This window comes from Pyrus communis, chromosome 9 (assembly GCF_963583255.1).
Source record: "Pyrus communis chromosome 9, drPyrComm1.1, whole genome shotgun sequence".
NCBI classification, from domain to species: Eukaryota; Viridiplantae; Streptophyta; class Magnoliopsida; order Rosales; family Rosaceae; genus Pyrus; species Pyrus communis.
The window spans coordinates 11,325,278-11,465,635 of NC_084811.1; the positions used below are offsets into that span (position 1 = coordinate 11,325,278).

At 37.2% G+C, this 140,358-nt stretch overlaps 8 protein-coding genes and 2 non-coding genes across 11 annotated transcripts; 7 read left to right on the forward strand and 3 right to left on the reverse strand.

The window, feature by feature from the left end:
- The first annotated feature begins 6,386 nt into the window (after positions 1-6,386).
- On the forward strand, positions 6,387-9,183 carry LOC137746198 (probable xyloglucan endotransglucosylase/hydrolase protein 32). The gene is made up of 4 exons (XM_068486273.1): positions 6,387-6,675; positions 6,783-6,883; positions 7,203-7,420; positions 8,423-9,183. The coding sequence occupies exons 1-4, from the start codon at positions 6,483-6,485 to the stop codon at positions 8,787-8,789; spliced, it is 879 nt and encodes a 292-aa protein (XP_068342374.1). The 5' UTR covers positions 6,387-6,482; the 3' UTR covers positions 8,790-9,183.
- A 24,141-nt stretch (positions 9,184-33,324) lies between these two features.
- TRNAY-GUA (transfer RNA tyrosine (anticodon GUA)) lies at positions 33,325-33,414 on the forward strand. The gene is given in 2 exon segments: positions 33,325-33,361; positions 33,379-33,414. It is a non-coding gene; the product is annotated as a tRNA-Tyr (tRNA).
- Positions 33,415-36,434: 3,020 nt separating this feature from the next.
- LOC137745105 (uncharacterized) lies at positions 36,435-42,087 on the reverse strand. 2 transcript variants are annotated; one of them, XM_068484984.1, is made up of 13 exons: positions 41,488-42,087; positions 41,238-41,313; positions 41,062-41,151; positions 40,927-40,971; positions 40,575-40,655; positions 40,363-40,459; positions 39,912-39,970; positions 39,206-39,316; positions 38,965-39,104; positions 38,837-38,876; positions 37,791-37,853; positions 37,485-37,678; positions 36,435-37,101 (listed from the first exon to the last, which is right to left on the reverse strand). In XM_068484984.1, exons 1-13 carry the CDS (start codon positions 41,877-41,879, stop codon positions 36,600-36,602), a joined length of 1,890 nt encoding a protein of 629 aa, XP_068341085.1. In that variant the 5' UTR covers positions 41,880-42,087; the 3' UTR covers positions 36,435-36,599. The 2 variants fall into 2 exon arrangements, with proteins under 2 accessions (XP_068341085.1, XP_068341086.1); XM_068484985.1 differs by having other exon boundaries at positions 36,923-37,101; positions 37,485-37,638.
- A 3,223-nt stretch (positions 42,088-45,310) lies between these two features.
- Positions 45,311-47,378, reverse strand: LOC137745106 (uncharacterized). Its single transcript, XM_068484986.1, has 6 exons — positions 46,776-47,378; positions 46,606-46,678; positions 46,405-46,509; positions 46,269-46,313; positions 45,939-45,998; positions 45,311-45,561 (listed from the first exon to the last, which is right to left on the reverse strand). The coding sequence occupies exons 1-6, from the start codon at positions 47,240-47,242 to the stop codon at positions 45,499-45,501; spliced, it is 813 nt and encodes a 270-aa protein (XP_068341087.1). The 5' UTR covers positions 47,243-47,378; the 3' UTR covers positions 45,311-45,498.
- Positions 47,379-51,683: 4,305 nt separating this feature from the next.
- On the forward strand, positions 51,684-53,566 carry LOC137745299 (dual specificity phosphatase Cdc25). The gene is made up of 3 exons (XM_068485232.1): positions 51,684-51,862; positions 51,934-52,072; positions 53,130-53,566. Exons 1-3 carry the CDS (start codon positions 51,780-51,782, stop codon positions 53,304-53,306), a joined length of 399 nt encoding a protein of 132 aa, XP_068341333.1. The 5' UTR covers positions 51,684-51,779; the 3' UTR covers positions 53,307-53,566.
- Positions 53,567-54,392: 826 nt separating this feature from the next.
- TRNAI-AAU (transfer RNA isoleucine (anticodon AAU)) lies at positions 54,393-54,466 on the forward strand. Its single transcript has one exon. It is a non-coding gene; the product is annotated as a tRNA-Ile (tRNA).
- Positions 54,467-54,511: 45 nt separating this feature from the next.
- LOC137744938 (uncharacterized) lies at positions 54,512-57,084 on the forward strand. Its single transcript, XM_068484759.1, has 4 exons — positions 54,512-54,614; positions 54,693-54,770; positions 54,907-55,002; positions 56,706-57,084. The coding sequence occupies exons 1-4, from the start codon at positions 54,612-54,614 to the stop codon at positions 56,781-56,783; spliced, it is 255 nt and encodes an 84-aa protein (XP_068340860.1). The 5' UTR covers positions 54,512-54,611; the 3' UTR covers positions 56,784-57,084.
- Positions 57,085-91,870: 34,786 nt separating this feature from the next.
- On the forward strand, positions 91,871-95,213 carry LOC137744913 (ACT domain-containing protein ACR10). Its single transcript, XM_068484728.1, has 6 exons — positions 91,871-92,243; positions 92,669-92,887; positions 93,277-93,382; positions 93,641-93,977; positions 94,065-94,349; positions 94,621-95,213. Exons 1-6 carry the CDS (start codon positions 92,090-92,092, stop codon positions 94,756-94,758), a joined length of 1,239 nt encoding a protein of 412 aa, XP_068340829.1. The 5' UTR covers positions 91,871-92,089; the 3' UTR covers positions 94,759-95,213.
- Positions 95,214-98,089: 2,876 nt separating this feature from the next.
- LOC137746281 (uncharacterized) lies at positions 98,090-101,664 on the reverse strand. The gene is made up of 13 exons (XM_068486357.1): positions 101,276-101,664; positions 100,926-101,063; positions 100,503-100,584; positions 100,309-100,385; positions 100,062-100,177; positions 99,869-99,977; positions 99,652-99,768; positions 99,347-99,438; positions 99,185-99,251; positions 99,010-99,091; positions 98,818-98,909; positions 98,566-98,709; positions 98,090-98,484 (listed from the first exon to the last, which is right to left on the reverse strand). Exons 1-13 carry the CDS (start codon positions 101,537-101,539, stop codon positions 98,338-98,340), a joined length of 1,527 nt encoding a protein of 508 aa, XP_068342458.1. The 5' UTR covers positions 101,540-101,664; the 3' UTR covers positions 98,090-98,337.
- Positions 101,665-107,106: 5,442 nt separating this feature from the next.
- LOC137744806 (protein NUCLEAR FUSION DEFECTIVE 4-like) lies at positions 107,107-109,146 on the forward strand. Its single transcript, XM_068484605.1, has one exon. The coding sequence runs from the start codon at positions 107,195-107,197 to the stop codon at positions 108,989-108,991; it is 1,797 nt and encodes a 598-aa protein (XP_068340706.1). The 5' UTR covers positions 107,107-107,194; the 3' UTR covers positions 108,992-109,146.
- Positions 109,147-140,358: the final 31,212 nt, after the last annotated feature.

Sequence of the window (140,358 nt, forward strand, 5' to 3'; positions counted from 1 at the left end):
AAAAAAAACTACTGAAATTTTGGCATCTTACCATTTCTATTTCCAATTCATTTAGACTTAATTACTAAATAACGAAAAATAATAATAGAAAAACTCTGAACCGGTGAGGTAAAGGCCAGGCATATATGCATGTTATTACTAATCACCCGTAACTTCGTAATTTGTTCGCTGTGTAGTTCTAAACCCTAGTAATAGTAATCAAACTGGTAAAAATTTCCGAAAAGGGTGAATTTTGGCATGAATAATTCTTGAATGAGGACAAAAAAATGGAACAATTCCAATCATATTTGTTCACATTATGAAGTTGGCCAAAATGAAATTTTAGCGCAGTTTCTAAAACTTGTTGGCGTGAGTCAATATACCATAGAGATTCAATGTATGTTGGCATGAGTCAATATACAATAGGAATTCAATGTATCAAATATCTTTGTATTTGTATATATATTTCCTCCTTGAGAGAAGAATACAACACAATAATTCAAACTGTGAAACTCTCATATAATTTTACACTTTTATCTTGGCATCAGAGCAGGTTTCAATTTGTCTCTTCCTCAAAAAGAAGTCTAAACCCGAAAAACCTATTCTTGCCGTGTAGCTTTCTTGGCCGCCAACCCACTAAACTTGTTGATTGTCTTGTGTTTTGGACAATCAATCCTACCCTAAACCGAAATTTACTCGGTGCCGCTTTGTGTTTTTAAGCAACATATAAATCATAACCTTTGTCGTGCAACTTGTTCTTGACAATCGGCATTGAGAATCTTAAACCTAAGCCTACCACATCAATATGCCGCAACCACGTGAGAGAAGATAATATTATCTCTTGTTGATCAGGTATCTATCTCTAATGATCAGGATGATTCGGAAAATTCGAGAAAAGTCTTAATTGCGTCTAAAGATCGTGACTCCAATTGGATTATTGATTTCGGGTCTACTGACCACATGTCCTAAGACAAATCTCTCTTTCAATTTATGATTCCTCATCCAAAAAAGAGTGGCATCATTGCCAATGGAGGTGTTATCTCAGTAACAGGGGTTGGTTCAAGTGCCTTACCCCCATCTTTATATCCTTACACAATACCTTGCTTATCCTGGCATTATCAAATCATCTTGTATCAAGCGGTCAAGCTACTGAACAACTGGATTGTATAGTACTAATGTTTTCATTTTTTTTTTTTTTTTGCTTACTTCAACATATCTAGACTCGGGCTATAATTAGGCATGATACTAAGAGAAGGCCATTGTATTATGTCGATGATGTGGCTCCTGGCAGAGTGAATCAAGTACGCAATGGGAATGGTACAAGATGAAGAAGATTTTGTTATGAATCGGCGACTTGGGCATGCCTCATTTAGCTATTTACAGAAGTTGGTGACGTCATTTTTTACTGGTATTTCAAACTCTGAACTAGGGTGTCATGTATGTACTTTAGCGAAGATCATCGAACCTTTTATCCATTGAGTTCCACTAAATGTACTATTATGTTCGAATTAGTGCATTCTAATATGTGGGGTCCCTCCCTAGTTTCAACTTTGTAATAAGGAATTCAATGGTTTGTGTTATTTGTGGAAGATTATGCTAGGATGACTTGTCTCTATACAATGAAACACAAAAGAAATGTTACTACAATTGTTAAGGATTCATCAGATGGTTTGGACTTAGTTTTCACTTCTTATTAAATTGTTTCACTCCGATAATGGGGTGAGTATGTTAATCTCGAATTGTCTAAATTTTTCCAAGAGCCAGGCATCCTGCATGAAACCACTTGTCCTTAAGCACCTCAACATAATGGGGTGGTTGAACGAAAAAATCAACATGTTCTTGAGACAGCTAGGGCACTTCTCATTGAAGTTACTAATCGAATACCCTCCAAAGTGCTAGCAGATCATGTGTCTTTTCCATCTTCTTTCGATCTTACCCCATGTATTATTTGTTGTGTGTCGTATGTTCACCTTCACAAGAATCAGTGTTCCAAGCTTGACCTTTGCAACAAAATGTGTTTTTTTTTTTTTTTTGGGGGCTTTGCTCCACCACAAAAAAAGGCTCCAGTACTATCATCCTTCACCCCGTATACTCTATGCCACTCTAGATGTCACATTCTCAAAATACGAGATTTTTTTTCTTCTTCTAATGAACTTAATCATGTCCTTTAGGGGAGACTGATTTGTATATGATGACGAGGTTCGAAGAAATAATTACCGAACAACAGCCGACTGTAGATCAGCAGGCAACCACTGAACAGCAGTTGTCTAATCAGTAGAAAGCCATCGAACAACAGTTGTCTAACCAACAAGCAACCACCGAACATAAGTTGTCTGATCAACAGGTAGCTATTGAACATCATTAAGCTACTTATCAACAATAACCTACTAATAAAAAATAGTCACAAGCTGTCGGGCAGCAAACCAGCTTGTGAGGCAACTTTTCCTACAAACTTGTACACACTAACGATTCCATGGATACCCTGACGTAAGTATTTCGAAACCTAGTACATGATCTAATACCGATGTTGTTGAGCATGCTTATTAGTTGCCTCCACAATAGAATCGTGGACAACCCTTTAACATGTACTCTTTAAAAGGATATGTACAATGTTCAATTGCAAAGTATGTATCTACTCTTTGATTGTTACCAGCATATTGTGCATTAGTGAAACAGATAGAGGAGATTAAAATACCAACAAGGATGGAAGAAGCTCTTAAGGATCCAAAGTGAACAAAGGAAATGCAAACTGGGATTGAGGCATTACAAAAGAATGTTACATTGAAGGTTGTTTCGTTTCCAAAATGAAAAAGACCAGTAGGATGTAAATAGATGTTTACAATTAAGCACAAGGTAGATGGGAGGATTAATCGATACAAGGGGAGATCAATGGCCAAGGGATATACACAAACCTTTGGTGTCGACTATCGAAAAACTTTTGCTATCATTCGAGTATTGTTATCTCTAGCTTTTACCTTGATTGGCCCTTGAGATAGTATGATGTAAAAAATGCTTCCTTAAATGGAGATTTGGAGAATGAGGCGTATATGGATCTCCCGTCTCGGTATAGCGTGCCAAATTCCAATGGAAATGTATGTAAACTTTAAAAAGCTTTATATGGCTAGCAGTCACCTAGAACATGGTTTGGGAGATTTATTCAAGCCATGAAGAGATATAGGTATCTACAGGGAAATTCGTACCATACTTTGTGCATCAAATGGAAGGATGGTAAAGTGACATTGCGTAGTATATAAGTAGATGGTATAATTGTTACAAGTAATGACATCAATGAGATTGAACAGCTACAGGGATACATGTCTTCCAAGTTTTAGATGAAGGATCTAGTGGGACTTAAATATTTCCTAGGAATTAAGGTTGCTCACTCTCAAGAAGGTATATACTTACCACAACGTACATATGTACTGAATCTTTTGTGTGAAATTGGTGTGTTGGTATGTAAACCGGCGTATACACCCATTATGCAAAATCATCACCTTTCAATTTACCAAGATCATGTCCCAACTAATAAGGATTGATATCAGAGGTTAGTGGGAACACTGATTTACTTATCACTTACAAGGCCTAATATTGCTTACTCTGTAAGTGTAGTGAGTGAATTTATGCATGCTTCAAGTGAAGACCACATGACAGTAGGCTCCTACGAAAGGTTTAATTTTCAAGTAATATGGACATATGGAGGTAAATGGATATATTAATGCAGGTTGGGTTAGAAATATTACTGATTGGCTATCTACATTAGGGTACTTCACATTTGTAGCCGAAATCTTATGACCTGGAGAAGTAAAAAGCAAAATGTTGTGGCTCGATCCTCTGCGGAAACCGAGTATAAAGAGATGGCACATAGTATCTATGAACTCTTGTGGCTTCGAATTTTACTCACGGAAATAGATTTCAAGCCCAATGAGCCTATGTTTTTATATTGTGATAATAAAGCAGCACAAGAGATAGCCAATAATCTGGTACAACATGATCAAACTAAACATGTTGTGGTGGATCGACATTTTATCAAGGAGAAGTGGGATATTGAGTTAGTAAACATTCCATTCGTGATGACAGAAAATAGCTAGCAAATGTTTTAACACATGCAGTGTCCACAAAAGTGTTTCATGACTCACTTGACAAGTTGGATTTAGGCGACATCTACGCACCAACTTGAGAGGGAGTGTTGGCGTCAGTCAATGTTGTAAGACTAAACTTATCAAAAACGTAAGTTAAAAGATTAAGATCATGAACCACAAATTTATAAAATCACAATTCAATAAACACAATAACAAACTAACCCGTAAAAATAGTAGAAGAAGAAGCCAAACCAAACTTCTAAACAATGCACATTCTCCTCTCTTGCAAAACCAAAAATACTCAAACTAACAGCAGGTCTTAATTCAATGTTGAGCGTGTATTTTGTGAGAGCAATAACCACTATTTATAATAGATCAATCCTAATCATTCTCCAATTAGAATCACAATAGGATACCAACTATGAATCCAAATCATATCGTAATTACAATCTTACAGGAATTACGATAGTTTTAAACTTTCTAGTAAGACTTTTCTATGTCAATTGAAACACTACAACTGACTACAATATTTAGTTTCATACTCATATTCTAACAAATGCACCATAGGGATTCAGTGTATGTTGGCGTGAGTCAATGTACCATAAGAGTTTAATGTATGTTGCCTTGAATCAATGTACCTAGAATAAGGATTCAATGTTCTTATCGTAGAAATTCAATGTACCAAACATCCTTGTACTTGCATATATATTTTCTCCTTGAGAGAAGAATACAACACAATAGTTCAAACCGTTAAAGTCTCACACAATTTCACTTAAAAAATTAAAAAATTAAAAAAAAAAAAAAAACTAGTTAATTAAGGGGTCATTTGATAACCATTTCATTTTCATTTTTTTATACTGAAAAATTGTTTGGTAACTACCTCATGTTTTTATTATTATTTTTAAATGAAAACTAAAAAACAAAAACTGAAAACTGAAAGCCAAATTTTAAAAACTCAGTATGGTAGTTTTCACTTTTTCATTTTCAATTTTCATTTTCTTGAAAAATTATAACTCAAAGTAGTTATCAAACGAGCTTTCATTTTTTTCAAAAAAGTGAAAACAAAAATTGAAAATTAAATTATCAGAGGACCCTAAGTATGTCAACATCACAATAGGTTGCCATTTTTCTCTCATAAAATAAAGGGGCATATTCAGATTATATGAAAGATTTTAAGTATTACTGCTGAACTATCAAACGTTACACATTTATATTCCACTGCATATGAAGCTGACACTCCTGGCAAGAGAAAACAGAAGAGAAGGTAAAAACACACACAATAAGGGGTAATCCAGCAGGGTTTGCTTTAATGGCAATGACATAAATGGGATGTAGCTTTCATATTTTTTGTGAGGATAAAGGAGTTTTACGCATAAGCCCCAAGTTCTTACGGAATCACAAAACAACAGATGCACCAACAGAGACAGAGGGAAAAAGGGCACATTTAAGAGACAACCATCTACCCATTCTGCATCACATCCTCATGTCCCAGCTTTCCAACCATGCAACCAAAGGCAAACATGTTTCCTCATTCATGGTGTGAAAGATAGTAGTTGTGATGTGGGGGAAGAAAATTATACCGAGTACTTTCTAATATTTCTCACTTCTTGTTCCTTCTATTTTTTTGTGATTAAGTATTTTCTCCATCACACTATTAATTAAATAAGTTTAAATCATTTTTCATTTAGATCCTCAAAACACTCCTCTAGCAGACGAGTTATCCAGGAGTCCAATTTGTTTTGTGAATAGTAGCTAGCCATGAGAGAGAAATCAACTTTGCTCAAATATGTGCCCTCTCTTTCTCTATTTCATAAATCATTTAATCTCATTAAAATTAATCAAATAGGCAATGTTAATTAAAACTAGCTAGAGATTGTTGGAGTAGCATTCTTAGAAATTCAAGATGTCTAACTATAATTAGTTTTGGATAATTTTCTAAAATGACCAATTCACAAATTCTAATTCTTCAAATGATGATTTTTTAGTATTTCATCGATTTGTTGTCAATATTTGACTCCTATGTCGTCAATATTTGAAGGTATGTCGTCAAATATTTAATCAATAAATAGTCTAATTTCCAATAATTTTGGTTTGTGTCATTTAGTGTCCAACTTAACCAAATTTTTAACAGCATGCCGCTGTTTAATATCAAACAAAGTTACATAACCTCTTTTGACCTTATTTTATTAACATACCAAAAATCTTACTATAGCCATCTAATGTGGACCACCATTCGCTTTATATGGATGGTTAATTCATGTAAAATAATCTTCCTATTTATATCAGGCTGTACTACCATGCTCTCTCATCATCTATCCACACCTGGTTTTCCTCAGCTCTCTCTCTCTCTCTCTCTCTACTGCATTTGTACAGAGGCCAATTATTCTATTTTCTGTATACATTTCTCCTCCTCACCCCCCATCCATGGCTATCTTCCTGTTCCTCCTGATTCTTTTAGTCCCTGCAACCAATGCTGACTGGCCACCATCACCTGGCTACTGGCCAAGCTCTAAGTTCAGGTCTATGAGCTTTTATAAAGGATTCAAAACTCTCTGGGGTCCTCAGCATCAAAGCTTAGACCAAAATGCATTAACAGTCTGGCTTGATAGCACCACAGGTCTCACACCGACTTTTACTTCATATTTTACTGCTTCCTGAATTAGCAGGGCACCTATTGAATTTGTTTAAAATTTTGTCTAAATTCTTGTCCATTTTACTGAACAGGAAGTGGGTTCAAATCAGTTCGTCCATTTAGATCCGGTTACTTTGGTGCCTCCATTAAGCTTCAAACTGGTTACACAGCAGGAGTCATAACAGCTTTCTATGTGAGAAAATTTAAAGAACTCAAACGTGCATGCAGATGGGCATATTTTATGCCATTTAAGGAATTGAAGCTTGGTTATGCTAGTTGACTAAGACAGTGTGTCCTACCCTTTGCATGCGTTTCGAATCCCCCTTTTATATATTAGAGTAGTTTAGAATATCATTTTGTCAAAAAGACCAATTGCACCCCATTTGAATCCTTCTCCTATTTATTAACGTAGTTTTGAATATCTGTTAGAATGGTTTTACAAGTTCTAAGCAAAATTGGGTGTTCTAGATTAAGTAAATGCCTGGTGAATTGATCAAATAGTATTATTGCAGCTTTCAAACAGTGAAGCTCATCCAGGATACCATGATGAAGTGGACATTGAGTTTCTTGGAACAACATTTGGGAAGCCTTATACTTTGCAGACCAATGTTTACATCAGAGGAAGTGGGGATGGAAGAATTATTGGCAGGGAGATGAAGTTTCACTTGTGGTTTGATCCCACTAAGAATTTCCATCACTATGCTATACTATGGAGTCCCAAGGACATAATGTAAGTTTTCTAACTTGAAATCAAAGAGTAAGAACTGTTAATCGGAATATACTTGAAATCAAAGAATGACTTAGAATTATTAATCTGAATAAACTTTTACCAGAAAATTCAGGAAAGAAGCCTTCTGTAATTAAGGGCAGGGTTCGTATTCATCATATTATATTGAAAAGCTTTAATGATAATTTTAAAGTTGAAACAATAATATGACTGCGCCAAATCATTTCTTACTTTATCTCTAAAATAAAGGAAAATCCAAGTGATTTGACAGGAGTAAACATAAATTATAAAAAGAGACCAATATGCATGTACAAACTTGTAAGCAACGTAAGAAGTCAGACCCGATCAGTTAACCTAGTTGATCAATTAGCGTGAACTTTCTCTTGTTTTCAAGTTCAAATTTTTATCATTGTTGGTATGTATACAATCTTAAGAGTAAAACTTTTATGTAACTGTTGTATATCATTTTTGTGTATGTTGCTCTCTTGTCATGTGATAAATAAGTTATTCGTTATCCTCAATTATGTTAGTTTGAGGGCCCCATATTCAAATATGTTAAGTACCGTAAGGGGATGTCATTTCCCAAAGAAAAAGTTTCCTCCATTATTTTAGTCTTTATAAAAAATTTGACAAAAAAAAGTGAAGGAAAAAAAAAAAAAAAAACTAATGAAAAGAACTTGAAAACTTTGAGTTTTAACAATAAGGACAACATAAAAGATAAAGTAAATAGTATCATGATTGACTTTTTAGTGTAAAAATGTGATTTTTTGTTAAAATAAACAGTACCGAAAGCATTTCGCTAAAGTTCCAAAAAAAAAAAAAAACTAAATATAATAGTCCAAAGCCATTGGTTCCTCTTGCTGGCCACTAATTAAGCTAATAATAAAATATATTCGGAATAGTAATTAACAGCCATATTTTTCCAAACGAGAACTGTGATGTTACCTTGTTGCTGGGTTTAATTATCTTATGTTTAAGTTAATACCAGATTAATTATTGGTACAGATTTTTGGTTGATGATGTGCCCATAAGGAGGTATGCTAGGAAAAGTGTTGCAACATTTCCCTTAAGGCCAATGTGGGTTTATGGTTCAATTTGGGATGCCTCATCTTGGGCAACTGAAGATGGAAAATACAAGGCAGATTACAGATATCAACCATTTGTTGCCAAGTATACCAATTTCAAAGCCAGCGGTTGCTCCGCCTATTCCCCGGCTTGGTGCCGCCCAGTGTCCGCCTCTCCCTTTCGGTCTGGCAGGCTGACCCGACAGCAGTACAGGACCATGAGATGGGTTCAAACCAACCATTTGGTATATGACTATTGCAGGGACCCCAAGAGGGACCATTCCAAAACACCTGAGTGTTGGGGCTAAAACTGATGATTGTCATATGCTTCACAGATGGAAGTTCCCTCATATTTTTCACTTCACTTAAGTGCATCCTCTTTTTTAATTTTATGGTTTTTTTATTTAAAAAGAAAGAAAATTGTGTGTGAAACTGCCTTGAGATGGGTCATTACTTGCCAAAAACATTTGGCAAGGAAATCTGATCATCCAAGGCTTTAAAAAGAAAGTTTGTGTGCCCCTTTTTATTATGGAACATTTGGTCTACGTTTTATGTTTTCCATTTTTTTTTTTTTCTAGCGGTGGCAATTTCAAAAAATAAAATAAAAATGAAAATGGAGGACATGGGTTCTGAGCAAGTGTGTGCAGTGTACTTGCTTTTTATTTAATTTTATTAAAATCTCATTGCTCAGAAGCACTTGTCATTTCCTAATAATGCAAAAGAGAGCAGATTTTTTTTTTTTTTTTTTTTTTTTTTTTTTGTATTTTTCTATGTGTCCTAATGACTGCCATAGAATTCGGGGCACTTTTATATATAGTAGGGTTGAAGGGCATCGCGTTGTTTCGGTCTAATATTGTATTGTTATTGATATAAGGTAGGGCTGAAGGGCATCGCGTCGCGTCGCGTCGTTTTGGTCTAATATTGTATTGTTATTGACATAAGGTAGGGTTGAAGGGCATTGCGTCATTTCGGTCTAACATAGCATTGTTATTGACACAACGGAAATTATAGATAAAAGCAATCATGAACTATCACTCTTGAATAGAATTTTGAAACACTAGAGAATTAAGAAAAGTCCTCGAATTTTTATTAATAATATGAAAGATTACAAACCTAAGGCCAACATAACCTATTTATAATGTTACGTAACCCTAGAAACCCTAGGAATCCAAATAGCAAAGGAATTAAACAAATAACAAAATATTTAAAATATCTAAAAATATTAAAACCCAAATTAAACGATATAATTCACCAAATTTCGACTGGTCTTATTTTTGAGCAACGAGTCTTGTAGATCTCGTTGTTTTCTTCGAATTCATACGTAACGGACCTAAAACTTACATGCCAAACAGAAAGCTACGTTAATTCAAACAACATGAAAAGTCCAAAGCATTCACTTCAGGGATATAGCTGTAGCAAATAATCAACTAACCCTTGAATTTCCATTTCTCCATTTTTTTTTTTTATTAAATGCCACCTCCTCCTTATAATTTTTCTACACCTAAAATAAATCCATTTTTGTCCTACAGTAGTTGCATGGAGAAAAATTTATACATAGTATTGTATTATTCGATCAAAACGTCATATGACCATGAATCTATTCCATGAAACTCCTATAAAAGAACGTCAAACAGGTACATTCAGTGTGAAAACAGTTCCCAAAACAACTTTTAAACTGTGTGGATCAAGTAAACTGAACTCATATGAAGGCCTCAGCAAAGAGTGAAGAGATAAGAAACCAAAAACATGGGAGTCACTCTGAGATGTGAAAAACTGAAAGATCATTACGGCAAGCACTACAGCTGGCTGCTGTGATATTTTCAGAGGGGCTCTATATTCATCCCCTTACCACTACCACCAAAACATTGGAACTGTCTTGCACTAGATGTGTGCCAGAGATAAGATATTTGTCTTATGGAGTAATAAACTAAAGAATATGATATTATGGGATAATAAAAAACAACCAAATAAGAATGGCCATCACAAAAATATATGAGAAATGCTATAAGCAATCGCCCTAGCTCACGCGATTCAAGTACAGCTCTAAATATTGAAGAATTTCTGTACAAGCGGAGATATAATCATTTTTATCTATAACGCTCATCAAGTAATTTATATGTTAATATTAAGAATTTCTCTACAAGCGAAGATATAATTGTTTATATCTATTGGCACAGAAGATTTTCTCAAAAATATATTGATTTCCATGAAATTGACATGATATGCTAACAAAAAATGACATGGCTTCTGCATCTTACTTCACATAAAATTAAGGGCTTAGAAATATTGATACATCCCTTCACATAAATTCTAGTTGGCATAGAAATAGTGATACATCTAGTTGCATATTATACTAGTGGATCATTTATCTTCACATATTGCCTCATAACCAGATCATGTTCACTCTTACATAGTTGTGACACCCACATGCCATAGGGTATATGAAGAAAAAAATGCAACGGCTATTGAGAAATACATGGTATCACGAAACTATGTACCACAAAACACAACTGATGTAGAACATAATCAAGGAGCAGTTTGACAATAATCTTAAAAACATCAAAACGTAACATTTACAGGTCACAAAATGATAGGTTGGTTTTCGTACCTATCTTTATTGCTTTTTTGTTTTTGAATAAACTATATTATTTATACTAAGGGATATGGGGTGATTTTAGCCTTACAATGAGCTAGCAATAGTGTTCAAATTCCCCCTGAGCGAGGTTCGAACCTAAAACCTCTCACTTAGAAGTGAAGAGCAATATCTTCATTGCTTTTTAGACAATTTTTGTGTCATATCCTATTTTTATCCTTTGCTTTTCATTAGGTTTTTTAAATTTGTGTTCTCAGGCAAGAAAATTGAAGTTAAAAGCTAAAAGAGCATTATAGAGATTGAAAGACATTTTCCACCCTGGAAGCAGAGGTTTGCTGTGCAGATCAATCAAGTTGGAAGATTAAACTATGCTTTCTCGGAGCGAACCAGATGTTAAGCCTTATATGTTTAAAAAGCTCTAGATGTCTAGTTTTTAGAGAAATTTTACTCTTCACGATTCCGATTTTTCTAGAAGACATTATTGCAATTATAGTGCAAACAGCGTAGAATGAAGATTTCCTACAGATTTGCGATTATTGTCGAGATTTTGAAGATTTAGTAGCATCCAAGGCACAAGGGGAGACACCACATTAAATGGAGGAGTATTTATGTCTTCTAATCGAATCATAAAAGTTGAAAGATGCACAAAATTAGATCAACGACTCAGATAAATGTTGATTAACCATTCCTAATTGGGGTCTAGCGAAACTAGAGTTGAGGTGTATAAAAACTTTTGGTTTGCTTTTAAGATTGTTGTTCATATTATTATCCAATAATACTTGAGGAGTCTCTCATATTTCTTGGTGGATTTCATATTCTTACCTTCTAAGTTATTACTTCATTTCCTTTGCATATCGCATTGTGCCAACAAATAAAATTGAGTTTAAATACAAGGGGTAGCTCACAATATGCTTGGGAGAACATGTTTTATTCTTTTTCTTTGGTGGACCCAGAAAACATGTTTCTCTCAAGCCATCAGTAAGACATTTGAAAAGGATTAAGATCATTGAGAAACAATAATTCACAAGGCATAGGCCTAAAAGATGCCTTAGTGAAGTAGATGGGGGGTTGTTGGTGGGCAGCTTTTCAAGTTTAAATGGTATGAAAAGGATGGAAAGTTTACAAACAAATAGATATGGTTTTAAACAAAGGTCTATATCTTCTTCCCCACAAACCCTTTTTTTCTTTTGGCATTTTATGAGAAGCTGAGAATGAAATGTTTGATTTGAGCAGTGGTGATGTCCACCCAACACACCATAATGCAATTGTGATGAGATTTTGATTAAACAAGTTATTGAAACCTAACTCAAAGAAATTATTTTTGATATATATATAGTGTTTGAAATTATTGTGAACTATATTGTTTGAATTATTAGAAGTTAAAATTTTCAATTCATTCTTTGATCAATTGTTAAGAGAAATAATGTACCCAATTAAACCAATTCCCACTAATAAAATTGTACCATTTGAAGTATGAAAAGAAAATGGTTTAAAGTTATATTCTTTAAAAAATCAAAGTATTAATTTAATTATTGTTCTAGTATGAATTTAGATAGGGAAATCGGCTAGAGAGAAGAGAAGGGAAAGAATGGCGTTGAGGAATTTTGTGTACATATTCCTCATGCCTTGTACCTTTATCTAATACTACATTAATGAAATCCTCTTTGTCAACCAAAAGAGAGTGAAAAGACATCTTTTTCTTCTATCACAACAAAAAAGTTAAAGATAGTAACGTAACTTCACAAAACAAAATTTTACTGTTTTTTTTTTAAACCTCACATACATGTAAGTTTATCATCCCTAATATATAAAAAAATTAAAATAAAAAATAAAAAGCAACCTCTCTCCCTCTCTCCTAACTCCCACGTTCTCTCTTACTTTCTTCCTCTCTCCTTCAATTTTAACAACCAAAGTAAAAAATTTCACACACTTGGTGTGTGGGCATATGCTAGTTTATACTAATAACAGAGAATTCTTGCTCTCCAAGTAATACAAGTGATACAAGGAAACTATCTAAAATATATTGTAAAATCCTACACATAATCTACTAGGATTTATACAATTACATTGCTAATGAAATTAGCAACACTCTCCTTTGAGTGTGTAAATACTCAAGTAAATAGTGCATCAAGTCTTCATGTGATGATGTAAAAATAGTTGTTGAAGTCATCACGTCTAATCGGCACAATGAGCGAATGCGAGTGTAAAAAATAAACTAAGTAATGCATAAGTAGTAAGACTCATAAAACCTCGCTATGGTAAAACCCAAGGAGGATAAAACTCATAGTCTAAGGAGAAAAGTGAGAAGTTGTATTAAGCCAAAACTAAACGCCTTCAGGACGCTAGTAGAACGCACACAAGGGTATGACCATCTCAAGATGGGTGCCTCGTTAAAACCTCCTCAGGTAGAAAAAACCCAATGGGAAAAATGCTCCTAATCGTAAGGAAGAAGAGTACATTACGGTCAAGTGAGTATATTTTTAGATACTCCCCTTAAGTTTGACAAAACATCCAAATGAGAACTACAAGCATTTCAAGTGAGATAGTTACGCATACCAATTCATCAGACAAGTTTCTGGAAGGTAGACTTCGATTTTGACTTTGTGAATAGGTCGCCAAGGTTGTCTCAAGATCAGTTTGCTTGACTTCAATATCTTTATGCTTTGCTGATATGATGAGGGCGCAATATGCTTGGTGTTGATTTTGTTTATGTATCATGTCTTGGTCTAGTCAATACATGTGGCATTGTCTTCATGATCGTCATGGGAACTCAATGACGGATGAAAAACAACATGTACTTCAAATATGCTCAACAAGAGCTCTCAACCCTATTTCTCACATGTGGCGTAATGAGGCATGGTAAGCTTTGGATCGATTCAAAAGATTTTGTAACTAAGATCTATATCGTGGACCTCCACAATATTGCAATATCCCTAATGGTAAAGACATGACCATTTGGGAACATGCCTCATACAGGTTTGATAAGTGACCAGCATCAACATAACAAGTAAGGTAAGCATCATTTCGAGGATCAGGGGTTTGGATATGCTCGAGATGCGTAAGGATAAGCCCAAATTCGAGTACCTTGAGGGTAGTAGAAAAACGTCTTTAGAGCCAATTCAATGACGGCATGTAAGCACATCTGTAGCGGATATATGTGAGCTCGTTATTTTGCTAGATTAGTGAGCGTTTGGCGTGCTTTGGACAATATTGTGAAGATCTAGAATTCTCTACACTTCAGTTTTAGACTAGATGATTCGGGGATCGAGATGAGACAAAATGGGTAACATCCACACTAGTTCATGTCGTTCATTAGTAATGTTGGTGTTCTTATCTCCCCTTAATGGCGAGAAGAACGTCTCATCGAAGTGACCATCCACAAATTAGCAGTAAAAAGATCGCCTATTAAGGGCTTTAAGTAGCAAATAATCGAAGGAGAATCATAATCGACATAGATTCACATTTTTGTTTGTGAGCCTATGTTGGTACATTGAGGCGGTGCAATTAGCACATAAACAACACACTCAAAGACACGTAAGTGCGAGACATTTGGCATGTAACCATCCGTAAACCAACTGTAACGTGAAATAAAGTTGGGTGGAAATAAGCCACATGTGGACTAACATAATTGCTTTTAAGATTGCATAGCCCCATGGAGAAATAGATAGCTTAGTGTGCACATCCAAGGACCTTGAGATATTTTAAGGTGCTTAACGGATGCTTCTGCTAGACCATTTTAGGTGTGAACATGGCGACATCAAAGAGAAACATAAGGGCTCAAGTGTATGAGTATTGCATGTTCACCTCTATGATCTTGTACCTTTATTTATACTAATCATGATGAGCTTTCTTGCCTTACAAGTAATACAAAGCACATGAGGATTTGATTTTCAATTTTTTTGGGATTCTATCTTAAGTTACATAATCATATTCCTAAATAAACACACTAGTTACAACAAAAATATACTAAATGTAACGTTTCTGTTGATGCACAAAATCGGCGAGGACTTTGGTACAACAGAAAGTGTCAAGTTTGCGACCTTCGCTAGATTGCGCTAGTCATTAGTGTGGATAAGTATGTAAATGAATAGAGACAGGGAAGCAAACAACACAAGATGTACGTGGTTCACCCAGATTGGCTACGTCCACGGAGTAGAGGATTTCTCATTAGTTGTGAAGGGTTTACACAAATACATAGGTTCAAGCTCTATTTTAGTGAGTTCTAGTGAATAGTTTAGTACAAATGACATTAGGGATTATTGTGGGAGAATGATCCCCTTTTATAGAAAAGAGTTTCTAGCTTTGTTCTGACATTGACATGTGCCGTGTTGTGATTGGCCTCTGATATCGACATGTGTTGCGCTGTGATTGGCCTCTGATACCGACACGTGTCACGTTGTGATTGGCCTCTGATACCGACACGTGTCGAGTTGTGATTGGCCTCTTGGTTGGAGGAAAAGTCTTATGGGTCCTTGACGGTATACTGTTGACTGGTGCTCAGTAGTTTCGGGATTGGTTAAGTATGGTACAAACAGTGCTCCCCTAAGTTCCCAAGTGAAGGAAGCTCCTCAGTTGAGGACTTGCAAAATCCAAGCCATTAAGTAATCACGAAACTTCTAAGTACCGAAGTGTGGTGTCGCCTTCACTTGCCTTCTCTGTCCTGTAAGTAGATGTGGCATATTCTCTTGGAAGTACTTTTCCTTCATCCAAGAGTGGTATCTTTAGTTGGCATTGACGCATAAGGTAATGTATCATTTTCATTTGAAGCTTACTTGTAGTTTCGGGTTTAGTCAAGTGCGATACAAACCATATAGTAGGAGTCTCTGAGCGAGGAGATCTGCCGAAGAAGGTGACAGACAAGGTAAGCAATCAAAGTTCCAAGCAATCAGTCTCAGATCGGTAGGTTGATCTTGGGTTCCGGCTGATTGCGTTCATTCTCCTTGTCTCTCATTCAGCAACAAGGATAAAAAGAAGAAACATGGAGAATAGATGATATGAGGTACTCTTGTTTTTTTGAGAAGATAGATGAATCAACACGTGCTCTGTTGTACTTGACTTTCCACAGGTGTATTCTTGAACTGGGCTGGAAGGTTTTCTGGTTTCCTCCAAATGAGCGAGCTGACTCCAGAATTTGAGGGTCAAAACAAGTCTGTCAAATCTGGAGTATGTTCGATCCTGATGATATGGGATATTTTTGTTGTTTGACAAAGTAGTGGATGTGGTATGGCGAGGCTTTGTTCTTCGATGACGGTGCTAGCAAAAGGCTGTTGAGGCTTCTCGATCTCTTCAATTAGAGCAGTGATGCCGAGCTTGGATTTGACTTAGACTCTTTCGTCTGGATTGTGCGGTTCCACAGGAAGGGTGTCATGCTGTAGTGATCTATTCTAGCTCGTCGTTGAACCTTCTGCTTCAATCTTTTGTATAGCAGAAATGGTGCACAACCTTTGCATTTAACTGGTCCTTCAGAGCACTAGTTCTCAGCGACTCATCCATGCTTGGCAGCTTCAATGTAAAGAGCCAATATCGTACCAACTGTTCTGAGGTATTTGCCGAATGAATTCGTGACCTTGACAACAGTTAAGGATGAGTACTCAAGAGCAATGCTAGGCAAGCAACCAGGCAAAGGTTCCGGGCAATCAATTCTAGATCGGAAGTTTGATTTCAGGTTCCGACTAATTGCATTCTTTCTCCTTATCCTGCAAGTAAGAGAAAAGGCAAGGGAAAAGACAGGGAAAAAGCATGATATGGGATACTCTTTCTTTCAACTCTAATGATATGAGATATTCTTGCTCTGATGTGGATGGTTGGTAGGGGTATTATCAAGGGAGAAGAAAACGGAGTATTTCGAGAGGCTAGATTGAGAGTGCCCTTTCAGACGTGAGGAAGGGTTGAGCAATTTTTATTTTTATTTTTTATTTTTTTTGGGCAGGTCTGCCTGGCTGTGGAGGATAGAGGTGAACATATATAGAAATTGTCCCAATAGCGAGTAATAATGTTGTTCCTTTACCCTTCTTGATCAAAGCAACGTAGTGGCCGCTGCAAGATTCACGTGTTTTAACTTTGTCAGAGCACTTTGAAAAAGTGGTCTGTGGTATCCAGAAAGCTGATGTTGCGTGTGAAGATTATGGACAAATTTTATCCAAGGAAATCTGGTTCTCGAAGTTCGGGGAGCGGTGCCTCTTCGATTTCTGCGTAGGCAATCTTGTTGGGGATCTGGTTCGTCGAGATTTAGAGAGCAATGTCTCTTTGATTTCTGAGCAAGCAATCTTGTTGGGAGTGCTTTCTCGGATGTGAAGAAAGGTTAGGCATTTTTGCAAGTCTGCTTTGCCACAGAGCACGAAGGTTGACACACATAAGGATTTTCCAATTATCAAGCAGTGGTGTTGTTCCTTTACCCTTGTGGGTAATAGTAGGGTAGCTGGACTTTCAAAAATTACGTGTCTTAACTTTATTGATGCGTGGTTTTTACGCACACAAATTAAACCCTCTTTTTGTCAATTGTAGTAGAATGGATAAGTGAGGGATCGTTCTGGACCGGGGATTAGGAGGGATTGCAAATCTCTTGGAAACTGACTCAAAAACGTAAAATAAAGTTTAAAACACTAAACTAGACTCAAAGAATGCAAAATTAAAGTTTAAAACACTAAGACAAACCAAAAACTCAAAATGCTTTAAAAACACAAACTAAATTGAATTCTAACTAAAATGAACATTAAAGCAAAAGGGGGATTGAGGTTTTTACGAAAATTGAAATAACGAAACAAGTTAATAAACTGGACAGAATGTAAATATGAAATTTATGGATGAATGCTAGCTAAGGGGTTCATCTCCATACATGTTACACTTGCATACAAGATTGATTCTCAGTTGGTCTTTCGATAAATTATGAAACTCAACGCCCCGGGTTAATTAGGTCCGCTTAAATTAACCGTCAAGTTCTCCTTAAGTTAATGAATTGGATGGGTTAGCGCAACGCAATTCACCACATTCTCCAAAAGTCCTTTACGTGAAAAGCACAATAAAGATACAATCAAAGATCATTAAGCATTATGAAAACTATAAGTGTTGACGAGGCATTCGTTACTATGGAATACGCATGAAACTTATGCCAAGAATTCGTTTAACGCGATTGTTTATAAGCAACCTCCACTACTTGTGAATATAAGTTCATAACGATTAGGTGAAATTCACTTATATTCTAGCGTCATATTTATGCATGAAAATTAAGCGCGCATTCTTAATAAACATTCATAAATAAGTTATCAATCAAACGGTTAAACAAATTGAATTCAAAACTTATGAAATTCCAACGAAAGGTAATCAAATCAAAATGCAAGTATAAACATTTATTTCGAATCACCCCCTAGCTAAAGGGGGGGTTTATTTCCTCATAACTTTGAAATTAAAGAAACACCTAAACATTCCAACAACTCAAACTTGAATTGTATGAACGTTTAGGCACTCTTCTCTTCCATTCCTCATACGTACAAAACAAAGAGAATTGAATTTAAACTTTGAAATCAAAGAAACACCTAAACATTCCAACAACTCAAACTTGAATTGTATGAACGTTTAGGCCCTCTTATCTTCCTCGTTGTTGTAGCACAAGGTCTAAGGTGAGGTTTGGGGAATTATGGAAATGGTAGAGGAGTGGTTTGGAGGGTTGGGAAGTGGTGGAAATGGAAAGATGGTTTTGGATTTTAAGGGGACTCACGGCAAAGAGAAGGAATGGAAGTGTTTGTGGTGTGTTGTGTTGTGAATGAGATGTTCTTGAATGAATGAATGCAAGGGTATTTATAGGAGTAGTGGAGGGAACATATGGTTGTTTGTTTAAGATGCAAGTGGCTAATTAATGATGGAAAAGTATGTGATTTAAAGGATGCAAAGTGAATGAATCATGAATCATTGTGGATGAAAGGTGGAAGTGCATGTGTTGATGACTAGGTTAGTGGGTGGAAATCTGAAAATGGCATATAGGAATGGGAGCTCACGGTTTGAATGTGTAAAGTGTGTGGAATGCATGTGAAGATGCAATAAATAATGCATGTAGGGTTAGGAAATAATGAAGAAATGCATGTGAGATGTTTGGAAAGGAATAAAGAATGAATGGTGGAAATGTGAGTGAATGATGTGCATGTGTGAGAATGCATGTGGAATTAAGAGGAGTATGGAAGTGAAATAAATGAATGATATGTTAAGTGATAAGTGAATGATATGTGGTGAGTGATAAGTGAATGGTTTGATAAGTGATAAATGAATTAGTTTAAAGGGCTAGGGTTTAAGTACATAGGATGGGCCTAAAATAGGTTGGTTTGTATGGCATAATGTGTTTGATTGGGCTAGAGCCATTGTTTTGTGTCTTCAAGTGCATACAAGGCCTTCAAATTCGTCCATCCTCTTGGCTCCATGGATAAGCTATCCAATCCATGCCCAAAAATGCTCCAAATGGCCTCAAAATGCACTTTCTTGCTCCCTAGGCCCTTAGAACCTGAAAACACACAAAAGAAGCATAAAGGACTAAAATAACGAGAGAAACATAACGTAAATGCACGGGAACAAGCCATTTAAGTCGCATGAATATGCTCCTATCATTTATCAAAGTTCTTTGGCAAAGTTATCCTTGGTATCCGAGGAACTGATGTCGCGTGTAAGGATTGCTAATAAATCTTACTCAGGGAAATCTACTTCTCGAAATTTGAAGAGTGGTGCCTCTTCGATTTTTGAACAAATGGCCTTGTTGCTCTTTCTTTTATAGGGGCACCAATTGCATTCAAGAAGTACGTTCAGAGAGTTACTGCTTGTAGGAATTTTTCTCTTATTTTCGTACTTCTAAGACTTATTGTACCTTATTTTTTCTTCATCTTTTTCTGAGAATGTCTGGCCCGTCCGACTATCGTTTGGACTTGAATGCTGTAGAAGAGGTAGCCATGTCTCCTCAGGATAACATATGGCGCTCATCCTTCTTATCTCTTACTGGTCCCCTTACTATTGGGGACTCTGTGATGAAGAATGATATGACCGCTGTGGTGGTGGCCAAGAATCTTCTCACTCCCAAAGACAACAGACTATTTTCCAAACAGTTTGATGAGTTGGCTGTTAAGAATTCTCTGGCTTTCAGTGTTCAGTGTGCAGGTTCTGTGTCTAATATGATCCAACGCCTATTTACTCGAACCCGCCAAGTTGAATCGTTGGCAACTGAAGTGATAAGTCTCAAACAGGAGATCAAAGGGCTTAAGCACGAGAATAAACAATTGCACATGCTCGCACATAGCTATGCTACAACCATGAAGAGAAAGCTTGACCAGTTACAGGAATCCGAGGGTCAGATTTTAAATGATCATCCGAGGTTTATGAGTTTGTTCGAAAGGCATTTACTGCCTTCGTCCTCTGGGGCTGTACCACATACTGAAGCTCCAAATGATCAACCTCTGTTGCCTCCTCTTTCTGGGGTTCTACCCAGTACTGAGGCTCCAAATAATCACCCTCCGGTGCCTCCTATTTCTGGGGCTTTGCCGAGTGTTGAGACTTCTCCTGAGCAACCGTTGTGAAAGCGCCCTCCTGTTTGTTTGTTTTGATTCATGTTGTATGCACGCATTTGTAATTTATCGAGGATATCAATAAATAAGTTTTACTTCATTCAACCTGTTGTGTTAAATACACTAAGGCATCCTTCATTGAGTTCTTTGAATTTTTTATTTTGTTGAAGTTTACATGTTGAAACTTCGTGGGTGGACCCTATAGGTTGAAGTAGTGCTCCCTTAATTTCCCAAGTGAGGAAAACTTCTCGGTTGGGGACTTGAAAAATCCAAGGCACTGAGTAGTCGCAAAACTTCCTAGTACCAAGGTGTAGTGGTATATGGTAAGAGTCCCCCAAGTCTCCGGTTGAGGGAGTTGATGAAGAAGGTGTCTTGCTAGTAACCAATTTTCCAAACAAAACTTCACCATTTTCCTTTCTAAGTAGTTGCCCAAAACTCTTCATTCATATATATTTGGTATGAAAGTTGTTAGGCCCAAAGAAGGGGAGGCCTAGGCCTTTTATTTATTTATTTATTTTTTTTTTTTAATTTTTTGAATTTTCAAAAAAAAAATAAATAAATAAATATATATATATATATATATATATATATTTAGGTGAAACTTTTGTGTTGAAGCTTTTGTAGGTGAAGCTTTGTAGGTGAAATTTTGGTATTGAAGCTTTTGTGTTGAAGCTTTGTAGGTGAAGCTTTTGTGTTGAAGCTTTTGTATTGAAGCATTGTAGGTGAAATTTTGGTATTGAAGTTTTTGTGTTGAAGCTTTGTAGGTGAAGCTTTTGTTTTGAAGTTTTTGTATTGAAGCTTTGTAGGTGAAGCATTTGTGTTGAAGCTTTGTTGGGCACCATAAATTGATTTTGCTTCACACTATCTTGATCAAGAATGTGTGAAGCTTTTGTGTTGAAGCTTTGTTGGGCACCATAAATTGATTTTGCTTCACACTATCTTGATCAAGAGTGAAAGTGTGTGAAGCTTTTGTGTTGAAGCTTTGTTGGGCACCATAAATTGATTTTTCTTCACACTATCTTGATCATGAGTGTGTGAAGCTTTTGTGTTGGTCACCATAAATTGGTTTTGCTTCACACTATCTTGATCAAGAGTGTGTGAGGCTTTTGACATTTTTTGTTGCCCTTCATTTGTTGAAGTTTTTGTTGGCACCATAAATTGGTTTTGCTTCACACTATCTTGATGAAGAGTGTGTGAGGCTTTTGACATTTGTTGTTGCCTTCACTTGTTGAAGCTTTTGTTGGCACCATAAATTGATTTTGCTTCACACTATCTTGATCAAGAATGTGCGAAGCTTTTGAGAATTGTTGTTGTCTTCCATTGATGAAGTTGTTGTGTTCCTCCTCCTTTTTTTTTTTGTTTTTTTTTTTTTTTTATATATATTTTTTGGAATGGGGGGAACAGAAAATTTGAAGTTTGAAACTCCCTAGCTTGTGTGGAAGTTTGAAAACTTTCCATGTGGCGCTTTTTCATGTTTTGAATTTGAATTTTGAATTTCTTTGGTCCTGTTGAACTTATATAAGAAGGATAAGTCTGCACTCTTTACCTTGCCTTCATTTGCTCATTTTGTAGTAATTTTGGAAGACAGAGTGTTCTCTAGTTGAGAGGGATTCCGGCATTGCTTTGCACCATCATCAGGTTGGTAGTCTTCTTCACTAAATCGCATGTTTTCATTCTTGTTGAATTGTTTAAGTGTTCATGTATTTGGTTAAGAACATGATGAACTGATTGAGCTTTTCTTCATGCCCTAGGAACTTCCTTATGTTTCGATCTTTCATGTAGTGATAGAGTTTGTTTCTGTTTGTTGTATATGTCAGAATCTGGAAGTCTAAGTGATGAGGGCTCCCCTAGCTCTAGCTCTAGGTTTGAGCTTGCAATGTTGGAGTCTTCATAGCCTTTGTTGGAGTCTTGTACCAAAGAAACGTTCTATGATTTTCGCAATTGTCAAACCTTAGCCAATATTGGTTCTTCCTCCTTCATGTCAGTGGGTGAGGGGGCTGTTTTTTACGCCATACCCATCTTTCGCTCTGAGTCCACAACGAACCTTTTAGAGAAAAACTTGTTAGATAGCGAAAGGCAACTTGAGGCCCTAAGGCAGTCATGTAGTATCCCCCGCAGTGTAGGAATGCGTTTGGTACGTCATGAAAAATTGCCCTCTGAACCACCCAAGGGTCATGTTATGTTCTATACCCAAATATTATTGACCTTAGGGGTGAAGTTGCCTTTGCACCCTTGGTTGCAACGGATGCTATCTTTCATTGGATATGCGTCTGGGCAACTCAATCCTGATTTTTGGGATACCTTGATCGGGTTTTATATTATTTGGATGGAATGTGGGTTAGGTGAGCCTTCATTCCATCAGTGGCGCTACTGTTATAAGACTCATCTAAAGGGGATAATCTATTCTAGAGGTGTTAAAAGAACTCTTTGGATACAACATTATTCTGCAGGGGGGCTAAAAGAACTCTTTGGATACAACATTATTCTGCATTTAAGTGGCTGGTTTAGGCCACACAATGGGTCAACCACTTACTAGATATTAAACTCAACACAAAAAATAATATATTCTCGCTATTAATGTGAATCAAATCCGGGACCTCAAACTTACAAATGAAAATCAATACTGCTTCATTGTATCACTAGTTAGACTGACTCGAACTTGATCTCAATCTGTTTCCCAGTCCTAGTCACTAAACTAGTCACTAGCGTGTGTGATGATGGGAGAAAATAATAAAGTGGGGTGCAGCTCCAAGCGATTGCTGATTGCAGTAAAGTTGAAGGGTAGGTGACAAAATTGCCTTGACTTTTAGTGATGAGAGAATTTGGCTGCCATGAGAAATGTTCAGCAAACAAGCTGTTGCGCTGCTTGAATTGAGAAAATTGGTTCATGACGTGTACCAATTGCTTCAAGTGATCATAAAGCTTTGCTCGTTTTTCTAGTATCATTCACAAGCTGGTTATTCTCTTTAAACTTTGCCTTGTACCGCTCGACCTCTCGTAACCTGTCGTCCTACTCAATCATGACCTACATGACAAGATGATCGTCACTACCAAGAAAAATAGGGAAGAAAATAAAGAAACGACAGAATAACACTTACATAAGAAGATAGCCTCATCATCCGGTCAAGATCTGATTCATTCTCATCGAGCGGCTCGCCAAGCTCGTCAACAGTGGATAGACGTCCTGCCAAGCAATTATTGACATACCTAAAACTACTTGGTTGTATGGCAACCTTCAAATCATTCCAATGGATGCTACAAACCTCTTCCTTATACTTCCTCTTACGGCTGGAGCTAGGGTCACCTTCTTGGTCAGTGGACTTTATGGTTGGAGGAAAGATGGGCTCGATGGTAGGAAGAGGAGGCAACAGTCGTATCTCCTCCCCTGCGACTATGGCAGCAGCACACCCGATAGCCTCAGCTTCAGCTCTTTTTGAGGCAGTGATCTTGAGGACCTCCTCTTGCGACTTAGGTCTAGGGGCTGGCCTCACCCGGTGTTTACGAGCTTCCTTGTGAAACAAAATGTCATCTACAGGAACTAACATGGGTGTTTTCCCTTTATTGGTGCTAGTCCCCCATTTCTCGCTCACTTTCTCCACTGAACAAGAAAAATCAAAGTAAAGAATGCAACTTTGTAAAAGAAAGAGGGGGTGAAATGAAGGATACAACTTACTTGCTCGTCTCTGGCACTCCGACACTAGGGGTTGGAAACCGTACTTTCGAAACAAAGGTCGTAGCTTGCCCAAATGTCTATCCTCCGTAGGCACCCTTAACACCTTCTCTACATTAGCCAATTCCCGTCCAGACAATTTGATGTTGCCTCGAGTTACTGCATGAAGAACAATGTTAGACGCAAGAAGAAACTATAACAAATAGCAAACAATGCGAACAATGGATACATTACAACCTACAGTCTGGAGGTGAGTAAGAACACGTCGCTCAGGCGTGACACCCCTAACATGCTCCCAATCATCATAAAGAAAGCACCAACGATTTTTCCAGGTGCAGTACGTCTTTTTCTTACCAAAGACAATATGCTCTCTCTCACTCCGACATGCACACTCGGCATATCCTGGGCATGCTTTCATTGGGCGCATCATATAGCAGTAGCGCCATTGATGGAAGGAAGACTCACCTAACCCACATTCCATCCAAATAATATAAAACCCGATCAAGGTATCCCAAAAACCAGGATTGAGTTGCCCAGGCGCATATCCAATAAAAGATAGCATTCGTAGCAACCAAGGGTGCAAAGGCAACTTCACCCCTAAGGTCAATAATATTTGAGTATAGAACATGACATAACCCTTGGGCGGTTCAGAGGGTAATTCTTCATAATGTACCAAACGCATTCCTACACTACAAGGGATACTACATGACTGCCTTAGAGCTTCAAGCTCCCTTTCGCTATCTAACAAGTTTTTCTCTAAAATGTCCGCTGTGAACTCAGAGCGAAATATGGGTATGGCGTCAAAAACAACCCCTCACCCATTGACATGAAGGAGGAAGAAGCATTTTTGGCTAAAGTTTGACAATTGCGAAAATCATCCAACATTTCTTTGGTACAAGACTCCAACAAATGCCCTGAAGACTCCAACATTGCAAGCTCAAACCTAGAGCTAGAGCTAGGGGAGCCCTCATCACTAGGACTTCTAGACTCTGACATCTACAACAAACAGAAACAAACTCTATCACTACATGAAAGATCGAAACATAAGGAAGTTCCTAGGGCATGAAGAAAAAGCTCAACCAGTTCACCATATTCTTAAACAACTACATGAACACTTAAACAATTCAACTAGAATGAAAGCATGCGATCGAGTGGAGAAGATTACCAACCTGAAGATGATGCAAAGCAATGCCGGAATCCTTCTCAACTAGAGAACACTCTATCTTCCAAAATTACTACAAAATAAGCAAATGAAGGCAAGTTCAAGAGTGAAGACTTATCCTTCTTATATAAGTTCAACAAAACCAAACAAATTCAAAATTCAAATTCAAACCATGAGAAAGTCCCACATGGAAAGTCTTCAAACTTCCACAAGCTAGGGAATTTCAAACTTCAAATTTCTGTTCCCCCCATTCTCTAAAAACAAAAAAACAAAAAACGAAAATTCAAAAAAAAAAAAAAAAAAAAAAAAAAAAAAAAAAAGGAACGCAACAACTTCATCAATGGAAGACAACAACAATTCTCAAAAGCTTCACACACTCTTGATCAAGATAGTGTGAAGCAAAACCAACTTATGGTGCCAACAAAAGCTTCAACAAGTGAAGGGCAACAACAAATGTCAAAAGCTTCACACACTCTTGATCAAGATAGTGTGAAACAAAATCAATTTATGGTGCCAACAAAAGCTTCAACAAGTGAAGGACAACTACAATCTCAAAAGCTTCACACACTCTTGATCAAGATTGTGTGAAGCAAAATCAATTTATGGTGCCAACAAAAGCTTCAACAAGTGAAGGGCAACTACAATCTCAAAAGCTTCACACACTCTTGATCAAGATAGTGTGGAGCAAAATCAATTTATGGTGCCCAACAAAGCTTTAACACAAAAGCTTCACCTACAAAGTTTCAACATCAAACAAAGCTTCACCAATGGAGAGCAACTACAATTCTCAAAAGCTTCACACACTCTTGATCAAGATAGTGTGAAGCAAAATCAATTTATGGTGCCCAACAAAGCTTTAACACAAAAGCTTCACCTACAAAGTTTAAACATCAAACAAAGCTTCATCAATGGAGAGCAACTACAATTCTCAAAAGCTTCACACAATCTTGATCAAGATAGTGTGAAGCAAAATCAATTTATGGTGCCCAACAAAGCTTCAACACAAAAGCTTCACCTACAAAGTTTCAACACAAGAGCTTCACCTACAAAGTTTCAACACAAAAGCTTCAACACCAAAGCTTCAACACAAAAACTTCAACACCAAAGCTTCAACACAAAAACTTCAACACCAAAGCTTCACCTACAAAACTTCAACGTCAAGACTTCACCCATTAAAAAAATAATATAAATAAATTTTCGAAAATTCAAAAAATAAGAAATAAAAAATAAAAATTTCGAAAATTCAAAAAAAAAAAAAAAAAAAAAAAAAAAAAAAAAAAAAAAGGGAACGCAACAACTTCATTAATGAAAGACAACAACAATTCTCAAAAGCTTCACACACTCTTGATCAAGATAGTGTGAAGCACAACCAACTTATGGTGTCAACAAAAGCTTCAACAAGTGAAGGGCAACAACAAATGTCAAAAGCCTCACACACTCTTGATCAAGATAGTGTGAAGCAAAATCAATTTATGGTGCCAACAAAAGCTTCAACAAGTGAAGGGCAACTACAATCTCAGAAGCTTCACACACTCTTGATCAAGATAGTGTGAAGCAAAATCAATTTATAGTGCCCAACAAAGCTTTAACACAAAAGCTTCACCTACAAAGTTTCAACATCAAACAAAGCTTCATCAATGGAGAGCAACTACAATTCTCAAAAGCTCCACACACTCTTGATCAAGATAGTGTGAAGCAAAATCAATTTATGGTGCCCAACAAAGTTTTAACACAAAAGCTTCACCTACAAAGTTTAAACATCAAACAAAGCTTCATCAATGGAGAGCAACTACAATTCTCAAAAGCTTCACACAATCTTGATCAAGATAGTGTGAAGCAAAATCAATTTATGGTGCCCAACAAAGCTTCAACACAAAAGCTTCACCTACAAAGTTTCAACACAATAGCTTCACCTACAAAGCTTCAACACAAAAGCTTCACCTACAAAACTTCAACACCAAAGCTTCAACACAAAAGCTTCAACAACAAAACTTCACCTACAAAACTTCAACATCAAAACTTCACCCATTAAAAAATAAAAATAATAATAAATAAATTTTCAAAAATTCAAAAAAAAAAAAAAAAAAAAAAAAAAAAGCATAGGCCTCCCCTTCTTTGGACCTAACAACTTTCATACCAAATATATATGAATGAGGAGTTCTAGGCAACCACCTAGAAAGGAAAATGGTGAAGTTTTGTTTGGAAAATTGCCTACTAGCAAGACACCTCCCTCGTCAACTCCCTCGACCGGAGACTTGGGGGACTCCTACCATATACCACTACACCTTGGTACTCAGAAATTTCACGACTACTCAGTACCTTGGATTTTTCAAGTCCCCAACCGAGAAGTTTTCCTCACTCAAGAAATTAAGGGAGCACTACTTCAACCTACAGGGTCCACCCACGAAGTTTCAACATGTAAACTTCAACAAAATAAAAAATTCAAAGAACTTAGTGAATGATACCTTAGTGTATTTAACACAACACGGCAAATGAAGTAAAACTTATTTATTGATATCTTCGATAAATTACAAATACGTGCATACACATGAATCAAAACAAACAAACAGGAGGGCGCCTTCACAAAGGCTGCTCAGGAGAAGTCTCAACACTCGGTAAAGTCCCAAGAATAGGAGGCACCGGAGGGTGATTATTTGGAGCCTTAGTACTGGGCAGAACCCCAGAAAGATGAGGCACCAGAGGTTGATCATTTGGAGCTTCAGCATGCGGTACAGCCCCAGAGGACGAAGGCAACAAACGTCTTTCGAACAAACTCACAAACCTCTGATTATCATTTAAAATTTGACCCTTGGATTCCTGTAACTAGTCAAGCTTTCTCTTCATGGTTGTAGCATAGCTATGTGCGAGCATGTGCAACTGTCTATTCTCGTGCTTAAGCCCCGTGATCTCCTGTTTGAGACTTATCACTTCAGCCGCCAACGATTTAACTTGGCGGGTTCGAGCAAATAGGCGTTGGACCATATTAGACACAAAACCTGCACATTGAACACTGAAAGCCAGAGAATCCTTAACAGCTAACTCATCGGATCGTTTGGAAAGTAGTCTGTTGTCTTTGGGAGTAAGAAGATTCTTGACCACCACCGCAGCGGTCATATCATTCTTCATCACAGAGTCCCCAATAGTAAGGGGACCAGTAGGAGATAAGAAGGATGGGCGCCATATGTTATCTTGAGGAGACATAGTTACCTCTTCTACAGCATTCAAGTCCAAACGACGGTCGGAGGGGCCAGACATTCTCAGAAAAGATGAAGAAAAAAATGAAGTACAGTAAGTCTTAGAAGTACGAAGACAAGGAAAAAATTCCTACAAGCAATAACTTTCAGAACGGACTCCTTGAACTTAATTGGTGCTCCTATAAAAGAAAGAGACAGATCTTCAAGAGGGCTGCTTGTTCGAAAATCGAAGAGGCACTACTCTCCAAATTTCGAGAAGCGGATTTCCTGGGTTAAAATTTATTAGCAATCTCCACACGCGACATCAGTTCCTCGGATACCAAGGACAACTTTGCCAAAGAACTCTGACAAAGTTAAGACAGGTAAATGTTGAAGGCCCAGTTACCCTACTATTACCCACAAGGATAAATGAATAGCACAACTGCTTGATTATTAGAAAATCCTTATGTGTGTCAACCTTTGTGCTCCGTGGCAAAGCAGACTTGCAAAAATGCCCAACCTTTCTACACATCTGAGAAAACACTCCCAACAGGATTGCTTGCCCAGAAATCGAAGAGGCACCGCTCTCCGAATCTCGAGAACCATATCCTCAACAAGATTACCTGCTCAGAAATTGAAGAGGCACTGCTCCCCGAACTTCGAGAAGTCGAATTTCATTGGATAAAATCAGTCCACATTTGCTACATACGTTGGATAATTGACTTCACGGATAAAGCCTATGCTTTTGAGTTTTTCAACTTCTGCCTTCATTGCCTCGTATCGTTCAGCATCATAAGATCTTTGCTTTTGTCTCACCGGCTTGGTCTTGGGATCAATACTCAAGCGATGACAGACGATATCGGGAGAGATGCTTGGCATGTCTTCGTATAACCAGGCGAAGACTTCAGTGTTCTCTTGCAAAAAAGAGATTAATGCCAACCGAATAGGTGGTAACAAAGTGGTTTCAATCTTCACTATGCGGTCCGGATAATCTTTTGAGATAGAGACCTTCTCCAACTCTTCCGCAGGTTGTGCTTGCTGGGTGAAAGAGTCATCTCGAGGATCGTCGGGTTAACTGTTACCACCTTGAAGATCCAAGTTCGCTTTGTCCAAGCTGGTCTTTATAACTTGGTCATGTATGGAAAGTGTTTCTTTGGGTATATGCAAGTGTTATTGCTTGACTGAAGTGTTGTAACATGATCGTGCACTAAGTTGATCTCCTCTGATGTAACAGTTGCCATGGGAGGTTGGAAATTTCATCAACAACATATGTGTAGATACTATGGCCTTAAGATCATTGATGAATGTGCGCCCGAAAATGACATTATATGTCGTTGGGCAGTCAACCACCAAGAAGTTAGTGGTGATGGTGGCTGTGTAAGGGCATGTACCAATGGTGAAGGGTAAGTGTATGCTCCCTAAAGGTTTCACGATGTCACCGGAGAAGCTTATCAGAAGAAAGACTGAGTGATCGAGCAAGTGTTCAGCTACATTAAGTGTTCTGAAAGCTTCTGCAAACATGATATTGACCGACGCTTCTATGTCTACCAAGATTCGTCGTACATCAAAGTTGGCTATGTGTGCCTCCACAATCAGTGGGTCGTTGTGAGGATAGATGATACCTCTTTCTTCCTCAAGGTAGAAACATATTGGATCCCAGTTAGGCATTTGATACTTGTGTCCCCTGATGTCTTCCATATGAAACACTTGGTGGCCAGGCCTCAAAGTTCGTTCATTGTTTTTCATGGCCCTGTTGGAAGATTCAGATATGGGTGTGCCACCGCTTATGGAATATATCATATTCACTTGGCGTTGGTTGCGGTTATCCTTTGGAGGGTGAAGAAGGAATTGATCAATTTTTCCTTCACGTGCCAAAGCTTCAATATGATCACAGAGGGTGATACATTTCTCGCCGTCATGGCCATTATACTCATGGTAACCACAAAACATGCCTGTGTTCTTCGTGGACTTGTAATCTGGCTCCCTCGGCCTCGGCTTTGGTATCAAGTGAGCTATACTGGGGTAAATGGTCGTGCATGTGGCATTAAAAGGTGTGTATGTCTCATACCTTGGGGTAAAACCTTTTTTGACATGTGTGTGGCCCACTGCATTGACTGCCTGGGGGCGGGCATTATCATGGTGATACCCTTGGTTATCGCAATAATGCCTCTTACTCTTTTTATTAAAATGAGACTAGTGAGGATGGAAGTCTTTCCTCTTGCCCTGAGAATGATACGCATGTTGACTTAATGAGGTATTAGGTAGGGCAGGGGGAAGCGTCACTGCCGTTTGGAAGGTTAAGGTCTTCTCTTTCAGTTGGATCTGGCTTCCACTCCCCATTTGCTGATAAGGGATGGTTGTAGGGAGTTTCCCTTGATATGTCTTTGCCTCGGCGGAGCCATGGTTGTAAGCATGTGCCATCACCTTAGAGTAAGTCTTCCAAGTGATAGCATTGATCATGTACTTGAAGAAACAGTCGCGTAGTCCTGCCGTGAAGGCTTTAAGGGTGGTCTTGTCATCTGCCTCAGCGCAGCGAGAATATTCATGGCTGAAGCGGCCGGCATACTTTTGTAGTGACTCGTCCGGCTTTTGGCAAATAGTGTACAAGTCATCTGCGGAATGCAAGCGATCTATCTGGAATATGTGTTGAAAGACAAACAGTTTCCTCAGTTCCTCAAATAAGTTTACCGTCTCAGGTGGAAGACGGCAATACCAATTCAAAGCTCCGCCAAAGAGGGTGGAGGGGAAGAGAAGACATCGCTCTTCGTCAGTGTGCATCCGGTATGCCATCGTGAACTCAAAGAGGTTAAGGTGTTCAATCGGGTCATCCCTCATAGTGTAGAGTTGTAAGCCAAGCTTCTACTTTGTCTTTGCTTGAAGGGGGTGTCGAGGATTCTCCTTGTAAGAGGGCCAGACCTAGGTTAGTTCCAGTCAGGTAATTCGACCTGACGTTCGGCCTTCAACTTGTTTACTTCCTCAAGGAGTTGTAGGACAAGGGGGTCCTGAGTGGAGTCAGGTACTGCTAGATCCTTCTTCCGTAAGTCTCCATCTCCTCTGGGAAGTAAGAAAGCTTGATCAAGAGCATAAGATTTTTCTTTGGACTCACCGTATTGACTTCCAGAACGAGCCTGTCGAAACGCCCCCGAGTCCCTAGGACATGTCGCTCATTCCCTAGATTAGCAGTTGGCTTGGGGCATAGGGGAGGACTGAATCTTTCAGAAACCCTTGGGTCATTAACCTTCAAGTTTATGTGGATAGAGTTCTCTCAACGTTGCCTCAAGAAGTCCCGACAGTCGTGATAAATGGCTTTTGATCCTTCTACTCCTTCTGCAAGAAGGTGTCTTCCTCCACTTCTCCTGCTTCGGGTCGAAGCAGTTGGGTCGAGAGAGGTCTCATGTTGATCAACACCTTGATGAGTAACTCGTTCCCCATTAGGGATATCCAAGTTGAAGGTAGGTGATCCCCCATGTTGGGGGGCACCCAGGTGGTGGTTGACTTCCCTGGGGGCGATGAGTTCGTGTGTTTGAGTATGCTTAGCTTCATGGAGCATCCCAAAGAGCTTCTCATACTACTCCTAGAGGATCTCATTCTTTATCGTTATCTTGTTGTTCTGAGCCTCTAGCTCATCGACTTTAGCCTGAAGAGCAAACTTCTTTCATTCTTTCTTTCATTACTTTGCACTAAGTGTGAGGAAGGTGTCGTTCGCGTGTTGTGGCTTCCTTCACTCCTCATGTTGGTAAGGGGTGCCTGGTCGAAAGAAAGTGTACGAATGGTGGAAACCAGCTTGACAAAGCTGGAGAGACTAGGAATAAGTGCGATTCCCACAGACGGCGCCAAATGTTGATGCACAAAATCGGCGAGGACTTTGGTACAACAGAAAATGTCAAGTTTGTGACCTTTGCTAGATTGCTCTGGTCATTAGTGTGGATAAGTATGTAAATGAATAGAGACAGGGAAGCAAACAACACAAGATGTACGTGGTTCACCCAGATTGGCTACGTCCACGAAGTAGAGGAGTTTTCATTAGTTATGAAGGGTTTACACAAATACATAGGTTCAAGCTCTCTTTTAATGAGTTCTAGTGAATAGTTTAGTACAAATGACATTAGGGATTATTGTGGGAGAATGATCCCCTTTTATAGAAGAGAGTTTCTAGTTTTGTTCTGACATTGACACATGTCGTGTTGTGATTGGTCTCTGATATCAACACGTGTTGTAATGTGATTGGCCTCTGATACCGACACATGTCGCGTTGTGATTGGCCTCCTGGTTGGAGGAAAAGTCTTGTGGGTCCTTGACGGTATACTGTTGACCGATGCTCAGTAGTTTCGGGATTAGTCAAGTATGGTACAAACAGTTTCTAAACTAAATATGTAATTAGAAATGGTTAAATATTTTTGTTAATTAAAAATTTTAAATTTTTTTTTTATTGAAATAATAACATATATAAAAATCAAAGGGCATTGATCAAAAGTTGAAAAAAAAAAAGTTACAATAAATGAAATATAGAAGAGAAATGAGAACCTAATTTCTTCTTTTAAAGTAACAATTATAATATTTGGAGTGATGGAATTAAAGTATGGTCATTGGTAGAATGTTTCTTTTTTTCTCCATGACTTCCTTCACTGCTGTCACTGAAATTAAAATACGCAATGCAATTTAAATATGTAGCATATTAAATAATTTTAAATATGCGGTGCTACCACAAACCGACCTTAGCTCAGTTGGTAGAGCGGAGGACTGTAGTTGGTAAACCATCAGATATCCTTAGGTCGCTGGTTCGAATCCGGCAGGTCGGATTGCCTTTTTGTTTCCCCTTTCTCCATATTTTATTTACCGAAAAAATAATTCCTCCACTTTTGGACTCGTATATTTAAAAACTTTTATTTTTAGCTTAAGGAATATCATATTTTATTATAGATGGTTTTGTATAAAATCAATTAAAAGTTATGATATTAACAATAGATCAATCAAATTTAAAATTACAAATGATGTCATTACCATTTAAAACAGCAAATATTTACATCTCCTTTATTGTAAATCGTGCCTCCCACCACCTTCAGGCTTCAACCTCCATTTTTTGAACACTGTAACGCATTGTCTGTTTCATGTTCCATGATTGTGCATTCAGATTCAGATAGGTTTTCAGATTCAGACACTGCATTTGCAGTGTCTATTTCCGATTTTGTGGATTCAGACACTTTGTTGTCATGTCTATTTCCTATTCTGTGATTGTGCATTCGGATTCAGACACTTATTTACAGTGTCTGTTCCATGTTGTGTGATTGTGCATGGAGATTCAAATACGTTTGTGGATTGCAGTGTCTGTTTCTTGTTCTGTGAATTCAGACACTTTGTTGCAATGTATATTTCATGTTCTGTGCTTTTACGTTAATGTGCTTTTACAGCGTCGGCGTCTCAATCTTCACCAACAAGCTGCAGTGTGTATTTCATGTTCAGGGGACATGGCACGCGAGGGTCTCCTTTGTCGACGGAGATCTCATCGGTGCCCTTTTGGATCCGCTTCAGAGAAATGTTGTGGAGGTGCTTGGAGGGGATGATGGTGACTTTCTCAAGGATCTTGTTGTTGGTGTGAAGTCAAGGGCCATGCGCCAGTAGCAGCGGTTGATCACCCAGCGGGAAAATTTCTTCACTGATTTTGTGCGGATGCAACCCATGGTGGTGGATCCCAAAGGAAACAAGAAATTGGAACAAATTTGGTGGTGGAAACAAGAACTGGGTTTTGATCCTAGAGGAAGATAGGCGGTGGAAATAGGAATTTGGGTGTTTGGTGGTGGATGGAGGATAGGAATTTGGTTTGGGTTTTTTATATTTTTATTAATTAAATAGTTAATTATGTGACATTCATCATTGACTTATGCTTAATTAATAAAAATATATTAAGTTTAAAATAAAAATATGTCATTGATATGTGGCTTAATAGTTAAGTTTTTATTGATCTTTGGTTAAATTACCTATTATTATAAATAGAATTAGGATTGACCATATTTTAATTTTTGAACAGTTTTTTCAAGTGAATTATTTACAAGGGATGGTATATGAATCTTTGAACCGGTGGATTCGAATCGTATTACTCGGCCGATGTAAAACCATATGATTTTTAATTTTAATTTTCAAAACGGTCCGAATTGGAACTGATTTGTGTGGAAACGAGTCTAAAATCGAGTTTATATTTCTTTTGTGTGGATAACCTAGCCAAGGCCGTTTACTAAGCACAAAGCATATACCATGCATGTTCTAAATCTTTTGTATTTTGCTAGCATAAAAGAAAATTGTTCAGATTAGCGAAGCCTAAAACTAAATTTTCATTTCCATAACAATGCTTTCACTGTGCCATGATCTGTTGCTTTCTAGTGCTAGCATCAAAATAAGTTTTCTTTTTTTCTTACAAAATATTAGTTGTGTAAGTATCACTATCAATAAATATTTAGATTCCTAATTTGCTATCAAATATTATATTCATTGATCCTTTTTTTTATTTATTTATTTTAAAAAAGAGGGACAATTGATGGCAAGCCATAATTATTCACCCTTTTCGAAGGCCGGGAAGACTCATAAAAGCATTTCAACCTTCCCCTAGCCACAAGTCTAGCATCCACACCATTAATGAGTTTCAAATCCAAGACTTCCAGTTTTTAATTTGAAAGAAACCTCACAATCCGTTCTTTACCACTGGACCACTAACTCGTGATATATGTTCATTGATACATTAGATTGCTAATTTTTGTTATCTTATTTATCTTTTTGGAGATGGGGTTATCAAGTATCACAGTTAATTTATGCATGGGATTCTTTGCCATCGCAAATAGATGACACATATATAGATGTCCGCGCGCGCATGTTTTTTATGCAAAGGGATGCTCATTTTTTTTCAAAAAATAGGAATTAAGTATGAGACCCACTCCACATTGAATTTTAATAATCTGAACCATCTATTTTGTAAGTCTTAACTCATAGATCATCCTTGCAAAAAATTCAATTCAATCCGAAACCATTTACCTATTTAATTATCAAGATAAAATTTCATTGTTTCTTATATAACAAAGTATTCGTCAATTTTTTTGAACCCAATTAAATATCTTAAATATTTCCAAGGCTAATATTTTGCAAAAATGATCTATAAGATACAGGTTGAAAAATAGACGGTTCGAATTGTTAAAGTTCGATATAATGTGAACCCCACAACAAATTCCCATTTTTATAAAAAATAAAAAAAATAATAATAAATGGGAATCCCTTCCCTTGAAGGCTTCCTATATGTATGATTGAAAATGAAAACGCATACAACACATGATTGAAAACGAATCAATTCGACCCGTAGGAACCGGACCATATTAATTGGATCCAAATAAACCGATTCCACTAAAAAAATATACACAAACTCGGACCGACTCAGACTCCTTTACAAAAAACAAGTCAAGTCCGAATCCATTAAACATGGACCCAGCTCTATTCACGCCCACCCCTAATTTACATGTAGGCGATTAAGTTTTAAGTCTTAAGGGATATGGGTCAAGTTATAAAATTGTGTATAGGAGAAATTAAAAACGCACCATATGAACGTTACAAAGGCAGGTGAAAACTCATATGGATTCATTTACAAATATCTCGTACAAGCATTTGTAATGCTCATATCATATAGCATTTCTAGTTCCTCCTATCTATTAGTTTTTTATCCATCTCTTACTAAGTTGGCATCTCTCTTGGGACTTGAAAAATCCCACACCCAACGCTAGCCTAAATTTTAAGTGTAATTTTGTAGAACACTAAAAGTGAAGGGCATTTTCCAAGGTTTTTTTTTTTTTTTTTTTTTTTTTTTTTTTTTTGGAACAAACAATCGGAAATTTTAATTTTCTTATTTATAGAACTGTTCCTAACCTACAAAACATAAAAAGTAACATTTACAAAACAGTTAAAAACCTTACCATTAGGCACAAATTGAGCAACTACACACCTGAAATGATCATCTCTTTCCTGAAAGCTTGGTACTGAAGAGTTGCAGTTTGCCACCACTTAAACAACTAAGTAGACCTTGTTTTATCGCCGGACTGTACTTCAGATCGCGAAGAGGATCTTTCTGTAATTTAAGGCGCTGTAAGGTCGTAAAAGACGGTAGCTCTTGTAAGACTAATTCAGAACTCAACTTATCCTGAGAGGCAAACAATGTGCTATGATTTCCAACGTCGATGATTGCAGATTTTGGAAGCCCGATATCACATACATTGGTGCATGCAGAACCCAACCTATCAACACAGTTGATGTCTGCTCTCTTCAAGAGAACATGGGAACCCACTGTTCCTTGTCCAAAGCCACCACGGGTAGGAGTAAGCTGCGGTTGAGACAAGAGCGTCTCATCAGGCATTTCAACTTTGGGACGATAGGAAGCAACAATGTCATCATTGCTAGGACAATACGCCAGTGATATGCAAACTCCTTGATTCTCGGTTTGAGGGACTAATGTCGGCCTTCATTGAGTTTGTTTTAGTCAGAACAGATTCATGCAGTAATTAATTCAACAAAATTAGTTTAATTATTAATCTATGACTTCACAGCCGCACCTACTTTTACGTTATAGAAAGAAAATTTCATGTTGCTTTGCAAAATATGACATGAACAAATTGAGAAGCATCATTTTTCGTCCTCGGCGAAGATGGACAACCAAGGAAAAACATTTATTCTTGCCTTTTCATTACAGACATGCAAATAGACTATACTAATGTTTGAAATGGCATCACTCAATTTCAGGGTGCAAATTTTTGTTTAAAAAAAATATATGAATGAAGTCAGACGGGCATTCATAAGATTTCATAGACAAACAGGAAAGATAAGGACACAGATATGAACTCACCCTTCTTCGGCACAACCAAAGTTCCACAGACATAAGCCAATCGAAGAAGCGGAGAGCACCGATCTAGCACCAGAAGGAAGAGCTGAATTATGTGAAAGGGAATGTACAGTATGAATTGGGTTGTTTGAAAGCCCTCTCCGAGATTCAACAGGCCCTGCAGTTTGGCGCATGTCAAACACCCAAAGAGAGCCATTCTGCAACAATACAAGTATAAAAAATTAAAGCAGAGGGCATACAAAATAACCCCTTCAAGATACTTAAACTTCAAATTACGGTTGTAACCAAAAACTCAAGGTACGGACAGACCTGTAAACCAGCATAAGCATAATATGGATTGTTGAGATCCCATGAACATGTCCAAGCAGCAGCCTGCAAGCACAAATGTTAACATGAAGATAAAACAATAGAAGAGTCAAACAGACTGTTTAGCATATTATGCCAAGCACTGAAAATAACAAATGAAACAATAGAATGAAGAATAATGACATCAAGATACAAACAAACACTTGCTATGCAGACGAAAGTTAATGTAGGGCATATCATAATGTGACATATTTACGAAGTAAGCAAAAGAGATTCTAAATAACACAGTAGTACCATCGCCACTGCTCTATATGGACTAGAGAGTAGAGACCATGAACCACTAGGCTGAAGATGCCCAATCTGTGCCAGCTTGGCCTGAAACAGGTCAACCACCAAGCGAATGTGTAGTTTGACCTTTAGCTCAAACAAACCATTTGAATCAGAATGGAGCAGTCATGTCTAGGGATTCTAATGATCAAGTAATAACTCTTATTATGTTACAACAGAATAGCATTCCATTACGAAGAAATTATAGGTGAAGTGGCATGCTTTCACATTCTCAACAAAAAGCCAATCCAAGAAACATGATTGGTTGCTAAAATGATAGAAGCTATACAAATAATATGCTGAAGTATATTAAGTGCTCATTTTCTGGAATCAGATCCAAATCAAAACTATAACTGGCTTTCCACTAAATCCAAAAGGTAAAAGCTCCACCTAACTAGACTGAATCAACCCACTTCTTTCACATTCAATGAAAGTTGTGTTACATCACATATTTTCCTAATTACCTTTTAACAAATATAGTTTCTGAATATCAATATTGTATCTCTTGGAACTTACTTTTATTTCCTTGAATATACACACTAAAGATTGCCTTGAATCAAAAGGCAAACAAGGGAATTCCATTTTATTTTAACAGATATAATCATGTAAAAATCCTTTAACGCTGTGTCATACAGGAACATAGAAATTTAAGTTGAAGCCAAAGTACTCAAACCCTTTACAAATAGTTAATACACAAGAAAAATGATGGTCAATAGTTTTACCGGTAGATCATAGGTAAGGATGACATTGTTGCTTTCCATACTGTAGCAAATAGAACAACTAAGTTAACCAGAAGAAATATATGAATAAAGTAAAAAATAACTGTGGGGTAAGTTGATCGCAATCCAACCTGAGAACTGACAATTTCTTCCCCAAGCAAGCAAAGAGTGCAAGATCACTGTTAGAAGAAGAAATGCGTAGATCCCTAATGGCTCTTGTATCTCTAGGAAGGAGAATATCATCTCTGTCATACGGAGGTATCAAACTCATCTACAGAGCCATATTTAAGAAAACTTTGTGAGAGCAGTTCCTATGTTGTATATAGACAATGCAGCAAAAGCACAAATTTTATTGAATCCTAGAAACTTTACCTTGGTAAGCACATGTCTTCCCCCTATCCCATCCAGCCTTCGTGAAATCAAAATAATTTGGTTAGATTCATCAACATCAAATAAACGAGCACCATCTACCTGCAACTCCTTCTGCAAAGTTCATTATTACAAGGTTAACTATTTTCTTCTGTCGAAATAGTGAATATTATGACCTGAAAGTGAAAGAAAAAAAAAAACTCCTGACATTGCAGAATAACAACTGCTTAAACTGTATCTTAAGAATATCATCTACTTTATCATTAGCCTTCCAAGCCAAGTTGCTTCATCTTATCCACTTCCAATTAATTTCTGTATCAGCATAACATTTCAAGGTAATTTATTTTGCCATCTAGCATAACACCTTTGCTCTGTATTTCCTCTACCTCAGCTATATAAAACTGAAATTGTTTCCCATACTCATTTGTTTTCACACTTTGACTAACGTTGCTATCTTTATTGGCAAGAATGATTATTTTACTGCTTCCTCTTCACCAAATCCACTGAACAGAGTGAGTCAATATCACAGAAAATCTGGGCAGAACTATGCATCCAGAAAACCATGTCTTTTTGCTGATACAGACAATATGTGCAGGTCTAGTTCACACAGAGAACAGTGTGTATATTTGTGTAGTATCTTCGTTTGGATGATGAAAAAACAGGAAGAGTATGAAAGAACATAGCATAAGAAGAAGGAAAACTGCCACACCTCTAATATGAAATTGCAAGAATATGCTTGTCCACAAAACTTTGATCCAAAGTTTCGCCCTACAACACGTAATGAAAGAAAATTAGACACAATCCAGGATGCAAAGAAAGTTTTTTGTGCCATGATTGTAATATTAACTACTATTGGAATCTATGGGTTCGTTTGGAAGTGCTTTCAAAATAACAGAAAGCATTTTTGGTGAAAATGTTTTTGGAACCAATCCTTAGTAAAAACGCAAGTCAATCCTGGAAAAGCCCTTACTGGAAGAAGCACATAACAAGAAGCACTTCAAGTGCTTTTGGGAACCCAAAAACATTTTCTCTTATGGCGCTTTCAGTCATTTTAAAAGCACTCCCAAACTAGCCCTATAATATCTTTCATCCAGAAAACCAAAATAATATATAAACATGAATAAATTGACCATAGGATCTTTCATCTAAGATTTTTTCACCAGCCACAAATCTTCCTTCACGGACCCCATTAGCATTGACTACTCCAGATGTTCCGTTCTGTGTGTCTCCTAATAGATGCTCCAAATAAGCTGCCCTCTAAAAAGTCAAAAGTTTAAAAACCAAAAGTAATAGAAAATGCACTCCAAACATAGAGCATATATATTTTCAATGGAAGTACTCCAATCATAAAGAATCAAGAGGTCAAATATACCTCTGTAAGATGTTGAACTTTATCTTGCAGTTCAAGCTCTCGCTTTCTCCATTGAACTTCTCTCTTACACCAAGCATATTCCTATTTATAAAAGGAAAAACTGTAGACTTTCTAAAGATGATAACAAATGAATAATGAAATGTTGCACATGTCACTTGGTTCACATATAGGGTAGATTCAGGTTGGACACAACTTTTTTCATTTCTTCCTTCAAAATATGTTGAATATTGTGAGTCATTGATTTCAATCCAATCCTAGAGACCATAAGGATATAAGACAACATGCATACCTCTGACTATATCCACACTTTAAACCACAAAAATGAAGAAGGATATATGTAAAATATCTTTACCTTCTTCTCAAGAGAATCACATTTAGCCTCAAGTGACCGAATTCTCTAGAAAATAAAAAAGAAGAGTCTGTCATTCACAATTAACCACATAAGTTTCTACTGAAAAGAGATCAGCGTGAAGAAATTTGATCTCACCTTTTGTGACTCTTCATCAACAGAAACAATTTGGGATACAAAAAGTTTCCTAACATCCTTCAACGCACATTTTTTGTTGCATTGAGGACACTGAAAAAAAAGAATGTACAAACATGAATATCAAAACAAAAAGAAAGAACTTTCAAATAACTTGAAAATTAGAGATTTGTAATTACCTTCCCCGAATTGCTACGCTGCTGTAGCCATCGTTTTATGCAAGACATGCCGAACAGGTGTCCACAAGGAAGACAACTGCAATCCTCAAACCAAAACACCAAAATTCAATAAAAAAAAATACTCTAAAATTTTAGACTGAAGATGTTTAACAAAGAAAAATAAGACCGAAGACAAACATTCGAATCCTCACCACATCAAACAAGCAACAAAAATTGACGAGATTGCAAATAACTGAGGTATGAATTCGACCTGATATGATGATCACCGTCATTGGTCCAAGGCTCCAAGCAGATAGAGCAAAATAGCCCGTCCATTTCGTTCCGATTCCATTGGCTGCTGCTGCCTTGGGAGCACTCTGCACTGCCAACTCCATCCACCGACACCGCTTCGCTTCCTCCTCTCCTTCTACGCTTATTTCCAACTTCCTCATCCCCATTCCTCGCCGCCGCGGTTTCAGGAGCACTTCCGGCTGCACCGGTTAGATCTGCATGGTACACAGCAGAATCAGCGTCCACTGTGCCTTCTTCTTCCTCGTCTTCTTCTTCGTATTCGTCTTCTTCTTCTTCAGATTCGTCTTCATCGGATTCCTCGCTGAGTCCTCCGTCAACAAGATCAATGAAGGATAGGATAGGGTTTGCCATGAGTGTGCAATTGCATATAGTGTGGTGTGCCCGTGAGAGTGATTGAGTGAGTGAGAATTGGGGGAAAATTGCCTGGCTAGGGTTTTGAGGTGAGAGAAGGAGAGAGAAAGGGAAAGGAGGGAATACAATATTTGTTTTGGTGGGAAATCAAAACGCTCACATTTCTTTCGTTCGTTTTCTTTCTTACAAATTTTTAAACGCCAGCATTTTCAGTGGAGATGCCAAAAACAGATGTCGACTATGAATTTGAAACCTTACGTGGTAATGTCGAATTTTCTTTTACTCTAACTCATAAGTTTTTTTTTTTTGTTCAATTAATATTTGTAGGGTTCACTATTCAACACAAATAAATACAATAGTAATGCTAGGAACACTCAATTTAAAGATTAAATTTTAAAAATTAAAGGATATGAAAGTTGATGATTGGTTTATTACTTGAACGTTGATAGACGTGTTCATTTCTATTTGTGACACATTATTTAGTTTGCAATTTTAGTCTCCCTAGCATTACTCTAAATACAAAGTAATTTTTACGATTTTATGATTGGTGCATTATTAGGACCCACACAACAAAACATTTAAAAAATAATTTGACATCAAATTTTTTCATATGTCAAAATTGGCATCACACAATCCATATATGATTGACATATTGGTTAGAACTAGGGATGGGCAACGGTTATGGCGCTGGTGGGTAGCTGTCGTTATTTATACATAATCGTTTATGTTTATAATCGCATAACCGTTTACCCATTTAACCATAATCATTTACCCGTTTACCAGTTTTTGAACCTATTTATCCTTTTTCTACCCATTTACCCATTTTTTCACCCGTCTACAAGTTTTTTTTAACAACTTGAAAATTACAAAAGAAAATTTTGCCATAATTTTCGTTTTCTGACAATTAAACATCGTTATATGTACATTTTAGCATGCATTTCCATATTTTAATCATTTAAGTCCTCATACAATTCTAATAATTGAAATAATAGTTTACGAATAACATTTTTCTGCTACACCCAAGCAAGTCTTTAAACTTTTTTTTTAATAGTTTACAAACAAGTTGTGGGTATGGAGCATGCCGATCCTCACTGCAAATACTGAGAGGAATCCGGGTCGAAAGTTTTACAATGCCCTCTGAAACAGGTTCAAAACCCCATATCCATTTGTTCTTTTATTTTTAAACCCATATCCAAATTTTCAATCTCTCCGCCAAGTAGACTCTGGTTGAGAGATTGAAAATTTGGGGTTTTTATCTTTTATTTTAAACTTTACATATATTAAATTAAATGGGTAAATGAATACCTATTATAACCGCGGGTAATACCCATAACCGATGGATACCTGTTATAACTGCGGGTAATACCCATAACCGCTCATTTAAATTTCATGGATAAACAGTTATACCCATAATAACCGTTTGTTCGTCTAAACGGTTACCCATAACCGTAACCATGAACTTTAAATGGACGAGTAACAAAGCTTACCCAAACCCATCCCTAGCTGGGGCTTCTATATACCTTCAAATTTTATTATGTAGCATTCCACTTAGAATTTGGAATCTTCTTTGGAGATGGTCTAACAGATTAAATGGTACTCGTGGTTGTGGAAAATTTAGATTTAAACACTTGTGGTGAAGTTTGTTAGGATTTGAGTCTAAAAACAAAACTTTCGTTACCTCTCTATTAACCCCCATAAACAAAATTTTCATTATCGCTCAGATGTAGAGTAAATGCATAAAACTTAAATGTAGAGACTCGGGATCCCTAATCCCATTAACGGATAAACTAACAGAAAATTTGATTTTGGACTTAATTCATAAAGAATTTCACCCTAACTCTAAAATTGTGCACTCTTAGGCTAACTCCAATAGTTGGGTTAAAACTAAAAATTTGAGTTTAAACCCCCAAAACTTCTCCAATCATTGGGTTAAAAAAAATAATTTTGGGTAAAATTTATTGTTTAGCCAAATTTAACCTAGAAGATGAGCCAAGAATAGTGGCTGGAATTTAATGCTGAGACCTAGCTATTGATGCTCTCGGCCATTTGCAGAAAGACACGGCTATTTTTTTATCGGAAGGTCCACGTTGTTGAGTTGTTTCCAAATTCAATTTAAAAAAATAAATAAATAAATTTACAAATACATTAAATACAACGGTTAAAATCGATTATGAACAAATCTAACAGTAAAAAAAAAATATTACAGCTAAATTAAATCAAACGGCTAAAACAATTAAAATAAAATATTTAAATCAAAATTTACCCAAAAACTCTGTAAATTTCTTTTATGTGTTTAAACATCTACACAATAATCACTTTTGTCATATAATTCTTTTTTTCTTTCTACCCACCTATGTATTTGTGTTCAAGAATGGGGTAGGTTGTGTGATTATCCATGTTCTTTCATGCGTTACATGTGTGTATGGATGAGGTAAGTTAAATGATTTTTCATTATTTATCGAAAGTTATTCGTATTTTTCCACATCACCTAAGTTTCACCATCTTCCAAGTGTTAGCCAACACGCCTTGATGCATGTACTGTAAACAGTCCCCTAATTTACGTTATGGATTGAAAGTTTTACTATGATTTAGAAGTGTTGCACTCTCGTGAGAAAATCTTTTTACTATTCCCGGAAAGATTTTGCATACGGTCTTATCGGTCTAGAAAATGATCAGATATTTATACCATGCTCATTTGGGTTGGAAGATGATTTTAATTTTTAATACATGGGATATTGGAAGATAGAAAATCGAACTGGGAATTTCAGGCGTAGGGATGAATGCTCTTAACACTTGATAGGAAGTTACGATAATCATTTTGCTTCAGTTTGTTTGCTTAATCTAATCTTTTCGCAATTGACAGAAGAAAAAGATCAATCCATTCGCAATTGTTTGCTTAATCTATCTTTTCGCAATTGACAAAAGAAAAAGATCAATCCATTCGCAAATGGCATGTAACTCAAGAAGTTGTCAAGAGCTTTAACTTTGCATATGAAATTTTGTATTCAGTCCCCCTCTCCCAGTATCGATTGTATAAAAAGTTGAAAGTAAACCTACTCGACCAACAAAAAGAGAACAAAAACTATAAACGACTCGATTATAAATAACCAAGGTCGTTGGGGATGGATACAAAAATGTGTTAAAATGGCAATGTATGTGCACATTGCAATGTCTTCCCTTCTTCCATAAGCTTCCCTTCGATATGCACACATAACCAGTGCGAGCTCCGTTGACACAGTCACACAGATAATATAATTACAACCCATACTTTATTGTTTGTTTATAAACAAACAATATTATCTACACTAAGGAGAGGGAAAGTGGGCTAATCCTCACAATGGGTCAGCCATAATAATGTAGTTCAAATTCGCCTTTAGGGAGAATCGAACCTAAGATCTCTCACTTACAATCCATACTAAGCATCCGAAGGATGAGGCTAAACAGAAATAGTATTGAAAACAGCTGTAAGGACAAGCCAACATAAGCATGAGCCTAGTTAACATGGCCAAGGAATAGCACATGATAAACATAGCATGCGATATCTATCAAGTTATATACCAGATCCAATCGTCACGTACAAAGACAAAGCCCTAGTTGAATATCCATGAACAAAGCCAAGTCAAGAATTTCTATCTGTATCCAAACTACGAGCAAGTTGATCAGCGAATTTTTCTTCCATACCCTTCAGTAGGTCACCAAGTTGAGCCCAAATAGCGGAATTAGAAGCAGAGTCCATCGGTGGATGAGAAGCACCAAAACCCGTTACTCATTAGTATCACTAATTAATTGGAAAGACTAACCTCAAAGCTAAATAACTGATATGATTTCCAAAAAGCCTCAAAGCTAAATAACTGATATGATTTCCAAAAAGGCAATAGATACTTCCCATGATAAAAATGGGAAAGGATGTCACCTAAAACTATGGAAGCATTGAAACGTGAATTCTGATATTTGTGGGATATATGAAAACTGACAAGAAACAGAAATAATAGAAAATCAAATACCTTTTAAACCAAAGATTTAAAAATGTAGTTATATACAATGAAGTTTTAAAAATACCTTCGTACGTTGTTCATCTTTAAGCTGTAGTTTAGCTTCGTTCTTGCGCAACGCAGCAAGCTGCACATACAATGAAATGCCTAAAATCATATATACTTACTAAACAAGCTAACTACTGAATAATGGAAGACAACGCCTTTCCATATACCATTGTCTGTGTATGTTCGTACACACATATGCTACACAACATACACATACACCTGCGTCTATATCTATGATTTACTAAACGAACAAGAAGAACCACTTAAGTAACCTCTACTGCACTAATTGTGACGGAAACAAAACAACCTACAAGACATACATTTCACTCAAGTCAGAGAATATCCTTACCTCGTTCTCAAGAGAAGCACATTTATCCTTGAGTTCCCGAATCGTCTACAAGCAAGAACAATCCATCATTCAAAATAAGTGAACTCCACATCAGTTCAAACCGAAAATAGATCATCCTCGTTATACCTAACAATACCTTTTGCTTTTCTAATTCATCATCATCAACAGAATCATCCCATGGATATGATACGAAAAGTTTCAAAACATCCTTCAACTCGCATTTTCGGTTGCATACAGGACACTGAAGGGAAAGGGAAATGCACATTCATCAATGTCAAACAGAAACATTTTCAAACAGCTCGAAAACTACCATGGAATCGTCAGATAAAATCGCTACCTTCCCGGTATCTTTATGCTGTAGCCATCTGTTTATGCAAGACATCCCGAATAGGTGCCCACAAGGAAGAGAACTGAAATCCTCAACCAAAATTTAGCAGATTAATTAATTTCAAAAATTCAGATTAAATGAACAAATGCAGATTAAGAAATTGAAGTTTGGGTTCCAACCAGATGCGGTGATCACCCTCAACGGTCCTAGAATCTAAGCAAATAGAGCAAATCAAGCCCTTTTTGCTGCCAATTCCACCCGCCGCCGCCGACGTTTCGGGCCCTCCTATTCTTCTCCGCTTCTCTCCGCCTTCCTCGGCCCCACCTGACTGTTCCGTTTCGCCGGCAATTGCGGCAACATTAAAAAAATCAGCTTCCACAGTCTCGTCGCCAAAATCTGTTTGGTCAGCAATTTCGGCAGCACTTGGAGGAACACCGAACCCATCCTCGTCGCCGGAATCAGTTCCGCCAGCATTTTGAGAGAAGCTAGAGGCTAGCAGTCTGGCAAGGTACTGTTCATAGTCTAAGTCGTCGTCTGCGTTTTCGTGTTCTGGATGATCGTTGATCGGCAGCTCTGGGTGTTGCTCCTGTTGGATTTGGTCGTCGTCGTCGCTAATTTCGATGTAGGAAGGGTTAATGTATGCCATGGGTGAGCTTAGAGTGAGAAATGGTTTCACCTAAGCCGTAGAGGGTTTCAGGCTGAAATTGAAGGGGCGAAAAGGGACATGACTAAGGTAAACCATGAAGATGGATGGATCAATGGATCATATCTTCCAACTTCCATTGTTATTCCAACTTAATCAGAAGAACACTTGAACCTTATATATGGAGCGAAGTCCTTAACTAAGTTCAAGCTCACCACTTCGACGACGGTGTTAATGCTCATCACCTTAATAAGTTAAATTTTAAGATTGGCTCAAATATCAATATGGTATTTTACGTGTTTGGTCAATTTGGTATCTATTATTTTAATTTGACTGATTTAGTCCTTGTGACACACCCCGATCGAGATCAGAGCGTGCTGGCCGTCACACGAAGGTGACGAAGCCATGTGCACGTGCGGAAGCCAATAAAGTAATAATATAAAAGTATGAATAAATTAAAAACTAGCATACAAAGTACTAAACAAGTGCTAGCGTAAGTGAAAGACAAATTCAGAGCAGGTCTACAGCAGTCCAAAAGAAAGTTGCGACATAAGTACACCCAAAGGTGACCCTACGCTGGTGAGTATCTGTCAGAAAAGCCGGGAGAATCCTCTGGGAAAACCACCAAAACTGCTAATCACCTAGAACCTGGAGGGGCGCAAAACAAAAGCGTGAGTGGGCAAAAACAAAGCTCTTTGAAAACCATTTAGCAAAATACATTCTAACCCCTCGCCGTAAAACCTGTATACTTCCCAGAAAATAGTCATATATATTTATGCATAGATATGCTCAACATGCTCAAGGGTATGCCAATCATGCTCAAACTATGCCATGTCAAAGCCTCATAATGAAATGTATGTGCTCAGGTATGAATCATATCGATAATATAACATCTGGCAGCCGGAGTCACCTAACGTGACCTGTACGGCTGCATATAGAGCTCAAATCTCAAACTCAATAACTGAACCTGCCCACGAGTCGGAACCACCTAAAGTGGTCTGTACGACAGGCCTGGGTGTAATACATATATACGCTCTAGTGCTACGATCACGTGAAGGCTGTGCGAATAATCGCGGGTCACCTACGAGTCGGAACCACCTAATGTGGTCTGTACGACAAGACTGTGCACCTAACTTGGATCCAAGCTGAGCGTGTGGTGCGGGAGGTGAACATCACGTGAAGGACTGTGCCCTACTCTGGACGGGAGCACTAACACCGGGGGTGCAGGTTATGAGCTCTCTAATCATCTCAAACCACTACTGAAATGTAGACATGCAAACCTCTTACCTGGCACTTACCTGTGCGTCCACGGCACTCAATACGCATAATAAATGTGTGCCACTACTAATGCGTGTGATGATGCATAAACGATAATAATAAAGTGCATGGCATAACATAAATAACCCTTTTTTAAACAATTTCTGGGAATATAAATGTATATAGGTATATACGGAAAACAAAAGCCCACTCACTGGTAAGTGGAAGGGTCGTAGCCCCCCTGCCTCGAATGCGAACGCTCGTCCTCGGGGTACGTGTCACCTATATGCGAAATAACTATAAAAACGTTAACTTTAAAGCACATAACCAACTTCTCGTAATAACTTCTCATACATTGCTCAAAATGGACAAATGAATATACCAACGTGCTCTACACAACCTCAGGATCACAACCATATTTTTAGAAAAATTTTCCTCCGCCGCACGCGCCCCTACGCGCCGGCCACGCGCAGGCACGTGTGGCGCACACTGACGGCGTCAACTGACGCCGTTAGGAATATTCCGTCAAAACTGACAGATTCCGTTAACGGCGTCAGGAATATTCCGTCAGAATTGACGGAATATTCCGTCACCTTCTCCGTTCAGTCTCCGGTGCCGTCGCCGGCGCCGGAAAACTGGAAAAACTTCGAACCTTGTTTTCTCGTTCATTTCTCAACCATTTTCCAAGATTTTTGCACCAAAATGACACTTAGGACTAGGAGAACATAAATATACTACTTTTAAGGGTTGAAAACCACTAGATTTTACCTGTCCAATTCTCCAAAATCCGGCCAACTCCACAACCAACGATCTCGACGTCCAAACTCGTCCAACAAACTACTCCGACGCTCCTTGAAGTCCCACTAAGACATCTATAAGCTTCAAAAACCCAAAAACTTGCTAGATTAAACTTGCATGAATAGTACACAATTCGGACCACTTCGAATCGACGTGAAAATGGTAGTTTTCTTACCTGAAAATAGTATGCTCGAGTTCCTCTCAACCTCACGAGCTCGAAGGTATGCTTGGTTCCCTCGATCTGCAAGGTTTGGTATGGTTATGTGTGTGTCCGTACAGTTTCAATGGAGAAGGGAGGAAGGGAGCACGGGAGCACGGGAGAGACAGGAAGAAGATAGAAGGAGAGAGATAGGGACAGTGTGTGTGTGGGAGTGTGTGTGGTTCCAAACACATGCCAACACCACACCACCCACCAAACAGAATAACGAAACGAACTAGGGGCAGATATGTAATTTCACACGTGCGTTTAATAATCCCGGGACGGGATGTCACACCTTGTATTTTAAACAGTTTGCAAATTTGATCAAATCTATTAGTTTACTATTAAATATTTTTAGGTTTTTATCACGAATGGTCATTGAAATTGACTATCATCATCAAGATGATCCCTGAAATTAAAAATTAATCAATGTAGTCCCTGAAAATAGATGCCGCAAATCAATGTGGTCCTTCTATCACAATTCTGTTAAAAATGCCTTTAAGTGCTGATGTGGCACATAAATGGGCCCTACAATATTTGCTGTATTTTTTTTTTTAATCACAAATGGTCCTTGAAATTGACCAACACCATCAAGATAGTCCCTAAAATTGACCCACACTATCAATATGGTCCATGAAATTAAAAATCAATCAATGTAGTTTTTGAAAATATGTGTCGCATATCAATATGATCTTTCTGCCACTATTCTGTAAAAAAAAATTATTATGTGTTGACATGGGTTTAATAATCAATAAAAAAAAGTTGTCTAAATACCTTTTTGCACAATGAAATTTTTTTCTTCTAGTAGGGCCTACTTCGAAGAGAGATCCCTTCCATAAATTCTCAAAGACACAAGGCTTAACCAATGCCTAAGAGGGGGTGTGGAAATATTTTTCAACCAACAATAGATGCCCTCGGTTATAACCTCATTATCTCAGGACAAACCTCGTTGTTCTTTGCAGCAACAGACCACCAGGGAAGTGCCGAACAAGCTCTCTAAGATTAAGATTGTGAGGATGATGATTGCCTAAATGTTAACGATGATGTCCCAGAAATCGTTGCCAATGGGTCAAGCTGTCACCAAAGGTGATCTCGATCCAAGTTCAATTCTGTGAAGGGTTTCAAAGTGAGTAAAGATAAGTGTATTGGTAATTTTTTTTTAGAGAATAGACAATGAAGGAGATAGAGAAATGTAGACAGGGATTGGAGGTGATTGCATGACTGAGTTTTTGGGTTGACAATTTTTTTATTAACTATTAAATTATTAAACATATTTGTATTTTTTTAATTTAATTAGACTTGTGTGACTTATTTATGTGTCACATTAGTACATAACAGAATTTTTGACATAATTGTGACGGAAGCGCTACATGGATTTGAGATACTTGCGGAACTACATCGATCAATTTTCAATTTCAATGACCATTTTAATGTCGTGGGTCAATTTCAATGACCATTTGTGAGTGGGTCAATTTCAATGACCATTTGTGAGAAAAATGACTTATGGGGCCCATTTATGTGTCACATCAGCATTTAACATAATTTTTAACAGAATTGTAACGAAATGAACACATTAATTGATTTTTAATTTCATGAACCATCTTGATGATGAGGGTTAATTTCAGAGACCATTTGTGATAAAAACACAATATTTTATTTTAAATTATTAGAAACCCTATTTATTTAAAAAGCATGAAAAGCTCAAAGTAAAATTAAAAAAAAAGCGGAGATTAAAAACTCAAGGCAACATCTACAACCACAAACATGAAGTGGAAAGGGAGATCCACAATAAGGAGAAAGGGTGCAAATCGATGCTACAAAGGTGCTGGATGCAGAGATGACTCATATTGTTGTCGTATAGGATCTACGCTACCATGGCAGCAGAAGGTGAAGAGCACGCATCATCGACGTGACCCATATTGACACGTAGCACTCGATCATTATCTACATGGATGCCACGATACTAGTTAATAGTTGATTTAACGATAATCTTAACAAATGTATGAAAGTATCCTAAAATTATGATTTTATATACCATTCTAAAATGAAAAAATCCTTAATGTATCAAATATTAAAAATCAGTATTTTTCCCGGTAATAAATTGAGATTAATCCTAAATTTACTCGCATGCAAAAGCAAAAATGTCAAAAGAAAAGTGAACGAAAAATAAAGGAGCGCGTGAAGGAGGATTTTTGTAGCCCATAAGAAAAAAAAATATCAATTCTTCAACTTGATCTTCATCTTCCATTTTTGGCTGTGATTCCTGCAGCAACCAATAGAATCGACATGGCTAAGAGCATCTCCTACATTACAGGCTCTCAGCTTCTCTCCCTCAAACCCCGCCCCAACATCGCCATCATCGACGTCAGGTAACATCACCTTCTCTCTCTTACTTCTGAGATTTTGATTTTTTTGGTTAAAAATTTGATTTGGTAAAAAGGGACGACGAGCGGAGCTGCGACGGGCACATAGCAGGATCTTTGCATTACCCGAGTGGGAATTTCTACGACAAGATCTCCAATCTCGCTCAAGATGTCAAGGGCAAAGACACCCTCGTTTTCCACTGCGCTCTTAGCCAGGTTCGCAAACCCTTCCCAATCATGGATCATATCTTTCCATTTTGTTTCTGAGATTAATTTGCATTTACCCAATTTACAATTTCTTATTATTTTTCCTAATTTGTACTGAAATTTGAAAGCTTGGGTTGCCTAGAAACAGATTGATTTGAGATATAAAATGGAGTTTTCGTTGCTTAATAGCATGTTCTGAGGGCGTGTTTGCTTAGAAATAGGGGAAGTAAGCAACCTAGTTGATCTTATTCCTCGATTTTAGGTATTTGATTACGGATTTCAAAGGGGAAGTTATGAAGTGAAATGATTTTCGTACCCAAAATTTAGTAAATATGGAACTTAAGAATCAAAATGATTCGAATTCTTATTTCCCGTAAACATGTCGTTTAGTGTTAATGGTTTAATTAAAGCATGCTCTAATATACTCATTAGCATGGTTTTCTTGGCTTGTTTTGAAACTGAAAGCATCTTCAAATGGATTTGTTGGATGTTATAATTATGAATTTTGGTATAACCCAGAAACAATTCTCTTTTTGCTTCGAACGAGCACGCAAGCCCTGTATGTATCTAGCTGAGCAGCTTGATCCTGCCTAGAAATTGTATGCTCTTGAAAAGTTGAAAGTAGGAATCGTTGTTTGATATGTTTTGTATCTGCAATTCAGTATCTTTTTGGATGAGGAATCAGCTTATTGCCATAGCAGAAAGATCCATTTTTTCCTGACTTCTAAATTTTAGAGTTTTCTGATTGTATTTATTGCAATTCTGTGAAGTTTAAACAAGCTAATGCAATTCCTTTCTATAGTCCCAAATCCTCGAGTACTGAACTGCCGTCATAAATCATAATATCTGCTACCCCCTTTAGCTGGGTGAAGTTTTGAACTCCGTCTACTTTCGTATTTTGTAATTATGTTTCTTTGGTTAAGGAAATGAATTAAGATCCTGAGTTAACTTCACCCACAAAATTTATTATACTAGTGATGACCTTTCTTTCTTTTAGTCACCTCTCATGGTTGAAGTCTTTTTTGAAAGATTATATAATGCTGCAAGTTTTACGATGGTTTTGTAGGTTCGGGGTCCATCCTGTGCACGAAAGTTTGCCAATTACCTTGAAGAGGTGAAGGAAGAGACTGGAATCAAAGACATTTTGATTTTGGAGCGTGGCTTCAATGGCTGGCAGAGTTCGGGTAGACCTGTTTGCCACTGCAACAGCATTCCCTGTAAAGGCGAGAGCGGGAGTGCGTAATGCGTGATCAAAAGGACATACTCGTCGAGGATGAAGCATATTGAATTTCCCTTTGTCCCATTGCCCCATTGCTGCAGGCTATCACAAAATACATATGTAAACAACTATATTGGTGTAATAATTGGTTTCTTTCAACAGCTAATGTTGATGGAAATATGTAACTTGGGGAACAAATATGTAACTTTGGGAACAAACTTCTTCCAACAGTTGCCATTGATTGAAGCAACAATGAGTAAGGAACATGTGTGCTTAGCATGGAATGTTTGTTTGCCGTGGTTAATTCAGTGAGGGGCAGTCAATGGATTTCGTTGATTGGATTTGATAAAGCAAACGGTAGATAATTTACACTAAGTTCATCTAAACTATGGAGAGAGAAAATTGTTTGAACGCAGGACTATGTGGGTAGAAGAGGAATGCCTTATCACGGGGAAGCAATGGATTCGTTACCATAATTTGAGCTTCAAACTCGCACGGATGGATTCATAGAAACGTGGAGTATGAATCCTAAGAACAAATCTAATTTGTATGGTTGTCGGTTCATAAGATAACTATTAATGTTTTTTTTAACAGACGATATTATTTACATTAAGGAAGGAGGGGGAGGGGGAGGGTGAGCTTAGCTTCACAATGGGCTAACAATAATGTGGTTCAAATTCACCTTTGGCAATAATCGAACCTAAGATCTCTCATTGCAAGTGAAAATGAATACTACTAAGTGGTAGATAACTGTTAATGTTAGTGCGGAACACTTAAAAAAGGAAAAGTAAACTCTTCATATCTTAAAAAAGAAATACAGTACTAAGTGTTAGTTTTCGTCAGATACTATTTGTGTTTAATTTTAAATAAAAAAAATCAAATGATTTTTGACCGCATGATACACGATAAATGACTAAAATGTGAGGATCCAAAGTGGATCCGGATGGGATCCAGTTTCTCTCAAACTATTATAATGAGATTGATTAATAGTCGCGTTCGGTAGCAGTTTCTCTTTCGTGGTCGAATACGCTTAATGCCAGTTCAATTGAGTTTCTTTAATGCGCCGATGGCATTGAAAGAAAAATAATTATTTGGTTTCGTTAAACAAAAGGCCTATTAGCTCAGCTGGTTAGAGCGTCGTGCTAATAACGCGAAGGTCGCAGGTTCGAGACCTGCATGGGCCATTTTTTTATTTATCCTTTTGTTTTCTTTCTTTTATATTTCTTAAATATAATTCTCAAAGTTCCATATACTTTGTGTAAACAACCACCAAACCGGAAGAAGAAGAACTCCATCTCATCTTCTCATCAATCCAAATCGCGTTCGAAGATGGTAATGATCTCTCAATTTCTCATCCAATTTTTCCATCAATTTTCACTGTTTAATTATGTTTCTCCCTCTTTTCATTAGGTTTGCGTGGCGTGTCTCTTACCGCTTTTCCTCGTCCCAATCGTCAATCTTCTGCCCCTCCTCTTCGATTTGATCATGGTAAATCCCTCACTTCCCTGTTTGGTTTCCGGGAAAATTTTGCATCACTTCAAATTGAATTTGATTCCAGTTTACTTTCTAATTGTTCGAATTATGGTTTCTTTTATCGGACGTTGAATTTTCTGTGCATTTTTAGGGAAAAATTTACCAGCTTTTCGGATGGGAGTATAGGAAGCCAGAAAGGGCACCTCCGGCGTGCCCTATTAAGCCTGTAGCTAAAAAGGACACCAAAGTGAGTCTGAATTTTGAATTCTCTTTAATTCTTTTAGTATAAATCTATATATGTTTTATCTGTATGGATCGTCCCACAGGTATGATCTTATCGGTTTCAATGTTTGTTGGGTTTTCTTGAAGGGATTGGTCTGGTAATAAATGGGATGCAGAATTTGTAGAACCTTATAAGAGCTTGTAACACTAGTAGCATGTATATTGATGTTTAGTATTCTATTAGAATGGTTTAGCCGTGTTTTTTGCATTTCACGATATCCGCATCTAGCGGTCTTTTTAATCCTGTACTTGAACAAACAAACAGAAACAAAATGCCATATCAAGCGTAAATGGCGGGTTGGTTGCGGTTAGTATAATAGTTGAGGATCGGAGGTTGATTGAACTGGGTTTGGTGCTATGCATCAATGTGTTTTTCTCCGTTTGGCAAGTCAATCACTCAGCACTGTTGTCTCAAACAAACATGAGGACGTATCTCCCTTTGTTATGGTGCCTTCGAGCTGATAAATAACTGAATCCTTATGGATGCATATAGCACCAGGAAAAGTAGTGAAAACTGGCGAGAGAGTAGTTAGCTGAACTTTTTGGTCATTGAGATCGTTTAGGGTGTTAGTTGCATCAGATTTTACCAGCTGGGTTTTTTTTTTTTTTTTTTTTCCTGTGACAAGGAATTCTATCATCTAGTGACACCGGTGGTTGTTGCTCCTAGTTAGAGTAAAGAATAAACAGTGATGGTTTATATCAGTTATGCAGGAAAACTTTGGTGTGTGAATCTTCGGGAGTAAGATATGGACTCTGTTGTGTCTTCCTTGTGGTAGATAACTGTTTGTTCTCCATTCTTGGGGGTTTGAAGTACGGGTGAGATCTTTATACAGTTGAAAGGGAGGAATGGATAATGGGTTTTGTTTATCTATCATGAAAAGAAATTCCCTCAACCAAGGAGAAAAAGTGGGATGGATAGTTCCTGGATACCAATCAGTGGCTTCTTGATTTTGTAAAAAATCATTGGCCTTTACGTTTAAAGACTGAATTACTTGCTTCCAGCTGTTTGTTAGAAGATAATTGTATTCAATGCAAGATTCAAGGAAATTATTGTCTTTAAAACACAGCCTTAGGCTATGTTTGGATGCGGTATTTCCTAAGTCCGAAGGGATTGATGGCATGTTAGTGAGGGATCGATCACAAAATGTTGGCTAAGAGGGATCAGAACTGCACCATATGAGCATTGCGGAGGCATGTAAGAGTGAGTTGTAAATGATTCCTTCCAAGTAGAGATTTGCGAATCCCACTCACATTTCTTTGTAATGCTCATATGTTTTTCATTCTGTACTAACTTGACCTCAGTCCCTTGGTACTTACACGAAGTCCCTCACCCAAACATAGCCTAAAGATACATTTCCAATCATGAAAGTGTGCTTATGAGAGTTCATCACCTAACAATTTTCAGTTTGATTCTTGCATTACTAGCTTGTGAATGCATTACTCTTTGCTGGTTATTCTTGTGCTCGGCTGACATTAAACTAAACGCTTTGAAGTGTGATATTACTGAAACGCCACTTATTACTGGTCATGATAGAGTGGTGGCTGTTGCTGAATCTTGCTATTTTAACCTCTAACTTACCCAGTTTATGTGTGCCTCTTTGGTTGCTCTGGTTGTTTTCACAAGGATGCTTTGAGTGGTTGCTAAATTTGCATTTCCGTTTATTTCAGGTGAGTGAAAAAGCTGAACCTGGGCAACCAGACTCTGCTCCAGAACCGGTGGGAGCGGAAGGCTTGAAGAAAGACTGATCCTCGGACTCTTTTGCTGTTATGTGCATGAACCTGACATATGTACAAGCATAAGGCCTTTCTTTTCTTCTCAAGAAAACAACATCCTTGATCAGCTGGTGTGACAGATGTGTAAAATATGTCGTTTGTTTCGACTACTTCGTTAAAGTTGGAAGGTTTGAACCTTTGCCTCTAAGATGTATGAAATTATCGTAGGGGCTAAAATCCCGAACGTCTTGGACAACCTTGTTTCTTGTCGTTCAAGTTGATTATACAATGAGAGATGAAGAGGTAGCACAAACCAGTCTGAATTGGTTTTTAATCTTTTGACTTGGATTTTCCTTCGAATTTTCCTCTTGAATTAAACGGGAAATTTGAAAAAGTAACCAAAATTTGAATTCCATATAGAATTATAGCCCTTTTTTTGAGTTTTTGATAATTATAACCAAAAGTTGATATAAAAATACTAATATACCCTTAAAATTAAATTTCCTAATCCCATTACAGGGGTATGTAGGTATACAGAACTGCGTGATTCGAACACCAAACCCAAGAGCAAATCAAGCAACTGTAAAGTATAGCATCGAAGCCATTGCAGAAACTACAGAAGTGGTAGCAGCCTAGCAGGGTCTTGGGTTTGTGTATGAAAGCTTCGTCGTCCACATGTTTTGATGGAGATCTTGGGAAACGAACATTTTATTATTATTCGGTTAGAAATTGCAGAAAGAGTACAATTTTATTAAGAACAAAAGGGTAAAATTAATAGATTAATAGCCCAATAATAATAAAATTTGGGAAAGCAGATCCAAATTCCAGTGAAGAGATGGAGAAGTGTATTTTCTGATTATTCATGCATTAGTGTTGGATATTATTGGTCAAATAGTACATGAATTATGCAGCACTGGTGATGCAAGGATTGTGGAAAGGAAAGCTTGACGATTCATGGTAAGGGTATATTAGTGTTTTTATATCAAATTTTGGTTATAATTATCATTAACTTAAAATGTTGGTTGTGAGGTCAAAATTCTGGTTATTTTTCCATATATCCCGAATTAAACCAAGATGCTTGGTTCGGTACAGAACACTATATTTTCGTTTAAAAACCCGAACCAAACAGCCGGTTCCGTATTGTTTGTTTTCCGACATTTTGCTCCACCCCTAGCAAAACCATTAATTTGCTTGGGCTTTTAGGCGTTGGGCTCTTATTTATGGGCTTTGGGTTTCCATTATGGGCCAATAAAATAACGATTTGAGACCACGATGTTGATATATTTTACTACGACTTAGAAGAGTTTTTATTACAAATGATTTCTAACATTAACTCATCTCATCAAGATGATTATTGAAATTGAAAATCGATTAATATAGTCTTTTAAAAGCATTTCAAATTAATATTATCTTTCTGTTACAATTTTATCAAAATTTTTATTATGTGCAGATGCGGTCCCGTAAATCTACTTAACTATTATCGTTTGGATTAAAAATATTTAAATGAACACAGCAGAGGAGATAGCGACATAAACATGAAAGTCCCCGGAAGGACACCGTTGAGTTTTGTGATTAAACAAAGGAAAATGACAAACTATTTTTAACTAAAAGAAAAAACTGTAGACCGCCTTTTTGATAAAAAATAAGTGGCTGTGTTTTTTAGCCCTCCATTGACTTGAAGAATCTACAAGAAAAAATCTAGTTGGGATCCATCGAGTAGAGCCAGCGCAGGACAGATCAGCAAAGACCAGGACCACCGTCCGATGGAAAGCGACATTTTACATTTACAATTGTTGGTCCGGCAAACATGGAACACCGTTAGGGTCCATGATCTGACATTCGTGTTGTTTTCGTGTTATACTCGATCGTTTAACGGGTCGTATTATTTAACATTCGTTAAAGTAAACGGGTAATATGACTTGATCCGAAATCCACCAGTTAATATTATCAAGTAATATGACCCGATCCGTTACATGTTATAAAAAATATATTTTAAATCAATAAAAGTGAAAATGAAAAACATAATTTAACAAAAAAAATGTAAAACATAATATTAAATTAGTATATACATACTAAATTTCAGAGATGACCTCTTCATGAAAGTTGTAAAGCTTTTTATTATGAGTGATTACATTTTTCACACTTCTACAATAATTATTATTAATTTTATTAATTTTGCACTCAAATAAAAAACATTGTTCATGAGATTTGAAGGGTTTCAAAAATTTAAATTACCATGTAACCATCGTCTAAGCGTTGAGGATGCAATTATGAACATTTATTATGCTTTCACATCTTTCAGACTTATATATTAATGATTATGAATTTTGTTTATTTTGAACTCCCTTAAAATACTATTCATGAGAGTTTGTATGGTTTTAAAATTTCACACGATCATATACCCATTCTCAAAGCATATAGGATGCGACTACGAATGTTTGCATATTTTTTCATATTTTTCACATATGTAAATTGATTATTATAATTTTTTTAATGTGTTTGGTATTTTTAATTACTTGATATTTTTATTTTTAATGTGTTTTATGATTTTTAATCTCAATCTTTGCCTATAATATACTATAAAAATCAATAAATAAATAAAAATTTAATTTTAAAATAATAATGGAATAATAATTAACAATATATACATATTCATTATATCTATTGTATTTTATAGTAAGTTTTCTTTAGTAGTTTAAAAAATTAAAATCATCAAAATAATTTTTTTTCTTATCGTGTCGAAACAGGTTACCCACGTGTCACTATCGTGTAAACCTGTTAAGGACCCGTTATTATCATGTGACCTGATAATGACTCAATTAGTTATCATGTTGACTTGAAACCTATTATTTTTGTATCATTTACGTGTCGTGTAAGAAATTGTCAGGTCTATTCATAGGTCATGCTCCAATATTGTAAAAAAAAAAAAAGGGGAATTTTGTACGTGTATCTTCTAAACTTGTATGCATGTGTGCTAATACTACTTGTACTTTCAATATTTCATTTTTACTAACTAGAGTCTCTTAATTGTTAGAATTTAACATTTACGTTACTTTCTATCCAATTTTCCGTTAAACATGCTCCCCCGATGGAGGGATGATATTGCCAATTCACTTCCTATGTCCAGCCGGAATCAACTTATACTAAGTCAAAAGGCATTTTTTTTAGCATGTTGAAGTCAAATCATGAAGTGAAAGAGGGAAGTTTTTTATGGTAAAAATGTGAAAAAGAGAAGTTGATTACGTACGTGTTTGATTTTGGCAAGAGTTGTTGGAGACTTGAGGTGAAAATTAGAAATAAATTTAGTCATTTATTTACAGTGGATTTTCAATATTTTTGTAGGTTGAACAAGTGGGTGTGCAATCCATCTTAATTTATTCAAATTTTAATTTTTCAAGGTCTAATGAAGGGAATTGCCAAACTGGGCTGTACAAACCTCCAATTTTGGAGCCATATTGACTAGGAAATATTATTTGGAGCCAATTTGACTCTAACCAGTCTCATAAAGTTAATTGAATAAAAATATTCCTTCATATGATATGTTTTAATAGCAAAATAGATGAAAATTAACGTAAATGTACATTCCAACAATTAAGAGAGTTCAGTGGTATTATCACACATGTTTATAAATTCATGTAGTACTTGCCAAAAAATTCTTGTAAAAAAAATAATTTAAAAAACTTGACAAATCGGATTTTCTTTTAATTTTCTCGGAAGAAAGTGGGAAAATATATTATTTTTAAATTGGGAGGTTGGTGGGCAGTGTGTTAGGAATGGGGAAAGATGACTTTGCTGTAAAGGTAGGTTAAATTTTTAATGGTGACATTCAAACATGGCCAATGGCTTCACTGGACCGTCGAGTTGAAGCCCCAGCCTCAGGGTCCTGCTTAGGGTTTGGTGTGAATATATTTTCACTTACTTGCCGGCCAAGGGAAACCAAGACGAATTGTAGACTAAAGGTTGATGGTGAAAGCTTGTGAGGTGATGGTGATTTGAAAGGTCGAATATTTTGTTCTGCAGTTAATGTGAAATGAAATTTGATGAAGCAAGTTCGATCTGTGCATGATATGGACAAGTATAATAAAACGCAGTTATTTTGGATTAGGGTTTTTGTATAATTTTATGTGGTAGGGTTTTGCAGCTATCTTTACAAAAAGGCAAAAATTAGGAAAATGTTAATGATGCTATAAATAGACAAAAGTTGGAGAGATAACTTTTCTAAGGACATGAGTAAAGTAGGTGCAAAATATCACACTATGACTTTAGTAGTTATAACACTAAAAGGATGACAGATAAAGAGAGGGAAGGATACTGATATTATTTCTCTTGCTTTCTTTCGCAGTGCATTTGATAACAGACAGAGTGCTCTATTTATAGAGCGACTCTCGTAACTACAACCATCAAAATACAATGATGATACTTTTGAAAGTATCAAACACTATTACTCACTATTACTAAGTCTTTGTGCACTATTTTGAGTGGGCATTCACCCACTAATTCTATAACACTCCCCCTTGGATGCCTACATATCAACATCAGTTGTCTCATTAAAACCTTTGCTCGGAAAAACCCAGTGGGAAGAAACCATAGCGAAGGAAAAAGAGTACAACTTTACTTGGATTGTTGATATAGTGTTAAGTATGCTTATGTTGCCTCGTTAAAACCTTGACAGGAAAAACTTTGTGGGAAAAATCCTAGTGAAAGGAAAAAGAGTACAACAAGCATGTATCATGGATGCTTCCCCTGATATTTATCTCCCCCTGATTTTGCATTCTTCAAATTTAGTTAATTGGTAAGTCGATTTAATCCAATAATCTGTACTAACTTCTAAAACGTGCATTTTGGTAGAGACTTGGTGAACGGGTCTGCCAGATTTTCATTAGAATGGATTTGTCTGACTTCAATAACTTTAGCCTTCTGAAGCTCATGTGCACTAAAAAACTTTAGCGATATATGTTTAGTCTTATCGCCCTTAATGAATCCTTCATTCATTTGGACAACACAGGCTGCATAATCTTCATGGATGACAGTTGGATTGTCTGTTTTCGAAGGTAGACCACATGAATTCCGGATATGATGGATCATTGATCTTAACCAGGAACATTCACAACTTGCTTCATGTAAAGCAAGTATTTCTGAGTGATTTGAAGATGTAACAACTAATGTTTGCTTTGTTGAGCGCCATGAGATTGTTGTATCTCCATTAGTGAACACATATCCAGTTTATGAGCGGGTTTTATGTTGATCAGAGAGAAAACCAGCATCTGCATATCCAGCAAGGATCTGGTCATTTGTGGATTTTCCTGAGTAGAAGAGACCCGCGTTTGTTGTCCCACGAAGGTATCGCAAAACATCTTTGACTCATTTCCAATGACGCATTGTTGGAGCAGAGCTATACCTTGCTAACAAGTTAACTGAAAAAACTATATATGGCCTAGTACATTGTGCTAAGTACAATAAAGCATCTATTGCACTCCGATATGGTACTTCTGGACCAATGACCATTTCATCATCTTCTTTTGGACGAAATGAATCTTTCTTAATGTCCAAAGAACGAACGACCATTGGCGTGCTGAGTGGCTAAGCCTTGTCCATGCCAAATCGCTTCAGGATTTTTTCAATGTAAGCTAATTAGTAGACCAAAATTCCATTAGCACAATGCTCGATCTGCAGGTCGAGACAATATTTTGTTTTCCCGAGGTCTTTCATTTCAAATTTGTTTTTCAGATATTTAACAGTTTTATTGAGCTCTTCAGGAGTTCTAACTAGGTTCATATCATCAACATATACTGCCACTATAACAAATTCAATCCTTCTTTGATCAAATATTCACTGAGATGATTATACCACATTCGTCCATATTGTTTGAGCCCATACAATGATCGTCTTAATTTGATCGAGAGTATACCTCGTGGTTTGTTAGTTGTTTCAAGCAACTTAAGTCCTTCTAGGACTTTCATGTGTATGTCAGTATCTAATTCTCCATGTAGATACGCAGTAATGACATCCATAAGTCGCATGTTAAGCTTTTCTGAAACCACTAAACTTATTAAGTAACGAAACGTAATTGCGTCCATTACAAGAGAATATGTCTTCTCATAATCAATTCCAGGTCTTTGTGAAAAGCCTTGTGCAACGAGTTGTGCAACGAGTTGTGCTTTGTATCTTGCAATCTCATTTTTCTCATTGCGTGTTCTTGTGAATATCCATTTGTAACCCACGGGATTTATATCAGGCGGAGTTTAGACTACTGGTCCAAAAACATTTCGCCTTTCTAGGGAATTTAATTATGCCTGGATTGCATCTTTCCACTTAGGCCAATCTTGTCTCTGTTTGCATTCATTAACAGAGCGGGGCTCAATATCATCACTTAATATGATTTCAGTGGCTACTGCAAATGTGAACATATCATCGATGATTATTTCATTCCAATCCCACAATTCATTTGTACATGCATAATTTATGGAGATTTATTTGCTTTCATGTAATATATCTCTTCAGGGACATGTGTCTCATTAAGGACATTTTCTTTTTCTGGAAGTACAAAATCATGAATTGCAGATTTTTCATTCATTTTCTCTTCCTGAATGATTCATTTGGATTCAGCTGTGCCCTTGTCTTTCCTTTTCGAGGGGCTGAATCTTTTAAACCTGGGGTTCTACCACGCTTCAGGCATGCACCAGATGAATCATTCGCTGCCACTTTATTTTGTCCAACAAGGACATCAATTCTTACAGGTGCATTTACAGTTGGTATATGTGATTTTGTCACTTTTATAGCATCATTAAATGCATCTGGCATTTGATTGGCAATACTGTGAAGATGAACAATAATTTTCACTTCATTTTCACATTGAGTGCTACGTGGATCAAAATGAGATAAGGTGGGTACAACCCATGTCAGCTTTTGCCGTTCTTCTGGAACGGTATTTTCTCCCTCTAACAACGAAAAAACTGTCTCATCAAAGTGACAATCAGCAAAACGAGCTATAAACATATCACCAATCAGGAGTTCCAAATATCTAATGATAGATGGTGAATCAAAACCCACATAAATTCCCAGTCTACGCTGAGGTCACATTTTAGTGCGTTACGGCGGTGCAATAGGCACATAAACATCATAACCAAAAACTCATAAATGTGAAATGTTTGGCTAATGTCCAAACACGAGTTGTATTGAGGAGTATTGGTGGTTGGCTATAGGCCTCAATCGAACCAATGATGCAACATGTAAGATGGCATGTCCCCATGCAGAAACTGACAATTTTGTTTTCATGAGTAGAGTGCGAGCTATTAACTGAAGCCACTTGATCAATGCTTTTGCTAAACCATTTTGAGTATAGACATGAGTAATAAGGTGTTCATCATCAATGCCCAATGTCATGCAATAATCATCAAAGGTTTGAGACGTAAATTCACCAACGTTATCAAGTGGAATTGACTTAATAGGATAATCTAGGAACTGTGCTCGCAACTTGTTTATTTAAGCAAAAAGTCTCAAAAAAACTACATTCCGAGTAGATAAGAGACAAACATGTGACCATCGGATAGATGCATCAACCAAAACCGTAAAATATCGAAATGGTCCACAAGATGGTTGAATAGGTCCATAAATATCCCGTTGAATTCTTTGCAAAAATGTTAAGGATTCAGCATCAACCTTTAGTTGTGATGGTCTAATTACCAACTTCCCTTAAGAATAAGCCTTGCAAGGGTTATCATTTGAGATAGCAATGTCTCTGCTCAATAATGGATGTCCATTAGAGTTGGTAATGATCCTACGCATCATGGTGGATCTTAGATGACCCAAATAGTCATGCCCAAACATGTAATCTTTTGAATAAATGAACTTCTGGTTCATGACAGCATGTGATTCAATTATCCTTATGTATGTATAATACAATCCACTCGACAAACCACACAACTTCTCCAATATACGTTTCTGGGTATCATTGGAGGTAATGCATAGATACTCCATATTTTTTGCATTTTTTGTTTCAATGTGTTATTCATTTAAACGTATGTCTTTGAAAGTCAACAAATTTCGAGTAGATCGAGTAGCATACAATGCATTATGTACGGACAATATTGTTCCATTTGGTAACATAATTTGGACTTTCCCTGAGCCTTCAATTACATCCGATTGACTTGATATTGTTGTTACCCTTACTCTTGTATGCATCAAGATTGAGAAATACTTTCGATCACGAAGTATTGTATGTGTGGTTGCGTTGTCTGCAAGACAAATATCTCCGCAATTTCTCATGTTTTGAGAATAACCATAGGTTTTATCCATGCTTTCTGAGTAAAGGGGATCATAGTTAAAAACAACTTAGAAATTTAAATGCCTCTTTTATTGAAATATGAGTTTTTAAACTACAAGTTCAGAATAATAAAAGTACAGCAAATATAAGTGATTCAGTCGGACCGATACACTTCATTCCCTCTTTCCACAATGAAGTCCGAGACATCTAGATGGGTTGTGTTCAACTGTCCTGATAAGTCTCACACAGGATCAGGTCTATCCATTGGTCTAGCCTGGTCGAGGAAATTAGTCTCGACACCCTTCTCCTTAAGGGAGACTTAATATAGATCCACCAGATGTTTTGGAGTACGACTGGTACATGCCCAGTGCCAATCGTCACCACACCTATGGCAGGCTCCATCAGAGTTTCTAAGAGCAATGTTCATACGAGCTTTGCCTTTGTGGCAATTTTCATTTTTAAAGCTCGGGCCTGAATTTTACCTTGGAATCTGGTTGTGAAATTGTCCACCATGATTCTTGCCTTTCCTGTTCCACCGGCTTTCCTTATGGCCACGTCATCGTTTATGATTATCGCCACTAGAGGATATGACGTTCATTTCGAGGGAAGTAGCATTCACTTCTGGGAATGGTGCAGATCCAATAGGTCGGGACTGATGATTTTTCATTAGGAGCTCATTGTTTTGTTCAGCTGCTAAGAGCACATATATCAGTTAGTTGTATTCAGTGAAGCTTCGCGCTCTATACTGCTGCTGCATGAGCATGTTAGAGGCATGCAATGTGCTGAAAGTCTTTTCCAGCATATCTTCCTCAGTAATGGTATCCCCACAGAGCGTCATCTGAGAGGTAATTCTGAACAACGGAGAATTGTACTCAGCCACTGACTTGAAATCCTAGATCCTTAGGTGAGTCCATTCATAGCGAGCCCTTGGAAGAATCATCGTTGTCTGGTGATTGTATCTGTTTCTCAATGCCTTCCAGAGAGCTAACGGATCTTCAACCGTTAAGTACTCGTTATTTAGTCCCTCATCAAGATGGCGACGAATAAAAATCATGGCCTTCGCCCGATCTTGAGAGGATGGCCTGTTTTCTTCCCTAATGGTATCTCCAAGATTCCCTACTTCCAGATGGATCTTGGTATCCAGTACCCAGGTAAGGTAATTCTTCCCAGTAATGTCCAGGGCAGCAAAATCAAGCTTTGCCAAGTTCGCCATTTTCTTTTCTTTCTAAAAGAAAAATGAGATGCGTAAGAACTTGCAATAATATGTATTCCTGGAGGAATATGGCGTTAGAGCTTCTGATTCTTACAAATTTTTCATTTTGATTTTCAGGCCAAAAATGATAAGCACTCGAAACTTCAAGCTCGAGATTTTCATGATTAATGAGAAGGGCGATTGTACCGCACAAGTCTCATCGAAACAAGCATAGGATGAGCGATTATTCCGCACCACTTGAACAACAGAAAAATTTAAATATGCAGAGTAAGATATAATCTATTTAAATATGTAGAGCAATGTGGACTATTATACCGCACCACCTAAAATTGCAGTAAAATTAAATTTGCAGCTCAAGATGGGCTGTACCGCACCATCTTTGATCGTAGTGAAAATTAAATTTGCAGTTCAAGATGGGCGATTGTACCGCACCATCTTTGATTATAGTAAAATTAACATAAATAAACACTGGGTTAGAAACCAGGAACTACACCAAACAAGAAATCAAAGTTATAAGTAACTATTAAATTTAGAATCAGAAGCAGGCATGGTGCTAGCAGTTCATCACGATGGTACATCACGCAGATGGAGCAGAAGAAGAAGAAAAACAGGAAAAACCTTAAAGGAAGCATTTTTTTTATTTCTTTCTTTCGGTGAAGGGAGATGTGAACTATTTAAGGTTAGAGAGTTGTGTTGATAACGTGTTATAAATAGACAAAAGTTAGAAAGATAACCTTTCTAAGGACAGGAGGGAAGCAGATGCAAAATATCACATTATGACTTCAGTAGCTATAACACAAAAAGGATGGCAGATAAAAAGAGGGATGGATACTGATATTATTTCTCTTGCTTTCTTTCGCAGTGCATTTGATAACAGACGGAGTGCTCTATTTATAGAGCGACTCTCGTAACTACAACCATCAAAATGCAATGATGATACTTTTGAAAGTATCAAACACTATTACTCACTATTATTAAGTCTTTGGGCATTCTTTTGAGTGGGCATTCACCCACTAATTCTATAACAAATGAATCTTAGTTAGGCACATGAACAAATAGAGGAAAAGCGTAACTGTATATAATTCGCACAATATAAGTTTTTTTTAATAAGATTTATCTAGAATAATTTTAGGTTAGATTGTAAAATCATGATGAGAGTCTTGATATCATGAAGGTATGTGATATTTGGGCAATTTGAATTAAAAAACTAATTCACCGATAAAGTTGAGGTTGAATTTTTTACCCTCATTAATTTAGTTAAACTTGTTACTTAGTATTATGGTTTAGTAGTAGTTTTCTTCACTTATAAGTGAGAGGTCTTATGTATGTTCGATTCTCAGCAAAGACGAATACGAACTAAATATGATTAGCACATTATGAAGTTTAGTCTACTCGTCCATCCTTAATGTAGATAATTAATACAATATATTAAAAAAATTTAGTTAAACTTGAACGCTAATCGAGTAGTTCAAAGTTCAGATTCCCTTTTAACCGCTTGAAGGGACCAACTTAAACATATTACCAAACTCAAAGACAATAAAAATGTACATAATCAACAAGACCTCTAGTGCATTGTCTTATCTACTTGAATTAGAAGCTTCATTCAAATTCTATGGGTTATAATTATTTTGTTTTCTGTTTTTATTTTTTAATTTTGAAAAATTAAAAAGTAAAACTTGTTTGTATTGTGATCTATATTTAACTAAGGAATACGGCAAAGAGAGAAAAGAGAGTGGAGAATAGACTTGAGAAATTGTGTGTTAATTCCCCAGTCATTGTGCCTTTATTTATAGTAATAAGGAGGAGAGAAACTTGCTCTCCAAGTAATCCAAAGTCTATTAGGAAAGATCTTCTAGATCCCAAAGGATTCCTAATCTATCTCTACTTAAGATTTACGCAATTACAATATGTATTAGAACATATGTCACAACACTCCCCTTGAGTATGCAAATACTCAAGTAGATGGCGCATCAGATCTTTAGGCAAATGTAGAAGCAGTTAATGAAGTCGTCTCGTCTAGTCAGTACAAGTAACGAATGCGAGTCTCAAAACAAACGAAAGAATGCATGGGTGGTAAAACTCACAAAATCTCGCTATGGCAAAACCCAAGGTGGGACAAAAGCCTATAGTCAAAGGAGAAAAGGGAGAAGTTGCATTAAGTTAAAACTATACGTCTTCGGGACGCAAGTAGGGCGTAAACAAGGGTATAACCAACCTAGGATGGGTGCTTCGTCAAAACTAGTCAGGTAGCAAAAATCCAGTGGGAAAAATACTCATAATCGTAGGAAAAAAAGTACATTAAGGTCAAGTGAGTATACTTCTGGATACTCCCCCTGAGTTTGACAAAACTTCCAAATGAAACTACAAGCATCGCAAGTGAGAAAGTTACATATACTAATTCCTCAAATAAGCTTCCAGAAGGTAAACTTCGGCAGTGACTTTGTGTAGATGTCGGCAAGGTTGTCTGGGATTGGACTTGACTTCAATCTTCTGATGCTCATGCTGATGTAGACACAATATGCTTGGCGTTGACTTGTTCGGGTGTATCATGATTTGGTCGATACATACGACGTTGTTTTCATGGATCGTTATTGAGACTCAACGATGGATGAAAATCGCAAGGAGTTTGAATATGCTCAACAAGAGTTCTTGATCATATCTTTCACGTGATGAGATATAGTGAGTCTTGGAACATTGCAAAGGTTTTCACAACTAAAGGTTTACATCACATACCTCTAAGATATTGCGGTATACCTTAATGGTAAAGACTTAACCATTCGAGAGAGTACCTTGTGTGGTTAGACAGATGGCGAATCCCACAAGGTAGGCATCATTTTGAAGATCAAGGAGGTGTGATCTATTATGAGATGCATAGGGATAGATAAGCCCAAATCCTTAGTAACGGAAAAACGTATTTAACACCAAATTTGGTGGTGGCGTGTAGGCGCAGTGTTGCTTTATGCCAAAAGATTATCAACAAATAAGATGTTTGATTTAGTGCATTGAGCAAAGTACAACAAACACCAATCGTACTTAGATATGGTTGCATCACGTTCCAATATGGAACCTTATGCTCGATACCCTCCATAAAAGTCTTATTTGCATCTAGCATACAGACGATCATAGTATACTCGGACATAACACCTTCTGGGTCTAGTTCGATTGGTGGACCATAATACCATCAGAATTAGCTCAAGACTTCAAGTCGAGGTAATGTCGAGTTATCCCAAGATCATTCATCTTAAAGTTCGACTTTAGGTGTGAGTTAGTTTTCTAGAGTTAGTTTTCTCAACTCTAGCAAGTTCAGATTTTGTACTCGTATGGGCATATATCCCTAACTAATCAAATATTCACTTAGACCGGTATGCCACATCTACTTGGTTAGTTTTGCATCCTCAAAGTGAAGGCCTCTTGAGAACCAAGAAGGTGTTCTTGTGGTCTAGAACTATTAGAATCAGTACATTTAAGTCCTTTGGAAACTCCATGTAGGTTTCATATCAGGATCCCAGAGATACTACAACCACGTTTGTAATGTTGCAATTAATCACATGGTGTATGAGAGAAACCTTGCGTCACAAGGCATCATATCGCGCTATTTCATTCATCTCATTCATCATAGATTGATTCTTCTAGTTGACCAATTAGTTCTACATTGCCATTAATCAACAGAACGCGATTCCTTATCGTTGCTTTTCATTTATATCGATAGTTACCATATAAATGAAACATCATCTATGATAATCTCATTCCAATTTTATATCTTATCCAAACTAGTATAATGGACCAAGAACTTCAAGTCTCGAGAGTAATCTGGATGTAATTTCATGAGATGAAAAGGTTTGAGACATCGATCGAGGGGCGGATTTGTTCGTGCCACATTTTTCCACTTTTAAGGAAGTGAATCCTCGAACCGAGTGATCTGCCATGCTTCTGGCTTTGGACAGATTGATTGGCTAGCCACCAAAGGGTCGGCCACTGTAACGACCCAAAAATTCTTATTTGGAAGCTAAAATCCGGTGATAGGCCAAAATAAATTCATGACCAATTTCCATGCTATTAACCATAATAATTTCTTTCCTTTACAGAAATCCAGCACAATAATAAATTTGGATTATTCTATGGTTGCATCTAACTGTCTTGTTAGACTGCCTACGTACCCAACAAAGGGATCAAGCCATTCGTAGTTCACAAATTCAATTTCTAACTCATTTCCAAAATCATTCAAGCGACTAACAATCACTAACTAAGTTCAAACAAGCAATTCACACCAATTGCATAGCAAATATAGATTCAAAATATCGAAATTAGCTTAGAAAGGCAGCGTCGGCTTACTGTCCACGCACCGTCGCACGTTCCGCCGCGCGTGGCAGTTTTCTGCAAACGGAAACTCTAAATTCCGACGAACTCTAAAAATTACCAAATTTTACAGGGTTGTAGAGTTCAATGAGAGGAACAACTTTCATACCTAGGCTGAAGTCTAATTCAGTTGGGAAGTGGCCAGAAAATCCCTTGAACCGCCTAAACCCTCAATTTTGGTGGTGGTCATCGATGGCAATCATTGTCGGATTCATCGAAAAAAGGATAAAACCATCGGGACACCCATGGGTTTTGTGGCTATGATTTGTGAATTTGGGTTAGAAATCTAGAAATCTAGAAATCTAACACCACAAAGACGTTGGGCTTGACAAGAGCTTTCCATAGACACCTGAACCACCTTGAACGGAGGTCAGACGGAGAAGATAAGACAGGGTCAAGGAATCGGGTCGGGTCAATTGTATGGATCCAAAAAGATCCGGTGCCCCCACACCTCCTTCTTTCCTCTCCCTTCTTCCTTTCTCTCCCTTCTTCCTCTGCCCATTGGTCCTCTTCCCTCCTCCTTTTCTCTCCCGCATCCCTTATTTCTCCTCTCTCTTGCTACCACGTGGCAGCTTCCAGCCCCATTTCTTTTATTTCTTTATTTATTTTTTTCAATAACGAAAACATCTCTAATTTCTTCGTTATAACTCCGTTTCACAAACGGTTTTCGCCTACACTCTTGTAGGATCGAAATCCATCATATATGTCAAGAAATATGATAAAATATACAAGGATAAATTACGTCCTCATAAAATTACGTTCAATCAACGAGGGGCATTTTCCACTTATCGATAAATTTTCTTCATTTTCATATATTTTAAATTTTTTAGGGGTATTACAGCCACAATAGTGGCGTTCCTACTTTCAGGACAAAGATCTATCATATATTTGGTACACATCTTTGCAGGCACATTTGCAGCTGGTATATGTGATCTTGTCACTTTTTACTAGATCATAAGAAATGTCTGGTTACACTCTGATGATCTAGATTGGGATCGAGATGAGACATAGTGGGGACGTCCATGATAAATCACATCATTCTTTAGGAACATTGACGTTCTTATCTTCCCTTAACGATGGGAAGATTGTCTCATAAAAGTGACAATCCGTAGAAACAAACGGTAAAGAGATCGCCTGTCAATGGTTCTAAGTAATGAATATTAGAAGGAGAATCATAACTGACATAGATTCCCATCCTTCCCTGAGGACCCATTTTTTCTTTTGTACATATGGGCAGCGCAAAACCAAAGACCGCACAACCAAAGATGCGTAGATGCGATATGTCGATTTTTGTATTTGGTAACCAACTGACATGCGCTTTATAAGGTTAGGTCATGATGGGCCTTAGGTGGACCTACATGGTTGCTTGTAATATTGCATGGCCCCAAGCAAAGATCGAGAACTTGGTACGTATGACCAATCGATTGTGCAATCATTTGAAGGCGTTTAATGAATGCTTCTGTTGGGTTGTTTTGGGTATGAACATGAGGTACTTGATGTTCAACTTCAAAAACCCAACTGACATGCAATATTCATCGAAAGTTTTAGCGATGTAAATCCTCAAACTTATCCAATCAAATAGATTTGATTAGATAATCAGGGTAGTAAGCCTTGATCTTGTTAATCAGAGCCACCAGTGTAGAGAATGCAACTTGTGGACAACAGCCACACGTGTGACCAACGTGTAGAAACATCAACCAATACCATAAAGTATATAAATGGTCCACAGAGTGGTTGAATCAGTCCATAAATGTTCCATTTGAATCTTTTGTAGAAAAGACGGAGGGTGCTAAGGTATAGTACGCGTCTAGGTATGATGTCATTACTTATGGTAAGAGGATGCCCAAAACGGCGCATCATGAATCATCGTAGATATCCCAAATGTACATCTATAGCGAAAATTCCTTTGAAATCACAAGCTTTTGGCCGGCCATATAGGGGGCCTAAATGAGCGTAATCCACTTGTTAAGTGTTCCATCTTCTCTAGAATATGCTTCTGGCTATATTCGTAGGAAGTGCAATATGGTAATATGCCAAGGAATTCTACTCCATTTTCTACATTGGTTTCAATATGGTAATAGTGCTCTCAAATATTCTTAAAGCTTAAAAAGGTGTTCTTCCAGAACTAAGTGAGTATAAGGCTTCCCATTATGGTAAATTTAGTACCATTGGACAATATAGGGCAGTGCCATGCCCCACAATCAGGTTGGATAAGCCTAAAATGTTGTCAGGGGATGATTAGATATGAAGTTAGCATAGAACCAGACTGTTAACTTTCCCACAAAATATACCTAAGCATAAGTTAATTGTATTAGTCACATGTGGTAATTTTCGTTAATTAACTCTTATTCGAGAATAATAGTGACATCCGAACACCAATCTTAAATTCAATAACAAAATAAATTGTTCACAAAGTAAACAAAAATGTACTAGGGGGTTCGGCCAATATGGCATTCCATGTCAAAATTTCACTCGCGAAATATGTTAGATAGAGCAAAATTAGTTTCATAGATTGACCACAGGAATGGTACTCCTTAACAACATTGGTAGAGGCACATAAAAGTGCATAACCAATGATCTATTTTCATCAAAACTGAATTAGATTATGCAGGGTTGAGGTTCGGGAATACCATCCCTTATTCTTGAAGTTTTAGGTGCCAATGATCATGCTTCGGGTTGATACCACTTCTTGGCAAGCCTGATTCTACCATATGTTGTAAAACAAACTCAAAAATGGGATTATGAGAGAGAGACCCAGACTTGGGTTCGATAGGCTCTAGTCGAAGCTAGAGGGGTCTGCTCAGTAAGCCTCTGCCGAAGCAGATCATTACTGATTGGTGCACCTTTACCAATGCAGATCATGCCCTTCGGTGCCTCCCTGCTGAAGCAGGACACCACCATTCAGTAGACTCCAGTTGAAACTAGGTCTATACCATTCGGTACCTCCTAGCCGAAACTAGGTCTGTACCGCTCTCTATATCGCTATTTCAGGAGCAATTTAGAGATACGGAATGACAAGAAAGATTTTTCTTCTAGTCGAAATTTTATCGGATATAAAATTCATATTTGTACCTATTCATGGACGTAAATGTTTCAATCATGTTTTGCTACGTGCAAGAATCATCTTTGCATGATTTGAAACGGTCCATAGTGGAGTCAAATAGCCATGGAGTCCTAGATAGTGAGGTACTTCCATTTGATATGCTTTAGGCATAAGTCTTTGAATGAAGATTATGGTAGAGGCTTATTCAATTCTTCCACACCATAACTAGCTACAATGATTTTGCAACTAGTCGTAGTCAAGCAGGGTGTCATGTCTTGCATCTACGTAAAGTATTTTCATGTTCAAAACTTCCAAATCAATGAAATCGAACTTGTTAAGGTTCGACAATACGCTGAATTGCGAAAACAAGAATATGATTGGTGTTTTAGAAAACAAATTTTCCATAAACAACAAAGTTAGAACATTCAAGTTCTAAGACATGGTTTGGTTTAAAAGGATTTAAGCATGGAGAACTTAGGGTTTCAACATGAGTGTTGCACATTAAGAAACTTCAGGTTTCTATGGCACTTTTCGAAATTTGGGTTCGAAAGTATGAACTTCAGGTTCATAATACCTGCAAACAAACACAATATATACAAAAATACGCAACAAGAAAATATGCAAATAAATCTTCAGGTCTAGAATTATAATTTAATTAAATTATTTGGACATTGGGCCAAAATTAAAAGTTGGACGAAAAAAATTTAAAACCCATAAGGCCTAAAAAAAAAGGGCAATTAAATTCGAGGTTCAAAAGAAGGGACCAAAGCCCACGAGTGGGCTAAGTAGATACCGTGCGGCCCAGGCCGAAGAATTGGGTTTGGTGTAAGTGGGTCGGGCTATCAGAAAAAGCTACAGGCTTTTCTGGGGCTGTAGAAGCAAGGCCAACATTTTGGGCGAGGTCCAAGAGGGCTCGTGAAGGGCACAAATCAGCTGGGGTGGGGACACGGGGACACCCAAGCCAACTAGGTTAGTGTTGCAAATGGGTCAAGGGGAATCAGCAACTGGGCTTGGTTCGTAGGCCCAAAAAAGTTTTTTTTTTCGCTGATAAGCCGAGAAGGGTTCAGGCCCAAAGGGCCATGGGTCAAATTGAACACAAATCCTAGCCGTGCTGGGTGTGCGCATCGTAGAAGATGCTCAGCATCGCCACTTCTGGCGGCCGTGTTTGGGTTGTTAGGACTTGGGGCGAGTCATGGTGATCATTGACGACCACGGTGGTGAACGGAGATGGTTTAATCTCGATGTGTCAAGAACCAAACCCTAGAAAAATTTGAATCGGATTTTCGAGAAATTCTGATGAGATTCAAGTGAATCTCAGTCCAATTTCCATCGGGGATGACTTATGGTCGTCTGTGACAATGACTAAAGGCTCAGGGTGGTGGTTGTAGGCCATGCTCGTGGTCAACGTGGACAAGGATGCCATTAATGATGTTAGGGTGTTTTTGGGTTGCAAAGCTTGGAGCTTCTAGCTCCGTGGCTTGGTGTTTCTCGGCTCGACGCGAGGAAACTAGTGACTTGGCTTCCAGCCGTCGCCCTTGGGGTTCCCCACAAAACCCTAATTAATTATTATTTTTTTTTTTATAGTTCAAGTACAAAATATTAATTTAATTTCAATTGCATGCATATGTAAGATATAATTCATAGTAATATCACAATATCAATTCACATAATTCAACAAGATTATAACTATAATGCATACACAATTTATGTAAAATCTAAAATTCGAAAAACGTAAAGTTGGGTCATGCATTATGGTGAATGTTCATGCTATCAGGGCTGCAAAAATATTGAGATAAAAACCGTTGTTTTGGAAGAACCTGATTGCGTGATGATATTGATGAACTAATTTGATGTAGAAAATTATTTTTTCAATTTTAATTTTCAATCTTCAAAACTTGTATCATGTTCAACACAAGAAAAAGAATTAAATTGAATCAATAAAAGTATATGAATTCAATAAAATCGAAATTCAATCAATTAAAAAATAATTGAAATGTAGTACTCCCTTGATTGAAGACGAATAAATTCTTTTTAGAACAACGTGAAGAGCGTGTTGATAACATGTTGTGACCTATATTTAACTAAGGGGTGCGACAAAGAGAGAAAATAGAGTGGAGAATAGACTTGAGGAATTGTGTGTTAATTCTCCAGTCCTTATGCCTTTATTTATAGTAATAAGAATGAGAGAAACTTGCTTTCCAAGTAATACGAAGTCTATTAGGAAAGATCTTCTAGATCCCAAAAGATTCCTAATCTATCTCTACTTAGGATTTACACAATGACAATATGTATTAGAACATATGTCACAACAATTTGGTAACTATTTTCAGTTTTCAGCTTTCAAAAAACTAAAAAGTGAAAGTTGAAGGCCAAATTTGAAAACTCAAGGAAGTAGTTTTCAATTTTTATTTTTCTTTGAAAACTGAAAGTTTATTTATTTATTTTCGATATTATCTACATTACAGGGGAGGGGGTTCCTCACAATGGGTTAGCAATAATGTGGTTTAAATTCGCCTTTGGCGATAATCGAACCTAAGACCTCTTATTTATATGTGAAAAGGAATACCAATAGACAGTAGTACTGAAAGTTAAATACTTAACAATATTTCAATTTTCAATTTAAAAAAAATAAAATTAAAAACTGAAATCGAAATGATTATCTAGCAGCCCTAGAGTATTGATACCTAACAACCCCTAAAGTATTTTATACCCAACAACCCCAATAAGGTAATAAGGATGGAAAGCATGGCTTTTAAACTGAAGAGGATATGGAGCCTTGGACTAGCTCTCCTTGTCAACGGAGGGGGAGTAGAATTTTCGATGTGTCATTATACACTAAGCCATGCCCACCTAGTTTGTTTTTAAGCCATATATAATCAGCCGTCTCAATCGTCGATTCTCTTCTTCTTCTTCCACTTCCCCGCGCGTATTTCCTTGCATCTTGTTAAGGCTCTCCTACTTCCTCTTAGACATTTTTCCTAGTCCCATTCACAATTTGACAAACCTCTCTACAACTGGGTTTCCACTATTTTACCCACCACTAATATCAAATGTTGTGGTCACACTAACTTAGCATTTTGATAAAATAAAATAAGTAATTTTTTGTTTTGTTACATTTGTGGTGGACAATTTTTACAAATGTACTTCATATTTTTGAGTTTTCTGGGGTTATTTTGATAAAAAAAAAACAATTTCTTGATGATACCGCATAAATAGTAGTCATTTTATAGCACTGTATCAGTCTATTTTCTTTTTTATAATTAGATGCGCGTTTTAGTGTTCTAGTATTTTGTAAGAATAATCAATGAATGATAAATTATATTATAAACGGTTCAAATTGTTTAAAAAATTATGAAATGAGCTCCTTAAAATGTTCCTTGAATAAGGTAATTTGATAGATCTCTCAATAGAATGCAGGCTTTTGAGGTTAATTAAGGACATCTCATTTCCGGGGTGTGATTTAACATCATAACCGGTGAGCTTTAGTGACACACCCCGTCCCGAAGGAGGGCATGCTGGCCGTCACGTGAGAGTGACGTAACCATTTACACAGTACGGAAGCTTTAAAGATACAATTTCTAAGATAAAACACCCAAAGGTGAGTCCTAATTTGGTCCATTCTGTCAGAACACCGTTGAATTTCCTCGTAGTCACCACACCTTTGCAATTCTTGAACCTGGAGGGGCGCAAAACAAAGTTGAGTGGGTCAGCAAAACAATTCTTTTCCAAATCCAAACACTTCTCAAAACTTTGTAACCCCTCGCCGTAAAACAAGTATAATTTCCCAGAAAATAAACATATATACGTATGTACAAATATGCCAAACATGCTCCAAAATATGCCATTCATGCTTGAGAATATGCCACATTAGAATCTCATAATAAATGTAAATGCTCAAGCATAATTCACATCAATAACATATAATCTGGCAGCCGGGAGTCACCTAACGTGACCTGTACGGCTGCAGATAGAGCTCCAATCTCAACTCAATATCTGAATCTGCACACAAGTCGGAACCACCTAACGTGGTCTGTACGACAGGCTGGGTGTAATATATATATGCTCTAGTGCTACGATCACGTGAAGCTGGGCGATAAATCGCGGGTCACCTACAAGTCGGAACCACCTAATGTAGTCTCTACGACAGGCTTGCACCTAACTTGGATCCAAGGCGAGCATGCGGTGCTGGTGAACATACACGTGAAGGCTAGGCCCCTCTCTGGGCGGGAGCACTGACACCGGGGGTGCAGATATGAGCTCTCTAATCCTCTCAAATTATTACTACGTACAAATACAAATGCCACTTACCTGGCACTTACCTGTGCGTCCACAGCACCAAATACACATATATAAATGTATGCCACTACTAATTCATGTGATGATAGTATTTCAAAGGTAGCTTACCTGGGCCTCCTCAGCACCATGCAACAGTATGCATAATTATGATAATGCACATATTAAAATATGATGCATATATGACAGGATAATTAATTCGTATTTCTTTTAAAGTACGTTTCTGGGAAATACGTCAAGCATACGTATATATATATATACTGAAAAGTAACTGCCCACTCACTGATCACATCGACGTCTCATAGGTCCCTGAACCTCCCCTAGCTTGGTTACATTCTTCCTCTGTATAATTTTCACCTATACAAAAAGTAACCAAATTGATGTTATTTAACGCACATACACCAAACATTCGTCCATAAATTTCTCATACGTTGCTCAATTTGGGTGTATGAATATACCACGGTGATCTACACGACGTCACGAACGCGTGACAATTTTCAGAACTCAATTTGGAGCTCTCACGCGCCCCCACGCGCACTGTTCACGCGCTGCCCACGCGCGCGTCTTCTTCCTCGCGTCGCCGGACTGGTTTCGCCGGCGGTGGTGTTTTGCCGGAATTTCTGGGTAAATTTCAAAGTGTCATAACTTCTTCATTTCTTAACCATTTTCAACGTACTATATATCAAAATGAAGGTATTGACGAGACGAACACATCCATACCTGTCTCGACCCCTAACTCGCCGTGGTTTCGCCGGAAAAAGCCCCGACAGCTCCGGCCAAACTTTGAACTTATCGTTCTCCGTGTTCCTACGTCCATTTTTCACGTAATTTATACCAAAATGAAGCCCTAATCATAATCTACCACGTTGGACTAGTTTTAGGGCCTAAAAACAACGGAATCAAACTTTTCCAAAAATACGAAAATTCGGCCGGACTTACAGTTCGTGATCCCGACGTCCAAATCCTTCAAACGAAGCACTCCGAGCTTCCTTAGGACCTCACCAAGCTTCCTACAAGCTTCAAAATCCCAGAAAACATCAAGTTTTACGTGTGCATGAACAGTGCACACGCACAGTGAAATTGAAATCCATGTTTTCCGAAGTGAAACTCACCTGAAATTGGTACCATCGTGTTCGTGTGGTCTTCAGGAGTACGATGGTGGTCTTAGATCCTTCGTTGGCATAGTTTTGGGGTGGTTTGTGGGTGGTCTGTGTGAGTTCGAAGGAGAGAGAGAGAACTCTCAGAGAATGAGAGATTTGTGAGGGAGGAGAGAGAGAGACAAGGTACGGGAATGAGGGAGAGATTTGAGGGAGGTGGGATCCTACCCAATCCCCAAATCATCAAGTTACAACATATTTTACGCCCCTTAGTCCCGTTTAAGGGTATTTTCATAACTTCACGTCCTCGGAATTAAAATTCCGGGACGGGTTGTGACAACCTTCCCTCCTTATAGAATTTCGTCCCCGAAATTCCAACAACCAACTTAATCATCTAAACTCATACAATAGCTTCGGATAAATCTCTCTCAATACATTCTTTTTCCAATCCAAAGTCGTCCTTGGTTCCTCAACCAGTTTAATCCGGATTAATTCTCAACAGTTGCACCGGAACTCCATGTGACGAATCTGCCACCTAGTGACAACACATCGAAATATAATACATTATGCACCTTAGCCAATTTTGAAGACATCACCACTTGTATGCAACTTCATCGATTCCTTTAGTGGTCAAAAACGGTCTGATGTGTTTAAGACTTATTTTGTCTCCTTTCCAAATCTCACTATTTCTTTTCGTGATGAAATTTCTAAAAATGTTGAATCATGAAACACATCATGCTCTTACAATAACTCTGGAAGTAAATCAAGCAACTTCACTTACTCTTCGATGATCACATAAAGTCCGATGTACTTAGGACTTAATTTGCTTTCCTTTCCCAGCCGAATCTTACTTTTCTAAAGTAAAAACTTCAAAATTATAAGATCGTCTACGTTAAACACTCGATTAGTGACATGTTCAACTATTAATCTCTTTTGCCATTCCTGGCTACTCTCAGGTTAAACTTAATCACCTGAATACTTTGAGAAGACTCATCCATAGTTTCAGGGCCTACCAAAACTCTTTCGTGATCGAATCTTCTCTATCCAGAAGTATTTCTTCCACAAATCAACAAAAATCGACACATTTCATGGTCCTTATGGCGTTACTTTGGAAACTGCGCAACCAACATACTTAAGAAACTCAGCAGTTCCGTAACCCAAATCTCTTCTCCATAAAACATATAAGTACTGTTGCACTGTGGTTGTTACTCAACACTGGAGTAAATGTACTAACTTGGTACATTGATCAACTATCACTTCAAGTTCAATCATAACCATCCTATTCTCGAACTCAGCAATCTTTCTTTTTCCCTTCTTTCTTTGCCTTGGTTAATTCTTAATTTTCTTCGTTAACCATTTGAGTCTTGAGTACGACCTTACTAAAAAGACTTAACTTGAAAATTAGCAATTACAACTTCTTCTCAATCTTTCATTCTCAACTTTACTTCAGTTGATTTCCAATCCACAAGAAGACAATCTTGGCAAGCGTGCCAGACATTAATTCTTACCACCGTCTTTTCACCAAGTGCATCAGCTAGAACAATTTTACGATCACCCTGGTCGTACAATCATGTTCATGAAACAATTCAATTCACCTTCGCTGCCTCATATCAAAATCCTTCCAAGTAATGGATATTGGAGACTTTTTGGCTTCGTAAAAATCTTGCATTCTTACTAAATATAATGTCTTCATAACTTCACAGCAAGAATGGTAATCATGACTTCCAAATCACCAGTAGGGTAATTCATTTCATGAGGTTCCTTTTGTCGTGAAACGTATGTAATCACCCTAACATTTGCATCAACATGCATCCAATACCATTCAAGAAACATCACTAAAAACTTATGATTACCACTATTCTCTGGGAATACTAAATTACGTGCATGAGTGAGGAAATGCTTCAGTTATTGAATCCTTTGCTCACAATTTCCTTCCCACTCATACATAACCTCTTTTCTCGTCAATGGCAAGGCAATGACTGAAAAATCTTTCACGAACCATCCATGATAGCTTGTTAAGCTAGGATAACTCCGAATCCCAATCACGATTCGTGGTTGTTCTAAATTCTCAATTTCTGCTACCTTTTAAGAATTCACTTGAATGCCTGAAGCTGATATAACATATCTCAAAAATGCTACTTGATTCATCCAACCTTGGCATTTGCTAAACTTAGCATACAATCGACGTTCTAACAATCTTTACTTCACCGACTTAATATGTTTACATGCTCTGCTCTGGCTCAGAATGTACCAGAATATCGTCCATGAAAATGATAACAATTTATCAAGGCATTCCTGGAATACTTCATCCATCAACTTATGGAACAGCATGAGTATCCTCATAGCATCACCAAAATTTATAAAGACTATAACAAGTCCAGAAAACAATCTTAGGATCGACGTCGCTCAAAATCTTCAATTGGTAATGGACAGACTTCAAGTCGATCTTTGAAATTACACAAATACCTCTGAGCTGATTCATTAAACATCAGTACACCATCTTGGATAACGGTTCTCAATCGTTACCCGATTCCATGGTCTATAATCAAAGCACAGCCTTAACGTCCATTTTCTTTCTCACCAATAAACTGGGGTTCCCCCAACGTAATGTACTAGGTTGAATAAAAACCTTTATCAACCAATTTCCAATTCTCTTAGTTCAAAAGGCACATTCTATAATATATGGTTTGTACCTGGAGACAAATCCATAGTGAACTCTACATCTTTAACTGGTGGCCATCCAGGTAAATTCTCAGGGAAAATGTCAGGTAAATGTTTGACTACTCCCACTTCTTCCACACTACTAGAAGTGACATCTTTTAGCACCACAAGAGATAAGTATCCTTGGCAGCCTTTTGATAATAATCTCTTTGCTCTCACAGCATAATTAACGGCCTGCCTTACTCCACTTTGCATACTTACAAAAGTAATCTCTAGTCATCCAGACCGATGGAAAAATAATTGGTTTCCCGGAAATAAAGTATATACTCATATACGTAATATATCTCAAAAATGCTAGACAATATGAATGTATGTCATGCCAAGTATCATAATAGAATGCTCTAGAATAACATCGAAACCTACAATCTAATGGAACAAAAGTAGCTAGCAACAATACATACTCTACTAATACTGAGCACTCTGAATAAGTACGATACTAACATAGGATAACCTACCGGTTTACTTGCTTAACGAATCCACGAATAAGTTATTAATATTACGGTCTGCAGCCCGCAATACTGATAAATCATCGTTGTCTCGATAAGTAAGCAACAACTCTCGAGGGTGTAATATTACTATTTTGCCACTCATTAGGAAATACATACACACGTCTCAACCGCGTTTAAATACTACTTTCTAGGCAATAACAATAATAACGTAATATTTCTACATTATTACCAAATAGACTCTAGCTAAGTCATTAAGAATAATTATCGTACTCCTAATCAAATCCAAATAATTCTGAGTATCTTGCAGTGATGTGTGGTTAACACATCCCTGGGCTTGTTGTTGTCTCCCACAACCTCTATTAGTGTAAATACTTCGCTCATGTACACCACGACCTAACTGACCATAATTAATAGATCCAGGAACTTGCTGGATCGGCGCCAGTTGTGGCAAAGAAGACTGCTAGGGCTTCTGTTGGCTTTGGACATAATTTGCAGTTCTATGTCCCATCTATCCACTTGTAAAGCGTCCACTGCTTTCTCGCCTACATTCTCAAAGGTGTCCATTATTGTACCTACAGCACAAAGGTACATTTCCTTTACCAAAATCACCTTGTCTCTGAGATCTGGGATTACCAATACATCTATCACTTCGCTTCTGGTCAATGACATTAAAACCTCAGTTGGAAGAATTAGCTCTAGCTTCACTTCTTTTGAAGTTCCGAATCTTTCTATATTCTTGATATGATGAATCATTAACTTTATCGTCCTCTTTTGATTCCCATTCTTTTATCATTCTTCTTTACTCTCGTTGAACATGTTCTCAGAGTCCTTAAGGCTCAACAACATCTTGTATACTCCTGATAAGAATTACAATGGATAGTGGTCACCCAAAATACCATTGCCTTATGCCACCCAGCCTAAAACAATATAACACTTCAATCAAAATAGCAGCAATATTCAAATGGGACGAGGCAAGTCTGAGAACTTTCTATAATACTCATTGATCGTCAGCTTTCCTTGTCTCACATTTGCAAACTCTTGCTTTCTACCATCATAAGATGCCAAAGGAAATAATTATTTTCTTTAAACAAGTCCTTAAACAATTCTCAATCGGCTGTTTCCTTCGGTGACAACGAATTATACTCCTGTTTCCACCAGGATACAAGTTCATAACTCAAACCAGGTAATCGTCTCAACCCTTCTGTCAAAAGGAAGATTCCTTTGACTTGCATAATCCAAAACGTCTTTTCCAAATGATTAAGCCATCGCTTTGCTCCCTTAGGTCCATCATTTTTCCATAAGGTGATTCAAATTCAACTCATAACCCATCTTAGAATGTCCCTTTTAGATAATATACTGAATCACCAAAATAATAGTTTCACCTAACAGCTAAATCAGGGAGACTAAGTTCCTCTAACTACGTGGTTTGCTACGAGGCGGTGTAGTTCTGACAGAATTCACTAGAACTTCTCAAGATGTCCAAGATTGAAACTTAGGCTCTGATACCAACTGACACACCCCGTCCCGAAGGAGGGCATGCTGGCCGTCACGTGAGAGTGACGTAACCATTTACACAGTACGGAAGCTTTAAAGATACAATTTCTAAGATAAAACACCCAAAGGTGAGTCCTAATTTGGTCCATTCTGTCAGAACACCGTTGAATTTCCTCGTAGTCACCACACCTTTGCAATTCTTGAACCTGGAGGGGCGCAAAACAAAGTTGAGTGGGTCAGCAAAACAATTCTTTTCCAAATCCAAACACTTCTCAAAACTTTGTAACCCCTCGCCGTAAAACAAGTATAATTTCCCAGAAAATAAACATATATACGTATGTACAAATATGCCAAACATGCTCCAAAATATGCCATTCATGCTTGAGAATATGCCACATTAGAATCTCATAATAAATGTAAATGCTCAAGCATAATTCACATCAATAACATATAATCTGGCAGCCGGGAGTCACCTAACGTGACCTGTACGGCTGCAGATAGAGCTCCAATCTCAACTCAATATCTGAATCTGCACACAAGTCGGAACCACCTAACGTGGTCTGTACGACAGGCTGGGTGTAATATATATATGCTCTAGTGCTACGATCACGTGAAGCTGGGCGATAAATCGCGGGTCACCTACAAGTCGGAACCACCTAATGTAGTCTCTACGACAGGCTTGCACCTAACTTGGATCCAAGGCGAGCATGCGGTGCTGGTGAACATACACGTGAAGGCTAGGCCCCTCTCTGGGCGGGAGCACTGACACCGGGGGTGCAGATATGAGCTCTCTAATCCTCTCAAATTATTACTACGTACAAATACAAATGCCACTTACCTGGCACTTACCTGTGCGTCCACAGCACCAAATACACATATATAAATGTATGCCACTACTAATTCATGTGATGATAGTATTTCAAAGGTAGCTTACCTGGGCCTCCTCAGCACCATGCAACAGTATGCATAATTATGATAATGCACATATTAAAATATGATGCATATATAACAGGATAATTAATTCGTATTTCTTTTAAAGTACGTTTCTGGGAAATACGTCAAGCATACGTATATATATATACTGAAAAGTAACTGCCCACTCACTGATCACATCGACGTCTCATAGGTCCCTGAACCTCCCCTAGCTTGGTTACATTCTTCCTCTGTATAATTTTCACCTATACAAAAAGTAACCAAATTGATGTTATTTAACGCACATACACCAAACATTCGTCCATAACTTTCTCATACGTTGCTCAATTTGGGTGTATGAATATACCACGGTGATCTACACGACGTCACGAACGCGTGACAATTTTCAGAACTCAATTTGGAGCTCTCACGCGCCCCCACGCGCACTGTTCACGCGCTGCCCACGCGCGCGTCTTCTTCCTCGCGTCGCCGGACTGGTTTCGCCGGCGGTGGTGTTTTGCCGGAATTTCTGGGTAAATTTCAAAGTGTCATAACTTCTTCATTTCTTAACCATTTTCAACGTACTATATATCAAAATGAAGGTATTGACGAGACGAACACATCCATACCTGTCTCGACCCCTAACTCGCCGTGGTTTCGCCGGAAAAAGCCCCGACAGCTCCGGCCAAACTTTGAACTTATCGTTCTCCGTGTTCCTACGTCCATTTTTCACGTAATTTATACCAAAATGAAGCCCTAATCATAATCTACCACGTTGGACTAGTTTTAGGGCCTAAAAACAACGGAATCAAACTTTTCCAAAAATACGAAAATTCGGCCGGACTTACAGTTCGTGATCCCGACGTCCAAATCCTTCAAACGAAGCACTCCGAGCTTCCTTAGGACCTCACCAAGCTTCCTACAAGCTTCAAAATCCCAGAAAACATCAAGTTTTACGTGTGCATGAACAGTGCACACGCACAGTGAAATTGAAATCCATGTTTTCCGAAGTGAAACTCACCTGAAATTGGTACCATCGTGTTCGTGTGGTCTTCAGGAGTACGATGGTGGTCTTAGATCCTTCGTTGGCATAGTTTTGGGGTGGTTTGTGGGTGGTCTGTGTGAGTTCGAAGGAGAGAGAGAGAACTCTCAGAGAATGAGAGATTTGTGAGGGAGGAGAGAGAGAGAGACAAGGTACGGGAATGAGGGAGAGATTTGAGGGAGGTGGGATCCTACCCAATCCCCAAATCATCAAGTTACAACATATTTTACGCCCCTTAGTCTCGTTTAAGGGTATTTTCATAACTTCACGTCCTCGGAATTAAAATTCCGGGACGGGTTGTGACATTTAGATTACGTTTCAAATAATCTTCATGCAAAAAAGGCTAATTAATACGTAATTATTTATCTGCAGTTTGATTATCTTCATTTTCATTTCACCTTTATCTAATGATCCGTATATATTTTTTTCATGAACAATGTTTAATTACTTAAGAATGAGTAAAAATTTCTACTCAAAATTCTTCATGTTTGAATCACAGAACTTTGTGTTTATAATCAGAACCGTTTATATTATGAATCACATTGTAAGTATCATCTCTGCAAAAAAAAAAAAAAAAAATTTAAAACTAAGATCGTTTAGTTAATTTATTAATTTTAACAAATATCTAAACGATTTGTATTTCGTTCATCTATTTTAATATAGTTTAATGACTAAATGTTTGTAATTTTAATTCATCTTTTAAATCATGTAAATCTTTAAAGTATAAAGTCTGCACACATATGTATAATTGTGTGGCCTAAGCTAGAAAGGCTAAAGCTAGCCATCGCAAATGCACACACACACATACACACACTTGTAGAAGTCATTACATGTGGGCTACTTGTTAGGTCGCGATCCACGTAAGCCGCCCGACAACGCAACCGGCCACTAGACATTTATTTATCCTAACAATCTAGTATTCCAATATACATGTAATTTGGACATCTTTATGTTCCTTAATCTCCAAGTTTGAACAGTCTAGTATGCCAATATACATGTAACTTGGACATCTTCATGTTCCTCAATCTCCAAGTTTGAGCAGTTCCCTCCTTAAAGTACCGAAAGTGAAGGGTTCCCACACCAAAACAATAAGCACCATGCATCACCGTGTTAGGTGCTTCAAACACAAAGTGAGATTTTAAACTACTTTAATATCTAATAAAGGATGAAAAAACTTAACTTGCGTAATGACCATCTCACCTATCCCAAATTTGTAACTCAAACACATATTTATTAGTTCCATAGTAAAAACTATATTTAGCACGGATTATACGAAATACAAATTCTCGTTGCACGAAGACTTGAATAATTTGGCTTTGACATGTAGTTGGAACCATGTTTAGTGGCCGGTAGGCAATGAAAACTAGTGATCGACAAAGCTCATTACAAATAGGGATGAGAATCCTCTCCAGATCATTTGTGAGGATCTTAGGGATCTTTATATCTTATTCGTTCATTATACATTGTGCGACGATGAATTGTTAAGTACTATTTGTGTTTAACTTTAAATAAAAAAATTCAAAATATTTCTTGACTATATGATGTACAATAGATGAATAGGATGTGAAGATTCCTATAATCCTCGTAAGAGGATCGGAATAGAATGCGAATCCTATGATCACTTGATCATGATCCAAGCTGTCCACTTACCTCAAAACACACGGAGAGGGGGCAGTATCTGGATTGTAAGATACTATATGCTTGGCATAAAAAATAAAAAATAAAAAATAAAAAGGGTAGGAAAATCATGACGCACGCAATGAATCATCACACCCTGAGTAGACGAACATGTCAAAAGTGGGTTCCTTACCACTGCTTAGAAAGCAACACCCTTAAAGTTAAACCCTTTTGGTTGCCTTGTCACTATCTTCCCGTCCCCCAAACAAGACACGTGCCAATTAGCTATTAGCTATCAACAACTACAACGACTTAATCTGTTAAAACCCTAAAAACCAACGCTAAGAGCAGAAGCACTCGTCTCTTTCGCGTTGTTAACGACGTTAAAGACCTTATCTCTCTCTTTCCATCCCAGGAACCCAACCCTAGCTGGTTAATTATTGTGCATATGAACATTTATATATATTTATTTACATATATATATATATATTATGGTTGCATTGACCACGATACAAGATAGATAGTCCAATTTGGGTGAAAACTTTATAAACTAATTCCAAAATTTATTAAAAAATATGTAGCAATAAGATTCCATTACGTACCATCGTGTTGTATATATGCGCACTTCTTGCCTCTTTTGGTTTTTTTAATGCGCACGAACTTTAGCAAAGATTCAAGCTCATCTTGGCCTTCTGTTTATATGAACTACTCAAATCATTATTATCAACCAAGATTGATGACGCCGTGCACCTGACGTCACTCTTTTCCTTCAAGCGGTCACAACTAATTTTTACATTTCAACGACAGGAAAATGGACCGCTTACCTCCACAAAAATTTGAAGAATTTTTTACTCAAAAAACATTTCGTGATCAATTAGAACTGTGTTTGTGATTAGAATTGTTTATGTTTTTATAATGATTATTTTTGATGAAACACACGAATTCAACACAAGTTAAACAACAACGACTTCTCTCCAGTGCAATTTTATCACTCGATCTTCATCTAAGATCACAGAAATGTTTATTTTTTGTGAAACGATAAAAAATATTTTTTTTATTAAAGTTTAAATTTAGTCATTTTTTCTTAAAATACCAAAAGACTCATTAACCCTTCCTTCTCCTAAACATCTTATAAATATGAGCTTTCAACCTTATACATATATAATTTTACTCTTTGTTTGACCTATAACGCATAAAAACACAATTAAAAAAGTACTAAACAGCGGGGATGTATGCTAAGTATACAATCCTAGAAATAGGCTAAATGCTTAGCGAATGCCTTATTGAGAACATTGGAAAAAATTGTTGGAGTGGTGCACACTATTGTTGGATGCAAAGAGGATAGTCCTGCATTCACTACTACTTAGTTGCACCTTTGTGAGTACGATTATATTTCATTCATTTCACAGCAATAATTCAAATCGGATTATATTTTTTTCATTCTATTACTTTTATTTTAAGGTGACCAGCTGTATTAATCAGACAATTAATAAATCAAATTACGTTTGTTGAATGAAAACACTAATTAAGTCTAATTACTCAAAGAAGGTGATTAGGTGGAACTAATTAAAATCAAAGCGGGGGGAATGTGATTTGTGAGCCGGGATTCGACAAAGAAAGTTTTCTTGAAGCCTCCGCCAAGATGTAAGTAAGCACGTGAGTGGACCATCAACAAAAGAATATAAGGCACGTGATGGCGGCTGACGCTCCGTATGTGCGCGTGTAATCCTGCACGCTAGCCGAGACAAGTCACGAGTCCGCACGTGTACTTTCACGCCAATCTCTCGCGAAACGAAAGAATATTTTCCTCCATGCTCTTCGTAAATGAGATAATGGGGAGTTTTGAGGTGGCAGCTAAAATTGCTAATTGCCGATCATTTTAATTTAAGGAAAACTAATGAAAAAGGTTTGAAAACTTTGAGTTTTAATGATAAAGACATATTTAAGGCTAAAATGAATAGTGTAAAAATGTGGTTTTTCGTTAAAGTGAACAATACCAGGAATATTTCGTTAAAGTTCCCTTTAATTTAACAAGGTCCAATTAGGGCTGGTTTTTGTGATATCCCACATCGTCCAGGGGAGTGATCCTTATATGTATATTCCCATCCCTACCTAGCACGAGGTCTTTTGGGAGCTCACTGGTTTCGGGATTCGTAGGAATTCCGAAGTTAAGCGAGTAGCGCGCGAGAGCATTCCCAGGATGGGTGACCTATTGGGAAGTTCTCGTGTGAGTTCCCAAAAATAAAACCGTGAGGGCATAGTCGGGGTCCAAAGCGGACAATATCGTGCTACGGTGGTGGAGCGAGCCCGGAAAGTGGTCCCCCCGGGGCGGGATGTGACAGTTTTGGTACATTACCGTACCAAAACCTATGTACCAATTACTATACCAAATATTTGATACGGCAAAATCAATTATCATTATCGTACCAAACTTTAGGTATACCGAATATCAATATACCAAATAGTTTGGTTGGTATGGTATGCCAATGGTAATTGCCATTTTGTTTTACACCACTTAGTTTGCCCAAAATATAATATCTTTTAATTAATGTAGAAGTGTAAAAAATATAGAAAAAATATATAAACGCTTGTAATGACAAGCTTTATAACTTTCGTGAATAACTTAACTTTGAAATTCGCCATTATAATCATATAAATCATAGATCAAAATTTAACCGTTGATTGTTGTTTACATTTATGCTTCATTTTTCTCATCAAATTTTGTTTTTTTCGGATTTTCTTTTTTGAAAACATGATCTATTAGAGGATGCAGGAAGATGAACGGTTTGGATCGTTGATATTATGTTCAAAGTTTTACGGTTAATGAAAATATTGCTTGATGTTTATAAAGTTTCTACAAACTATATGACATCAACTCATATTTCAGTTAACCATACATATCGAAACGTGATATCAAAGATCTGAACTGTTTATCTTCTTACATCCGCCAGATGATCATGTTTAAAAAAAAAAAAAAAAATTTAAAAAATGAAATTCAATAAGAAGAATAAAGCATAAATGACAATTGGCGGTTAAATATAAATTTAAGGTTTATGGATTATAGTATTGGATTTTGAAATTGACCTTTTCATGAAAGTTGTAAAGCTTGTTACTATGAGTGATTGTATATTTTTTTTACATTTTTTACACTTCTACAATAATTATTATAAATTTCATTAATTTTGCCCTCAAATAATTATATGAATAAATACATAATATAATATTAATAATATTGGTAGGTACGGTATACCACCGGTACTGATTTTGGGTACCAGTACCATACCTAAACAGTATGATACGGTACAAATACCGTACCATTACCAATTGGTACAAATTTTTGGTAATAATTTGGTATGGTATGGTTGGTAGGATGGTTGATACGGTAATTTGGTAAAAATTTCCACCTCTAGGTCCAATGATATCGAACCGGGTCGATGCCACGTCATAGAGCTGTTGGTTGCTTACGTTTCAGATAAGAAGCATTGGCACCAAATTTTTTATGCATATTTCCAATTTTAATTATATTATTTTTAATTAAGTTTTAAGAACTCCAACTTGACCTTCGAGAAAAAAAAAAATTCCAACTTGGAAAGAAAGAAATAGGGGTTCCTCCTTCTTTGAAGAAATTTTTCAGTGTGACCGTTACATGAAGTGATACACCACATGTCCCTATAGAAATAGTGGGTTATGTGTGTTAAAAGATTAATAACTTAAAAATTAAAATTTTCACCACTTACATAAAAACAAATGATGTACCATCCGTATTCCCATTACAACTAAAATTTCTCCTCTTTTAGGGGTGGAACGAACTGAGTTGGAAAAAAATGATGGATGATTGAGACCAAAAGTATTTTATAAGTGTGTTTCAAAAAAAGAAAAAAAAAAGAAGTATTTTATAAGTTGAACGACCCAACACACTAATGCTCAATTAATGTTAAAGAAAAACAACCTTTATTAATTTTAGAAAGGGATATATTGTAATTGGGAATACAAAATGATGAAATTATTTAAGTGTTAATATATCGGCCTTACCCTTATAATTCAAAAGTTATTACTTTACTCTCTGCAACTCAATTTGTTACACTTTGACTTGTGGACTCTCTCTTCTCCTTGAAACTTATAGGGTCGCATCGTAAAGTATATGTGGGGCGCAACACCCAATGCCACATGTGCAATATATTTGATTTAAATCTCTATTATGTGTTAACATTCAACAATTAAAGAATACTTAGTTTAAAAGAAATTGAAGAGATGAAAATAAAATTGATTAACTTGGCACATCCAAATCAAACTCACATAAGAAATTAACAAATCTAAGGCAATATGTAGAGATTTTTGAGCTTTATAAATACGATTTTCAAGTTTCAAGGAGCAAAATATAATCAAACTCGAGTTCTAAGGAAAAAATGAAACGAATTATGAGTTTTAAAGAATAGAATAACGACTTTTAAATTATAAAAAGTTAAATTAAATTAAAATCGAGTTCGAAAAAGCGGAGGTAAAACTAACCTTTTGATTTTACGGTGTGAATAATAGCGTAGACCTATGGTTGGAGATTCAAGCCCACGAAACCAGTATAATCTCGTGTCCATTATACACAAGACCTATAAAAACATGAGCCTTGAAGATTAAGATACAGTGATAAGAAAGCCACGACAACAAGAAGAACAAGTGAAGCAGAAGGTGTGAAGTAAGAGGAAGGAGAAGGAACCCCCAGCACTCAACTCTCTCTCTCTGTTCATCTTCCGCAGAAGCAAAGAACATCACTCCAAAAGCCGAACAGCTGTTTTTCTTATTCAAACTTTCAAATCCAAGAACTGAAAGGAGGAAGAAGAAGAGATGGGGATTCTGCATGATGATGTGGTGATCATCACGCAGGCGGAGAAAGAAGGGGACCCAAGTGTAATTACAATCAATTGTCCGGACAAGACTGGCTTGGGTTGTGACTTGTGTCGCATCATTCTCTTCTTTGGTCTTAGCATTGTCCGGGGAGGTAAATTTGCTCAAATGGATTTGTGTTTTTTCTTCTTCTTGCATGCTGTTTGGTTGCTCAGAATATGCAGGGAAAGAAAGGAATCCGAAATTTGATTACTTTGGTTGTGTTTCTCACTTTCTGAAGAAAAAATTTGTAAAGGTTCAATATTTTTTCTTTTGGGTGTGAAATTTTCTTTCTTCTGTTTTCTCAGCAACCAAACAGGGGATTGATTAGGCTCTCTTTCATTTTTGTATTTGTATTTTCTCAAAACAGTTTGATGGGTATGTTCTATTTTGCTAAACCAGACAGGGGTTACTGAGATTTTCTATGAATTTGTGAAACTGGTTATGGGTGTGTTGATCAAATTCTGTGAAAACAAAAAAAATGGGTGCTTGAATTTGGAAGTGTTTTTCTAATTCCCCTTTCTGTTTTGTGCTATGAAGATGTATCGACGGATGGGAAATGGTGCTACTTAGTGTTTTGGGTGATTGGGAGTCCAGAGACAAGGTGGGGTTTGTTGAAGAAGAGGCTAGTGGGGACCTGCCCTTCTTGTTCTTCGGCTTCTGGGATTTCGTTCTACCGCTCCGAATTGCAGCCCCCAAAGCCTCCTGATGTGTTCCTTCTCAAGTTCTGTTGCTACAATCGACGAGGACTTTTGCATGGTAATTTTCTGTTCGGCATTCGATTCTTGTTTCTATATTTGCAAGTTTCTTAAACTGTTTAGAAATTGGGGTTGAATGAAGAATTTTGTTCTTCACTTTATTGCTAATCTTATTAAAAGATCATCATGGTGGAAGGTTTTATGGTGTGCCGTTGAAATTTTCGAGAACTTCCATTCGAGTTTTGTTTGATTGTTGAGAATTCATAGGGACAAAATGCGAACTAACAATCTCAAAGTAGCCACTTTTAGGAGCCAAGATGAAGGGCTGGTTTGGTATTGCTGTGCTTTGAAAAAAAACTGCTTCTGCTGTGTTGTGAGAACCATTCCATGAGGCACAGGACTATATATGTTATTAATCGGTGGCTTACATGCTTTTAATTTTTTGCGCAGATGTGACGGGTGTCCTCTGTGAACTTGAGCTGACGATAAAGAAAGTTAAGGTATCCACAACTCCAGATGAGAAAGTGATGGACCTGTTTTTCGTCACAGACACCAGGTTCTTATTTCTTCATTTGTTCTGTAAAGCATGATGTTCCATGGAATTATAGGGAATATTACAAGTTTAATAGGCCCTGCACGCGGAATAGAAGAAGTTGAATGACTCAAACATTCCATTGGTCTGAACTTTAAGCATTCATATTGAATCTGAACCATTTTATGTTGATCTGTTAGGAATCTTTAAATGGTGCAATCATCTCATTCAACTTATTCGTGTTTGTAAGTGATTTAATTTCTGAAACTGTGACCTTATCAGGGAACTTATGCATACAAATAAGAGAAAGGAGGAGGTATATGACTACTTAAAAGAAGTCACGGGGGACGCCATGATAAGTTGTGGAATTGAAATGGTTGGCCCTGAGATTACTGCATGTTCGCAGGCATCTTCATTTCTTCCAACTGCAATTACAGAAGACATGTTTGATTTGGAAATGCCCAAAGAACTCCGAAGTGGATCACTCACTTCCAAAAGTGTTTCTGTGACTATGGATAACACGCTTAGTCCTGGTCACACGCTGGTCCAAATCAGTTGCATAGACCACAAAGGTCTTCTTTATGATATAATGAGAACGCTAAAGGATTACAATATTCAGGTACATAACTAACGCAACATTTGCATCAAGAAAGGAACGCACTATATAATTCTGTGATAATGATATTTAAACGCTGCGACAAACCAGATCTCTTATGGGCGCTTCTCTATAAAACCAAAAAGGCACTGTGAGATTGACTTGTTCGTCATGCAAGCTGATGGAAAGAAGATAGTTGACTCCAGCAAGCAGACTGCATTGACATCCCGTTTGCAGCTGGAACTGATTCGTCCTCTCAGAGTAGCTATTGTTAACCGCGGTCCGGACACAGAGCTCCTTGTTGCAAACCCTGTGGAACTATCTGGCAAGGGCCGGCCTCTTGTTTTTTATGATATCACCCTTGCTTTCAAGATGCTGGACGTTGGTGTCTTTTCGGTACTTCCTTATCTTCACTTTATCGAATTTTTACAAAATATCATCCCAGCTCCTGTAACAACTGATGGGACAGAAAAATCATAGTTTTACAAATTATGATCTCGTTTTATTCATGCATATGCTAATGGTGCTAACTAGACAGGCTCCATAGTTTTATCTTTAGGTCATTGTTTCCGGCCAAGAGTTGGAAGACATTTACTGTTATGATCACTCGGTTCTTTGTTTACCTTTCTCTATTGGGTTAATTACAATTTTCTTATTTCTTTTCCAGGCTAAGATTGGACGGCATCTGATTGCAGATAGGGAATGGGAAGTTTATAGAGTCTTAATTGACGAAGGAGTTGGCTTGTCAGTTCCAAGGAGCACGATTGAGGAACAAGTTTGGAAGATGCTGATGGGTTGGGATTGATAACAAATGCGAATGCTATATTTCTTGGATGCTTGTGCGTTTCTGCACAGCACTATTCGCCCGGTCGCCACATCCCTAAATACGATAGATGGGATATATGCAGTTAAAAGCCCAAGCGGGTTGCATATCGTATATTACGGCTTCTGCGTACAAACTCTGTACAGTAAGAACTCGAAGAAATGAGTAGTCAGAACTCGGAAGACGGAGGGGAGAGTAGAGCTCTCGTCATGGCACCTGCATATTGTTGTAAAAAGGTAGATAACAGATAGGGTGCCATCTCTTTCATGTTGTATTATAGTTGAAGAAGTAAGGTTCTCGTGATGGATGGATGTAGTTTGGTCAGTTGGATCAACACTTCTAGGCAGCCTATCTTTTTATGTTTTTTGTATGTACCCTCTGCAGGCTCGAGTTTACTTATAATTAGAAATTAAAGAATAACTATTTGCCATTGCCAACTCTCTCTCTCTCTCTCTCTCTCACTCTCTCTCGTGATGATGGTTAGGCCAGTTGGCTAGAGCAGTATCAGCGTAAGCGTTTTCATAAGCAAGTTGAATCCATTTTCTTTTTGTTGATTAGAGTAATTTAGAATATTGTCTTGGAAAAAAATAAAACGCATTACAGAAATTTTCTTAAGTGCTATTTACCAGCTCCTGCAAAGCAATTGACAGTGTGGTTGACATGGCCTAATCTTGAGCCTTGAATCACTTTGGCAATGGAATGAACGCATGGAAAGAAAGGAGGGGATGAGAGAGAAGAGAATCCTCCTTCATCTTAGAGTTTTAGATTTATAACGGTTCGATTTTTACTTAAAGATACAATGATTAAAATTTTACGGTTAAAAGTTACAATAACCAAGATTGAACAGTTAAAAATTCCGATACATAGGATACTAAGGTATTTCTGTTCTTTGGTCGCATATTGCGTTCTGTTACAGGAACATATTTTGTACATGTTCTTCAACTCCATCAAGGGAACTAAAAAATATGCCAAATCACCTGTACTGATTGAGAGTGACTTTCAAACTTGTAATTTTCTTTGCCACAAATATCTGCTGTACAGATAATCATTATTCTTTCTTGATATTTTATATCGGGTTAACAACACATTGGGTCTTTGTCATGAACTTTGTGATTGCCTTTAACGTGTTTTTTATCCTTTACTTTTTACCTCAAATGGTCATTGTTGCACTATTCCTTTTAGACCTCCTCCTACCCTGGGCTGAATGCTAAATTACCCCCCCAACCCCAAATGCGTGGACTCGCCAAACTTTGGGCTAGTCATGGCCCACCCACTTGCCTATGTGCCCCACGCGGCCCGCCTTCGTTTAGCTCCCGACAACGGGGGCCTCATTGTTAGGGCCCCTGTCGGCCACTTCCCCGAGCCCAATGGTTTTTTTCCGCATCAAATGGTCAGCATTTAAGGACCGTTAGTTGAGATCGAATACAATCAAATTTAACGGCTTAAAAAATATGTTATTTTAAAAAAATATAATCAAATATGATCCAACGGTCCATATTCAAATTTTATTGTTAAAAAATATGTTATTTTAAAATATATTGAATCCAACAGCTGAGATCGAATATGATCAAATCTAACGGTAAAAAAAATAAATGTAATGGCCCAAATTTAAATCCAACGGCTAAAATAATTAAAAAAAATTATTTAATTCAAAATTCACCCAAAAACTCGGTAAATACCTATGTATTTGTTCAAACATCCACATAAAACTCAAATTTATCTTACAATTCTTCTAATTTATCTTTCTACCAGTTCTCTCCTCATTCGAAACCGCCTCCGAAAATCATGAGCAGGAAATCTCGAACGCTTGATGAAATAATCTTTCATCATTTGTTCATGATACTCTTCTCTATCACGCTGCACAAATGAACGCCCCGTGACAGAACCGCGATGGCTAGATTCGCCATGGTGCTCATATTGCATAAATGAGTTTACAAGTTCAGCTTCAACGTTGATCAATTCTGCATCTTCAATGTCAAGCCTTGCTTGGTATTGTGTCATCTGCATTGCCTTGCTACGCCTTCTTCTATCACCCATTTATGAGATATTGAGGATTTTTAGGAAACAAAAACTCTTTGAAAGATGAAAGATTGGTGAATATAGAGGATGATTGAAGGTTGAAAAATTGTGTAATCAACTAATATTGGACCTATGTTTATATAAAGGATGATTGAAGGTTGAAAGATTGTGTGATCAACTAATATTGGACCTATGTTTATATAAAGGATGATTGAAGGTTGAAAGATTGTGTGATCAACTAAATTGGACCTATGTTTATATAGAGGATGATTGATGAAAGTTGAACGGTTGGTGAAAGTTGAAGGCTTGCTTTGCGGAAAATTTAGTGATTTTTCAATACTTATCGGAATTTAAATATTTTTAGATTAAAATGTTCATAAAATTAATTTACGATAGTCTACATATTTATTTATTTTTTAAATTTGATTTAAGAAAAAAATTAGCCTAAGTTCATTATTTAATAATTCCGGGCTAAAATTTTAGGCCAGAATGATTGGAGAATTTGGCTTTTAGCCCAAAGGTTGGAGATGGTCTTAGGGAGTGATAATAATAGGAAGTTTTAGGAGATCCAAAACACAAGATATTCTCAGTTATTTCCGGTTATATATTTTTTTGTTTATTTATAACCAGTTACTAATTAAGTTTTCTCGCATAGTAATGTTGGTTTTTCCTCACGTGATGAAAGATTGACACTAGAAGATACCCCAACTGGCTACGAGGCAGCAACACCGTTGATGTATTTCTCTCCATGTCTCTTTTTATGCTGATTCCAATTTCCAATCCTTTTTACTCTTAAATATCTGCATCAATCTTGGAACATTTTGGCGGGCAGGACAGGGTTCCTAGCACCATTGGTCCTTACAAATTTATGCATGTTGTCTTGTTGTGGCCATTATTGTGGTGGTTTATTTCAATTCGAAAACGGGGACGCCACGGTCAGCTAGTCCATCATTCCAGGGCTTAGGAAGACTCATAGCGGTATTTCAGTCTTCCTTTAGCCACCATCATGCGATTCATTAACATCAAGAATCGAACCCAAGATACAAGCCTGAAATTCATTTCCAATCATTGAGCCATCCCGTGGTAATCGGTGGCTTCTTTCAATTCACAAGAGTCTTTTTCTCATGCTTTAAAGAAAAAAAAAGAAGGTGTTTCAGGTCACAAAGTTGGAGAACTTTCACTGACTGCAGATAGGTTCACCTATTGCATTCACTCCAAGTTGAGCACTGCTGGACACTTCAATTTTCTATAAAGATTTGCAACACTAATTGATAATTCACATACTTTTTGGGGGGATTTTGTACACATACTACTACATTTTGTATAATAAGCGCACAAGATAATAGAAAACATGAAGAATCTATTCACTAGATAATAAAAAACACAAAATCCATGCCCAAAAGAACCCATGAAGGGTAAAGGAAATAGTGATTTCCGCACACCTCTATGGAGGATCAACAAACAAAAGTAGACGAAAAGTGTGGGGAAAGAGAAACGAGGTGGACGGAAATCAGTTCTCGAATGTGACAACAATTTCTGGTTCTAGAGCTTCCAATATATCTTCAATTTGTGCAAGATGCCTGCAACTACTCCCCAGAACAAGATCTCACCAAATATCACATATAAGAGGGTTCCCAGCCTCTCTGAGTGCCACACATCGATGAAAACATGGTTTTGGATCCAGTTCACCTGTAAACAGTTCCGGGAAATTGTTACGAAGAAAAGCAATTTTGTATGATTTTTTACAAGGAGGGTTGGTACACTACTTACTAGGTTGTTGTCTTCGGATTCATAATACCATCCGTTTACGAATGCTGCGAAGATGCCCTGAGCTGCCATCACAAACACCAGCATTGCATTCATTCCTATCCACTCTAGGAACAAAAATGGCGTCCGATAGCCCCAAACATCGATCTGTTTGTGCATCATATAGCAGATAGTCATTAATTATCCCTGCATTAGTTTCTAAATTGCACTTGAAATGAAAATGTGAACGGGATTGAACATATTTAACTGGCTTACCAATAAGTAAAATGCAGAAAAAACTAGTCCAGCTGCACCGCCGGTGAAACAAACATAGCTGAAGCTGTAGAGTTGCTTGTTGATAGGAATAGCTGAAAGCGAGGGGACACGTTAATTAAGAAAACTTAAAAACATAGATTGCTTGAGACGTACGCGTAGCCAAGAAGGCACCAAAAAGGGAAGGAAGCTTACCGTCTGTGAAATGTAAAATGACGGCTATGATGATCAAGACAACAGCCACTGAGACCCATTGTTTGAGCCTCTCCGCGTGACCCTGCATGAGAACCCAACTTCATCATCCTTATTGAAATTTCAAATTTAACTGAGAAGTACTGCAGTAATCTGCGAGTTTAGAGAGATGGGTAACCTTGAAATGGATCAAAATGTGGCCATAATGGATGCCAATGACGCCACTAAGGATAGCTGAAATCGAACTGCGAAAGAAGAGTAACCAAAAGTGGTTAAGTTTCACATTTGTTCCTTACAAGTATGTACTTTCCCTGGTTTTAGTGTTGGTCAACTGACATACCTCAACAAGCCTTCAGGTTCAAATGGCCCCCTGCACCAATCTGGAGCACCCTTTCGAAGAGGACCATCACTCGGAGAGCTAAGCGTGCAGGCCTACAAAATTGTCACATACAAATTAAAAATCATATTATATTAACAACAAACTCATAACGCAGGACCTCAGGTTCATGCATAAATGCTCGTAATGACTTGAGCTACAAGTAACAAACCCTTGCTGTAAGTCACGCCTCTATTATAAATACGCATACACAAACACAATGTAGTGCACTCGGTATAAAACTGCATCAAGTAGAGCTAAGAGCTAACCTTCAAGCGTCTCCAGACGGGTTGTGTGTAGAGATGGTTTATTCCCCAGACCTGTCGATCCACATATCCAACGGCATTGCAGGCAGGTCCCAGATGTCCTCTCATCCCACACTTCACCTGGAAAAAAAAAAAAAAAAGGTAAATGTTAAGCAGTGCCAGAACTTGTAATGTATGCTGAAAGCTTCCGATATGGTTAGTCCGAAACAAATATACATACCAAGAATTTTTTCGGTCCGTCCTGTTCGTCTACCAGAAAACTCCAATCTGGAACGTATAATGAAAATGTTGTGATCATGTAGACAAGGAATGCGACGAACCCTCCAATCCTGCAGAATGGTAAAAAAATATATATTCACATAGAACAAAGATATTAAATTTGAATTAAGGGCATACTCTGTTATATAACTCACCACTGCCATTTGTATGCAGTGAAAATCGAGGTGTGTCCAGGGGCAAGTAAAGTTGGTCTGAGCTTGGTGGTGACTGTCTCAATTAGAGCAACAACAAAGTAAACTAATGCTATTCTCTGCCCGCCATTTTACCAACACATACACAACACGAGGAGATTAGATTTGGAAACGTCAGATTAATTAGTCCTTAAGTGAGTTTCATCAGAAAAAAAAAAGCTTAAACATAAATTTGGGTTGAGGGAAATACCTGGAGGATGCCGAACCATCGGATTTGTTTCATGTCAACTCCATAAGCAAGATCATCGGGGGCATGGGAGTATCCTCCTGCAAACACATGAGAATGAGAGAATTGAAATTTGGAACAACAACAAATTCGATGTGTTATTATTTAAACAAAGTTTCTTGAAAAGGAAGGCTTTTTTCTTGACAGAGGACTTTCACCTTGCAAAATAATTCCCCAAAACATGAGCTTCAATGTCCTTAGGATAATCTTCTTCACTGCATCATTTATCTTCGGAATTTTCTGCAAAATGGAAAATTTTCACATATTTGGTAGTTATGGCAATGATCCAATTTGCTTAAGGAGTATATTAAGAATTTGTTCACTTCTGCCATCTAGCTAGACTTAATTAACCAAAAGTCCAAAGGTAATAAGATTACTAATTACCTTATGTATTTAGTAGTGTGCGTTACATAATATGCAAGCGCGATAAAAGAACTTGAAAGAAGCCGCTGGGGTTAGCCTAGCGGTGAGGTTGTGTAGGGTGATGGATAGTAGATAACGTACGTTCGAAGTTTAAAACCCTCCAATGTGACTCAAAAAAAAAAAACTTGAAAGGAGCAGTGTGTATGTATATGGTATACCTTGAAAGCAAGGGCTATAGCGACGCCTACAATGAAGAGGAAGAAGGGCATCACGAAATCAGCCAATGTGCATCCATTCCATGGTGAGTGATCAATACGCGCATATGCTCCTCCAGCATCATCTACCAATATCATCACCTACATGTGCACATACAGATGTGAGCAAAATGTTCTCTTACCAGAGCGTTCAAATTATGATATGTTGTTAATTACACAGTAATAACCTTAATAGTTGGTTAAGTGATATTCAATACATAACGAATGATGTTGTTAGATTGTGAAGCATAACGGTTGAGTATGTGAAATCCAATGACAAAGCATATAGTAGACTCTAACTTAAATGTACGTACCACTATGGTAAGGCCTCTAAATCCATCCAAAGTAGCAACTCTCTTGCTCTTTTGCTTAACCACTAGAACTGGTTGCTCCTCCCTGATTTCCTTCTCTTCCAGAGGAGCCACCGCATCCACTTTCTTCCTCTCCTCATCCTCATGATCATGGGCAATGAAATCTCCACTGCCATTACGATCACTACGTGTTGTTACTTTTTTGTCAATCAAATCATCATCCTTCTTATGAAGACCTTCTTCCAATTTCTTAGCATCATCCTCCATAGCTAACTAACGTCTTTCCCCCTCAGAACTAAAGTTTGTGGAAGAAATTAAAGCCTAGACAGTAACAGAAGTGAGAGGAAGGAAAGAGCTAGCTACGTATGAATCTGAGCAAAGACAACTGTGTATGTTACAAGGAGGCCGGCTTTTGTTGGCTTGACTGGAGCAATGGGCCATGCAATTATAGGAAAAATATGGTAACTATATATAGTTGAAGATTCGACATAAGTTAAGGTTATAAATTGACAATTACATAACAATATATGATGACTTAGACAAATCAAAGAACTTTGAGCAATGAGAAGACAGAAATATGGTCTGGATTCCATGGTAGGTAGCCAGTAACTGCCACAGTAATCGTCCCTTTAAAACGGATGGTTAGCGACAATGGTACGTAGTTATCTTCTGTTTTGTACTTCATGGACTGAAACCTTTGGCTTTACTAACTCTGATTCTTGTGTTGGACCTATTATCTCTTGTTGTCAGGATAATGAATTAATGTCACACACTAAATAAGGCGCGTGTGACTATAATATCAGGCGATTTTCAAGTGTACCAATATATTACAGAGTAGATAAAAGTGCAAAATGTATATGATATGTTTTTTTTAATCTCACTCGTTCATTTCACGTTGCATTGAATAAAACGTGATATTGTGTTTTTCCACAATTATAAACTATAATAACACTATAAACGTTCAGACAGCCATACAATATAACAACCCATAACTACTTGATCGTAGACGGACTGTTTGACATTTGATTTGCTGTGTATGTGCTAATTAAGCAATCAAGAAATGTTCTAATTAACAATGAGACGGCCATATTGGATACATCACAAGTGAACAAAAAAAAATTGGTGGCAATTATGTTCGCAAAATAAAATAATAGAACAGATATATCCAGGAGTTGAGCTATCCCTTTCCTAATCGAAGGAGTTCCATTAGGCATTTTCCTGTGTCGATCTCATATCTAAATGGACTTAAAAATGGTCACTAGCTTAATCTAAATACAGTATTAAGCAAACATCTCAATGCAGGCCAATGAGCGACCAATTAATTTACAAACAAGGGCATGACCATCTAACCCCCATTTGGAGAGAGTAAGTGCCTCGCATGTGACTATTGCCCAATAGCTAATTTCGTCTGATCTTTCTCTATCTGGAGAAAGAGGAAAAAAAAAAAAGGCTTGTATCTGAGTTTCATTCTTTTGACATATCTAATGTAATACTTGATCTTGACCGTCCATTTGTTAGACTGTTTCATGGATAACGAAAACTTGAGTCTATGACAAGAAGTATGATAGTTCTAACATGTAAGCAAGTAATAAACTGTGTAAAGAAGACTGATTTATGCAAAACCCTAGTTACGTTAGGTTGAGATAAGTTATGTACAATCTGATGCAAACTTAATAGAGACTAGCAGAAAATACAAGTGAAACTTAGATCACCCATAGATGTGTGGTTGACTTTGGCCGTTGATGCAAGTGAGTCTTGTACACATCAAGAACTCATAGTCGCCAACAAAATTGCCAACAACTTATGCTAGTACTGCAACGACAAAGGCAAAAAGAAGTAGGATTCTCTCTCCTCCTATTTCCATCATCTTCCCTCCCTTCCTCTCACACTTTGTTTTTTGTCTTTTTGTCCTTATAAAAAAATCAATATAAGATGTTAATGTGACTTAATCTTAACTGTTTAAATAGACAGGAAGTGAAAGATAAAGTGATTAAGAAGGGAAATAATTCTCCTCTAGGCGAAAAAGGCCAACCTGTCCATTAGAGCTGCATGAACTCAGTACATGGTCAAACTTTCCCAACCAAGCCCAGACTTGCTTAAACCCTTACTACTTGGGCAAGCAAAACTGGAAACTGGTCCTGCAGTTGGGCCTTCTGAAAAGGCGAGGCATAAATAATTCTACTAATTAGGCATAAAAACTCCTACTAATTAGGCAGGTTAAGTCGAACTTAAAGACAAATATACTGACTACTCCCCAATAATTCAAATACCCTTGAAGCCAGAAGAAACCAATCATTCATTATGTGGTCCAATCTGATTGAATTGTCAAATACTTAAACCAATGCCATTCAAATCTGGATTTTGGAATTTGGTCACAAAACATCCACGCATCTTTGATTGTCCATTCGAATGCATGGATGATTTGACCCGAAAATATGTTTTAATTCCTGTTACTTCTACTCTGTGCCTACTACTAATCAACCCTAATTTGAAATTCAATAACACAAGATTATTCCAAAACTTGATGACACACTCCCTCTATGATTTCAAAAGTTCACTTGATCCAAAATCATAACAAAAACAAAAAAAAAAAAAAAAAAAAAAAAAAAAAAACCCTTTAAGTCCATACATGTACATGTGGTATCATATGTTGCATTGTCTGTCATTGATGGCTTTAACATGGTCTCACTTGTTGGTGATGATTGTGTGTCCCATAATATATTTATTGCTTTTATCGTCTTTGGGAAACATTCTTAATTATGGTGCTTGTGGTAGTCAAATAGCGATTTACTTATTATGTTTCTCTGTGCAAATTAACTCCAAATCAATATACTGATTATTGAAGAAAATATATCCACGTGTCATCCTTTGTAATTGTTCTTGTTGATTAATGAAATGTATCCACCTCTTTTTGTCGTGTGATACTAGATAAGCTAAACGTGTTTGATATATTAAATTTAAATCGTTTGTATTTAAAACCAAACTAATATTTGTATCCAGTCGAAATTTGCTTTCGAAGTTGATTCGTATTATAGTATTTATCATGTTAGAAAAATCATCACCCCCACTCAAATATCTTCCCTTATCCAAAGCTCCTAAAAGACAAGATTTGGAGCTTAAGATATAGTCAAATCATACCGTATTGGTATTTGATTTTTCATGTCATATTCCCAAAATACGGGTCTTCCCTTGAAATTTTTCACCTAAAGTTGTCTTTTGCGTTAAATAAAAATTGATGTTTTCATAAGGAAGTCATCGAAGGCTTTCCACAAATTGAGATTTGGCCGAAGAAGGATCAAATTGTATCCGAGGAACAGGGGTCTGACGGGAATATGACGCAGTTGGTGAGATCATAATTAGGCAAAACAATTGTTTGTTTGCTAGACCGTCTCTAAAGAATATGTTAAATTCTAAGTAGAATAACACACAATTAAATTTGAAAGTAGGAAAAAAAATCTAACCGTATGTCAATCCTACAAGAAATGATATATGAGTCTTTTGCTGTCAAATTTGACATTTGAAAAAAGTAATATCAATTAATTCTTTAATTATTTTATTATGTAGGTCCTGTTTACACTAATTATAAATCTTAAAAAATGTATTTTTATTGATTTTTTTTAAACAGGTTATATAAATATCATTTATAACCAAAAAAAAAAAAACATATAGGTTGAAAAAAAAATTGACATTACTACATCAACAATCAAATTAACATTTAACAATTATCTTTTGACATTTTCAATAGAGATGCTCATAGAATTCAAAAGTGTACATCAATTGAGCTTTCATTTCTTATTCTTTTGTAAATTTATGAGCACGAGTTTTCAATCTTTGGGGTGAAAGTGTTTTTTCAAGGCATGTGTAGTGGAGTAGGACCACAATCCTATCAATGAATTCTTTGTTATTGCTTTTCTTAAATGAAAAAGAGTAGTGTTACAAAAACTAAATAATTAGTTGAGGTGCCATATGCATATTATTGGCCATATAAAATGGCGCACGACTCCACGGTACGGATTAAAAATTGTGACGTGACCAGCTTTTAATCGGTTATCTTACATCTCAATGTGTAACTGGTTGTGAAAGGTCTTGCTTGAGGTGATGAATATCTTTGCTTTTACGATTTCCACTTTAATAAGTGCATCCAATCGAGATAAAAGGGCAGGCGCCAGAAAAGCATAAGTAAACGTTGAAAAACACGTTTTGGAATGTTCTTGTGGCGTTGGTTGTTACAGTGCTGAATGACAAAATAATTAAATTAAAACATAATGTATATTTAAATTTAGTACTTAACTTTTACTTTTATTACGTGTAATGTTCTAGTCGAACTATTTTGCCATTTAAGCCTTTATCAAATATTTCTTTTGAAGGCATTAGAATAAGTTGTCGCACGTGTGAAATTTAACAGCCACACATATTTTATATTATTTGATTTGTATTGTCTACGTATTATACTTGAAAATTCATCATACATGAAGAAATATGACAATAATAAATCTTATATTAATGAGAGGAATGATCTAGTATGAATTTATAACTAAATTGAATTACTATTTATATTGCCGATATGATGTACATCAACTTTCATCTAACTTAAATTTTAAACTAATACTGCCATTCAACACTTTATTAATTAAATTTTATTAAACCAACTTGAACTTGACTAAAATGGAAGCCAATAATGCTCCAAAGCCAGCTGTGCAAATCAGCATATAACCTTCCTTACAAGATGTGTAACTCCAGCAAGCACGCTCAGTCAACTTTCAAAGATATTTTGGGGTTCCCGAGCTGCAAATTATGCAGAAGATTACAGCACAAAAGCAGGGTAATGGTCATGGTTGTCTAATTCAAGATTGACTGACAGTAACAAAAGTACGATTCCTTTCACAAGTACTGTTGATGTCTACGAAACTAGTCAACAAATTTGTTATTTCTTTAATTAAGAGTAACTAAATAATGAGATTAAGACTCAGTTTTCACATTTGATCGAATCGACGTAAAATTTAGTGAGATTAATACATATAGAATATCAGTGATAGAATATTATCCTAGTTAGGACTGGATTTCAAAAACTTTAGAAGTTGCCGCCGGCCTCGTGTAACATGTTGGTTTAATGCACATTCACAATTCATATGTCCATGAAGGAATATTTTCTTGGTTAGTTTCTTTGTTTCCACAAATATTCTAGTTTTGTAAAATAGCTTTCTTACTTTTCAAGGAATCCTATTCCATTTCAGTTCTAATCTCATACGTTTCTGAGAAGTACCTTACTTATGTCATCTTTATCGAAATTTTTTGTATACAATGATCGTGCAGAATGCACATCACGTTAGTGTATATATGCATATGGTTAATTTACACTATTGAATCAGATTCCTTTTACAAAGAATGTTGACGTCTGCTAAATTAGTCATCAAATTTTTATTTTTGTTAATCAAAATCAACTTGCTAGAAATTTTGGTAGGCTGCTTAACTAGGTTAATTTTTACACTAGATAAGTTTGCGCCTCGAATTGATCAATAAGACCAAAATACAAGAAATATCATGTTTATATAAAAATACCTTATATGTATTAGGTACGCGATCCGCAACCTTACTGTAACTTTTGTCCTCACATCGCGTAAATTTGTCTGTATGCATATGGTTAATTTGTACAAAAAGCGTTTTCACATGTTGCAAAAGGAGCACAAACTGGATGCAAAGTCTGCAGTGCACACTAAATAAAAAAAACCTTTCAACGATTCCTTGAGGTGGGCCAACTTTATAGTCAATGTGAAACATCCAGTTCTCACTCCCTTCCAGCCAATCTGTTAAATATATATATATATATATATATACACACACATTGGAGATGCACTATACTGCTATAAGTAACAACTCAAAACCCCAAGAGTGTTGGAAATTCTTATCCAGAACAAAAAAAATATGGTGGCGGCTGAGTTCACCTCGGGTTTTGGGAACAAGGAGATGAGGAGCTTTGGCTTTCAAGTTCTCCATGGCAGATGGTTCATGGTTTTTGCATCAATGCTTATCTTATCCATGTCCGGCGCGACGTACATGTTCGGCCTCTACTCAAATGAGGTCAAAACCTCTTTAGGCTATGATCAAACGACAGTCAATCTTCTAAGCTTCTTCAAGGACTTGGGAGGTAATGTCGGGATCATAGCCGGGCTCATCAACGAGGTAACAGGGCCATGGGTAGTGCTGTTAATCGGGGCGCTGATGAACTTTTTCGGGTACTTCATGATATGGCTGGCGGTGACTGGTCGGACGTCGAAGCCTCGCATGTGGCAGATGTGTCTGTACATCTGCATAGGTGCAAATTCACAGACGTTTGCAAACACCGGCGCGGTGGTGAGCTGTGTGAAGAATTTCCCGGAAAGTAGAGGCAGTGTTCTGGGGATTTTGAAGGGACTTGTTGGCCTGAGTGGTGCAATTATCACGCAGCTCTTCCATGCTTTCTATGGAAACGACGTAAAGTCTCTGATTTTGTTAATTGGTTGGCTTCCGGCTTCTGTTTCGACGGTGTTTCTTCCGATTATTCGGTTGATAAAGTACGTCAGACAATCAAATGAGCTCAAGGTTTTCTACAATCTTCTCTACATTACTCTCGGCCTAGCTGGATTTCTCATGGCTATAATTATTATACAGCACAAGCTCAAATTTTCAAGAATTGAGTACATCGCAAGTGCTTCATTTGTGACTCTGTTACTCTGTCTACCCCTCAGCGTTGTTATATTCGAAGAATTGAAGATCCGAAAGAGTAAAATAAGAGCGTTGAACGATCAATCTGAGCTCAAAGTAGTAGCTGAGAATCCAATTCCAGCTCCTCCTCCTCCTCCTGTTGAAGTAGCACCGCCACTTGCTGCAGAGTCTGCACAAACACAGAGCCAGCAGAAGCCAACTTCTTGCTGCTTCAGCCGGCCGAATAGAGGTGAGGACTACACCATACTGCAAGCAGTTTTCAGCATCGACATGCTGATCTTGTTCCTTGCCACAAGCTGTGGTGTCGGTGGGACTTTAACCGCCATCGACAACTTGGGTCAGATTGGGAGCTCATTAGGTTACCCATCTGACAGCATAAGCACTTTTATATCTCTGGTGAGCATATGGAATTACCTCGGAAGAGTCACTTCTGGCTTCTCCTCGGAAGTGCTTTTGAAAAAATACATGTTCCCTCGGCCCCTCATGCTCACTCTTGTGCTTCTCTTGTCATGTGTTGGCCATCTTCTCATAGCCTTTGGCGTCCCCAATTCTCTTTACTTTGCTTCGGTAATCATTGGGTTCTGTTTTGGGGCACAATGGCCATTGATTTTCGCCATCGTATCGGAGATCTTTGGCCTCAAGTACTACGCTACTCTGATCAATGTTAGTGGTGCTGCTAGCCCTATTGGGGCTTATCTTCTCAATGTCAAAGTGGCCGGAAATTTATACGATGCGGAGGCCTTGAAGCAATTGAAGGCTTTGGGAAGGACTAGAAAAGCAGGGGAGGACTTACGTTGTGTGGGGGTGCAATGCTACAAATTGGCTTTCATTATAATGGCTGCAGTGGCATTTTTTGGGAGCCTTGTTTCTTTTATTTTGGTAATTAGGACAAGAAAATTTTACAAAAGTGATATTTACAAGAAGTTCAGAGAGGCAGCGGAGGCAACTGAATCGGATAATGTAGCTGCTGCTTCAGGTGGTTTGGTGCCTCCGAGAGAAATGGAGTCAAAAGCTTGAATTCTGCAAATCCATCAACCTCCTCAGATGGTTAGGGTAAAGCAATGAGATAGTTGACTAATAGCTCTATGCATGTATGAATGATTGTTCAGATGGTATTCTTGTAGTTTCCAAGTCATTTGCAAAGCAATAATCTTTGATCAATATGTTAGTAACATGCTTAGCTTAACAAATCTACAGTTGAGATTATTTACATATTTCTAAGTGATAATAGTAATTAAATTTTTGCTAAACGGAATAGTTTTACAATTTGACTACCGTCTACCGCATAAAAGGACATGTTCCAACCGGTTTCTATGTAACTTGCTGGCTTTAAAATAAAATAAAGGTCAGCATGTCATGAATTCGACTTGTTAGATCCTACAACGTCTAGGGAAGTGGATCCTAGGCCTTTTGGGAGCTCACTGGCTTCGAAGTTCATTAGAACTCTGAAGTTAAGCGAGTTCGCGCGAGAGCGACTAGGATGGATGATCCACTGTGAAGTTCTCGTGTGAGTTTCTAGAAACAAAACCGTGAGGGCGTGATTGGGATCCAAAGCGGATAATATCGTGCTACGGTGGAATTGAACCTGGAATGTGGTAGAGCCCGGATCAGGATGTGACCCAACTGACCTGAATAGATCAACTATCATACTTACCAAAAATAGTATAATGCGCAATTTGATACGCATAAAATTTGTGTTCAAGCAGCATTAAAATTGCGATCCGTGGGGTGTTAGGTGTGTGATTTGCAATCATATTGTGCATGGTATGCAAGCATATACCTAACATGCAAACAATTTGATATGTAAAGAGTATCTTTAAGCTTTATTTGGGATTGTTTTTTAAAAAGTACTTTCATTTCAAATGAGCAGAAAATGGGTTTTTAAAATATTTTTTAGGGTTAATCTCAATTTAGTACCTTAAGTTTTGTTCATTTTTAATATTTAGTACATTAAATTTTTTTTAAATTCCAAAATGGTATCTGAAATGAAAATTTTGGAACAATTTCATACACTCATTAAGGTTGCTATTAAGTCAGTAGTACAATAGCCTCTACCTCCTATTTTGTTAATTTTAGAATCTTTTCTTTCATAACAAAAGCTTTTCAAACGCTACATGAATCCCAAATGATCATCCACAATATATGGTGTAGGTATGTACCAGCTTAAATTGTTGACTATACCATTGGTCAATGTATTACAGATCAATCTGAATTGTTTTGTTCCTTTCCTGCGTGGAGTCGTGTGGACCAAACCCAATCGTGTGGGCATACTAGATATGTACCACCACTTCAGTCATGGGGTATGAAAACTCAGCCTAGCTTTCCCAAACCTAATTTTGTGACCTTGTTTTTTATTCTTTGGGGTCGACATGTATTTGCCGGTGCCACATTAGCTATAACAACATCTGCCCAACTTTGTTCTCTCATCCACCACCTCCATATCTCCTTCAGATTCTGCAGAAACCTCCCAAACATCGTCCCCTTTTTACGTTGGTAATAGTGTAGTCATTGTTCTAAAAATTCTCGCTTAGCGCTGTCTAGGTCCCGCCTAAGCGCTAGGCGACTGGCCACCACCCCGATTAATGCCTAGGCATTTGAAAATTAAGAAATGGCGCATAGACCGCCTAGACACTTGCCTAGGTTGAAAATAGATAACTTTCCTTTTGCATTTTATTATTTTCAATAAATTGTAAGACACTTATTGAACACTTAAATAAACACACATTATATGTTTGCTCCCCATATTTTCATTATGTTCTAATACTTCATAATATATATATATATATATATATATATATATATGTCATTATATTTTCTAGTTTATGATGAAATTATATATATTTGAAGTATAAACAGACACTTATGAAATACAATAGATTTACTTAAATCCGCCTAGTCCACCTAGGTGCCTATCTAGGCTTCGCATAGCCGCCTAGGTGCTAAGCCCCAACCGCCGCCTGACTAGTGCCTAGCGTCTTTTAGAACCTTGAGTGAAGTAGGACTAAAGTTTTTCTTACCTATTTTCTTGGTTCAAGGACTCAAAATCCCAGCTACCATTCAATTTATGGCAGCACTAGCACTCCTTCGGCAGAGCCTCGTCATCCATCAATTTGGTCATGCGATGTGATAAGAGAGATAAATACAAAATTGTAAAGAAAGACGGCGATAGAGAAAAAAAATTTCATAATTTGACGCCACAAAACCTAGAAAAGCACAAAATATGATGCGTAAGCGTGCAATTATGCCTTTTGACGTTTGGGAAAAAAGTTGTGGTTATACATACATGCTTGGAGACACAAGCAGGTGAGACTTTAAATTTTTAGGGTTTTGTGGGAACTTTGTTTGTGCCGCTGCCCACCGGTGGTGTGTTTATATCAATGTATATATCACCATTTAATCATCTTATTGGGGCTTCAACTTTTCTTTGCCTCAAGTTCTTTGTGCTTACCCCACAACACCAATAATTTACAAGACAAAGAAAACAACTCACATCGACCCCATTGCTGATTGCTGTCTTATGAGGGTTACCGGCCCAGATTAAAACACAATTTTGTTTATTAATTAATCAAGAAGGAATCATTATGTTTTTACTCAAAATTTGCTGTAAAAATTCACTAGAATAAAAAAAAACACATAATTATTAGTTAATTCAATAAATTTCATGACTTGAGTTCTTGCTATCCCTCTTGACTTTGTCTTCATGCTTGACTAAAAGCATAATCATCTTTGTTGATTAATAACTTAAACCGAAACAAAGTTTGCTTGGATCCCCACCTTCGGGTCTCCCACTAATTGAATAATCTCTTCAGGATTGAAGTTTTTAATACCGTTCAAATCTTGTAGACGATTTCCTTTTTCTTTTCCTCTCATTGTTCTAATTGTCTCTATTAGAACTTAGTAACACATCACTAACCATATTATTATCATAATTGCTGATTATATCTCCCCCACTTGATCATTGACAATACATTGATTTTCAACCATGTCTTGGTCTCTAGTAAAATTTTGTGCCTCTATGAGTTTCATTTGATACGCGATTCACATATATCACATAAGTAGGTTGATGATATCAATCTAAGAATTATATCCCCTCATAAAGGATTATAAAATCATCTTCTATGTGCTGGAGAATAGCGGGACGAGCCATTTCATTATTATTCTCCCATTTATAACCCGAGATCCTTCAATGCATGTGTCTCCCACTTTAAATTGTATACAAAGTTTTCTCATGGATTGGAAGGTATGTGGTCCTTCTTTTCCATGTGCAACGATCAATTTCCATATGCAAGTCCTGATTATGGATTTCAATGCAAAACACCAAAGAGTATTGAGCAGAAGTCTAGAACCAACCAATTAGCCCAAACTAGAACCAACCAGTTTTAGTGATTTGAACGATTAAGGCGACTAACTACTCCTCCCTGTGTCTCTTCTGCGAAATTTTGAGTTCTGTGCTGTTCTAAAAACTTTTGGATACAGTTTCTAAAGGACACTGATCAATTAAAATACCAGTTTATAACCCACCAAGTAGAAATATCAGAGAGAGGAGCCATACGGTCCATTTCCAACAACACCGATATTATACTCAACTTGATAATTACTATCTGCACAATCCGTCAGATGTGAAATTTTATCATAAAAGACCTCGGTATTAGTTAGAGTAGAATTAAGATATTTAAACTATTAGTTTTTTTTTGGTACGACTGATGGGGGATTCAACAGATTGGTGCAGACTTTTGTTGATTACATGGACGCCTTATATAAATAGAAATATCTAGATCGCGATTCCAAGTCTGCGGATTCAGAAAAAAAATAAAACTTTAATCTGTACGAGCCTCATGTAAAAATCTGAAATTTGACACAATTCCCGAACCGTGTGCCTATCTTTATCCCTTTTGATATTGTTGACCTTGCAAAACCATTTTATACATTAGGCGTGTATAAAACCAATTTGCAAATTTGGGACCAGTCACTTCAGACATGAAGTTCCAATTAACATCCCAATATCACTGATTCACAACCCAGATACTTGAATTCAACCTGACCAACTTCAATACCACGAATGAACCAGACGAATAAAAACCAGATTTCGTACCTTTGATTCTTAAATCTCCTTTCCCTTTTCAAATTTCTTGCTTATATAATATCAAAGAGCCTTGCTCTGATATCACTGATGATTTCACATAATCGTCACAAGATTGAACTCTAATGTCGTTAGACTATTGATTAGTAGTGCCAAGGAAGAAATAACACCCCAACGGGAAGAAGATAGTCTGTTTTACTTTGAATATGATTGTAGGAATGAATCTTCCTTTTATAGACTTCATCATAATCTTTTCAAAGAGTTGTGATACTTCTCTAATGATCTTATCCTTTCGTAATAAGACACATCACTTATAGAAGGGTATAACCCTTATGTTAAGTTACACCACTTATCACACCCTTGGTTAAATGTATATCAATACATAGATCTTATATTACACCTCCATATACATCAAATACACACATAGTAAAGCCAAGATAATCATGTCATATTCCAACACACACACACACACACATATATATATATATGAAATTGTTCATGTCAAAATTTGGTTCAGTTGAGATATTGATGTGATTTTTTTTTCAAAGAATCAATATTATCTACCCCAAGGGGAGGGGGTGAGCTTAGCCTCATAGTGGATTAGCAATAATGTGGTTTAAATTCGCCTTTGGTGAGAATCAAATATAAAACCTCTCACTTATCAGTGAAAAAGAGTACCACTAGACCGTAGTACTAAGTGGCAGATATTGATATGATTTAATTTGTCTCTTAATTAGGAGGAAAGTCGGAAACCCTACAACGTAGAAAATTATTGTTGACACCTTGTGGTGTCGGCTAACACAATACACTATTATCTGGGAAGAGTAAATTATAGCAATAGTTTTGAATTAGGGCAAAAAAATGCCTTAGTAAAACGCCTTCATTATGCCATGTACTATCCAAAAGTTGGAGTCGGTAGGATCGTTAGGGCAAAAAATGACCAAAACTCTTCAATATATGACTACACAAACGGCTAGTTTGTAGAATATCGACAATTGTTGGATGCTTAACACCTCTTCGTTCATATCTATTGTTAGTCATGATAAGCCTTACTAAAGGAAATTCTCATCAGATGGTGACTCATTAATACCTCTCGTAATTGTCATTATTGACCAATTTATCCATTAGGAGTTTATCTTTTGGCCTTAACTAATTTGCTTATAATCATATGTCTAGTGAATTAACTACTTTTAACATAATTTTGATTTTCTCTACTTCTTCTTTTACTCTAATTTATACTTAATAACAAATATGTGTAAGGGTTCATTGAATCATTACTACATTTTACACCATCCTCCTTTTATTACTCGCTATGATGCATGCATAGCCATGGGAATTAATGCTTACTTCTTCCACTAGTCATTGAATGGATCTGGTAAAGGAGTGGCTACTATGAGCCTCTGAGTTCGTGTTGTGGTGTCATGCAAACACGTGAATCAACATGGAAGAAATAAAGAAAGATGACCCAATTATCTCCATCTCATGCATGCCGGCCGGTCTCAACAACTTTCTTGCAAACAAACCATCCATAAGGTTGGTTATACTAATAAATCAAACTAAACTGTTTGCTTTTTTGGGTAATAGAGGTACATTTATTTCGATAAATAAGAAAAGACAAAAGAGAGCAAAACTTCTGTCGATGGAAGCCAAAGCTTGTGGAGAGTATGGGTAAATTTTTTTGGGCAATTAGTGGGAATGATTAGTTTTTGATATTTGATTGCATAAATGATCGGTTTTTATCATGTTATCATTATATTATCTTTATGTTGTTATTTAATTGTTGTATCATCAATATATGACCAATATGTTGTCGTTACTAAAAACTTTAGTAACTGATTATTTCTATAACTAAGTGTTAAAAACTAATCATTTCAGCTAAATGTCGAAGACTTTTTTTTTAACACAAGTAAGTGGGAGAATGGAGGAATATTTTAACACAGTACCTCGAGTCATAATGGTAGAGATTGTTAGCTATATGAGCTGCCCTTGCATCGTTAACCAAGGTTAGACTGCTCACCGAGCCTAGAGGTTTTTCTTTTATTTTATCGAATTCTCTTGGTGGTCGGTTTTAGGGCAAAGGGGCCAAAAATAAGCCTAAATGAAAAGCTCTACCCAATAACATTTCAGCCCAGCCCAAATCAAAACTTAAATTAAAGGGCCGAAATGCATACATTGTTTGCATGTCATGTTTTGTTAGGGCATTTTATTTACATTTTTCTGAAAACTGAAAATTAAAAGGAGTTATTAAATAAGTTTTTAATTTTTGAGGCAAAACAGTAGATTGATTAATAGTAATCAAGCACTACAATCATTCAAAACATCACGGATAATGTCCAGAGAATCCTCAAACCAAAAGAAATTATGATCAAAGTGCAATGCCAACTTGGCTAGTCTATGCCCTATGACATTAACCGAACGTCAAACATGGAGGATGCGAGAGTTGGGAAGAGAATTTTCAACTTTAAAAAATGTGAAAACAAAAAGTAAAAAACTGAAAACAAAATAGTTATTAAACATATTTTTTAGTCGAACAACTCCCTAGCTTCTAGAGTTCGCTGCTTTTCCCAGGCCGGAGAAGGGCTTATACTGCTCGCCTATTTTAAACATAGGAAACTGAAAACAGTTAGTAAACAGATTTTGTTTAAAAAAAAAAAATGAAGAAGTACAACCTAAACAAAATTAATGGCTAAAACACAAAATTAATGGTTGAGATTGAAAATTGAAGATCTAATAATTGTGAAAAATACAATCTAATAGCTAAAACACTCGTACCATTGAGTGTTACGTAGCGTTAAAGCCACACCTAAAACTAAAAGCTAAAATATAAAAAATGAAAGTAAAGTGGTTATTAAACAACCCCTAAAACTTCTTGTTTTGTAAAAAGGAATCATTTTTTTAGAATACCTAAATTATTGAATGAAGAATCTTCGTAGCTTGTTTGTCCTTCAGCCAACCAAATTTATCATACAAATCTGAAGTAGTAGCTCTAACAATTTGATTTTTTTTTTTTTGAGCAACGATATTATCTATATTAATGGAGTGGAAAAGTGAACTAAACTTCAAACTGAGTTAGCCATAATAATATAGTTCAAACATATTCATAGTTCATGAGTTATGACCAAGTCTTCACACCAGACGGTGCGTTTTTATGCTTCTACACATGTCAACCATCTTGAAAATTATCGAGTTAAAACTGTGTCATTCAAATATCTCTAAGATGACGACATGATTCCGATCTTGTGTATCAAACCAGATAGGACGTCTTATTAGGGTTTAACACATTAATTAGATTGCTAACCTCAATCCTTATCTGCTCTAAAAAACTAATTAAAAATTAATACAGAGTCCCTTCCAAATGTCCAATTAGTTTTCAACATTCGGGTCCACTTTAGTACTAAAATTCCTTACCATACAATATGACAATGAGAAGTTTATTGAAACTAAACTTCCATCTGAGCAGTCATTCAGTATTACGGTCTGTTAGTATTTATTTTTACTTGAAAGTGAGAGGTCTTAAGTTTGAATTTCGTGGATGGCGAATTCGATACCAAATTAGGCTGCCCATTCTACGGCTTAACCGAACTTCTTTTCCCTTTAGTATAAAAATATAAATGTACTAAAAAAAAAAAAAAATTCTTTCTGAGCAAATCAATTCCACAAAGTGAAGTCATCATGGAGGTCAATCTGAATGTAATCCCCTTATTGACTTTAACCATAGCACGTTCATATATATGATTTATGACCTTGATGTTGATGGTGTCTAACAACTCTTTTGACAACCCTCGACTTATTTCAAAATTTAATTTTAGCAGCCAGACTATTTCTGGAAGAGAACAATACACCCACAACAGATGCACCATTATAATAACCAGTCACGCTACAAGAAAACAGAACTTTAGTGACAATGCCATGTGATTGCAGATAAATTGTCAAATAGACGAGGCCGTGTGAGCTGCTTGCTATGAAGGAGAGAGTTTGAGAAATCGACGGGTAGAGATTGATAGAGCGAGAGATCAATGAAGATTGAGATGACGCCATGTGAGCTGCTCGCTCTCAACAAGACACGTAGTTCTGTTTTATGAAAAATAAACGCTTATGACTTATAAATAAAATTATTAAAAGAGAAATTAAATGGGCAGCAATAAGGTACATGTTGTTGTAAATAATATTTTGTTTTAGGAATGTGATTGTGTAAACTTAAATAGGAATCTCAATGATTTGGAGATCAAATTCTTATAGACTTTGTACTGCTGTAAGACAAGAAATCCTATCATGATTAGTATAAATAAAAGTATAATGTCATGTGGTGAAACATATTTGTCACAAACACCTTAGCCTTTCATCTTTCTCTGTCGTCCCTCTTTCTCACCCACTCTTAAAATGTAATTTACAACACATTATCAGCACAAACATGACTCTGCAAGAAGGAGAGGATCCTTGAGGTGTTGATGTTTAAGCTTTGCAGCTGGTTTCTGATTAAAGTGTTTTGTTTCTTTGTAATTCAAAGTTTTTACTCTTAGTTTGAAATGTAAGACTCAGATTAAATCAAAGCTAATAGGCTAGATGTGTGTGTCTCATGGTACAACAACTCACTTATATGTGAGCATGTGAGGTACACGTGAGTGTGTGTGTGTAATAGGTGTGTGAGTGCGCCTTCAAATGGCTATATCTCTCTCCCACTCTATGTTTTGTAGCTTCATCAATTCAGTCATAGCTGAATAGAATCAGAGAAAAGAAACAGAACTCTTCATCTTCTTCGCACCTTCATTTTTCTTCCTTCTCTTCATGATTGTCTGAGTAGAAATCAAAATCTTATTGATTTCTCTTGATTCGTGCTCTGCTGTTTCATAAAACTCTAACATGGCCTCAGAGTCAGGTTCATCGCTTTAATCTGGGCGTGAATCTGTGATTTCTGGGTTCTTCAGTGAATCGCTTGCTTTGAGCTTCATCGCTGAAAAATTGAGTTTCTTAAATCTCCAAAAACGAAGATCTGTGTCTAACATGGCTGGATCAATGAGTTCTGAACTTCGCACTCCCATTTTCAATGGCGAGAACTATGAATTCTGGAATATCAGAATGCGAACCATTCTCAGTTCTCATGGACTGTGGGATCTTGTAGAGACTGGGTTCACTATCCCAGAATCATTTACTGTGGTTGTGATAGCTGATGAAAAGAAGGAGAAGGATGCAGCTACTCAAATTTCAACAATTGCGGAGATCATAATGAAGGATGCTAAAGCTCTTGGGTTGATCCAAGGAGTTGTGACTGATCAGATTTTTCCCAGGATTTCTAATAAAGAAACCTCCAAAGGAGCTTGAGATATCCTACAGCAAGAATTCAGAGGTGATAAACAGGTTAGAAATGTGAAATTACAAGGTTTACGCAGAGAGTTTGAGTATACTAGGATGAGAGATGATGAATCCTTATCTGCATACCTTACTAAACTGTTTGACATCATGAATCAAATGAGAAGTTATGGTGAAGAACTATCTAGGGAGAAGGTTGTTCAAAAATTACTTATAAGCTTGCCTAGAAGTTATGACTCTATATGTGCTGTGATTGAACATTCAAAGGATATTGAAACCCTTGAAATCCAAGAAGTGGTTGCTTCTCTGAAGGGTTATGAACAAAGGCTTGATATGCATACTGATCACTCTACTGAAAAGGCATTTGCTAGTCTAAATGTTGGGTCTAAGTTTCAAAAACTCAGTGGGTTATCTAGTACTCAAAAGTTAGGGAAAAGTTGGAAGAACAAAGGGAATAAGTGGGATAATAAGCCCAATCTTATCTTTAAGTAGAATAATTCTCATGATTCGAACAAAACAGCTTGCAAACATTGTGATAAACTGCACTATGGAAAGTGCTGGTTTGAAGGAAAACCTAAATGCGCAAATTGCAATAAATTTGGTCATGAAATCAGAAACTGTGATGGGAACAAAGTGGTGCAGAAGGCCAACTATGCAAATCAGGTTGATGATATGGGAACCTTATTCTTTGCTTGCAACTCTGTGTCTCAGGTGAAGGTCAATAACACTTGGTATATTGACAATGGTTGTAGCAACCACATGACAGGAAATAAAAGCTTGCTGGTGAATGTGAGTAGATACCTGAATGCAAAAGTAAAAATGGGAACTGGTGAAGTTGTGAGTGTAGCAGGAATAGGCACACTAGTCATTGAAACCAAGATGGGAAGAAAACACATACAAGAAGTAATGTTAGTGCCTGGCTTGGAAGAAAATCTCCTAAGTGTGGGGTAAATGTTGGAACATGGTTACTATCTACTATTTGGTGGTAATGCAGTTTGTATCTTTGATAGCTGGAACTTGAATGGACTGGTTGCTAAGGTTCAAATGACTAGCAACAGATGGTTTCCCTTAACTATGATGCCTGTCACACCACTAGCATTAAAAGCTAGTGTATCTCATTGTATCCAGATTTGGCACAAGAGGCTAGGTCATTTAAACACAAGGAGTTTGCTGCAACTCAGGGACCAAGAAATGGTTCATGGACTACCTCACTTGGAAAATTCCAAGAATGTCTGTGAAGGATGTATGCTTGGCAAGCAACATAGAGATGAATTTCCAAAAGAATATACTTGGAGAGCTAAATTCCCACTTGAATTGGTACATACAGATATCTGTGGTCCAATGCAAATTGCTTCAAATGATGGAAACAAGTACTTCATTCTGTTCACTGATGACTATACTAAAATGACATGGGTCTACTTTCTGAGGTACAAATCTGAGGCATTGGAGTATTTCAAAAGGTTCAAAGCAATGAAAGAATTGCAGTGTGGGTACAAGATCAAGTATCTAAGAAGTGATAGAGGTGGTGAGTTCATGTCTTCTGAATTCAATGACTATTGCAATGTTTCTGGTATTCAAAGGCAACTAACCATGTCATACACATCACAATAGAATGGTTTTTCAGAACTGTGGTGGAAATGGGAAAAACTATGTTACATGAAAAAGGCATTCCATACTAGTTTTGGGTAGAAGCTGTGCACACCGCAGTATATCTCCTCAACAGGTGTCCTACTAGGGCTTTGGATAAAATGACTCCTTTTGAATCCTATAGTGGAAGAAAACTTGGAATTGCACACTTGAAGATTTTTGGGACAGTATGCTATGTTCATGTTCCCATGAATCTAAGACACAAACTTGAGTGCAACAGTCACAAATGTGTTTCTGTGGGGTATGGAACTAGTGAGAAAGGATACAGATTATTTGATCCTATCACTAATAAAATCATATTGTTTAGAGATGTAGTATTTGATGAGAGTGCTAGATGGGATTGGAATGACAGCTCTGGAAAACAGTCCAATGTATCAATTACTAGTGAATGGCAGAATCTGAACTAACTCAAGGGTCAAATGTTCAAGATGAAATTGTACTCCCTGAGGTCATTTTTGATACTTCACAAGATGATTTGAGTCCTAATGCTGATGGTTCAAGCTCAAAGATTAATCTATTACAGAGCTATGATTTTACCCCAAAGAAATGGAGATCCTTGAATGAAGTCATTGCACAGTGTAATGTTTGCAGTATGGAACCCGAGAATTATGAAGAGGCTGCTCTAGATTTGTCTTGGATGAAAGCTATGCAAGCTGAGTTAGACATGATTGAAAGGAATAATACATGGATGCTGGTAGATAGACCATATAGCAAACCTGTGATAGGTGTGAAGTGGGTATACAAAACAAAAATGAATCTTGATGGAAGCATTCAGAAAAACAAAGCTAGACTGGTTGCAAAAGGATATTCACAGAAGCCAGGAATTGACTTTAATGAGACTTTTGCACCAGTTGCTAGGCTTGACACCATAAGGACTTTGATAGCACTTGCAGCTCAGAAAGAATGGCAACTATTCCAGTTGGATGTAAAATCTGCATTCCTTAATGGTGTACTCAAGGAGGAAGTTTATGTTGATTAACCTCAAGGATTTGTCATACAAGGCAAGGAGGATAAGGTGTATAAGTTAAATAAGGCATTATATGGCCTTAAACAAGCTCCAAGAGCTTGGTATGATGAAGTTGATTCTTACTTCACCAAGGCAGGTTTTAAAAGAAGCCCTAATGAAGCCACTTTATATACTAAGGTTGAAAACTTAGGGATTCTCATAGTTTCTGTGTATGTTGATGATATTGTGTACACTGGAAGTAGTGACACAATGCTTGACAGATTTAAAAATGATATGATGCAGCACTATGAGATGACTTATTTGGGATTGCTACATCATTTTCTTGGTATGGGAATTGTGCAAACCAAGCAAAGCATTTTCATACATCAGAAGAAATATGCAATGAAGTTGTTGGAGAAATTTGAACTACAAGGTTGTAAATCTGTGGGAACACCACTTGTAGCAAATGAAAGGCTGTGCAAGAATGATGGAAGTGAAGCTACAGATGAGTCTGAGTATAGGAAATTGGTGGGAAGTCTTCTGTATTTTACTGCCACTAGACCAGATATAATGTTTGGTACTAGTCTCTTAGCAAGATTCATGCATGGTCCAACTAAGAAGCATATGTGAATAGCAAGAAGAGTACTGAGATACATTCAAGGTACTATGAACTTTGGCATTGAATATGTAAAAGGAAAGTCAGCATTTCTTATTGGATATTGTGATAGTGACTGGGCTAGGAGTATTGATGACATGAAAAACACATCAGGGTATGCTTTCAATCTTGGCTTAGGTGTGTTCTCTTGGGCATCAGTCAAACAAAACACAGTGGCATTATCCACTGCAGAAGCTGAATATGTAAGTGCTGCTAAAGCAACATCTCAGGCCAAATGGTTAAGATTTGTTTTGGAAGATTTCGGGGAAGAACAAGTTGAACCTACTATGCTAATGTGCGATAACACTCAGCAATAGCTATTGCCAAGAATCCTGTGTTTCATCAGAAAACAAGACACATCAGCAGAAAATTTCATTTCATCAGGGATGCAAAACAAGAGAATGAGATTGAGCTTGTTTATTGCAAATCTGAAGAACAAATGGCAGATATCCTGACAAAGGCACTAGCAAAGGAGAAGTTCAATTATTTCAGAGAGATGCTAGGAGTAAAATCAACTGCCAGCTTAGAGGAGAGTGTTGATGTTTAAGTTTTGCAGCTGCTTTCTGATTAAAGTGTTTTGTTTCTTTGTAATTCAAAGTTTTTACTGTTAGTTTGAAATGTAAAGCTCAGATTAAATCAAAGCTAATAGGCTAGATGTGTGTGTCTCATGGTATAACAACTCACTTATATGTGAGCATGTGAGGTACACGTGAGTGTGTGTGTGTAATGGGTGTGTGAGTGCGCCTTCAAACGGCTATATCTCTTTCCCACTTTATGTTTTGTAGCATCATCAATTCAATCATAGCTGAATAGAATCAGAGAAAAGAAACATAACTCTTCATCTTCTTCGCACCTTCATTTTTCTTCCTTCTCTTCATGATTGTCTGAGATGAAATCAAAATCTTATTGATTTCTCTTGATTTGTGCTCTGCTGTTTCATAAAAATCTTCATGCGAAAAGGTTTTATCATCTTCGTCAACATCTAGGTAATCCTAAACCCTAATCTATTTGATTTTAATTTATATTTATGCCATGTACATTATGATTACTGTTCTATGCTATATGTATGTTATATGTTGGTGTATATGTGTAGGTATACTGAAAAAGAAACCTTAAAATCGTAGAAGTCGTGGCTGGAAGCTGGGCCTACGTCTAAGCTGCCAGACCGATTCACCAAACCCCTGCCTTAGACTGGACAACCCGTCGTTCTTGACGTTGTCCCTAACCTCTAGTCGCTGTCGTTGCCCCATCTCCTCGATAGAAGTCGAGAAACCCTAGGGCCGCAAAGACTAGTCACCACGACGCCTAAAGTCGAACTCTTGTGGTGGTGATTGTCTCTGAAGATCGAGGCTCGAGAGATTCTGGGAGAATCTTAATAGATTGAAGGTTATTTCACCTCACTGCCATCATTGTGACGACGTCGGCATTGATACTCGGACTCCGCCACCATATTTATAGGTGGAAGACTATGCCTCGTAACCCATGCCAACGTTAAGATTCCTCTGTCGTGCCCTATTAGGTTACCACTAAGAATCCACGACTTTTCTCTTCTAGAACCACATCCCTCGATGATTTCGAGGTTGATGGTGAGGTCTAGAATGTTTGACTCGACCCATAACCTCCAGAGGATGCCTGAAAGCGGCAAACTTGTTTATTTTGGCGAGGGAGACACCACCAGTGATTCGGATGGTGTGTGTTGAACATTATTGACTCAACTTCGGCTAAAGTCCGTTGAAGAAGACGCCCAACTTAGCTAAGACCTACTGAAGCACACACCCAACTTTAGCTAGGACACATCGAAGAACGCACCTAGCTTCGGCTGGGCGTACCAACTCTACTCACCCATCTTTGGCTGGAGAGTGCCCATCCATGTAGAGACTTGAAGTTCTCCATGTCTTAAATCCGTTAAATCATACTATGTCCCTAGAACATGAGGGGAAAACTTTTGAATACGCTAAGTTCATAGAGTAACGTATCGTATGCAATTAACAATTACAAGGAGGAAGCATGCTTGTATGCACTAAAAAACTAAAACTTAGACTAAGAAATTAAAACCTTGTAGTTTGGCGAACCAAAGACTTAACTCAAATTACAAAGAGAGTTGAGATTTCTTATACCTTTGAAGATTCTCTATACCTAGCAACCAAAGTGAGGGCCTTCATTACTTTCCTTGAGTTAGACACTATAACCTTCATCTTCATAACTTTGCTCCTTGGATTTAGATGCTTGAATGGATTCTCCAAAGCTTCCAAAATTGCGAGCCTTTAACTTTCGACACCAAGCATGATTGAGGAAGAAAATGAGTGACATGGGAGGAAGAAGATGGTAGTGTTCTTCTCCCATGTAGCTTGCATCCTAGAGTGAGAAGAGAGAGTTGTATTCTCTCTTCTTTCTTTATAGAAACTTCTTAGTGAAGGAAATGGTTAAAAGATCTCTATGTAGCCACTCATATGTGAGTGGCACAAGCGAAATTCTTCTTTCCTTACTTGTATGGCTAGCTATCCCAACTCATTTGGGCTTTTGGGCTTCTTGAATTTTGTTGTCAAGTTATTATACAACTTAAGTTAATGGGCTTAAATTGGAAGCCCATTAGGCCTTGAGGCCCAATGTGTTTTAAGTTGTCATACAACTTAAGTTAATAGGCTTGAGTATTTAAATTTCATTGGGCCTTAAGACCTAATACTAACTCAAGGTCTAAAACGAACATATTTTTTATTATTAATTAGTCATGCCATAAACTATTAAACTATTTAATTACTCTTACTCAACTTCGTTATATTCTTCAATCATTATATTACACGATTTGTAATCCATTAGATTCTTTTTAGCAAGAAAGTGAGTTATTAGAACTCTTACTAATCGATTGTGAATTGAAACTTACTTTCGTTTCTCCCTTAGTGATTGTTAATTACCATGGTCTAACCTATAAGAGACATCTAGCAGTATATCATGACTCCCATGCAAACCAGAAGAGGTTGGAGAACTTGTTCAGTTTGGGATTACAATGCAATACGATCTTTCTCTAAATCAATACTCTTGATCACATTGTTTAGTTGATAGTTTATTCATGTCTACTATCTAATGTGATTCTCTTATCTATATGATTACCTTGGATGTAATTTGGAATGTACTTCCTAAATCTCATTCATACTTTGGCCAGAGATTCTTAATTATATTATGGAGTATTCTCCCTCAATGGTTTGAAGGTTAGAGATACCTTGTTGTATATTCACATGCCCATGTGATTAAGTAACTCAACCCCAATTATGTTGTGAACACTCTGTAACGGAATGCCTTTAACATAGTCAAGGATTAATGACCTAACCACAAGACAACTATGATGCCTCAGGTCAAAAGACTACTTTGCATTATCCCAACTAGTGAGTTCTCATATGACATAAGTATGAGGATTCATGGTTGATCGCATTTAGTGGACTCATTCTGATTGAGCACCTATACACTTGTCTTGGTGTCATTCATACCAATGACTTGAGACCCGTTACTCTTTGAAGAGAAGACATAGTATCTAATGATTTGTCGAGATTGTCAATGCCTAATAGATAGTCCTATGTTTAGGAATGTTTAGGATTTGTATAAAAAAAAGTAAGGAATGTTTAGGATTTGTATAAAAAAAAGTAAAGTCTTATGAATCTAACATCTTTAGATTACATTCTCTTAGTTACATATTACTTGAACTTATCATTTAACTGTATAACATTTAATGATACGGCTTTAATCAATAATCTTTACCTTTATATTAAACTAGATTAATTTAATATGTGAAAAGTTCGTAAAGTATCATCTCATGATTTGCTTTAGGCCTCATTTCCAACAGTCCTAGCCATGATTCTTGTGAATATTAATTCAAAGCACTAATTCACATTTTGTTTATATACAGAATATGAAGCTCAAGTGCATATACGACCTAAATGTGAATATTAATTCAAATAACTAATTCACTCTTTCACAACTTTAGAGGTTTTTGGAAGACACTACCTTAAGTAGATACAAGATAGGAAGCCCACCTATCTACAAAGGATATTGGAAGCGACCATTGAAGCTGAGAACGAAACAAGTGAAGTTGAGAATGCAACTGTTACAATCTTTATGCACCCCCACATGCATGATGCATTACAGACTGAATATATGTTGGAAAAAGATCTCCAAACTCTCTAGCAAGCATTAGCTGGTCATTTTGGTCACCAAGAGCTGATCCCCTTGCCTGAACCAAGACAGGATTGGATTAATATAAGGTTTTAGGACTATAAGTTTTTGAACGAGTATAACTCTGAAGTAGGGGTGGGCAAACGGGTAAAGGATCCGTGGGTCGGGGCGAGGCGGTGGTATTTATGGGGCGGGACGGGTCCTAATCTTCAAACCCACGGGGCACTAGACCAACTCGTTTCTATAATATAATGAATGGATGCGATTGATTGACTAACAATCATCCACATCTCAACTGTTGGATTAGATATGTTTCTCCCTACCATAATTCATCCTCTCCCATTCCAAACCACATGCACGCATACTCCCACTTCTTTCCTATCTCTCATCCTTGACGACATCACATAACTCAGTCCCAGACCATTACCGATTCACCATTGTCACCTGTCACTGTCATTGCGACCATCACCACCCCATCCTTCATCCTTAAAGACATCCCCAAAACCCGGTTTTCTCGCTCTTGATTCCTATCTCTCTTCCTCAACGACATCACAGAACCAAGGTCCCAGACCATCACTGATTCACTATTGTCACCCATCATTGTCATCGCGACCATCACCACCTCATCAGCGTTGTCAATAACACTACCATCATCGAAGCGTCCTGCTAAAATTTAGGTAATATTTGAATTAGGGGTTTTTTTTTTCTTCTTTTTTTTTTTTTTTTTTTTGTGTACATTTTTGGTTTAGTGATTTAGGGTTTTTGATTTAGGTTTTATGAAAATTTAGTAGATTCTGTTCTGGGTTCTCAATATCTGGGTTTGGACTCTGTTCTATATTTTTAAATTAGCATTTGTTAATTAATATGTTGATTTGTTGACGAGTCCTTTATTCAGTCCATATCAAGAGATTTGTTAACAAATCAACATATTAATTAACAAATCCTAATTCTGGGTTTGTTAATTAATATGTTAACAAATCCTAATTATAGGTTTGTTAACAAATCAACATGCTCTGGGTTCTGGTATTCAAGCCTCAAATTGACACCGAATATGATCAATATTAGATTTTCAATATCTCTTTTTAATTTTATCTATGACCATTTCATGCAAATTGGATTTGATTGTAAATTCATTTTTATAAGCTATTATTTGTAACTATTAACAGGGAAAGATGGCAATTTATGAAGCATGTATTCACCCTCTTAGAATTGGGAGAAGGCTGCGAACACCTTATGCTGACAACAAAGGCTGCAAAGCCTTTCTCATTATTTTATAACTTTTCTTATCTAGCAACAACATGACTAATGAGCTATTTATTTCTATATGTTCAAATGATTTAAGTAGTCGCCAAGTTAGCCTAAACGCAATTCTCTCTTTTAATACAATATCCTACTCGGCAAATATTTACAAAGAAAATGATATAGACTTACAGTGATAAACCAATCCAAATAATCTATTAATTTTTTTTTTGTAATTTGGACTAGGGCTAGGCACGGGCTGGGCCGGGCCCAATTTTGAAGGGACCGGACCGGACCTAGGTTCAAAGGGAACGGGGCGGGCCGGGCCGGGGATTACATTTTCTAATATAAGAACCGCACATTACCCGGCCCGGTTGAAACGGGCCAGTTCGAGCCGGGTCCACGGGTCCCTTTTTTTTTTTTGGTTGTTTGAAAAAAAAAAAGTATTGTATGGATTGCAAACTGCATAGATTGAATTTTGCACAAATTGAAATCTGCACAAAACTGCACAGATTGCAATCTGCACAAAACTGCACAGATTGCAAACTGCACAGATTTGCACAGATTGCAATTGCAGAAAGTCACATACTGCATTTATGCAGATTTTGCACAAATTCACCATTATTCACATCCAATCTAAATACAAAGTCCAACATCCAAGTTCATAGATTAACAATACATCCAAAATAATAATATTACATCTTCCAACATCTAAAAATCAAATCAACATACAAAATATCCGAAAATCCAAGACATCCAAATTCCAAGAATCAAATAATCCAAAACAACATAAACATGACATCCGCAATAAATTTCAAATTAACATCCAAAACCACATCCAAGTTCCAACGCCCAAGTTCCAACAACAATCTTCATTGAATCTGTAAGCAAAAATAGAATATAAACATGACATTTTTAACGTCCAACATCATATTATCTATCCTCATTCAAATTGAATTATTGAAATTTAAAGTTTATTCATTAATATTACCGCAATTCCTTTTCCTTTATTCGTTCGAGTTGCTTCAATTTCAGGAACACTTGATGAGATGGTTGAACTTGTAGATATAGTATTTGCTCTTTTTCTTTTATATTCTACAACAAAGAACAAACGTTAATTGTAAACCAATTAATATAAAGTTTTAAACCAAACTATAAAAAACAAGATAATTACCTTCTTCACACTCTTGATAAAATTCAAGCTCCGCGGGACTTGCTTCATACTCAATGCTGCCAATTGGTTCACTTCTTATCCAATTTTGAAGGCACATCAATGACTCCACTGTTTGAGGAAGGTGACATGATCTACAAGGGTCAATTACTCTCTTTCCTCCACTAAATGCACTCTAACTGGCAACTATTGACACTTGAATTGGCAAGACATCTTTCGCTATCAAAGCAAGTGTGGGATATGTGCTATCCCTTTCAACTTCCACCATTTCAAAATGTCAAATTGTGAACCATGTGGTACTTTCTCTACAGTGTCAAGGAGATACTTATCCACCTCATGTGCAAGCGCAATATCCTCGGTGTCTTCTAGTTCCTTTTCCCAATCATCCATGATTTGACTAAATATCATTGGATTTTCTGTCGGCACACTAGAAGATGATTGTTTTACCCTTGAAGAAGAAGTGTCAAGAACTAAATCTTCTCTACCCTTTTGTTGTGTTTGTGAATCGAAAGCTTGACTAGCATATTCATCACACATTGTCTTCAACAATGTCTTCACTTGATTACTTTTTTGTTCAATCTCTTCTTCAAGAAGTTGTAATTGCTTTCTACACAAGTGCATGTAGTGCCTCAATTTGAACCTTGGGTCTAAGACAAGGGCAATTACAAATATTTGATTAAGGGACTCAATTGAACCAAAATACTTTCGATATTTGGCTCTCACGTTGAATGCCATATCACGTAGCACCAACTCTGCAGGTCTTCCAGTTTGCATATATTCAGGCAAAAAAAGTTTTTCAATCTCGTTTTCCACAACAATGACATCATGAACAGCTGTATTAGATGTGAGATATTTACTTGCACTAACTTTCAAAGTTACAAGATAGAAGACCTTCAAAAATTTCACAAACACTTCGGCACTATCCCAATCTTCATCCTTAGGTGGTCCAACCCTCCCTTTACCCGCCACTTCTTCTCCTTCATCATTAAACACCTTTTCACTGAAATAGATGGTGTATATATTGGCTTTTCATCATTAAACACCTGCACAGATTCAAAAACTGCACAAAACTGCACAGATTCAAAAAATGCACAGATTCAAAACTGCACATGTATATATCCAACAACAGAATATATATATATATATATATATATATATATATTAAAAAACTGCACAGATTCAAAACTGCGCATATATATACACACACACACATATATTCAAAAACTGCACAGATTCAAAACTGCGCATATATATATATATATATATATATATATATATATTCAAAACTGCACAGATTCATTCATCTGAAGATCTCTACCATATTCCAAGATTCCAACTATACGGACAAACAATGAACTGTAGTTTTATTGCATACATACATAATCCAACTAGATTGTTTGTCTGATCACAGAACTCAAACCAATCAAAACTCAAACCAAAACTCAAACTAACTATTGAGCATACCATTCAATCAAAACTCAAACCAATATATTATATATATCAAATATTTTTCAGTAATCAGCTAGATAATCAAACCCAAATCAGAAAAACTAAAAATATAGAGAATACTGAGACGAAAAAAGAAATAGGAGAAAAAATATCACCTTTGTTGGCCAGCAGTGTCCCAAATCTGAGCCTTGATGAGCTTGGAATCAACGGTCAAAGCCTTGGTGGCAAACTCGATGGCGACGCCAATGGTAGACTTGAACTCCGAATTAAACTCGTTCCTGGTGAACCTGGAAAGCATGTTCGACTTTCCTACCCCAGAAAGTCTTGGTGGCCAACTTGACGCTGATGGTAGACACTACTAGACAGTAGCCGTTGAGGGAGTCGAGGCTCGAGGGAGTGACGATGGAGAGGTGGGGCGTGGGAGTGAGAGAATGAGTAGCAGGGTGCGTGTGCTTGTCTGTGTGTGTGGCCGGAGTCGTGTCGGAGAAGGTGGACGGAGGAGCGGCGCCGCGAATTTGAGAGAGGGTTGGAGTGTTGGAGAGATCGAGACTGAACACTGAAGTCTGAAACTGATTTGGAAACCTAGGTTACAAATTAACGGTTCAGATTGAATGATAGGTTATCATTCAATCTTGACCGTTGATTATAATATGAAACGGGCCAGTCCAGGGCCCCGTTTTTCTAAGGTTTAGGAACCGGCCCACCCCGTAAATAACCATGCCCCGGCCCGCCCCGTTTGTTCCCAAAAAAAAAAAGGACCCAGCCCGTACCCGGCCCGAACCTACACTACCCGCCCCTACCCGCGGTTCCTCTACCCGTTTGCCCATCCCTACTTGGACCCGCCCCTAATCGCGGGTCCAGGCCTCGTTTGCCCAGCCCTAATTTGGACTTATGGACCTAGCTCGATCCGGCCTGTTTCAAACGGACCGTTGCATTTTAAAACGGTCTAGTTCGGTCCCTCCAACTTTAGTCCCGGCTAGACTCATGCCCACCCTTACTCTGATGTCTATAGATCCAATTAGTCCTGAAGTATTGTGAGGTTGTGTTCACAGAAGAGGATCTTTGGAAAATACCTACTCAACTTTTCTTGCTATGAATAATTTCCTGCATTAACAATATCAAGTGCAAAAATTTACTAAGGCACCATCTGTGGATGCAAATTTCTACCATCTTTTCATTTGATGAAAATGCACTTGCAAAATAATAACACCTAAGATTAAGGCCAAAAACCTCACGCACCCACGATGAATTAGGGAGGGGGCTTTGGCCGAAGAATCTCCAATGCCAAAGTTAGAATTATGAAAATAATGTGTTTAGGAGTTTGTGGGTAGCAAATGACTTGGCTTTTTAGTGAGTGAACATGGCAATTTATAGGGGAGTGGCTGTCTTTATTTGGAGAATAGTGGCCGGCCATATATGGTGAATTTGTGTGAATAATTGCAAGATATTATGTGAAATAATATCTTGTAATTAACATGGCAATTAATCTTAAATTAAATTGGACAATTGGGAGTTACCTTTTGAATAAGGATTTGATGAGGAGTGATGAGAGGGATTTGAATAGATACCATTTTGATAACCTTTGACTTTTCCTTAGTTGAGTTGTTATTGTCCGTTGCACGTGCACGAGAATCCTGGTATGCCTCGAGGGTAATTTTGTCCCTTTCACCGAAAAGTCCGTATGTCACCTCCATAATTTTCTTGATTATTTTTGGCTCAACAAATGCCCCCACACCTGTTCGGCTACTCACAGGAAAGGGTAACAGGTGTAGAGATCTTCCCTTGCTTTAGGAAACATAAGATTGTTTCCTATATTAATGTAGATTCCCACATTTAATTGGAAATTAGATCCTTCTAGGAAAGAGAAATAAATCACTTCCAAAGGCTATTTAAGTCTACCTTATGTAGATGATTACATCAATTTTAGAGAGCAATTTATTCTACCCTACAAGAGAGAGAAAGCTAGATGATATTTGTTCCCCCTCCCTTAGCAATCTTCTATACTTGCCCGTGCAAAGGATTGTCTTTTGTTACTTTCTTCGTATTCATGCTGCACCAAGGTAAGAAAAAAATTACTTTTTCCTTGTCTTCGTAAATTTGGCTCAACGGGGGTCGAGGATGTGTGAAAAATGGTTATAAGGGCCACGACACTATTGCCATGGGTGGCATGGTGCGGTGGCGGCTCGACTTAGGCTATGGGCTGGCTTTGTGAGCTTAGGGCTCGGCGCATGGCTGGTTTGGGCCGATTTTTTTTTTTTGTTTAGCTGTCTAATGATTCTTCCTTGTATCTTTGTAGAATTTCTTCGAGTATGTCATCTTCAAGCCACAAGAGTGACGATGATGCGCTGCCGTTGTATTGCCAAGACGGGTCTTTGAGTAAAGTGGGCTATTTTGAGGTTGCTTACTTCAAAATTAGCTCCGATGACTTGTTTAGAGATTTCCTTAAAGTATATGGGCACACCATTCCGTCTGGGGTGCATGTCAAGAATGGTAGCAATCGTGAGCCATATAGTGGGGCTCGAAAAGCCATCAAGTTTCACCCCTACTACTTTGTGTTGGGATTTACTTTTCCCATGCCGCATTTCTTCCAAGTAGTGCTTTGCTCCATAAAGTGTGCCCCCGCTCAATGTTCTCCAAATGAGGTTCGTGTGATGGTGGGATTCCTCAATCTAAGCCAATTCTTAGACTTGGATCTGACCGTCAACGAATTCTGGTACTTTTTTGACATAAACCATATTGATGGAGTTGGGCAGCTGCGATCTCGCCATAGGCTTTGCGATCATTCAAGCAAGGGAGATCATGGCTGGTCTAAGGAGACTTTTGAGATAAATGGAGAGTGTGAGTCTGATTCTTCCCTTGAGCTATGCGTTTCGATGATTTTCATCATTGGTAAGTAGAACGCTTAGTCTCTAGGCTGTTTTATGCTCTTGCTGAGTTGCTTTCTGATTTGTTGATTATCCTCTTCTGCTTATGTAGATTTGAAATTCGGCTCAACTCCCAAGATTTCTCCAGATATGAAGAAGGTGAATGTTGCTTTAGGTATCCCCGTTGAGTACCGTAAATGGCGTTAGCTGCTTAGTCCTCTTCGTCAGGAGAAATGTGGGCTACCCCTTAGAAATGAGATAAAGCAGATCAAGATGGATGCATTAGCTTGTCCGATCGTTGTCATGGAGCCTGTTGTGAATGAAGGTGAAAAAAAGAGATATTCCCTACCTGCTCAAGAGATACCGGTTGAGAAAAAATCGAAGACTTCCTTCGTTGCTCGTGAGGGTCCGTCTGTTCTCGATAGACTTATGATTGACTTGACTTTTCCAAGGGAAAGAAAGATGATGCCGCTAGATCTGAGTCGGTGACGCCTGCCATGCTGAAGGTAGCTAGTACGATTGCTGATAGAATTACTCAGCGTAGAGGTTCCTTGTGCCCTTAGTTCCAAAATTTGTGTTAAGACGTCTGTTGGGAGCTAAGTTTAGTTCACATTTGGAGAGGCTTGCTACTATGAAGAGCGATAAGGTGGACTTTGCTGCTAAAATGGTGCCAAAGCCTATTCCTCTTGCTACTGAGATTTGTTCGCCTGCTGAGAAAGATGAGACTACTCGTGTAGGAAGTTGTGAGAAATCCACCAAGCTTGTTTCTGGAGAGGCTGCTGACATCTGTGCGCTTTTGAAGCCATATCTGCTTGAAGACATAGACGCGTATGCCAAACTTGTTGATGACGTTAGATGGGTTATTTGCCCAAGTTCCTTTGCGAAGCATATGACCCAATATGGAAGGACGGCTCTGCTTGCTATGATGCAGAAACGGTGATTCTAGCAGCCGAGTCTATGTTCCTTAACCAATAAGTACCAAAGCTGCCAACAAGATGACAAAGACTATGGCAGCTGAAGCTTATTCTTCTGCAGAGATGATCAAGAGGTTGGAGTCTGAGCTCGTTATTTTGAAGAGGTCCAATATCTCTGCCCCTACTTTTCTGCAGCTTGAGACTGCTCGCCAGAAGATCGTTGACTTGAAGACTAGGCTTGATGCGATCCAAGTTAAGTATGAAAATGTAGATAAGGAGATTGGATGTTACATACCTCAGATTCAAGATCTTGAGCGTGCCATTTCTAAGATTCATTCTACTACTTACGTGGAGGATGAAGAGTTGATTGCTGCTTATAATCAAGTGATCAACTTCAAGAAAGTCGTCGATAGGCTTGAACCCCAAGTGTTAGAACTCCAACGTGCATTGAAGATTAAAAAAAATTTGAAGAAGGAAGTGGATGAGTTGCAGCGCGTCTATGTTGGTCTGCTCGATGAGAACGAGCAACTAAAGGGCTTGAGGCTTTGCTTGTTCAGAGTTAGGCCGATTTCTACAAGCTGGGTTATGTAGATCATCTTTGGTAGGCCGTCTAACTTTTTGTTTCCTGGGAAAGACTTTAAGACGTTCTTTATTTCTCCAAAAGACTTGATTGCCTTTACTTTTAAGGCTTCCATTGGTGAAGTAGTCGGAGAAGTTGGTGCCTAGGCTGGGGCAGCTGGGGGTTAAGCGTTGGATGATGCCGCTGTTGAAAGCGTCGTGGCTGCTGAATGTGTGGTGATCGAGTAATCGTGGGATGTTTTGCTTTTCTTCGTCTTCATTTTTCTTCATATTTGGTTTTTTTGTTTACGCCCCAACCTTTGACCTTTAGACCAACGACATATGTGCTAATTTTCTATAAGCAAACAGGCCCACGTAGCCTATGCAGTCGTAAGTGTTGGTGTATAACTTTTGCAAAGTTGTTAGCCATAGGGTTGGAAATCAGACACCTTACTTACAGAAGCAAACGAGTTCGCATGACCACTTGGCTATTAACCTTGCCTTTCTTTAATCCTTTGAGTTGTGTGGCCTGTATCACAACATACTAAAGATTTTTGGGTAATGAAATTCGCTAATCTTTCGTATCAAAAGTACGTGGTTGTATGGAATTTCGTAAGCAAAGGTTTGAGAAATCTCCTTGCTCATTATGTAACCAATTCCGTGGGTTGCGTAACAAGTATGACAACACTTTAGGAATTAGTGTAGATCTAAACGATCATTCCGCGCTTTGCAAAGGTGAAGCTTATCGACTGCATAACATGTTGACAGTGGATAGAGCTTCGTATATGCACACTAACTGGTTAACCTTTCACAAAAATGTGCGGTTGTACAAGTTTAGCACCGCTTACTGCTTGAAGAGCAAGCCGAAGGCAGTCTTCTGGAAACCATAGGCTACCTTAATGCACTCAGTAGCAACTTTAGGATTCTAGGGCAGTCGTTCATAGGGCGTACTACGTAATGTGCCTCTTCTATCTCTAAGGCCCGGTTCCTCATAGATTAGGCAAAGAGACCAAAAATCTTTCAATTAGCTAAGCTTTGAAAAAGATCATTGTGGCTACTTCTAGGAATCCTGGCGTAAGCCATCGTACACCTAGTTACTCTAAGGCAGCCCAACTCATCCACGTCTGGATATTTAAAGTGTATAGTTTATCCTCCCGCATTGGAGAGCAAACTCATGTGGGTGTTAGGGAATTGGTTTACCCTCTTGCACTGAAGAGCATGGTTGGTTTCTAGGGGGTGTAATTCCTGCAATAAATCTCTAAGAAAGGCGCAGTCTTCTTTTGAAGTGCAAGAGTGATCATTTGTTGTAAACATGCAGCTAAGCCAAGTTGTAAATTACTTTTGAATTCATCATTGAAAAACGAGTGAAACGAACAAAAACCTAATTGTAAGGTAGGAACTACATAATAACTGGATAGTCCTTAGCTTGCAAGGTGGTGCCCATCGAGTTGCTTGAGTTTTCATGCTTTGATGTAGCAGGAAGTCATGCATAGTACTTTCTCAGATTGTAGGCATTCCACTGCTTTTCGATTTCTTTGTTGTTCATGGTGGTGAGGGTGTAACCACCCTCACCACCTACTCTGTTAATCTTGCATGGACATTTCGAGATGGGATTCATCTTTTTGGAACATTCTCTATAGGTAGTGATGAAAGCTTTTCTTAGGACTAGATATCTGGGCTGGAATTGCTGGATCTTGGCCCTTTTGTTATAGTTGGAGAGAAACTGCATTTGGTAGGTTGTGATGTGGGTGATGACCTTCTTGTGTTTCTCCTCTGTTGGATCTAAGTTTGTGGCCATTTCCTTTCTGTTCAGCTCGATGCTTGGCAGTAAAGTGTTGGTACTTGGTACGATGACATTAGGAAGAATGATTGCTTCTGAACCAAATGCCAAAGAGAAATGAATCTCACCGGTTGCTCGTCATTTGGTTATGCGATACACCCATAGACATTCGGGAAGTTCATCTGGCCATTTTCCCTTTTTTTCGAAGATGGATTTCTTGAGGAAGTCGAGAATCGTCTTGTTGCATGCTTTAGCCTGCCCATTGCCTTGGGGATACCTTGGCGTGGACATGTGCTGCTTGATTCCATATTTCTGGAAGAACTTCGCCAAATCTTTGCCTACAAATTACGGGCCGTTGTTTGTGACGATGGATTAAGGGACGCTAAATTGGCAAATGATGTTCCTCTATATAAAACGTTTTATGTCCGTTTAAGTTATGGTTATCTTAGGCTTTGCTTCCACCTATTTGGTGAAGTAGTCTGTTGCCACGATCATCATGCCTTTGCCCCCAATAGTGGGTGACATTAGCCCTACCAAGTCAATTGACCATTGCATGAATAACCAAAGACTTGTCTGCAGATGTAGTTCACTGGCAGGCAATGCTAGTACCGGCTTGTAGCGTTGGGAGCAGTTGCATTTTTGTACTAACTCCTTAGCATCTTGATGCATAATAGGTCATTAGTAGCCTGCATTAAGAGCCTTCTGTGCTAAGGATCGGCATCCAGAGTGATTTCCAAAAATGCCTTCGTGGATTGAACTTAGAACCTTTAGGTCGTCGGGAGGCGCTAGGCAGTGGAGATGTGGTCCAAAGATATTCGGACGAGAATGCCGTTCCACATGTAGTAACGTGTTGCCTTTGTTTAGACTAGGGTTTATGTCTGGTAATGCAATCTAAACACTTCAATTATCTTGCCCATTACTTGAGTCAAAAAAATTATTCACTACCTGATTGTGGGAGAACCTTTGGCCGGCACACACCCCCCAAGTCTTAGGCTTGCTCATTATTGTTTATTGTTTTATAGGTTGCTCGAGTTTGTGCACAACCACCACTTACGGCGGTGTTTGAATTTAATTCCAATAGTTGTCCTTACCTTTTTTGTTGTATTTTTCATTAGTTTTTATCGTCTCCTAGTTTATTTTGCCTTATGCATTTCCTAGTCCAATTCCCAATTGGTAGAAACCCTATCAACACTTATATAACTCATTTATAAGAAATTTAAGAACTACCATTAAGATCTTCACTGTTTTCGCCATTATACTATCATCTTCACTGTTTTTGCCATCTTCATTGTTTCATCTAGGTTTGCTCACAAATTATTTGTAACTTTTGAGCCTTTGAAATTATGGTGTGAATTTGTGATTTCAGAGTTGGATTATTTATGGGGTTTGATCTGTCGTATCTAGTTTTCAAGATCAAGTTATGAATTGTGCATAATTGTTTGATGCAACCTTGCCTGTTAATAGTTGGACGAAATGTCTTGATGAATTAAGAAACTGCTTTCTTCAAATCTACATTCAGTCAAATTTCAAGATTATATCATTGTGTAGGTAGCATGTTGTAATTGGTAATTTGGATGAGTAGTTGTTAAGGCGCTAAGCCATTTCTGATTTGGTTTTGTTGACAATCAAGATTATTATTTTTCGATTACAATTTGAATTTTTTTTTCTGTAAGTGGATAATTTTTTCTGGTTCAAGATTCTTTCGAGATTGAAGTAACTAATGGTATTGCAAAAATCCTTGAGGGTGAAGATGGATTTGTCTAATCTTTTCAATTGATAAGACTTCTGATAATATTTCTTGGTGGAGTAGTGAGGTATGAACAACTTTTCTATAAGTTCCATTACGGATTGTCAAAGCATGATCTTCTCAAAGTGGTATAGCTTATCCTCTAATGCATGTTAGATTATGTATTTACCCTATGTTTGCTAGGGAGGCTGTAATGTTTGATTTCGCTTGTACTAAGAGCAACCCATGGTCCAATTGATAATGCAATGGGGTTGAATTACCTTTGGTCTAAAAATGGTGGTCCGCTAGTGTAAAAAATGGATGCCAATTGGGCCAAGGGCATAAAGAATTGCATGGACTTATGTTACTGCAGCAGAATGGGAGCCCTCACATGAAATTTCAACTTCATTTTGTTGTGCAATACATCAGCGTTGGATTTCCAACAGTAAAAAAAATTGCAACTTTTTCTACAGCTGCCATTTAGCGAGCTCTTGGGCATCCAACATAAATAATTTGAAATTCAAAGGACATGATTATTTCAACGATAAATTTTTTTAAAAAATACGAAAAAAATACCCTTTTTTCCTGTAAATACCCAACCATCTTCATTTTTTGTATTTGAAATATGTTATTGAAATTAGACAATCATTTTATTTTCATGGAACAAACTTACAAAGCATAAAAAATAAAAAATACATATTGTTAATAGTGCCCTTGCCTTTCACAAACAGGCAATGGTGGATCCAGGATTCTAGCATTTGGGCCTAATCAAAAGACGTTAGGTGCTAGTTTGGCGGCGAGCTGGGACACCAATGCTCCTAGATAGGGTCTTGGCAAAGGGCTAGGCAGACTAGGCGGATTTAAGTACACTTACTATGTATCATACAAGTAAGTGCCTATTTACACTTACAAAAAAACTAGTATTGAGAATTTAGGGTTTATTATTTTAATTAGGTATTACTAAACTATAACATACGAAAATTTCAGAATTTTTGCTTTAGTATTTTAGTAAATTTGATGGTATGAGATGAAAGTGCAAGTGACTACGAGTTCATAGTACTTTACGAAATACTTTTCAAATGTCGTATGAATTTATAGGAAATTTAAATTTATAAGAAATTAAAAAAAAATTAACGGTTATAAACATATGGTATAAAAATATTGGTTTAGTAATACACCATCGCTTTGCTAATTAAAATGATAGGGTGACACCAACCTGATTGGAAAAAAATTAAAAGAAAAAAGAAAAAGAAAAACAGGAATTGGTCACGTCGGAAATGGAAAGAGAAAATCTTTCTTGTTCTTTGTAACCAAGATTCAAGAACAACAAAGCCATTGTGATTTTCTCTAAGTTCCACTTTTCTAAAATTAGATATTTTTTCTTAGTTCAAAGCTTCTGTTATAGAACATCTACATAACCGTGGTGGTATTCTATTTTCCCCACATGTCCAAACCGTTTGGTGGTCCTCAGAGGTCCTCAAAGGCCTTTCTTTAGACGTTTGGTGGTCCTGGGACCACCTCAGTCCAACAGTGGATCCGCCCCTGCAAACAGGTGGACTTGTACAAAGGTAATTACTGTTCATGGTGAATAATAAAGGTAATTTCATTGCCTTGCCCTTACCCTTCTAAATGGGTAGACTTGCTCTAAGTTTAGTCGAGGGATTGTAATTTACTTTACATCCAAAAGATCTTAATGAAAAGAAAATAATGAGTCTCTATATGAAAATACATTAAACAAAAATACTTTATTTTTTTATGAAACAATCCTGGATGGTTTTAAAAAATAATTTCTTTCTTTTCTTTTCAAGATTATAATTTTTTTTTTTTTTTGGGTAAAGCACAAAGTACTAATGTCATTGAGCAAATTAGGCTTTTGGTAAGAAAAAAAACAAAAAGACAAAATATGAACCAACCTAACAATAGAAACTTTACTATTTTTTTGTCCCAACAATTATCCTCAATACAGTTGGGGCCCACCAACAACTACAAGGATCCATCCAATCCAACCTCCAACTCCAATGTTCTCTTCAAGGAAACTTATCTTAAGTGGTGGTAATGTTTACTATCGTATTTATCATATTCCGATAAGTTTGCAATTGATCTATATCCACAACATAGATTTTGAAATTTAAAATCCTTCAACAGTAAATTCAATAATAAATAGAATGGTGACACCATTATTAATTTAAAGTTGTGAGCAAAAATATTTTTCGATCATTAATATGGTAAAATCTCCTTCCCAACCTCGGCAAACCAACACATCTCACATATATCTTACATGATCCCATGCCACGTGTAAAACCACAAAAAATATCAAAAATTCAAATAAAATAAGATTTATTTAGCTAACAAAATATTAAGAGTTAATTTCAATTACTACTCTAAAGTTTTTTGGTTTTCAATATTCATACATTAAGTTTTTTTCGTCGCAGTTTGATACCTAAAATCATAATTCTGGGACTTATTCATATATCTTTGTTAAAACAACAATTAAACTGTGACGTGACGCCCACATAAACAATAATTGGTGCCACATGTCAATACAAACCTACATGAATATTAAAAAAAAAACATAATTAATTAATAAAAAATAAAAAATAAAAATCTTTTTTCACCTAGTAAACTGAAATTAACTGAAATATGAATTATTTGTGGTTTAACCGAAAAACAAACAAACAAAATATTCATTGTTTATAAAAAACAAACAAGTGTCAGTGTTTTAGAATTATTTTTTATTTTTTATTTTTTATTTTTAAAGGGAGTTTATGCAATCATTCCCATTTTTCCTGTTTCAAACTTTTCTTGTTTTTCATTTTCTCCATAATTATCCGCCCTCCACTTCCATACTCACACACACTCTCTCTCTCTCTCTCATCTCGGGTTG

Bases quoted from the DNA above. Each gene is read 5' to 3' on its own strand.
- LOC137745299 (XM_068485232.1), top strand. From the start codon at position 51,780: ATGGCTAAGAGCATCTCCTACATTACAGGCTCTCAGCTTCTCTCCCTC. The intron at 51,863-51,933 runs GTAACATCACCT...TTTGGTAAAAAG, and splicing joins ATCGCCATCATCGACGTCAG to GGACGACGAGCGGAGCTGCG. The intron at 52,073-53,129 runs GTTCGCAAACCC...ATGGTTTTGTAG, and splicing joins TCCACTGCGCTCTTAGCCAG to GTTCGGGGTCCATCCTGTGC.
- LOC137744913 (XM_068484728.1), top strand. From the start codon at position 92,090: ATGGGGATTCTGCATGATGATGTGGTGATCATCACGCAGGCGGAGAAA. The intron at 92,888-93,276 runs GTAATTTTCTGT...TTTTTTGCGCAG, and splicing joins TCGACGAGGACTTTTGCATG to ATGTGACGGGTGTCCTCTGT. The intron at 93,383-93,640 runs GTTCTTATTTCT...TGACCTTATCAG, and splicing joins TTTTTCGTCACAGACACCAG to GGAACTTATGCATACAAATA.
- LOC137745106 (XM_068484986.1), bottom strand. From the start codon at position 47,242: ATGGCATACATTAACCCTTCCTACATCGAAATTAGCGACGACGACGAC. The intron at 46,510-46,605 runs GTAGCGATTTTA...CTTTCCCTTCAG, and splicing joins AGCATAAAGATACCGGGAAG to TGTCCTGTATGCAACCGAAA. The intron at 45,562-45,938 runs GTATTTTTAAAA...GACCTACTGAAG, and splicing joins AAGATGAACAACGTACGAAG to GGTATGGAAGAAAAATTCGC.
- LOC137744806 (XM_068484605.1), top strand. From the start codon at position 107,195: ATGGTGGCGGCTGAGTTCACCTCGGGTTTTGGGAACAAGGAGATGAGG.
- LOC137744938 (XM_068484759.1), top strand. The intron at 54,771-54,906 runs GTAAATCCCTCA...GTGCATTTTTAG, and splicing joins TCCTCTTCGATTTGATCATG to GGAAAAATTTACCAGCTTTT. The intron at 55,003-56,705 runs GTGAGTCTGAAT...CGTTTATTTCAG, and splicing joins TAGCTAAAAAGGACACCAAA to GTGAGTGAAAAAGCTGAACC.
- LOC137745105 (XM_068484984.1), bottom strand. From the start codon at position 41,879: ATGGCAAACCCTATCCTATCCTTCATTGATCTTGTTGACGGAGGACTC. The intron at 40,460-40,574 runs GTATATTTGACC...TTGACTTTTTAG, and splicing joins AAGTTCAACATCTTACAGAG to AGGGCAGCTTATTTGGAGCA. The intron at 39,317-39,911 runs GTGTGGCAGTTT...TGAACTTTGCAG, and splicing joins CTTGCAATTTCATATTAGAG to AAGGAGTTGCAGGTAGATGG.
- LOC137746281 (XM_068486357.1), bottom strand. From the start codon at position 101,539: ATGGAGGATGATGCTAAGAAATTGGAAGAAGGTCTTCATAAGAAGGAT. The intron at 99,978-100,061 runs GTGAGTTATATA...ACCATTCTGCAG, and splicing joins ACTGCATACAAATGGCAGTG to GATTGGAGGGTTCGTCGCAT. The intron at 99,439-99,651 runs GTTAGCTCTTAG...ACAATTTTGTAG, and splicing joins CCGTCTGGAGACGCTTGAAG to GCCTGCACGCTTAGCTCTCC.
- LOC137746198 (XM_068486273.1), top strand. From the start codon at position 6,483: ATGGCTATCTTCCTGTTCCTCCTGATTCTTTTAGTCCCTGCAACCAAT. The intron at 6,676-6,782 runs GTCTCACACCGA...TTTACTGAACAG, and splicing joins CTGGCTTGATAGCACCACAG to GAAGTGGGTTCAAATCAGTT. The intron at 7,421-8,422 runs GTAAGTTTTCTA...TTATTGGTACAG, and splicing joins TGGAGTCCCAAGGACATAAT to ATTTTTGGTTGATGATGTGC.